The sequence below is a fragment of the Pinus tabuliformis genome, chromosome 4_1 (assembly GCF_031772625.1).
Source record: "Pinus tabuliformis cultivar Carrire ecotype Pingquan chromosome 4_1, CPIR1, whole genome shotgun sequence".
Lineage (NCBI taxonomy): Eukaryota > Viridiplantae > Streptophyta > Pinopsida > Pinales > Pinaceae > Pinus > Pinus tabuliformis.
Genome location: NC_142303.1, coordinates 869,734,862 through 869,879,040, shown reverse-complemented (window position 1 = coordinate 869,879,040; position 144,179 = coordinate 869,734,862).

The following is a 144,179-nucleotide window of genomic DNA, read 5'->3' as shown; positions in this document are numbered from 1 at the left end:
AAAGGTCATAGGTTTCATGTGAGTAGGAAAATGATGGAAAATAATGGAAAAATTGAAGAAATAAGGGCTCATTAATAAAAAGGCTTCTAAGGATTAGTTGGTATCCTTTTTCAGTTCAGTTGTGGAGCTCTCTCTCTATTCTCTCTCTCCATCAGTCTTGGATACAAAGAGTTTTCTTGGATGACTCTAGCATTGGGTCAAGAAACCAAAGGAAGGCCCAAGAAGGAAAAGATCAAGAAAGGAAGAGCAGCATCTAGGAAGTACAATGATATTATTTGTACGTATCGATTTTCATGTGTGATTCCATTCTAGTTTTGGCATGCATGGTACATGCATGTGTGTATTTGTTTCTTTTTCTATCATTCACATGGGTTTTTCTAGGTGTGACAATGTTCTTCAAGCTTTACCATATATCCTGATCACACCATGTCAGTATCCCACTATGTGGTTAATCGTTGTTATAAGCATTGGGGTTATGTACATGTTGTATAAGTAATTCTATGTACATATGGTGTTGTGTGTATGATTATAGATGTGGTTTTGTCTGCATATGGTGGTGTGTACATGTTGTGCATGTGTTTCTATGCACATGTGGCATTGTGTACATGTCGTGTTGTGTACATGTGGCGTTTTGTACACATTGTGCAGGTTATTTTGTGTACATGTTGTACGCTTGGTACTATTGTACATGTTTTGTTGTGCACATGTGATATTGTGTGCATCTTTGATATGTTGTTTTGTGTATGTATGGTATTGTGTATGTGTAGTGTGTAGTCATGGTATCGTGAAGTGCATTCGTTTTGTTGTACTTTGTGTATGTATATGTATTTTGTTATACACCAGGTGTAGGTTTATGTGTTGTTTTGTACATTGGATGTAGGTGTATGTGTTGTGTATGTCAGGCATAGGTGTATGTGCTATATGTCAGGTTTAGGTGCGTGTATTATATGTATTATATGGTGTCATACACTGTGAGTGGATGCATGTGTTATGATGTAAATTTTGTATGTGTATGTGATGGAAGAAAATAATAAGGCACTAGATGTGGCAATTGATCTGGTGTGTCTAAGAAAAGGACAAAGGATAAAAGTAGAATCTAAATATAAAGGTAGAAGTTAGGGATAATGGTGTATGGTGTGCATATCGTGTTGTGTACATGTGATTCAACTCCCCATGTACCATTAAGGAAGTGGAACCCACGAAACCAAACAAATATGACCTTTCAAACATGATATAAAACCTTTAGGAGCCAACCAACCCTTCCAAGTGACCAAACCTTAAGGCAACTTAGCATTTCACTTACCTAGATCCCCACCCCTCCCATCATAAGCCATCATGCGACTAAGGCCTTCCATTTTCTTCCATAGCACTGGAATGCTAGTGACTATGGACTTTTCATCTAGTCTTGAGCCAATGACCTTGGAATCTATGCCACTTTTTTAGGTCTAGGATTCAAGTCACTACCGAGAACTCCATGAAACTTTCATAAATGCTAAATAACAATGGAACAAAGGTAGTGATGCAAGCATTTGATTTATGAATTAACTAGAACCCTACTAGCCATGACAAGCATTTCGTCAAACATGTCACAAATATGCAATCTACATGCCATAACAATATATCTAAGCATACGGTCTCATATTTATCTGAGATTTGTAAAGAGGTATTGTTGTCATATCAGAATAAGTTCATTATCATGTATTAGGTCATGTATTCCTTGCACATTCATTTACAAATCAAAACATGATGAGATCCGTATATCAAGTTTGTCATAAAACGTATTCATAATCATCATATAACCAAAAAAATGACAAGGATATAACAACCATAAGAATCACCTATAAACCATTACATTTACACGTGAAATACCAAGGAGAAGGAACTCTTATCAATGAAAGAAAAATCCAACCAGGTATGGGATTTCCATGAACCACCTGACCATAGATTGGTTGAACCAAATATTTCTTCTAGCCAATCACTGCTTGCCATATTCCAAGCATGAATGTGGGACACAAAACCAAACCAAACCAGGTTTCCTTAGGATTTACGAAAATGCCCACCGAATCACTACGACCTAAGAAAGCATGGATCCCACTACATTTCGACACCTACACCATGAGGAATTTTCCTATCTCCTATTCTCTAAGATTTACAGTATATCCCTCCATACAATGGTCAAGGATTCCTAGACCCTGTAAAGACTCCACCCTCCAGGATATACCGTATATCCCGTCATTCACCAGTGGAGGATTCCTAGGTCTAATGGAGTGCACATACATCTAGGATTTACTGTATATCCTGGAATTCACTAGTCAAGGATTTCTAGGCCCATTAAGGCATATAAAATTTGGCTTTACCGTAATCCCATTCTGGTTTAGGGGTTCCTAGGCCATATGTTATTTCTTTCGGAGATCACCCCACTCAATTTTGAAACCATCTGGAAATCCACCTTAAACAAATATAAGAGAACCCATCACACCATGTCTATATGGAAAAGGCAAGGCAAGGTTGAAGAACATTGTCACACATGGCAAAGCCCATGTCAATGATAGGAAGAGACCCAAATACACACATGCATGTACCATTCATGGCAAAAATAGTAAGGGTATCATACATGAAAATTGATATATGTAAATAATCATGTTGTAGCTGCTAGATGTTGCTCTTCCTTGTTTGATATTTTCTTTCATTTTCCTTCTTGGCCCTTCCTTTACTTTTCTTGATCCAATGGTAGAGTTCTCCAAGAAAACTCTAAGTGTCCAAGAGTGAGTGAGAGAGATATTAGAGAGAAAAATATCCAAAACTAAACTAAAAAAACATTACCAACTGATCCTCATAAGCCTTTTTATCAATGAGGCCTCTATTTTCTTCAATTTTCAGTTATTTTCCTTATGTGGTAACACCATGCACCGTGGTCAAAATTTCATGTAAATAAAGTTATCTTGTACTGACCTTCCACCATGCACACAAAAGTACACAATACCATATGCACACAACACCACATATACAACAATACCACTTGTACAACATGTACACAACACCACCTGCATAATGTGTACGTCGCACCACCTATAAACAACACCACCTGCACACGTGTACACAAAACCACATGTACACAACACAACATGCATGACATGTACAAAACACCGCATGTACATAAGACTACATGCATGACATGTACACATCACCACCTGCACAAAAATACCATCTACACTTCACCATAAGCACACAACACCACATGTACAATCATACACACAACACCATATTTACATAGATCCACATTTACAACATGCACACAACACCATATGTCAATAGCACTGTATATACAACATGTACATAGCACCATATGTACACAACATCGCATATCCAACATGCACACATCACCATATGCACACAACACCTCATATCCATCATGCACATAGTACAATATGTACACAACACTGCATATCCAACATGTACATAACACCATCTATATCCAACATTGTATATGAAATATACACACAATAACATATATATACAATAGGCACACAACATTATATGTACACAATACTACATATGCTACATGTACACAACACCAGTACTGCACATCCTAAGATCACATTGTCCTTACCAATAAAACTTGCTTCTAGTATCTTATCCATGCTTGTCCCAACATGCCGCAAGCCACACTGCACTCACTTTGTTGATGTATTCCTCAACATAGCCTATCCATAAAATAAACATAGACATAGTATAATCACATAATATCGATTCATACCCACATCATACTAACCTCGTAAATTTAGCGAGGCTACTCTTCCTACTTGATTCCCCATAAGACGAGGAACCTCTTTCATTCCATTCACCTACATAAGAAATCATTCCTCCACAAGAATGATCCATAACAACCTTGTCATACAATTACATAGATACATACATATATTCATATATATAAAAATTACCATAAAACAATCATGATCCTTGATGACCATATTAGACAACGACATACATATATGCATATATATACACATTAGGCTAATCATGATCACAACATAATTTCCATATATCATAAGTTCAAGGTTAAGAGAACTTTGTTTATTCATGAACAGCATGGATAACATTGGGAACAAAAATTCCCAACTTATCCAAGGCATATGACACCTAAAATCCATTTACTTTACCTTTCTTGATTACGTTTATCATGAGTGTCCTACCACCATCCATTTACACTAATGGACCCAACCAATCTAGCAGATTTTCATACTCTCTCCTTCATCTACCCTTATACATGCTCTAAGCTTCTTTTGGGCCTTACATCACCTATTGGATTTAATTTAGCTCTTCCCGAGCTCTGTTAACTTCCTCCTTCCCAACCAATTCCCAAGACACTTAAAACACAAATGCAAGACCAAGGAACAACAAGAATAAAACCATCAAAACCAATAGCAATACGACATCACAAACAAAGTGGCATGGCCTTGCACCAGACACAATCAAAAGGAATAAATCAAGCTTGAACATCTCATAAAATATGGAAGGCACAAAACTCCCAACAGACACCATCAACCAATACCATGGGTTCCTCATTCCTCCAAGGGAAATTCAACCTTAGCCTTCTTCAAGATTTCATGGGAGTCTCTTTGCCATGCAATCCCTACATCATACTGCCATAAACACATAATTGTCAGTGTATAAGTAAATATAAGAATACCACAATTACCTTACCTTGTTGTACCAAGCATGCTGACCTATAAATGGACACATATGTATCATCTCTCAAGGGACTCCATTCCCTTGAAGAATCTAGCCATAGTTGAAAACCAGCTTAATAAATTTTTCAAATACATGTTTAGGAATATAACATATATCCACGTAATATTAGACAAAATCTAGGTTATGAAGACTTCATGTATTCAAAGCATTCATTCATTTGGAATTTCAGTTTCCAAATATAGCCAAAGGAATTTTCACCCAATTCCTTTATTTTACCTTTGCCTTGTTACAAATGAGTCTTACTATGTTTTGTCACCACCCAATTGTCATCAACTATTACCTTCTCATGCTAATAGAAAGCAAGTTTCCTTGCAACTGCTGACATATGTCGATCACATGTTTGAAAGGTCAAGGAAACATATCTATTAATTTGAAATCAACATTTACCAAGTCTCACATTCATCAGTCATAATACATAATGCTACAGCTACCACCTACTTGCACTCAACTACATATCATGTGTCTCAACACATAATGTATCAGTACAAGCATATTCAAACAAGATCATTCCTTCATGAAATCTTAGATACACATACTCATATCATACAATTAATAAGACATTCAAGCAACAAATATATGACATAATAGACACCAAACACTCAAACACCAAATAGACGACATATGAAATTCATACATTAATATATCTCAGGGGAGGTTATCTTATCTACACAATCAATCTATATTAGCAACATATAACTTCAAAACATACCAACTCAAACATAAATAAGGTCATGATATCCATAATAGTAACTAGCTAACATGTTCACATCATAAGCTCATAAAAAATTGCCATTCATGCATAACAATCACATATGCACAATTAGTCTAGATTAGTACAACACAATATCACAATTATGTTGAATCATACCTAAATGTCACAACCCCAACCATCAGCATAGGCCAATCAAATTAGCATTATACATATAACATCAAGATCTTAATTGCAATGAATGTAACCATCACACATATGACCACAATTCATATAACAACAAGTTACTATCCTTCACGAATAATCAAGGCATGTACATATTATCACACTAATTAACTAACATCTATCATACATGTAACTGAAATAACCAAAGACTATCAAAAATGTGCATAACCATAATGCTTATAACAACCATTAACACCATACCTGCATGCCAAAGATACAAACGTATATGATGATCTACTCTCACTCCGAAGTCTAGTTTCGCAATTTCACTTTTACTATATGCATATCCTGGTCTATCTTAGCCGACACGTCAACATCATACCATACCAACAACATCATGATGACCTAAAATTCCTACAATGACGTCATGGACATGAACGATAACCATGACAATGCATTCATAACAACATACATACACTGACATGCATACATGACAAATGTATCCCAAAAGCAACATCATCAACTTCCACATGGAAACACAATGACAACAATGACCACCACCATGCATACGCAATAAGCACATAGTCCACAAATGTAAAGAACACATATGCAACTGACATGTATGCATCACAAACACATTCTTCCCATCTAGTCCAATCATTGAACCATTCTCTGATACCATGATAATATCTATAGCTATATATATATATATATATATATATATATATATATATATATATATATATATATATATATATATATATATATCTGTGTTACTATCATTCAGGTTTGGCAAGGTTCATTGTTTTGGAGGAATGATTTCTTATGGAGGTGAATGACATGAGAGAGGATCTTGGTCTTATGGGGAATTATGTCGGAAGAGTTGCTTCGAAAAATTTATGAGGTCAGTATCATGTGCATATGATTATATTAAGTCTATGTTTATGTTATAGATGCACTATGTTGAGGGATACATCAATGAAGTGAAATCAGTGTGACTTGCGGCATGATAGGACAATCATAGATAAGATAGTAGAAGCAAGATTTCTTGGTAATAATGTTGTAATAGTATGTGCAATACTAGTGTTGTGTGCATCTAGCATGTGTAGTATTGTGTACATATGATGTTGTGTGCCTATTGTATATATATGGTGTTGTGTGAATATTGCATATCTTGTACTTGATAGAGATGGTGTTATGTACATGTTGGATATGCAGTGTTATGTACATATTATATTGTGTGCATGATGGATATGTGATGTGGTGTGCATATGGTGTTGTGTAAATATGGTGCTATGTACATTTGGTTCTATGTAAATATGGTGTTGTGTACATGTTTTACATGGGATGTTGTGTGCAGGTGGTGTGGAGTACATGTCGTGCATGTCGTGTTATGTACATGTGGTATTGTGTACATGTCGTGCATGTGGTGTTGTGTACACATGTGTAGGTTGTGTTATTTACATGTGATGTAGTGTACACATTGTGAAGGTGGTGTTGTCTACATGTGGCGTTGCATACATGTTTTACATGTGGTACTATTGTACATGTCCTAACTTTTGCATGTCATACATGTTTTGTTTTTGACATGTGGTATTGTGTCCATGTTGTACATGTTGTTTTGTGTACGTTTGGTATTGTATATATGCATTTCATAGTCATGGTATCGTGGCATGTGTATTTTTTGTGTTGTACTTAGTGTATGCATATGTATTCTATTATACACTAGGTGTAGGTGTATGTGTTGTGCTTGTACGTCGGGTGTAGGTGTATGTGTTTTACATCAGGTCTAGGTGCATGTATATATGTATTGTGTGGTGTTATACAATGTGAGTGGATGTGTGTGTTATGATGTACATTTGTATGTGTACGTGATGTAAGAATAGAAAAAGGCACCGGGTGTGGAAACTGATCCAGTGTGTGTATGAAAAGGACAAAGGATAAAGGTTGAAGCTAAGGATCGATTAAAGGATAAGTATCAATATTTTATTTCACTTTAATTATGCACGTGATCCATGATTCTAATTTAAGAATCTTACACGTAATCTATGATTTTGACTATGATGGTTGCATTTTGAGCTACCCGAATGTGATATGTTTATACATGATGGTTTGATCAAACAACTAGTTTTATTTGTTGTGACATGAAGTGAACATAACTGCAAGTGTACCTTATTGATGTACCACCAATGAGGTATGATGTGAATTTATTTCAATTTATTTTGAATCTAATGGTAGATATGTGCTTAGCATAGGAGAGCATGGGAATTCTCAGTTTGGGTGATTGGAATTTTCTATCGAATAATGTTAGTAGGAGTAGTTCAAGGAATTAGAATAGGAAGCAATATATTGGTAGAGCCTTTAGGAGTAGGGCCATCGTGGGACACTAGTACCCAATAGTGTCCATTGATTTCCATGACCATGATATGATTGGTATGATAGTTTTGAGGCAGGTATATGCCTTTTTTTCTTTGACCTTCTGATGTGAGGAAGCCTTTCCAAGTGATGGATCACCCGGGATAGGAGATGTCAGGTAACTTGGAAGGTGAGTGATTGCACGAAAGTGGGTGACTAGATTTCTCGAGGGACTATGTAACAGAGAAGGGAAGGTCAAGGATGGATTTCTTTTGGTCATTAGCATTTTCAGATGGAATCAGATGCACATTGGGAGTGTGCCCTAGGACAATGAGTTGGTAGTTGTTCACTAACAGAACAAGTGGCGTATGATTGTATGATTTGACATTGGATGTAGTTTTAAGTTTGGTAGTGGATTATACACTTCTTGGGAAGGAGGTGAATCCTCGTACTACTCTTGAGGGTGGAGGTGTGAGCCTCTAGGTTCCCTTGCTGCTGAAACAAGCATTGAATCCTTTTATTTGTTGGTTGAGAAAATGTGCATATGTGTATATTATTGTAAATATTGTATCGAGGTTGCTTTATAAAGATCCATAGACAATATGGTTATTTGTTGGTTAAATAAAATATGCATAAGTATATGTGGTTGTTATTGTAAATATCGTATTGAGTTGTGTTATAAATCTCCACTAAACGGTATGATTGTCATGCTTTCAGCAAGATGGTCCCTGTAAATACTGCAACAAGTTGTGTTATAAATCTCCATAGGAAATATATTTTTCTTTTCAACTGTCTTTTTGGTTGTAGGTGTCACTGAAAACTAAGGACAATGTTCCCCCAAGGAGGAGGCTTTTGTAACAACCTTGGTCAAAATTCAATATAAATAAAGTTAATAAAGGAAAAATAAGGTCATGGGACACATATCCCAAGCTTAATGTTGAGAAAAACGTCCTACTAGGTGTTCATTTGGTTTATTATGGCTAATGGAAATTGACAAAGGCAAAGTGGCATTAATTGGAATTTTATTTATGAAAATAATGGAAATTATGTGAAAAGGAAGGTGAAAGGACAGAGGTTGCATTTGAGGATGAAAATGAAGGAAAATAATGGAAAATTGAAGAAAATAGAGGCCTCATTAATAAAAAGGCTTCTAAGGACCAGTTAGTAACATTTTTTCAATTCAGTTTTGGAGCTCTCTCTCTCACACGCTTGGACATGAAATTTTCTTGGAGGACCCTGGCATTGGATCAAGAAAATAAAATGAAGGATCAAGAAGGCATAGGAAAGCAAAGATCAAGAAAGCAAGAGCAACATCTAGCAACTAGGGCATGATTATTGACATATATCGATTTGCATATGTGATCTCCTTGCTACTTTTCGCATGCATGGTACATGCATGTGTGTATTTGGTTCTCTTATTGTCATTGGCATGGGTCTTTCTACATTTAACAGTGTTCTTTAGCATTTCCTTTCCATTTCTGAATAACCATGGTGTGATGGGTTCTCTTGTATTTGGTTACTCTATACTGTTGGATGGTTTTGAAATTGAGTGAGGTGGTCTCTAAAAGAAAGAACACATGGCCTAGGAATCCCCCAACTAGACTGGGATTATGATAAAGATAGATTTTGCGTGCCTTTGACGGCCTAGGATTCCTCAACCAATGAATGGTAAGACATGTCGTAAATCCTAGAGGCATGTTCTCTCAATCAAACCTAGGAATCATTGACCAGTGAATTGTGGGATATATGGTAAATCCTAGAGGGTGGAGTCTTGATTAGCCCTAGGAATCCCCAATCGTTGATGTAGGGATATACGGTAAAGTGTAGAGACTAGTAGATAGCAAATTTCTTCATAGTGTAGGTGGAGAAATCTGGTAGCATCCACACTTTTTTAGGGCCTAGTGATCAGGTGGGGATTGCAGTAAATCCTGAGAAGACCTAGATTGGTTTGGTTTTGAGTCACACATTTATTCTTGGAATATGGCATAGGGGTGATTGGCTAAAATAAATATTTGGTTTAGCCAATCTATGGTTGGGTGGTTCATGGAAGTCCCATATCTAGTTGGATTTTTCATTCCTTAATAATAGTTCCTTCTCCTTGGTATTTCATGCGTAAATGGACTAGTTTATATGTGATTCATATGGTTGTTATATCCTTGATATTTTTTTTTTGGTTATACGTTGGTTATGTGTATGTTTTATTGCAAACTTGATGTATGGCTCTCATCATGTTTTGGTTTGTAAATGAATGTACAATGAATACATGACCTAATAATGATAATGGAACTATTGTGATATCACAACAATGTTTTTTTACGAATCTCAGATAAGTACGAGACCCCTATGCGTAGATTTTTTGTTATGACCTCTAGATTGCATATTTGTGACATGTTTGTCAAAATGCCTATCATGGCTAGTAGGGGTATAGTCAAGTCATTAATAGAGTACTTTCATTAGTACCTTTGTTTCTTTTTTATTTAGCATTTCTAAAACTTTCATGGAGTTTTGGGCAGTGGCTTGAGTCCTGGCCCTAAAAAAGTAGCACAAAATTTGGGGTTGCAAGCTCAGAACTAGTTGGAAAAGTCCATAGTCATTGGCATTCCCTTACTGTGGGAGTGACTAGAAGGACTCAATTGCATGCATGTCTGATCATGGGAGTGTTTGCGAGTAGATATCAGTGAAATGTCAAGTTTCCTTAGGGGTTGGTTTGCTCCTAAAGGTTTTGTAGCATGCGTGAAATGTTAGATTGGTGTTTTTTTTCGGTTCCACTTCCTCAACTATACATGGGGATTTGAACCACATCATAGTAGCCTCTCATCACATGTTTACTCAAGTGGACCAGTGAAATAGGGTAAATACGGTAGAAGGGTGTTACAGAGTGGTATTAGAGTATGGTTCAACACTTTGACAGGATGGACGGAATGTGTTTTTCATGCTCACATGTCAGTTGCATATGTGTTCTTTATGTTTGTGTACTATGTGGATTTTTTATATGCATGGTGGTCATCACTATTGTCGTTGTTTGTCCATCTCGAAGTTGATGATGTTGTTGTTGGGATGCATTTGTTATTTATGCATGTTAGTGTCTATATGTTATTATGCATGCATTGTCATGGTTATAGTTGTCGTGCATAAGGTCATTGTAGGAATTTTAGGTTATCATGATGTTGTTGGTATGTTATGATGTTTATGTGTTGGTTGAGATTGAACACGAGATGCATATCATCAAGGTGAAGTTGCGACACTCGAATTCAGGGTGAGAGCAAATCATCATATAGGTTTTGTATGTTGGGAATGCAAGTAATTGGTTAATGGTTATTATAAGAATTAGGGTTATGTACATGCCTGACAGTCTATGGTTTATTAATTAGTGTGACCATATTTACATGATTCGATTAGTTATGAAATATAGTAATTTGTTGTTATATGCATTGTAGTCATATGCGTGATGGTTACATTCATTACAACTAATATCTTGATGTTATATGTATCATGCTAAATTTGACTGGGCTATGTAGATGGTGAGGGTTATGACATCCAGGTATGAGTCAACATAATGGTTGTTATAAGCATTAATGTTATGTACATGTTGGATATGTAGTGTTATCTGCATATAGTATTGTGCACATGATGGATATGCAGTGTTGCATGCATATGGTGTTGTGCACATGTTGGATACATGGTGTTGTGTAGATATGGTGTTATGTACATGTTGTATGTGCAGTTCTATGTACATATGGTTTTGTGTGCATATTGTACAAGTGGTGCTATGTGCATATGGTGTTGTGTGCATGATTGTACATGTGGTGTTCTGTGCATATGGTGTTGTGTATGATCCAGGTGGATATTGGTGGCCACCTTCCAAGTCCACCTGGACCCCCACCATTGTCTTTCTCAGCATTTTCAGTTTCCTTAATTGTAGCACAGCTTACTATTTTTAGCAGTTTTTCGGGTCCTGAACTTCCGGAGCCGTTTTGAGGCCCTAAACGACGTTTTTTGGGGAATCCGGGGGCAATATGTGTCCATGTTGCCCGTTCCAACAATGATAGTGCTCGGATAGATCTTTCTAATGAGCTATTGTACGCGTCAAACGGAGATCATATGCCAAAGTTACGACCCTGGGAAGTTGATGTACCAATTTACCCCAAACGGGGCCCACAATTTGGCGTTTCATCTCCTAGGGTTAGGTTTTGGAATGTTAAGGGTTTTTCCATTGTTTCTCAACAATAAATAGGCCTTCGAGCCTCATTGTACCACAGTTCAGAGGCATGTAGCCATCACATCTCTTCTCAGAGATAAGCTACCATCGCCCTAGCTGGTTTATTTCCATTTCTGGTTGTAAGCATATTTCAGTATTTTCCATTAATGAAATGAAGTATTATTTCCGCTGCATCTTTGTGTATATGGTTATCTCTGTAATTTTTTGCGTTCCTGTTTAAATCCGGATCAGTGGTATCAGAGCGGTCAACTTTTTCTCTGTTTTTCTTTGCATGTCCCCAACAAAGTCGGGATATAAGGAGTTAGGGCTTGAACTGGTTGAACATTTGCAAGACCATCCTCGCAAATCCCGACGGCCTCCCATGGCGGACGAGAAGAAAGACGAGGGGGCAGGAGATCCCATCAAAATCTTGCTCGAAGAAGCCCTCGAGCGACAACGGAACGCGATGATGGACAGCTTTGCCCAGATCCTTCAGCGGCTACCCAGAAGCGGCGCATCGGCTTCCAGCAGCTCCTCTGGAAACGCCACACCCTTTAAGGTACAAGTTAATTTTTAAATCCCCATATTCGAGGGTCAGATAGATGCCGATGCCGTAGATAAATGGTTAAATCTGCTAGAGGGTTATTTTTCTGTTCATGAATTTTCGAGTCGGGAAAAGATTGTTTTTGCTCTTCTCAAAGCAGCCCCCCACGTCAAGGACTGGTGGGAAACCTACTGTGAGCAGAAGGATGAAAGTACTGGCTCACTATTTTCAGCCGCACCCACCTGGGATTCGTTCCGGGATGCCATCAAGGAGCAGTACTACCCTGTCGGAAGCTATGAGGATGAATACATAAAGTGGACCACGCTGCGGCAGGGAAGGGACCAAGACGTGCCGGAGTTCACCAATCTTTTCCATACCCTTCGCACAAAGTTGGGTATCAAGGATTCGGAGCAACATTTGATACTCAAATACCGTGGCTGCCTGCACAAGTACATCCAGGAAGAAATACAATTCCTAAACATCCCCTCGCTCGGCGCAGCATACCGATATGCCGTCAAGGTCGAGCAGAAGTTTAAACAAAAGAAGCGAGACTTTGGATCTGCGAATCCAAAGCAGGGGAAAGGTGCCCCTAAACCACAGAACAAAGGACAAAGCCAAGGCGGGACAGCCCAAGACAACCAGCCGAAGCTGCAAGCAAAGAACAACGCCGCGAAGCCGAGAAAGGACACTGGAAAATGGTGCGAGTTCCATAAGAGCTCCACTCACAACACAAGTGAGTGTCGGGCCAAGCAGTCACTGGTGGCTGAGCTAAAGGTTTCAGAATCAGATGCATGTTCCGACTCTGAGTCAGAACCCGATAAGGGGTATGAAAAAGGGAAGCAGATCATTGATGCGGATCCCAGCGCCACTGTTGCTACCGCAAAGATCCAGAAAAATGAACCCGAAGATCCAGAGGAGGAGGAGCGTCTCTTCCACTCCCAGATGTGGGTAAAGGGCTCCCCGATACAGTTCATTGTTGATAGCGGGAGTCAAAAGAACCTCATTTCGGCAGAGGTCGTGAAGCGGTTGGGCTTACCGACCACAGCACATCCACAACCATACACCATTGGGTGGCTTCACCAAGGGCGAGATCTTCGCGTGAGCCAGCAGTGTCGCCTTCCATACAACATCAAGCCCTTCACGGATGAGGTATTGTGTGACATTGCTCCCCTTGAAGTTTGTGATGTATTACTAGGACAACCATACTTGTGGAAGCGACATGCTGTGTATGAATCAAGGCCCCGTGCTGTTATTATTACATTGGGAAATAAGTTGTTCAGGATACCAGAGGTAGCACCACCTGCCGCCATCTCTTTGATTACTGCAAAACAATGCAGTAAGATCATTTCCAAAACCAGGAAATTTGTTTTCCTGATGATACGCCCTCAAGGGAAGAAGAAGACAGTGGCCGCGGCCTCCAAACGGGGTCCCTCTGCATGACAGCTACAGATGGACAAGATTGTGGAGGAGTACGAAGACATCTTCACCTCCCCGGCAGGGGTTCCTCTGCACTGTCAAGTCAAGCACTCCATCGATCTGACCCCAGGTGCGCCGCTACCCAATGGACCAATTTATCGGCGCTCTGTTCTGGAGAACAATGAAATCAAGAGGCAGATTCAGGAGCTCCTGCAGAAAGGTCACATCCGTCCGAGTTCATCGCCCTGTGGGAGCCCGATCGTGTTGGTACAGAAGAAGGATGGGACGTGGAGACTCTGTATTGACTATCGGGCGCTGAACAAGATCACTGTCCGTAATAGGTACCCGATCCCGCGGATTGATGACCTCCTAGACCAACTAAAGGGGGCGAAATATTTCAGCAAGATCGATCTGAAGTCAGGATATCACCAGGTACCAATCGAACCCTCAGATGTGTGGAAGACTGCCTTCAAATCCAAGGAGGGCCTCTTCGAATGGTTGGTCATGCCTTTCGGATTGACGAATGCTCCTGCAACCTTTATGAGGCTAATGGATGACATCTTGCGGCCATTCACCAACTCCTTTGTAGTAGTATACTTGGATGACATTCTGATCTTCAGCCAGAGTTGGGAAGAGCACCTCCACCACATCCGACAGGTTCTCCAAACACTGCGGCAACACAAGCTATGTGCCAATTTGGAGAAATGCACTTTTGGCATGACCGAGGTTCAGTATCTGGGATACATCATTGATGAACAGGGGTGCATGTCGATCCAGCCAAGGTCCAAGTCATTCGGGATTGGCCCTCTCCAACCACTCTAACAGAGCTCCGCAGCTTTCTAGGTCTTGCCAACTTCTACCGCAGGTTTGTGTTGTGGTTTTCTCATATTTCTTGGCCCTTGAGTCAAGTCACCAAGGGAGGGGCGAAAGCAAAATTCTTTTGGTCTGAATCTCAACAGAAGGCATTCATGGAGTTGAAGGATCGCCTCTGCACGGCACCAGTGCTCGCGTTACCAGATTTACAACAACCATTTGAGGTCGAGACAGATGCCTCTGACTATGCTATTGGGGCAGTCCTTACTCAACATGGACATCCAGTGGCATATCACAGTGAAACACTTTCAGACACAGTCCGGAAGTACCCCACTTATGATAAAGAGATGTATTCCATTGTACAGGCCTGCCGACAATGGAAGCATTACATTTTGGGGAAGGAAACGGTCATCCACACAGACCACCGACCCCTGCAGTTCATACAGACCCAAGGGAAATTGCAGAATGATCGCCATCAGAAGTGGTCTACATACCTGCAACAGTTTCACTTGAATATCAAGTATAAAAAGGGCAGCACCAATAATGTTGCAGATTGCCTCAGTCGACCACCGATCATGGCGCTGACCACCGTGCTCAACTCTTGTGGGCACGAGACTTCTGATTGGCCACTTCTCTACAAAAGCGACCCAGAATTCGGCCACACATACCAGACACTCTTGGAGGGTCGGCATGTTGCAGATTTTCACCTCCAGGATGCCCTATTATGCCACCTCGGTCACCTTTGTGTTCCTTCAAGCGAGCGTGCCAAGATGATTTGGGAAGCACACTACAGTCGGGCTGTTGGGCATTTCGGGGTCGAGAAAACAGTGGCAGTACTGCAAAATTATTTCTATTGGCCGAATCTTCGACAGGATGTTGGGAAGTACATCCGATCATGTACTGCCTGTGCCATTGCCAAACCGACCATTAAGAAGCAAGGCCTCTATACCCCGTTGCCTACCCCTAGTCGACCTTGGGAATCCATCTCCATGGATTACATGTCAGGCCTTCCTTCCACTAAGCATGGAAATGACTGTGTTTTTGTGGTCGTCGACAGGTTCTCGAAGATGGCCATTATGGTGGCCTGCAAGAAGAATATCACAGCAGAAGCCACTGCTAAACTCTTCTTTGAACGAGTGTGGGTGCACTTTGGGATCCCACAGTCTATCATCTCAGATCGGGACAGTCGTTTTCTCAGCACATTTTGGTCCAGTCTCTGGTCAATGCTGGACACCAAACTCACGAAGTCCACAGCCTTCCATCCTCAAACTGATGGCCAGACAGAGGTTGTCAATAGGATGATTGTGCACATTCTGCGCATGTATAACTCAAAGCATCCACGCACATGGGACGAGAGCCTACCCTATGTTCAGCACAGCTACAACCGAGCTCTTCACAGCTCCACTGGCCATAGCCCTTTTCAGGTGGGTTTGGGATTCCAGCCACTATGCCCCATTGATGTGGCCATGCCACTTGCAGCTACTCACATGAATTCAGCTCATGTCCAGTCCGAAACAGATAAGGCCACCAGCTTCATTGAGCGCATCCAACATATTCGCCAGCAGGTCCATGACATTCTTGAGAAATCAAATGCCAAGTACAAGCAGCGACATGATCAACATCGGGTGCCACACAAGTTTCAGGTGGGCGACAAATTCTGGTTGCATTTGCAAAAGGAACGCCTTACTGGAGCCTATCGGAAATTGAGACCACTCCGATATGGTCCTTACACCATTACTAAGGCTATGGGAGACAATGCATTTGAGCTCAGCATTCCCCCATTCCTTGGCCTGCACCCAGTGTTCAATGTGGACCGCCTTCGGCCATACTTTCCACCATTGCTAGACACATCCGACATTGCAGAACAGCTCAAACCCACAGAATTAAATCCAGATTGCATGGAACAAGCTGCAACTGATCGAATCATGGACACACAGATCAAGAACACTCGCCAACAGAATATCCAACTGTATCGAGTTGTCAAAGCAGGCCAACTCCTTCAGCAGGGCAAGTGGCTCACCAGGGAACAAGTTCAGCAGAAGTTTCCTCATCTCATGGAGGAGCTCAACGCAATGGGGACCATTGCTTCCTAAGGGGGGAGGAATGATCCAGGTGGATATTGGTGGCCACCTGCCATGTCCACCTGGACCCCCACCATTGTCTTTCTCAGCATTTTCAGTTTCCTTAATTGTAGCACAGCTTACTATTTTTAGCAGTTTTTCGGGTCCTGAACTTCCGGAGCCATTTTGAGGCCCTAAACGACGTTTTTTGGGGAATCCGGGGGCAACATGGGTCCATGTTGCCCGTTCCAACAATGATAGTGCTCGGATAGATCTTTCTAATGAGCTATTGTACGCGTCAAACGGAGATCATATGCCAAAGTTACGACCCCGGGAAGTTGATGTACCAATTTACCCCAAACGGGGCCCACAGTTTGGTGTTTCATCTCCTAGGGTTAGGTTTTGGAATGTTAAGGGTTTTTCCATTGTTTCTCAACAATAAATAGGCCTTCGAGCCTCATTGTAACACAGTTCAGAGGCATGTAGCCATCACATCTCTTCTCAGAGATAAGCTACCATCGCCCTAGCTGGTTTATTTCCATTTCTAGTTGTAAGCATATTTCAGTATTTTCCATTAATGAAATGAAGTATTATTTCCGCTGCATCTTTGTGTATATGGTTATCTCTGTAATTTGTTGCGTTCCTGTTTAAATCCGGATCAGTGTACATGTTGTACATGGGGTGTTGTGTACATGTGTTGTTGTGTAGATGTCATGCATGTCGTGTTGTGTACATGTGATGTTGTGTGTATGTTGTGCAGGTGGTGTTGTGTACATGTGGTGTTGTGTACAGTTGGTACTATGTACATGTGGTACATGTGGTACACTATACATATGGTAGTGCATGTACATCATACATGTTTTTTTGTGTACGTTTGGTACTATGTATGTGCATTTTGTAGTTGTGGTACCATGAAATGTGTATTCATTGTGCTATACTTTGTGCATGTATATGCATTGTACTATACACTGGGTGTAAGTGTATTTATTGTGTATCGTGTATTGTGTTGTACACTAGGTGTAGATGTATGTCTTGTCATTTATATCAGGTGTAGCTATATGCATTGTGTTGTGTCCTACGGTATGTGTGTATGTATGTGTTGTGATGTACAATGTGTATGTATACCTGATTGAAGAAAAGGAAAAGGCACTAGGTCTTTTCTAGGTGTGGAAACTAATCCAGTGTGTGTATGAAAAGGACAATGGATAAGGGTAGAAGTGAAGGATCTATTAAAGTTTTAGTATCAGTGTTTTATTTTAGTTTTATTATGCATGTGATCTATGATTCAAATTTGTGATGGTTGCATGTGATCTATGATTCAGGTTTACGATGATTTCATGTGATTCATGACTTTTTTCTATGATGGTTGTGTTTTGAGATAACCTGATGTGATATGTTTATCCATGATTAATTGGTAAAGAGTTGGTTTGGCTTGATTTTACATGAAGTGAACATAAGTTCAAGTGTAACTTATTGATGGGCTACCAATGAGATATGACGTGGATTTATTTCAATTTATTTTGAATATAATGGAGGTTATGTAGGAATTTATAGGGTAAGTTCCTCAGAGAGAACACCAAAGGACACCGCTCACAAATAGATCATAGATCAATACAACAGTATTCTTCATGTGGTTAAAACCCTCAAAGAGGGAAACAGTCCACGTCCCGAGCCAACACGGCCACTTCAGGCAATTTATTAATAAAAGAAAGAAAATTTACAAAAGCTTCTCTCATGAACAGTCACCCTACAAATGACCCTCCATGCTCTTTAAATAGAGATCATGGACCAATCAGGTGTTAAGCCATGGATCAAGTGTCAGTAATACCGAGGAGAGAATGAACCATTGGATCACTTAATTTTTAGAACATATTGTGACTGTCGGATTGTAAGTTACAAAAATACATAGTAAAGAAACACACTTTACCTAACTCTACATTAGACCAAGTTATACTTAACTATTTCCTATGTGTTGGAATATCCTAACATCCCCCCTTAAGAACAACTTGGGATAGGATTGAAGGATGTACAAATATGACACAATAGGAGAAGGAAGGAGGCATCAGAGCCTATCCCACCTTAGTTACAACTTCCTGAAATCCAACCATAAATCGTAGTTTAGTAAACTTCGCCTCTGTGAGAGCCTTTGTAAAGATGTCTACAACTTGATCGTCTATTGAACAATATTTCACTTCAAGAACATGGTCATGAATGAGCTTTCTAATGAAGTGCATGTGTAGTTCAATGTGTTTTTTGCGTTGATGTTGGACTGGATCTTTGCATAGTTGAATGGCACTTTGATTATCACACCAAAGTGTAGTCAGATGTTGTTGCTAAAAGCCAAACTCTGACAGGATCTGGCGAAGCCATAGGGCTTCCTTACTAGGTTCTATGGTACCACGATACTCTACTTCTGCTGAACAAAGAGAAATGACACTTTGCTTCTTGCAAGCCCATGTAATAGGTCTCGAACCAAGAGTGAACACATAACTTGTAGTAGACTTCTAATCATCAGGGTCACCAGCCTAATCGGAATCAGTGAAACCAACCAATAGAGGAGATGCGTCTGCATTGTAATGAATCTAAAACTGAATTGTACCTCGAACATAAAGAAGTATTCTTTTAGCTTCTTTCCAATGACTTCCATGTGGGTTTGCATAAACCAAGCAATAAGGCCAACAAAAAAGGAAAAGTCATGACGGGTATGGGTTAGATACAAAAATTTTCCTACAAGTTGATGGTATAAGGTAGCATCAGCTTCAGGGGAAGTACACGTGACTAAAGGTTTGATTCCATAATGAAAGGGAGAAGGGGTTGGCTTACAGTCTTCCATGTGAAATTGTCATAGAAGATCACAAGCGTACTTGGACTGGGAAAGGGAAATACCTTCCTTGGATTGCAACACTTAAAGACTAAGAAAATAATGCAAGTGGCCTAAGTATATCATTTCAAACTGCTTTTTAAGGATGAAATTCACATCATTTATAAGGTTTGGAACACTACCATTAAGGATATGATCATCAACATAAAGAACAAGAATGATAAGAGACTTACCCACTTTCTTGATGTAGACAGTATTGTTAGAATGACACTTAGAAAAACCAATATCTAAAAGAAAGTTGTCCATTTTGGCATGCCAAGCCCGAGGGGCTTGCTTGAGACCATAAAGGGATTTCTTAAGCCGACATACAAGCCTAGAGTCTGTTTGTATAAAGCTAGGAGGTTGTTCCATATAGATTTATTCATGCAAGTCCCCATGCAAGAAGGTAGATTTAACATCCATCTGATGGACTTCTGATTTGAAAGAGGCAGCAAGGGAAAGAACAAGGTGGATAGAGTTCATTTTTGCAACAAGGAAGAAGGTTTCAGTATAGTCAATGGCTTCAACTTGTGAAAAACTCTTAGCAATAACATGAGCTTTATGTTTATCAACTTTTCCATCTAGTCCAAACTTGGTTCTGTAAACCCATTTGCATCTAGCAAGTTTTTGTCTCTTTGGAAGAGGAACAATATCCCATGTATAATTTACCAATAATGAATGATATTCTTCATTCATAGCTACATTCAAATCTGGATGGCCTGAAGCTTCTGCAAAGGTGTTAGGATCATAATTTGCTGAAGCTTGAGCCAATAAAGAAGAGGTTCTATTGAACTGAGAACATGTACGTCGTTGATCTGTAGCATCATCTGTAAGGGCACCTACTCCATCCCGAGTAGCGTAGACCCATTTTGAAAGATGAGGAGCTGAAGGAGGATCCTAAGAAAGTGGGGGAGGATTTTCATCCTCGCTGTCGTCATCTAAAGAAGAAATGCTTTTGGAAGTAGAAGGGATAGAGAGAGGTGGTACATCTGCCGAACTAGGCTCGTAGGCGAATATATTTTCAGAAAACTTTACATCTCTTCTAATGATAAAATTTTTGTACTTAAGTGGAATAATTCTATGTCCTTTGACACCTTCAGAATATCCAACAAAAATAATTTTTTCACTATTAGGTTCTAAGGCTTTATGTTTCTCATCGGGAACATGGGCCCATGATTCACTTCCAAAAACATGAAAGTGAATTACATCTTTTTTAATTTAGCTCCATGATTCTTTTGGAGTGATATTCTTTAAAACCTTAGTAGCAGTGTGATTTACTACGTAATATGCATATTTATTTGCTTCTGCCCAAAAATTAAGACTAAGTCCTTTAGATTGAAGCATACAATTAGCCATTTTGTTTAAGGTGAACTTCTTCCTTTCAGCTACACCATTTTGTTGTGGAGTATATGGAACATTATGTTTCATTTTAATTCCATGCTCAGTGCAAAAGTTGATGAATTTTTTGTTAACATATTCTTCGCCATTATTAGATCTAGGCTTAAGAATTTTATGTCCAGATTAGGTCTCAACAAAGGCCTTAAAGGCCAATAAATTGTTAAATAATTTACTCTTGAGTTTAAATAAGTATACCCAAGTGCATCTGGAGAAATCATCAATGAAAGTGAACAAATACTTGTAGCTAAAGAATGAAACAACTGTAAGTGGACAACATAAATCACTATGCACAAGCTGTAAAGGGGCTGAGGTGTGCCAAGAGGAACGTTTTTCAAAACCACCCCAATGATGTTTTCCAAGTACACATCCAGAAAAAACACCATCTCTGCAAGATACCATAGGAAGACCTGTCAACATATTTTCTTTACATAGATTTTGAAGAGAGCGATAGTTTAAGTGACCAAATTGCGCATGCCAAAGTTTCCTCACTTGATCATTATGAGAAACAAATACTGAGGGAAGATTTGATGACCCAAATTTGTTAAACCTATACAACCTTGTAGAATCGTCAACAATGAGAGTAGCTAAAATCTGTCTAGGATCTCTTAGGTCCTTAATTACAACATCATGAAGTGAGAATTCAATGATTTTACCTTCACCTGAATGAGTTATCTGATATACAGATAGAAGGTTGCAAGATTAGTTTGGAACACATAATACATCATTAAATTGAGCATTGTCTAGATGAATAGTTCCAATCCCTACAACGCTAAGAGATATATCATCACCAACATATATATTTTTGGTGTTACAATCATTTAAGGAAAAAAACATGGCTTTGTTTTTGGCCATACGATAAGAAGGTCTAGAATCAATGAGCCACTCATGAGAATGAAAAGAAGAAGATACATTTAGTGCATAACGAGACTGAGATGCTTGACAACCACATGCAAAAATTGAAATTCTTGAAGATGAAGTTGTAGTTGAACAGTGGTCTAAATGGATGCTATGCTTCTTCATTGTTGCTTCCAAGGCTTCCATATTCTTAAAGCATTTGGATTCTAAGTGGCCATCTCGATTACAAAAGCTGCAATGTCTATCAATCTTCTTCCCTTTATTTTTATTTTCCTTATCATATTGTTGAATTGATTTTTCATTTTGAGACTGAAATTGCTTAGGACCCTTGTTTGGTTTATGACCATTCTTTTTAGGATACTGCTTCTTAGGATTCTTTGAATTTGGTTGCTACTGGGAGGCTAAGGCTTTCTTAAAAGATTTTCCAAGATTAAGAAGACCAAGATGTAAGAGTTTTTATTGTTCCCTTATTAAAGAATCACAAAAGGGATCAAAACAGGGGGAGTTGTAGTCTTGTCCTTGAGAAATAAATGCTTCTCAAATAGAGTGAAAGGTGGAAAAAAACACAACGTAGGCTGGTCCCAACTTAGTAATAACGGAATAGATAAGGCTATCATCTTCTTTATTAACCTTAACACCTTCCAAGAGAAGTTTAAGGGTATTGAACTTGAAAAAAAATCTCCAATGGAAGAAAAATTATTGGGGTCCAACGTGAGAAACTCATTTTCGAGTTGATTGGGTCTAATTTCCTTTTAATTCCAAAAACTTTAGTGAGTTGTTTCATTGATTCATTAGGGGTATCATGTTTTGCGATATGGAATCTAAGGTCTGGAGAAATAAACATCCCTATCAACCCAAATGCTTGATCTTTCCTATTTTCTCATTTGGTTGCCTTATCTTCATCTTTAGGTTTAGTTTCTTAGCGTGAAGCTATTCTATAAAGACCTTTACTTCTAACTAAATCCACAATGTAGGACCACCATTGGAAGTAGTTGGTGCTGTCAAGAATAACTTTGCATGGAATTTCCATTTTAACTAAAACTGATGCTGTAGATGATGAAACTAAGTGTTACAATGGAAAAATCTCAAAAAATTAGGCCGATTAAAAAAAACATCTTTGAAAACGGCTTCCGAATGAAGAAGCTATGGCCTTTTGAAGAAAAGTTGTTGAAGATGCTCACGAAGTGTGCGAATGTGTGGAAGTGAATGATAATGTTAGATTTTTTAAACCCCACCGCAACCACACCCCCCCTTCCAAACTTAATTTAATTAGCTCACTTTAAAAAAAGATTTTATGTGACCCACTTTTATAAATAAGTGAAAGACACTCTTACAATGGTGCTTTATGAGCTACCCACTAAATTGTAACTTAAATAAACAATAAAGAGACTTTAGAATTATAAGTGACTCATGTTTTATAATGGGTGAGAACACTTCTACATAAAGTAAATTTAAAACATAAGTTACATGTGCCTTTTGAAAAAGTAACTGAACAAAAATAAAGACTTCAACACAATACCTATATTCTGATAAACTAACTTTGGACCAAGTGACCTAGTTTAAAAGGTTAGTAATTTTTGGAAAAGAGGAAGGGGTTTTTTTTTGTTTTTTGTTTTTGTTTTAGTCACTGAAGTTTTGGGGTGCGTGCTTACATGAAAAATCCATTTTTACCTACAAAACAAAAAACCGCACAACCCAACACGGGCATAAAAAAAAAACAAAACCTTATGGCTTGAAGTTAGCTTTCGCCAGAAACTAAATTTTTTCCTCAATGTTTCTAATTTTCTGAGATCACACTAAATCACGACAGAAAAGAGCATAGCATGAGAAAAATCCTTCTTTTCTATTTCTGATTTTCCCAGATTGCACAGAGTGGCAGGGACAAGAGCATACCAAAAAATGAAAGGTATAGATCTGGTAATATCAAACAGAGAGGTAAATAAACCGAAATAAACAGAGAGATAAATAACTAAAACTGCAAATAATGATTGTATACCTCCATATTTTAAAAATGATGTATCTAGGGCTACCAGAAACCTTTTCGTGTGAAACAAAAGGGGTCCTCACTATAAAAGATGCTCCTAACACAATAGAGCGGTCCTCTTGACCTGAAAGCAGTTCGAAATAGTAGATCTAGGAAACAACAATTGGATGTAGTTGTACCGACTTTTGATTTGGATCACCAACAAATGTAGCCCTCAAATAGCTCTGATACCATGTAGGAATTTATAGGGTAAGTTCCTCAGATATAACACCAAAGGAAACTACTCACAAATCGATCAAAGATCAATACACTAGTATTCATGACGTGGTTAAGACCCTCAAAGAGGGAAATAGTCCACGGCCTAAGCCAACGCTGCCACTTCAGGTAATTTGTTAATAAAAGAAAGAAAATTTACATAAGCTTCTCTCATGAATGGTCACCCTACAAATGACCCTCCATGCTCTTTAAATAGATATCATGGATTAATCAAGTGTTAAGACATGAATCAAGTGTCAATAATACTGAGGAGAGAATGAACCGTCGAATCACTTAATGTCTACAACATATCATGACTGTCAGATTGTAAGTTACAAAGGTACATAGTAAAGAAACCCACTTTACCTAACTCTACACTAGACCACATTATACTTAACTATTTCCTATGTGTCGGAATATCCTCACAAGTTATGTGCTTGGAACAAGAGAATATGCCAATCCCTGGTTTGGGTGATTGGAATTTTCTATCAAAGATGTTAGCAATATCAGTTAAAAGAACTGGAACATGCAACAATATGTTGGTAGAGCCTTCAGGAGTAGGGCCATTGTGGGACACTAGTACCTAATAGTGTCCATTGGTTTGCATGAGCATACTATGATGAAGATGATGATTTTGAGGTGAGGATATGCCTATGTTACTTGACCTTCTGATGCCAGGAAGCCTTTCCATTGGATCGATCACCGAAGATAGGGGATGTCGGGGAAATTGGAAGGTGAGTGACTATAGGAGAGGGGGTGACCAGATTTCCTGAGGGACTATGTAGCAGAGAAGAGAATGTGGAGGATGGACTTGTTTTGGTCACTAGCATTACTAAATGGAATTAGATGTACACTGGGAGTGTTCCCTCGAACAATGAGCATGTAGTCTTTCACTGAGTGGACAAGTGGTGTAGGATTGTAGTGCTAGACATTCGATGCAGTTTAGACATTGGTAGTGGATTCTAGACTTCCTGGGAAGAATGTGAGTCTTGGTACTACTCTTGAGGTTGGAGATGTGATCCTATGGATTCCCTTGTTTTTGATAAAAAGTTCGTATCATTTTATTTGTTGTTTGAGAAAATGTGTATATGTGTATATTACTGTAAATATTTCATTTAGTTGGATTTATAAATATCCATAAACAATATGGTTATCTGTTGGTTGAAGCAAATGTGTATAAGTATATTTGGTTTTTATTGTAAATACCATAATGAGTTATGTTATAAAGCTCAAGTAAATGGTTTTATTCTCAAGTTTTTAATAGGATGGTTATTTTAAATATTGCAATGTGTTTTGTTATAAATCTCTTGTTGGTTGTAGGTGTCATTGAACACTAAGGATGGTGTTCCCCCAAGGGGAAGGGTTTTATAAGAACCCTGGTCAAAATTCCATGTAAATAAAGTTAATAAAGGGAAAATAAGAACCAAGGTCATGGGACATGTATTCTAGGTTGAATGTTGGGAAAAACATCCTAATGGGTGTTCATTTGGTTAATTATGGCTAAAGCAAATTGGTAAAGGCAATGGAAAAGACAAAGTGGCATTAATTGGCATTTTATTTATGAAAATAATGGAAATTAGGAGAAAAGGAAGGTGAAAGGTCATAGGTTTCATGTATGGAGGAAAATGAAGGAAAATAATGGAAAAATGAAGAAAATAGAGGCCTCGTTGATAAAAAGGCTTATGAGGATCATTCCATAAGCATTTTCCAGTTCAGTTTTGTAGCTCTCTCTTTGTATTCTCTATCTCACTCACTCTTGGATACTTACAATTTTCTTGGAGTGCTCTAGAATTTCACAAAGAAAATCAAAGGAAGGACCAAGAAGGAAAAGTAAAGAAAATATTAGGCAAAGAAAACCGGGATCTAGTAGCTACATCGAGATTATTGTTAGGAGTGACAATGTTCTTCAGCCTCAGACTCCCATTTCCGGATAGCCATGGTGCGATGAGTTCTCTTATATTTGGTAAATCTGGATTGTCTGATGGTTTCGAAACTCAGTGAGATGGTCTCTTAAAGAAAGAATAGGAATCCCTGGACTGGGCTAAGATTGTCGTAAAGACAAATTTTGTGTGCCTCAGTGGGCCTATCAATCCTCAACGAGATAATGGAGGGATATATTGTCAAGCCTAGAGGTGTGTTCCCTCGATCTAGCCTAGGAATCCTTGATTGTTGAATCACAGGCAATATGACAAATATTGGAGGATGGAATCTTTATTAGGCTGAATGATCCCTGATCGTTGTCTGGGGGGTTACATGGTAAATCCTAGAGTCTAGGAGATAGGAAAATTCCTCATGGTGTAATTCGATAAATTCAGTCGCATCCATGCTTCTTTAGGGTGTAGTGATTCAATGGGGATTGTTGTAAAGCCTGAGGAAACATGTTTTGGTTTTCTTTTGAGCCCCACATTCATGATTGGAATATGACACGAGGGTGATTAGCTGAAAGAAATATTTGGTTGAACCAATCTATGGTCAGGTGGTTCGCAGAAGTCCCATACTTGGTTGACTTTTTCATTCATTAATAATAGCTACTTCTCATTGGTATTTCATGTGTAAATGTAATGGTTTATATGTGATTCTCATGGTTATTATATCCTTGTTATTTATATTGGTTATGTGTTGGTTATGAGTATGCTTTATGATAGACTTGTTGTCTCGCTCTTATCATGTTTTTATTTGTAAATTAATGTACAGTGAAGACATGACCTAATAGATGATAACGCAGTTATTGTGATACAGAAACAATGCTTCTTTACTAATCTCAGATAAGTATGAGACCCTTATGATTAGATTTATTATTATGATATTACATTGCATATTTTTGACATGTTTGATGAAATCCATATCATGGCTAGAAGGGGTCTAGTCCAGTCATTGATCACGTGTTTGCATTACTACCTTTGTAACACTTTGTAACACTCTATAACACCCTCCTTCCATATTTACCCAAGTTAATTGATTTGTTGGGGTAAACATGGGACGAGAATATACTATGATTTAATTCAGCTCCCCATGTACATTTAAGGAACTAGAACTAACAAAGCTAAATAGATATGATCTTCCACAAATTCTACAGAACCTTTAGGAGCCAACCAACCCTTCCAGGTGACCAACCCCTAAGACAAGTTCACATTTGACTAATATGGACCCCTAGACGCTCCCATGAGAATTCATGCATGTGAACTATGCCTTCCAGTCACTCCCACAACAAAGGCATGCCAACGACTATCGAGCTTTTCAGCTAGTTCTGAGCTAGTGGCCTCAAATTCTATGCCACTTTTTAAGGGCGAGGACTTAGGCTACTGCCCAAAATTTAATGAAGCATGAAGAAATGATACATGACATTAGAACAAAGGTACTAATGAAAACACTTGAACAATGAATTGATTGAACCCGTACTACCCATGAAAGTCATTTCTTCAAAGATGTCACAAATATGCAATCTACAGGTGATAACAACAAATATGAGAATAGGGGTCTCATACTTATCTCATATTCGTAAAGAAGCATGTTTGTCATATCAAAATAGATCCATTATCATCAATTAGTTCATGTATTCGTCTATTATCAATGAGGCCTCTATTTTCTTCAATTTTCCATTATTTCCCTTCATTTTCCTCCTCACATGTAACCTATGACCTTTCACCTTCCTTTTCTCCTAATTTCCATTATTTTCATAAATAAAATGATAGTTAATGCCACTTTTCCTTTACCAATTTCCTTTACCCATAACAAACCAAATGAACACTCACTAGGATGTTTTTCCCAACATTCATCTTGGAATAGGTGTCCCATGACCTTGGTTATTATTTTTCTTTTATTAAGTTTATTTACATGGAATTTTGACCAGGGATATTATAGAACCCTCCCCCTTGGGGGAGCACTATCCTTAGTGTTTAATGACACCCACAACTAGCAAGACTGTTGAAAAGAAAAATGTACTACCTATAGAGCTTTATAACACAACTCATTGCAGTCTTTACAATGACCACCCTATTGAAAAGATGACAATCATACCATTTACTGGAGCTTTATAACACAACTCATTATGGTATTTACAATAACAACCAACTATAGTTATACACATTTTCTTCAACCAACAAATACCCATATTTTCTACGAAGCTTTATAAATCCAGCTCGATACATTATTTAAACTAATATACACATATACACATTTTCTTAACCAACAAATAAAATGATACAATGCTTGTATCAATAACAAGGGAATCAAGTGGATCACACCTCCACCCTCAAGAGTAGTACCATGATTCACCTCCTTCCTAGGAAGTCTAAAATCCATTTCCAAATTCAAAACTATAGCCAATGTCTAGTGCTACAATCTTGCGTCATTTTTCCCCTCAGTGAAAAACTACCAGCTATTTTTTCTAGGGAACACTCCCAACGTGCATCTAATTGCATTTGGAATTGCTAGTGATCAAAACAAATCCATCCCTAATCTTCTCTTCTCTATTACACAATCCCTTGGGTAATCTAGTCACCACCTTCCATGTAGTCACTAACCTTCCAAGTTCCATGACATCCCCTATTCTGAATGATCCATCCCTAGCAAGGCTTCCTCACATCGGAAGGTCAAACAACCAAAGAGTATACCTTCCTCAAAACCACCATACTAGTCATAACATATTCATGGAAATCAATGGACACTATTGGGTACTAGTGTCCCACAATGGCCCTACTCCTGAAGGCTGTACCAATATATTGTTGCTTGTTGCAGTGCCTTTTACTGTTGTTGCTAACATTCTTTGATAGAAATTTCCAACCAGCCAAACCGAGCATTCTCATACTCTCCTTTGCCAAGAATATAACTTCCATTAGATTCAAAATAAATTGAAATAAATTCACATCATACCTCTTTGGTGGCCCATCAATAAGATACACTTGCACTTGTGTTCACTTCCTATCACCATAAATCAAACTAGTTTCTTGATCAAATCAAACATGTCGATTAGCTCAAATGCAACCATCATAATCAAAATCATAGATTACGTGTAACCATAATCAATTAGAATCATAGATCACATGCATAATTAAAATTGAAATAAAATACTAATACTTGTCTTTTAGTTGATACTTAGCTTCTAACTTTATCCTTTCTCCTTTTCATACAACCACTAGGTCAGTTGCTACACCTATTTCCTTTTTATTTTCTCCCATCATGTACACATACACATTGTACATCAGAAAACATACATCCACACATAGCATACAACACCACACAATATATACAATACATACACTTAGACTTGATGTAAACCGTATACACCTACACTCAACATACAAAAAAAACAGATACACCTACATCTAGTGTAGGACACAACACATATACCTACACCTGGTGTATAACACAATACATATACATATTGAATGTACAACAAAATTACCACAACTACGCACTTCACATATATAGTACCATACGTACACAAAAGAACATGTACAACATCCACACAATACCACTTGTGGACAACACATCATGTACGACATGAACACAATACGAAATTTACAATAGTACTATGTGTGCAACATGTACACAACACCACATGCATGACATGTACACAAAACCACATCTACATAGCACCACATGTACAACATGTACACAATGCCACCTGCACACAACACCCCATTTACAACATGTACATAACACTATATGCACACAAAACCACATGTACAATCATACACACAACACCATATGTACATAACACCACATCGACAACATGCACACAAACCCATATGTACATAGCCCTACATATACAACATGTGCATAACACCATATGCACACATCACTGCATATCCAACATTCATACAACATGATATACACACAACACCACATATCCATCATGGACACAATACAATATGTACACAACACTGCATATCCAACATGTACATAACACCATCTATATACATCAATGCATATGAAATATACATACAACACCATATATATAAAACAAGAACACAACATCATATTACACAATACTACATATGCTACTTGAACATAACACTAGTACTGCACATTCTAATCCCACACTATCCTTACCAAGCAACCTTGCTTCTAGTATATTATCCATGATTTTTCTAGAATGGCGTAGGTCACAGTGCTTTCACTTTGTTGATGTATCCCTCACCATAGCCTCTCCATAACATAAACATAGACATACCATAATCACATGATATTGATTCATACCCACATGATACTGACCTCCTAAATTTGTTGAAGCTACTCTTCTTACTTGATTCTCTAAAAGACTAGGAACCTATTTCATGCCATTCACGTACATAAGCAATCATTCCTCCACAAGAATGATCCCTGACAACTCTGTAAGATAGTGTCATAGATACATACATACATACATAGATATAAACATTAGCATAAAATAATAATGATCCCTAACGACCCTGTGAGACAATCACACACACACACACACACACACACACACATGCACACACACACACACACACATTTACCTCATCATGATCACAACATAATTACTAGATATCATAAGGTCAAGGTTAAGAGAACTCCCTTTATTCATGCACAACATTTAGAACAATAGTTCCCAACTTAGCCAAGGCATATGATGCCTCAAATCCTTTTACTTTACCTTTCCTAATTACTCTCCTCATGATTTTCCTAAAACCATCCATTTATGTCAATGGACCCAACCAATCCAATTGAATTTCATACTCTTTCCCTCAATTTCCCTTGTACATGCTTTGAGCTTCATCCAAGCCTTACATCACCTGTTGGGTTTCATTCAGCTCTTCCAGATCTCCATTAAATTCCTCCTTCCCAACCAATAACCAGGGCCCTCAAAACATAAAGGTAAGAACAAGAAACAACAAGAAGAAAACCATGAAATCCAATAGAAATATGACATCACAAACAAAGTGGCAAGGCCTTGTACCAGACACAATCAAAACCCATAAATCAAGCTCAAACACATCACAAAATACCAAAGGCACAAAACTCCTAGAAAACACCATGACTTAACCCCATGGGTTCCTAATGCCTCAAAGGGAAATATAACCTAAGCCTTATTCAAGATTTCATGACAGTTTATTTTGCCATGCAATCCCTGCATCATACTATCATAAACACATATTTGTCAGTGTATGAATAAATATAAACATACATCGGTTACGTTTCCTTCTTGTACCCAACACGCTGACCTATAACTGAAATAGTACATATATAATCTCTCAATAGACTCCATTCCCTTCACGAATCCAACCATAGCTGAAAACCAACTAAATATTTCTTTCAAATACATGCTTAGGAATACAACATTTATCCACATAATATCAAACAAAATCTAGGTTAAGAATACTTCATGCATTCAAAACATTCATTCTTTTGGAATTTAATTTTACAAACATAGCGAAAGGAATTCTCACCTAATTCCTTTCTTTTACCTTTACCTTGTTGTAACTGAGTCTTACTATGTAATGTCACATCACTCAACTGTTAGTTATATAAACACATCAACTATTACCTTTTCATGCTATTACCAGGCAAGTTTCCCTGAAACTTCTCACATATGTCAATCACATGTTCCAAAAATCAAAGCAACATATCTATTAATGTGATATCAACCTTTACCAACTCTCACAACCATATCAAAATCAATAATCAACTCAAATTCATTGTTCATAATACATAATTCTACAACTATCACCTACTTTCACTTCAAAACATAGCAACTCAAACATAAATAAGGTCATGATATCCATAACAATAATTAACTAATGTGTTCACATCATAATCTCATAAATGATTGTCATTCATGCATAACAATCACATATGCACAATCAGTCTAGATTAATACAACACAATATCACAATTATGTTGACTCATACCTGAATGTCATAACCCTAACCATCTGCATAGGCCAATTAAAATTAGAATGATACTTATAACATCAAGATCTTAGTTGAAATGAACGTAACCATCATGCATATGACCACAATGCATATAACAACAAGTTACTATCCTTCATGACTATTTGATGCATGTACATATGATTACACTAATTAACTAACATCTATCATGCATGTAAGCACGACAACCATATAGAGTCATACATGTACATAAACCTAATGCTTATAAAATCCATTTTACACATACATGCATGCCAAACATATAAACCTATATGATGATTTCTCTTGCCCCAAACTCTAGTGTTGTGACTTCACTCTAATGATCTGCATATCCTGCTCTAACTCAACCAACACATCATAATCATAAGATACCAAAAAAATAATGATGACCTAAAATGACTACAATGACCTCATGCATGACACCTATAACCATGAAAATGCATGCATAACGAAATATAGACACTAACATGCATACATGACAAACACATCCCAACAACAACAACATCAACTTACACATGGAGACATAATAGAAACAATGACCACCAACATGCATACATGATAAGCACATAGTCCACAAACATAAAGAACACATATGCAACTAACATGTATGCATGAAAAACACATTCCCCCCATCCATTCCAAGTGTTGAACCATGCTCTGACACCACTCTATGATACTATGATGTGACAAGAGGATATTATGATGTGATTAAACTCCCCATGTACATTTAAGGAAGTGGAACTGACAAAACCAAACCAATATTAACTTTCACACATTCTACAAAACCTTCAAGAGCCATCCGACACTTTGAGGTGACCAACCCCTGAGGAAACTTCACATTTCACTAATATAGACCACCATTTACTCCCATGTCAAGGCATGCATGTGACTAAGGCCTTCAAGTATCTCACACAACAAGGGCATGCTAGTGTGTATGGATTTTTTTAGCTAGTTCTAAGCGAGAAACTGCAAAATCTATGCCACTTTTTCCGAGCCAAGAATCAGGCCACTGCCCAAAACTCCATGAAACTTTCAGAAATCCTAAATAACAATGGAACAAATGTGCTAATGCAAACACTTGATCAACTACTACATTCGAACCATACTATCCATGACAAGAATTTCATAAAGAATGTCATAAATATGAAATCTATAGGTCGTAAGAACATATTTGAGCATAGGGGTCTCATACTTATCTAATATTTGTAAAGAAGAATTATTTCTATATCACAATAGCAGCATTGACATATATGAGGTCATGTATTCATTGTAAATCCATTTACAAATCAAAACATGATGAGATCCATACATCAAGTCTGTCATAAAAGATACTCATAACCAACATATAACAAACATAAAAAACAAGGATATAACAACCATAAGAATCACATATAAAATAGTACATTTACACATGAAATACCAAGGAGAAGGAGTTCTTATTAATGAATTCCAAATACAACCAAGTATGGGACTTCCATGAACCACCCGACCATAGATTGGCTAGACCAAATGTTTGTTCTAGCCAATCACCCATGTTCCATATTCCAAAAATGAATGTGGGACTCAAAACCAAACCAAACCATGCTTCCTTAGGGTTTACCACAATCTCCACTGATCATTGGGCCCTAAATGGGCGTCAATGTCATTGGATTTCTCCACCTACACTATGAGGAATTTTCCTACCTCTTAGTCTCTAAGCTTTACCATATATCTCACCATACAATGATAAAGGATTCTTAGTTCTAATCAGGACTCCACCCTCCATTCTTCATTGTATATCCCTCCATTAATCAGTGGATGATTCCTAGGCATGATTAATATAACACATCTCTAGGATTTATTGTATATCCTGCCAGTCATCGATATAGAATTCGTAAGCCCACCGATGCACACAAAATCTAGCTTTACCACAATCTTAATCCCGTCCAGGTATTTCTAGGCCATGTTTTCCTTCTTTTAGAGACCACCTCACTCAATTTCAAAACCATCTGGAAATCTATCTTAACAAAATACAAGAGAACACATCACAACATGGCCATTTGTAAGTGGCAAGGAAAGTATGAAGAACACTAACACACCTAGAAAAATCCATGCTAACGATAAAGAAAGAACCAAATAAATGCATATATGTACCATGCATGCAAAAACTAACAAGGACATCACACATGCAAATTGGTTTCTACCAATAATCTGTTGGGTGTGGAGCCTGATTTTCTTCTTTATTTAGAGGTATCGCCACATTGGATCCTAGTTCCTAATGTGGAAACTACGCGATCCGTAGAACATATGCTGTAGGGGGGTCCTGGGGGGGCGGCTACGACCTTTGGGAGGCCTCCCTAGTAGGGGGATCGGGGGCAGCGACTCCGAAGCTAAAAATAGATGTAAAATTTCCTTGTAAAATGTTGTAATTTCGTAGTTAATCTAGGTCGTTCATTAGGCGGATATCTGACGGTAGAAGTTATGTTTAATTTAGGGTTGTTTTCCCTAGAAGGCAACCCCTTGCTATATATGAGGGAATTGTATTCCGTCTATGTAGATATGTATTCTGAGTGAGAAGAGAGAGGAGATTGAGCAAGAGAGAAGTGGGAATTATAGTGGATCTGCTATAGGTTGTATCTCTTTATTTTGCTGGATAATAAAAAGGAAGGATTGGCTGTTTCTCTATGGACATAGCCCAAATTGGGTGGACCACGTATATTTATGTTTCTTTTGTTTTATGCATTTTCTGTGTTTATATTTCTGCAATGTTTTATGTGTTCTACTGCTCTGTAATATATAATTTTCTAACATAATCCCATTGTAGCTGCTAGATGTTGCTCTCCGTTCCTTGATCTTTTATTTCCTTTGCCTTCTTATTCCTTCCTCTTGTTTTTTTGATGTTATTCTAGAGTGATCCATTACAACTATAAGTGTCTAAGAGTGTGAGATAGAGATAGAGTAGAGAGAGAGAGAGATCCAAAACTGAACCGGAAAAATGTTACCAACTGACCCTCAGAATCCTTTTTTCTATTGATGCCCCTATTTTCTTCAATTTTCCATTATTTTCCTTCATTTTCAACCTCACATGGAACATGTGACCTTTCACCCTCCTTTCCTCCTAATTTCCACTATTTTGATAAATAAAATGTGAATTAATGCCACCTTTTATTTTCCAATTCCTTTAGCCATAATAAACAAAATGAATGCCCACTAGGATGTATTTCCCAACATTCAGCTTGGAATACATGTCCCATGACCCTCGTAATTATTTTTCCTTTATTAAATTTATTTACATTTAAGTTTGACTAGGGTTGTTACAAAATTGGAAGTACAAAGAATATATGACCTATTAGATTATAATGCAGCTATAGTGATATGGAAACAATGCTTCTTTACGAATCCCAGATAAGTATGAGAACCTTATGCTCAGATACGTTGTTATGACCTGTAGAATTCATATTTGTGACATAGTTGATGAAAGGTATGTCATGGATAGTAGGGGTCTGATCAATTGTTTGCATTATTACATTTGTTCCAATGTTATTTATCCTTTCTAAAATTTCATGAAGTTATGGGTAGTGGCCTAAGTCATAGCCCTGAAAAAGTGGCATAGATTTCTGGGTCACTGGCTTAGAACTCACTGAAAAATGTACACAATCACTGGAATTCCCTTGTTGTGTGAGATACTAGAAGGCATCAGTATCATGCATGCCTTTTCATTAGAGAAGCTAGGGGTCCATATAAATTAAATGTCAAGTTTCCTCAAGGGTTGGTGGCTTGGAAGGGTTGGTTGGATCCTAATGGTTCTGTAGCATGTGTGGAAGGTCACATTCAATTTTTTTTTGTTGGTTCAACTTCCTTAAATGTACATGGGGATTTTAATCACATACTAGTGTCCTCTAATCACATGTTTACCCCAGAGGACCGTTTAACTTGGGTAAATTTGGGAGGAGGGTGTTGTAGATGGTATCAGAGACCTATTCACTTGAAACACCATCCTCCCACATTTTCCCTAGCTAACTAGTCCACTGGCATAAGAATGTGGTGAGAGGCTACTATGATGTGATTCAAATCCGCAATTATAGTTAAGGAAGTGGAACCGACGAACATGACCAAACTGACCTTTCCTAAGAGCCACACACATGTCAGGAGGTAACCAACCCCTATAGGTGCTTAACCCCTAATAAAAATTAGCTTCTCACCATATTAGAGCCTTAATCACTCCCATGGAAATTAATTCATGCAATTAAATCCTTCCAGTAGCTCCCACAACAAGGGCATTCGACCAAGTGTGCAGTTTTCAAGACAATTCTGAGTTAGTGACCCTATATTTTATGCCACCTTTTCAGGGCTAGGATCCAGGACACTACCCAGAACTTCATGAAACCTTTAGAAATGATAAATGACACTGAAACAAAGGTACTAATTCAAACACTTGAGTAACAAATTTACCGAACCCCAACTAGCCGTGATAGGAATTTCGTCAAACATGCCCCAAATATGCAATCTATAGGTCATAACAACAGATCTGAGCATAGGGGTCACATACTTATCTAATATTTATAAATAAGCATTATTGCCTTATCATAATAGTTGCATGATCATATTTTATCACATATATACATTGTACAATCATTTTATAATCAAAACATGATGAGATTCATACATCAATTATTCCATAAAACATACTCATAAACAACATATAACCAACATAAATAAAAATGATATAAAAGCCATAAGAAACACATATAAACTAGTACATTTACACATGAATTACCAAGGAGAAAGAGATCTTATTAATCAATGCGAAATCCATCTAGGTTTGGGAATTACATGAAGCACTCGACCATAGATTAGCTGAACCAAATATTTATTTTAGCCAATCACATACGTACCATATTCCAAGCGTGAATGTGGGACTAAAAAGAAAACCAAACCATGTTTCCTTAGGCTTTACTACAATCCCCACCATTACATTGGGCCCTAAACAAGCATGGATGCCACTGGATTTCTCCACCTACACCATGAGGAATTTTCCTCTCTCATAGTCTCTAGACTTTAACGTATATCTTACCATACAACAGTTAAGGATTCCTAGGACTAATCAAGGCTCCGTCATCCAGGATTTATTGTATATCCTGCCATTCACCAGTCAAGGATTCCTACACCTGATCAAGGGGGCACACCCCTAGGCTTTACCGTATATCTCATCGTTTCTCGGTCAAGTATTCGTAGGCCCACCGAGATGCAAACAATTTGGCTTTACCAAAATCCTAGCCTAGTTAAGGGATTCCTAAGCATTGTGTTATTTCTTTCAGAGACCACCTCACTCCATTTCAAAACCATCCAACAATCCAGCTTAACCAAATAAAAGAGAATCCATCACACCATGGCTATCTGGAAATGGAAAGGCAAGGCTGAAGAACACTGTCACATCTCAAAAAAACATGCCAATAACAACAAGAGAACCAAATACACACATGCATGTACCATGGACGACAAATCTAGCAAGGAAATCACACATGCAAATCGATACCTACAATTAATCTTGTTGTAGCTGCTAGATTCTGCTCTTCCTTGTTTGATATTTTCCTTCTCTTTACCTTCTTTTCCTTCCTTGATCTAATGTTGAAGTGCTCCAAGAAAACTCTAAGTGTCCAAGAGTGATAGAGAGAGAGAGAGAATAGAGAGAGAGAGCTCTAAAATTGAACTGACAAAAAGGTACCAATTGATCCTCATAAGCATTCTTATTAATGAGGTCTCCTTTTTCTTCAATGTTTTCCTTCATTTCCCTCATCACATGCAACCTATGACCTTTCACCTTCCTTTTCTCCTAATATCCATTATTTTCATGAATAGAATTCCAATTAATGCCACTTCCTTTTCAAAGGCTTTTCAATTTCCTTATCCATAATAAACCAAATGAACACTGACACTAAGATGTTTTTTCCCAACACTCATCTTGGAATACATGTCTTCTGACCTTCGTTCTTATTTTTCCTTTATTAACATTATTTACATGGAATTTTTATGAGGGATGTTACAAAACCCTCCCCCTTGGGGAAAACTGTCCTTAGTCGTCAATGACACCTACAACCAGCAAGAATGCTGAAAGCAAAACATACTGCCCATGGAGCTTTATAACTTAGCTCGATGCAATATAAAGAATGATCAACATACCGAGAAGAAAACCAACATGAAAACATAACAACATGACAACCATAACGACATGACACCCATATCCCTTATTGGAGATTTATAACACAACTAATGGAGTTAGTTACATTATATTTATATATATATATATATATATATATATATATATATATATATATATATATATATATATATATATATATATATATATATATAGATATATACCAAAAATCCACACCAAACATACGCCAAAAACATTCTCTCAACCTGCGAATAGAGAAGGATACATTGCTCACATCTAATCTTCCATCTCCCATGTAGCTTCATCAGGCCCAAAGTGCTCCCACTGCACTTTAACCTTCTCAATATCTGATTTCTAGAGCATGACCATCTTTCCCTACAATATACACTGAGGTTTAGGCTAGAATTCTCCATCTGTCTCCACTTGTAATGCAAATTAGTCAATCACATGATCAACATATTTAACATACCACTTAAGTAATGACACATGAAAAACATCATGGACTTTCACTGCTACATGAAGTGCAAGTCGATAGCCTACTAGTCCAATCCTTTCATGGATATTGCAATATCAACAAAACCAAGATGCCAGCTTGGCACATGATTTGATCCTCAAGGAGATCTTCTTCAGCTTGATGTGCAAGTTTATGTGTTCCCCAACCTGAAACTCCTTAAAAAACTTGTTCTGATCTACATAAATTTTCTACCTGTCTTATGCTTCCTTAAGACTCTTCTTAATTACCTACATTTGTGTTATATCTCTTCCAACAGGTCCAGTCCAATCAATACCTTGTTCACTGTATTGTGGTGTCGGTAAATTCTCGATGCCGACAAAAACAATTCCTCTAGCCTGAGAGAGTGGGTCTAGCCACAAACAAACAATCTAGTGAAAAATTCCTTAGGCTAGAATCAAATAAGAGGGTGTACCTCTTATAACTCTATTCTACTTGGTGATTATCCTACTTCCTTACTCTATCTACCTTTTTTTTCCTTCCTTTCAATACCTGAAATAAGCAAGAAAAAAACAACAACAAACGTGATAGCATACAAATTGCATTCAGCCTACTTAAAAGGCGAAGTAATATTAAGCCATCAAATGTAAGATAACACTTAATGTAGGAAATCAATAAATAGTTGTATTCATATAAGTTTAGAAAGATATTACAACCAAAGCCTTGATGTTGTAGGTCTCCTCCGACATATCCGGGTTCCCACACCTCTGCTAGCATCTCATGGATAGCCCCAACAATCTAAGTTTTAAGGCTTACTCCATTTAGTTCCAAACTAAACCAAACTCACTATTCTCTCTCCACAGACATAAACTAGAAAGCTACAAGCTATAGATATCTTCCTAGCTATTCAATCTCCAAAAATACTAAGGCTAGATTAGCTTAGAAAAGGAGGAGTTTATATATCTTTGGTGGAGGGGAGGTGGTTCCTCTTATGATGGGAGAGGGCTTATATCTTTGGTTTGTTCCATCTTAATAGGGGAAAAGAGCCGAAACTGACTTCCTTGGCTCCATCTAGCCCAACAATTTACCAGACTTCCGTTACGAAGCTTCTAGACCTTGAAGCTTCGACTCCATATTTAAAAAACTTGCCAAAAGAGGATCAGTGCAACCGAGAAAAGGCTCGTTCATGCCGTATGGCTCTAGGATGAGTTTTAAACTCTACAAATCGACGTGAGGAGGAAATGGGTCATTAGCGTTGGTCTTGTAAACTGGGGTAAAAGGAAGATTCTTGGGAAATGATGCAAAAGGGAAATGTTTTGATCATGAAGGGGGGAATAATGGGAGTCTCTTAATGATGGGAAAGCATGTAGGGTTCACTATAGAGGTCCTCTAGGATCGGGGAATGGGGAGTACAGGGACAGTGGCAAAATGATCTGTAACAGAAGCCCCTAAAGCATGAAGGCTGAACTAGAGTAAGAAGTGAAATGCTTTACAAGTACATGTGGGGAACCGAAGTCTGTCATTGGAAAACCTGCAAGCAATTATAGATACATATACGTAACTAAAACTCTGACAAATGATATATGAATCGTTGTATGGATGTAGCCATCCAGAGAGAGATCATGTAAATGGATCCAAGGCATGGGCACAACCATCCAATAAAGAGGATCATATCAAAACCAAGGTATATTTGCAGCCATCCAATAATGAGAAGGATGACATATAACAACTCATGGTATGGTCACAACCATCCATATGAGAGAGACATGTATGTCAACATGACCATGTCACATCACCTTGCAACCTGGACTTTAGTAATCTGAGTCAACGGTCTTGCACTCCAACACGACCTGATAAAAGTACAAATTCTAACATGTGAATAGATGTGTTGAGGTCGAACATGCTAGAAGGTCACTTGATTACCAGTCAATGGTGTGAACCATTAACAAGCGCAAGAGAGACCACAAGTACTGACAATGGTTCTCAACGTACCAGCAGGACAATCCATGGAATGTGAATAAAGGAACTGAATTTGAACGCCTGTGAAATCACCTGATCAAAATCCAATGATGCAAACTTGTCATCGAGTGCGAAGAACTTGCCATTAGGGCATGAAAGCTCTAAGGTATTGGAAGGGAGTCTCTCAGCCAACTTCCTAGATAATGAGATGGAGTTGAGAGAAAGTGACCATGTTGAAGGAGGGTCATGATGTTTCCTACATCATCAACATGAGACAAAGGGATGCAACGATAATGGACGATATAGAGAATTAGGAATGAGTATAAATTCATAAGGACAACTCTTGCACATATCGGTGACACAACTCTAGAGTTTGGCAGCTTTTGGATCCATAGGATTGGAGGTCATGATGACATGGAAGAGATCAATTGGAAGGAAAAATGAACAACCCAACCCAGGAAAGTCAATGATGAAGCGAGGATATCCAACCTGACACAAAGCAAAAAGATTCATGTTCAACAGTGAGCTACCGAAACAACTGATAGAATTTCCCATTTTCCCCCACAATTAATGGGAGGTACCCCAATTATTTTTAAATTTCAAGCTTGAAGGGGATAGCATGTGCTTGCACTATAAGTCCATGCTTCAGATGAATCTGACTGAATAAGATCAATGAGCCCTAGGAAGCAGAAGCTCATGTTCATGATAGTGATGAATCCCATGTCGTTTAATGTTTTAACGAGTCCAACAAAGGTGTAACTTGGTATCTTTTACATGTTTAGAGAGTTGAAAAAGACACAGAAAAGAAAAGTCCACATGGTTGCTTTTGTTACATTTGTGTCTCTTGAGGCTGAAAAGGTAGAAAATGATACTTGAGAGAACCTCTTGACTAATTTAGTCAAGGAGTACCTTTTTCGTAAATAGTTTATCCCAACCGAAAAAGGGGTAAACATATACTGGGTAAACGACATTTTGTAGCCATTAACGAGTTCAAAACGATAAGAGCTTGACAATACTTTCGTGTTTAAAGAGTCGAAAAAGAGCTTCAAAGCAGACCCCTCATTTTTATTCTCTTTAATGAGTTAAAAAGGGAAAAATACTCGACGATCTTTTCATTTGAGTTTTTACGAGTCAGGAAAAGAGCTTAAACGCAACTCTAGTACCATTTTCAGCAATCTGTCACCTGTCGTTGCATAAGAGGCAAACATATTATCCAATTTCCGAGGTAAAATAGATGAAAAATAATTTTAAAATTGTAAAATATAATGAAAAATGAATAAAAGGGGGAAAAGTAAATATTTCTTTACCATTTTACCTTTTTACCTTGCGTGGAGAAATTTTCACCCATTTGTGCCCTAGTTTTTTAGGAGTAGATTGTGGCAGATCCAGCTGGCCATTCTACGATCCATTAGTTGCAGGTAAGATATGAGACCCTTAGCTTCATTTTTATGCTTGTTTTTCCTGTTTTTAACTAATTTTTGGATTTCCAGAGGAGATCTTAGCAAATCGAAATTTCCCTCGATCGGTACGATTTCCAGGCATGAGATTATGTCAATCAAGGGTCATTAACACGATCAAGTGTGGCATCAGTGCTACTGTTTTTAAAACAGTCACGTCGGCACTGTGAATACAAAAAAAATGATTTTTTGCTTTATTTGTATGCTTGAATTTGAATTTCTTCAGTCAAGGATGAATGTTGACTTGAATTTATGGTTTTTGCGGGCAAAACACAATGGAAAATGGTTGATTGGAAAGAATGTGAGCGCAAGGCAATCAATCCACAGGCATTGGAAAACCTGTTTAAATGCCCTAAGGAACCGTGGGCTCCTCAAATTCTTCCTCACACTGGGTCTTCGGGATCAATGCGAGCTGCTGCAATATTTGATCAGTATTTGGGACATTATTGAATTGAGGCTTCTGTGATCCATATCAAGTTTATGGGAGTAGTCTTCAACGAAAATCACATCATATTTTATTTGTTGACGCTTTTCGAACCCACGAGTGTGGTTCAACGTCAGGACGAGTTGAAGAACCAAATCATAGCTGCATGTTAAATAGAGAGAGCAGGACCTCAAATAGTTAAATTTGACTGGGAAACAACTATATTTGATGCGACAACTAGGTTGTACTAATGACTACTACAAAAGGCTAAGTTTCACTGGGCACCAAGACCAACAAATAGGGAGAGGAAATATATATATATATACACCAAAAGTTAGAGTATGAAATAATAATCTATTAATAGGTATTTTAATTAAATCGATTAATAGTTAGTAAGTTAATATAAGGGATATTATATAATATTTAATTGAAAATAATAAGAAATATCTTTAAATAGATAACCTATTAATTTTGTTAAATAAAGACCCCAAACTAACTAAATGGATTTCCACTACATTGGTCCATTAATAATTTATAACTACTTAATAATAAATATATTCTATAATATATATATATATATATATATATATATATATATATATATATATATATATATATATATATATATAATGTTAGGTTGGATTGTTATAATTGCTATCTTAAGGTAGAGCAATAATCCATTAATAGGCTTTTTAGTTAGAACTAGGTATGTAAATAGTTCGTTCATTTATTTTTTGTGGGTTAGTATGTTATATATATTAAAGTAAAAGTTTGAATTTAATTAACAAGAACCATAATCTTATTACTAGATCCAATTAATACTATTCTAACGTTATATTTATTTGAAATAAGAAAATTATAGGTAACCTAATAAAATAGTTAAATAATTACCTCAAACTAACTATAATTTGATTTTATCTTGATAAAATTAATATGTTAATTCATTTAGTTTAATTTATTTTTGTGGGTTAGTATGTTATATATATTAAAGTAAAAGTTTGAAGTTAAATAACAAGAACCATAATCTTATTACTAGATCCAATTAATACTATTCTAGCATTAAATTTATATGAAATAAGAAAAATTATAGATAACCTAATAAAATAGTTAAATAATTACCTCAAACTAACTATAATTTGATTTTATCTCGATAAAATTAATATGTTAATCCAATTAGAAGGAATATAGAATTTACCATAGGTTAGTTAATTAATTTATTTTATTTATATCTAAAGGGTTGGAAAGAAAAACCATACTATTGGAATTCTTATGTTTCCTAGTCAAATTTAACCATTTGAGGTCTTTCTCTCTCTATTTAAAATGCAGCTATGATCTGGTTCTTCAAATCATCCTGACGATGAACCACACTCGTGGGTTCGAAACACGTCGAGAAATATAATATGATGTGATTTTCGATGAAGGCTACTCTCATAACTTTGGGACATTAACCGACAAATTTTTGTGATCTGGGACCAGGAATTGGATTTATAAACTGACATCTATTTCATCACTAGACTTTCCTGAAGAGGGGAACCAGTCAATCTGTATGGGGCCAGGCCTATTGGGGCTAGTGTGAACATGTTTCTTGTAGAACACTTCCCAGAAGCATTGAAATAAATAAGAAGCAAGGTGCATATCATGAGTGTTAATGAACTTGTATTGAAAACACTTCTTTCGATGATAAATACAGTGGCTAGGGCTCAGGCATTGCATGAGTCCAACAAATCCAAATTCCAGTATGCTATAGACTATACGGCACCGAATATCTTCAACTAGGTGGAAGCCATGAAGGTAAACATGAAGCATCAGTTATCCAAAGCCAAGGCAGGAAACCTGAAGCAGTTCGGATATGGTTCCATTCTAGTGACCTTCTTTTTGGAGCAGATCCCACTATTTCACTATCAGCTTGTAGAGGTGAACTTGCCATTGCCACCAGACCCATGGATAGTCCGTTGGAGTGAACTGATGCATATAATCACTTAGGGCTAGCATATGTCATACAAGCCCACCTTCTTTTTGTGGCTAAGGTGTCAGCTGATCATAGTAGAGGATTGACCCTATATTGGTACCGACTTCTACGGTGATCGAGATATGCCGCTCCTAGAGGGAGAATATTATGATGATGGAGGTAAGAAAAATATATTTAATTTTTAACTTTTTATTGTTTTTTGAAATATATATGCGTTCATGACATTTCAATTTTGTAAATGCAGATGTGGGACGAGAGCGACTAGCTGGGATGTCCTCAATCACCAAGTGGGTTTCTCAATAGTTTGATATCGCTCCTTTTTAGGAAGGATTCGATAATGAGGAGGAAACTTTGTGGACCCTTGAGGGATTGACCAGAGGTATCCCAAAGTATGCCCAAGTGGGTGACATCCCACGCCAGTATCAACAACACACAATGGGGCTATTAGACCGGATCTGCCAATTACTGACTTGTGTAGTATGAGCAATAATGTGTTATCATGAGCACCATGCCGAGTAGTCTATAGGTTTAGCATTTTACAGTTTTGAGTCCTGCGAGCCACAGATGTACTTTTGAACACATATATTATTTTTTGGGTTTTGATGTATGACACTCAAACATTATCGACATATATATATATATATATATATATATATATATATATATATATATATATATATATATATATATATATATATATATATATATATATATATATATATATATATATATATATATATAGATATATATATATATGTGCTATATTTTCTTGCTTACTATGGTACAAATGTTTTATTTTAACATATTTCGCAAATTTCTGTCTAGCACATAATTAGCTAATGCATCTGCTAATGTATTCATATGCCTAAGAATATGATGATATGTGATGTAATCAAAATTTCTTTCTAAGAGACAAATACGCAAGTACATTCTCAATATCTGAGGATTTCTAACGGAACATTTCCCATTGAGTTGAAGAATAATGAGTTGTGAATCAAGGTTGACAACCAATTCCAAAATGTTAAGAGCAATGGCTTCTGACAACAATTCGATAACTGCCCTATACTTAGCAATGTTATTAGTTGTTCGACCAAAACAAATACCTTGAAGATTAATCAAATCACCATGGGGGTCATAAATGGCCCATATCGCGGAGGATAGATTCTGGGTACTACGAAAATCACCATCACCGAAACCGATGTGAGGATTCACAGACATCTGCAAAGCAAGTGAAGACATAGTAAGCAGGAAAGCTGCTTGAAAAACAACACACCAAACCACACTGCACAAAAATGAATAACATACTATTGTACAAAAGTATCCATGCAAGGTGAATCAGGCATAGTACGTTTTGAAATACAACCCATTATGGAGCTTGTCTGAGGGATTGCCCTCATAATCAATCAGCTCATAGGCCCCTTTTTGTCACACGTTTAACAATGTAGGGCCCCATGACACATGGGTTTGAATTTACCTGCCCCCAACTTATCATTAGCTTGATCATACAGTAAAACCAAATCACCCTCAAAAAAAGCATGAGGGAAGACAGACTGATCAAAATGAGACTTAAGCTATTTTTTTGTGCTTCAATCACTAAAGCGGAAAGATGACGAGTTTCATCTAATCATTCTAAGTACAAGAGGTGCTTTTCTTCAAGTGGGGTCTCAGGAAGAAGTTCGACAGCTCGCTTGAGTGAGGCAATTTCACACTAAATCGATAAAGTTGCTTCTAGACCATAGGTGAGTTGAAAAGGTGTGAATCCAGTTGCATCTTTGGTTGAGGTTTGGTAAGCCCATACAACTGAAAAAAGCGTGAGATGCCAATTTGAATTGTGCATCTCAATGGTGCGTTGAAGCATCATAACCAAGACTTTGTTCACTACTTCAACTTGGTTGTTGACCTGATGGTAGTACGGGGTCGAGCCATCCTGGTGCAAGCCCAATGTGGAAGTCGGCTCAACTATCATTGAATAGAAATAACATGAATGAATAGAAATTGAGCTGTAATTTTACCGTCAGTAGAATATGTAGGCATCGATTTGGCCCATTTGGTGAAATAATCCATGGCAACAATAATATAACCATGCCCTCCAGCCGAATGATGGTTACATGTCATATATTCAATGCCCCATTTTGAAAAGGGACCAATGGTAATGACAGCATGAAGGTGAGTGGGTCGGGAGCACATTTTTCGCTGACAAATCTGGCACTCATGGAATTTACGAAAAACATGGATACAATCCTTGAAGATGGAGGGCCACAAATAACAAACGTTGAGTATCTTTTGAGCATTAGCATATCTAAATAGATGACCACCACATGTGCCAGAATGGCAGTCATTCAAGACTCTCTCAGCCTCCTCAAGAGTTAGACATTGGCAAAGAATTGAATCAACACCAATGCAGTATAAAGTATCTCCAATGATGCGGTAAGGTTGGGATTGATGCCGAATGCATCAACGATCATCCTTGGTCAACGCAGACTAGAAGGTGGATGTTTGGAGATACACGATGATATCACTGTACCAAGGGTCAAGAGTGCTAATTAGAAAAAGAGTCTTGTCTGACAGCTTCTCATCAGCACCAGCAGAAAGAGAAGCAGTGGGAAGAGAGAAAATCAACTCAGCAAATATAGGTGATTTCTTATATTTGGTAGTAGTGAACACCAAATTAAATTCCTAGAATATGACCATCCACTTGGAATACTTTTCCCCAAGCAACTGACGAGTCAGGATGTAAGTCATGGGGTTGCAGTTGGAAATCATAGTTGTAGTGCAGAGAAGAATGTAATGCCGAAAGCACTGAATAACCTGAACGACAGCCAAAGCCAACTTCTCGACATGAGCATAGTGCATCTCAATATCGAGGAGATTGCAACTGAGGTAGTAAATAACATGTTCATTACCTTTTTCATCGTCTTGCACCAACACCATAGCGATGGTACTAGAGGTTGTAGCTAGGTAAAGGAAATAATCGCAATGATAGCTCGGAGGGTGCAACAAAGGAGCGTTAACGAGGACAACTTTTAAATCATAGAAAGATTTTTTGGGCAGCCTCATCCCAAATGAATGGAATTCCTTGGTTAAGAAATCGAGTGAACCCTGAGGCTAGCTCAGCATAGTTCGATACAAAACAACAGAGAAAATTTTCTTTCCTTTTAGACTTTGTAGTTGATGCAATGAAGAGGGAGGGCGTAAATTAACAATCGCCTCAACTTTAAGAGGATCAAGATGAATTCCTTCTTTTGAAACAATAAAGCTGAGGAGAAATTTGAATTCGATGCAGAAGACAAACTTATGCGGATTTAGTCGAATGTTGTAGTGTCTACAGTGAAGAAAGATTTGCCATTAATTATGAGGATGATCATGGAACTTACGTGAATAAGCGAGAATATAATCCAAATAAATTTGAACGATGTTTCTAATGTTGTGGAATGCCAACATTCTTAAGGCCAAAAGGGAGCTTTCTATACACAAAATTCCCCCATGGACAGATAAAGTCTATCTTATCTTGGTTAGCCGGTGCATTGTTTATTTGGTTGTAACCAAAAACGCCGTCCATAAAGGAAAAGATTTCACTCCCAGTGCATTCATCAATGATTTGTTCTATGAAAGGAGTTGGGCAATTGTCCTTTGGATAGGCACAATTTAGATCACAGTAAGTAACACAAACGCAGATAGTGCCTTGTTTCTTTGTCACTGGTATGATATTAGACACCTAATATGTAAGAGGGATTGGATAAATAAACCCAACGTTAACAAGTTTTTCAACTTCACCATTGATGGTGGCCGCTTCTCTAGGGTGCACTAGATGAAGTCGTTGGCGAATAGGCTTCTCATGAGGGTAAGTCAAAATTTCGTGCATTACTATACTTGGGTCAATGCAGGGCATTTTTTTCATATGACCACATGAAAACATCTCAGAATTCTTGGAACAAACAAGTATAAAGCTTGATCTCATCAAGAGAACAAGTTACCCCGATATGGACATTTTCAACGACACGAGGCTTGATAGAAATATCAATCGACATCATTTGGGTAATGTTACCCATGTTCCCTTCTGACCAAAATTCATGAGTCATGATCAATGTCTGAAGTGGTTGGGTTGGTAACTGAGAAGAGAACCTCTAAAGACAAGTAGACATGACCACCGGGCTAGGCAAGAACGAGGAACGATGATGAGTGTTGTTCCAAGGTACTTCCTCTAGAGACATTACTTCCATGATACTTCCATTAGAAAGAAAAGTCTTGGCTAAGGGATCAGGAGATTCCAAAGAACCAAGCCATGGGGATTGAGAATACATGTCGAGAGAGACACTCGAAACAAAAATATTAGAGGATACCGAAGTCGAGGTTGAAACAATCTCCACATAATTAATTTCGACATGGCTTAGCAGCATAACCTCGCCACATGTATCAACAATATCCGGTGAGGGAATGACCCAGGGATCAAACTTGAATAAGACCATGTTAACAGGGCAACATGCGGAGGTGGGAGTGAAAAAATACCCATCAAGGCAGGATATTTAAAAAGTCTTGCCCCCACACTCTCATAAGGAGCACCAGTGTGCTTGACATAAGGAACATTGACATCCGAGGAGGAAGAGGAAAATAAGGATAGTTGGTTGACTGTGACAATCTTCTCTTGATGGAAAAAAAGGATCACATGGAAAATGGAGGAGGCTACAACATGCATGGCATGGCTCCAACTCCACTCGAGTAGAAGATTATAGTTAAGATTAGTGTCAACAATCTCTTCTTAGATGTGTACCGTCTTACACTCCAAAGTAATGGCAAGGTTAGGAGAACAATGTATGGTCGAGAATCATGCCCATCAAAGGCTTCTAGAGTGTTAGGTGATTTGTTCAAAGTAGGATAACCAATTTCCTTCCAACAAGAGGCAACCATGATGCAGGTAGAAGCACCTTCATCAATGACGGTCCTATGAATGGTTTTCTCATTTATGATGACCTGAATGAGAAAGGTAATCTACTGAGGTAAACACAGAATGTGGTTTTCCAAATCAAAAAAAATGAGATTAGAATTAGTTGGATCAATATCTCCTATAGCCGATAGTAATGCTTTCCACTGAGATGAACAACTCTGAAGGACCTCGAGAGAAGACATAGATAAAGTCACTTGAACCAAATCCTCAACAATATTATAATGTTGAGTGGCACGAGCATTTAGATTTTACGAGGACTTTCATAGCACACCTCAAGAAGGTGGTCGACTGGTGGAATCAGGATTAGGTCACTCTATATGGAGAGGACTAGAACTTGATGAGATTGAGGAAGAAGGGGTACTTTCTTTCTCTTTCCTTGCTGTTGGTGTTATAGAAATTTTTGGGCACTGCAACCCCAATCAAACATGTCCATAAACCAAGGGCTCCTAAGTCCCTAAAAGTGTTTCTTCACACCCTAAAAGAACAAGGTCAGCTGATTACATCATCTCCCAGAAGTTCTCCATAGAAAACTGCTCAGAACTGGTCAAAGCTAGACCATACAGATTGCCCAGTGGAGAGAGTGTGATGCATCTCACCTGCCCAGTGAAAAGGGTGCGATGCATACTAGAAATCGCTTCTGTAGGGTGCGATGAGCAAGAGTAGACAAATGGCAAAGACAGTTTGCAAGGTGGATCGTCATGGAATCTTCCAGAAAATTCTCCTGTGACACTTGCCTCTCTGAATTCGCCCAGGGATGAGTAAGAGATCATCAATCTCCAAGTGGAATCAAGAACTATCAAAGGGAGGACACTAATCAAAATTCCAGAAGCTAACTCACCCCCCTGTAATCATCTATATATGGATCCCTCATCCCAGAGATCCAGAGGCTTGAATTTTGTATCTTGTAAGGAAGTGTTGTTGGTTTCTTGGTGGAATATCATAGTGTTTGGTGATCTAAGATTTTCATGAGGTGAAGAAGGGCTTTCATGCTAGGAGGTTGATGCTGGGTCAGAAAAATTGGTTTTAATCCTCTTTGCTATTCTTGATATTAATAAAGCTATTCAAGTTTTCCTCCACATTCTTGTATGTTTGATGATATATGAATTTGTGTGGTCAATATATATCTGGTTTGTTTATGATTGTAGATCTCTGTTCTTCGATAGTATTATGCTGCTTCGATTCCATAGGTGCTCTTTGAAGCTGTGTAGACGAAGGAAAAGTGGCAAGGATTTGTCAGAAGGGAGAGGAACCAAGCAAGGAACTAAGCGCAAGACTGAGGTTGGTGTCCTTTTTTCCCCTCTTATCTACTTCTCATAAAGGAAAGCGAAAGTAGTTTTAGTTTGTTTGTTTCTAAGATAGATACCAGTCTTAGTGGGACTAGCAGCTCTGAGTGGACACTAGATTTCCCGATAACAAAATGGCGACTCCACTGGGGAGTGAATAGATTGTTTGCTTGTCTATATTTATTTGTTTTATAAACTTACAGATGGAGCCTGAAGTCAAGCCAGCTAGCCTTCGAACTGCATTTGCTATGCAAATGCAAAGTAGATCAATGCTTCTTTAGTCTATCTCCGGGTTTTGTTTATAAACTGAACAATCGATTTGCAAACCTTTCAATTGCCCTAGTGGTGGCTCTAGTAACCTCATTAGATCAACCCCTGTGATTTATTTTTACTGAACATCACTTGCTCGGCCTAAATCCCTCAACTGAGCTGCAAACTGTGACCCAGAACCCAGATGAAGTCTCGTCCCTGGACCATCGCACCTTATCCTCTTGGGAATCTGGATGCATCACACCTCCCATGTGCAGTAGGTGCTCTGCATCGCACCTTCCCTGTGTTGCAGGTGCGCTGATTAGACAAGACCTCTTCTGCCCTCAGATTTTGGTTTCTGTGTTCACTCTCTTCAGCTTTATTCAGGAGTTTTGCTGTCTGTGATCGGTATACCGCTGTAGAAACTCCCTTCTTTTGCATGATTCCACCTCCATAGTAGAAATAATTGTGAATGTTTTTATGTGTTGTGCGCCATTTACAGCTCTCTTTTACAAAAAGTAGCATAGTCGAATTGTTGTCTTTTGATTTGGAAGTGTCGCAAGTGTTGTTTTCAGTCAAAGAAAAGAATTCTATTGTTCTTGATGGTCGATTATACTGTTACTTTTGTATTTGATTTGAATTAGTAGTTTTTCAAGTGTCGAAAGTAGTTTTCAATTCAAAATAGAAAAGTGTCGTCATAATCTTCCTTTCGTTTTTGAAGAGAAACTTGTTAGTACTGTCGCTTTGAAAAGATAATTCAGATTTGTGCTTAGAATTCTTCTTGTCATTCACACATTAAGAAAGCTGAAAACAAATACATGCATGTGCATTTTCATTTAGACTGCTTGTTGGTATGATTTAGGACAGTGCATCTAGTGTGTGTTCTCTGCTCTATGTTGAAAGAATTTCATCTCTCTTTCTTTAGTAGCTAGGATTTTCATTGCAAAAAGAAGATTAAACGATTGTTTATCATCTTAGATTGCATTTTAGGAATTGTATATCTACATCACATGGTGAACCTGAAAGGAAAATTTCTTAAGAAAGGTCAACTGTAAAATAAATTTAATGAACCTAAAAACTCTTTGGAACTTAATGCACAACATCTAGAAGTCTAGGCTAGAGACGTATTCCGGCGTCGTAAAGCCTGGTAACTGTCGCTTTCACTGTTGGTTGGTTGATTCCTCCTCTTTGAGATGACAAGTGCCAGTAAGGACTTGTGCTCCCACGTACCGTCAAGTATATATTGGGAGACCACAATAGGCTATATTTTTTATCCATAGGAAGCCATGTCTGGCACCCTATTGATCGCAATGCACTGAACACAGCATTCGGGAAGATTGACTGCCGTATCGTAAAAAGTATTCTGCAGTTTTGCGATTGGTTTGTTAATACCTCTGTCTAGATTTCCAGAGTAGTCTCTTCCATTCCTTTTCAGACTCCTTAAAGGAAAAGGTCCATCTGAGCACTTGTCACTTCAGGCTCATTAAAAATCGAAGGCGAATAGAGTCATCTTTTGTTTTTTCTCGACTCCTAAAAATTGAAAAAACGAGTTGTGTCAAAGCGTCTAAAATTTATTTTAATCAGAATAATATCACCATTCCCACGTTGGTCTTAGGTTGAAAAAATGGAGTGCACCAACCAAGGATTTCCCCTTGGAGGAAATCCCATTCCTTTCTCCTCTTGGGGAGATGCTGGTGCACCTCATATGGCCACATTGTCACTTCTAGGATTGACGATTGGCTTGCCAATATGGCTCTTCTCAACCTTCGTCGTTCAGAACACTGTGATTCCTGAACAATCGAGTCAGCAACTGGATGATACTAAAGTTACCCCCCAGCCTTCTACTTCGTCTAATTCTCCCTCTCCTCCTTCCTCTTCGCTTGATAAAGGTGGTAAAGCCAAAAATCAAGTAACTAAGAAGGAGAAGAAGGGGAAGGAGAAGAAAGAGAAGAAGAAGAAGGAGCCAAAGGCAAAAAGGGGTAACTGAGCATCGTCTAGTGAAAATACACACATTGCATCATCCAAGCCTAAATCTTCATGTGTCATTTGCAAAGGAGACCACTATCATCGAGATTGTCCTTGCATCCCTCGGATCTTAAGGGACCAGTCTCCTCGTTTCCACAATCCGGTGTCATCAACCTCTAAAGATCATGTTGAAAGTACACCATCAACTAGTGAAAGTGAAGCATTTGGACAAAAAAGGAAATGTAAATTTCCTTGTAAACTGTGTGAAGGAGATCACGTTGTCCACCATTGTCCCTTCCTAGACGAAGCTAAAAGAGTCTTGGATGACCATCCTGCTTCACCACTATGGCTTCCTCCTGGATACAAGAAACTCTTGCTGAGTCCATCACTAGTTTAAAATCCGATCGACATGCCATTTTGGTCGATCGAAGAATCTATCATTGAGGATAAACCTGTTGAATCCATACCAAATGAAAGTCAAAAGGTTGAGGTGGTAGTCGACCCAGTCTTGTCTTCGGAAGGTCCATCTTCAGATGACACAATCACCAAAGAGAATGAGAACGACACTGTTCAAATTCTTTTCATAAACAGAGACTCTGATGAACATGGGGGCAGTCTACCCATTCCTTTACGGCAGGAAGGAAGTTCATCAAAGTCATATCCGGTCATCTATTCAGTCCCACCTCCAAGCAACCTAGTCATTTCCTTCGATTTTAATCTACTAGGCAGACCCTGGGTACTGGCTAATGTACCATTCCGAATAATTATAAAAGCTTACAAAATGATCATGGTCGGTACCATGATAGATGAAGGGGATTTTGTGAGTATCCTTTCCTCAACTACTTAGGAAGAGCTTGGCTCGCCATTGCTTCTACCTGAGATGAGAAATCTAACAGGCTTCGACAAAGGAACGAGTCGACCGTTAGGGATCCTTCCCAATGTGCCCATAACGTTGAGGAGGAAAACCATTTACATGAACGTAATGGTAGTCCAAGGACCTCTAGATTATAATATACTCCTTGGACATGACTATATTTATAGCATGGGAGCCATTGTCTCCTCACTCTTTAGAGTAATGTGTTTTCCGCATGAAGGTCGAGTGGTCAAGCTCGTAGACCAGCTTTTGTTCCCTGGCTCACACATAGCTAATAGTCAAATGCCATCCCTAAATGGTCTTTTCATGCAAGGAATGTCTCATCAATCTCCAGTCCGTCCACCTGAAGAGCGCGAGTGATTCGGGAGGACATGAATGAAACCCAGGGGCATGCACCCTGGTCTGTTTCGGCAGGAAAACCTTGGGTATAGGGTAGGTTTCCGTGGAGGATATATGACTAGTCTGACACACCCGTCCGTTTAGGAAAATGGGATTAGACTGGAATAAGATTCCTTCGTCAAAGTTATGTGAGTGGAGGCGACCGCGCCACTCACCTTTGTCTATTTCAGTAGACATCGCCAAGGAAGTGTTTTGTCTGCAACGTGGATGGAGCAATCCTATGGTAACCTGGAAACTCTACTTCGCTATGCCTGGGGGCATGCAAACCTTTTTGACTAAAAGTAAAGAGTGACCATTTATTTTCTTAGTTTGTGGTTTCTCAACCCTTTAAACTCATAGGATTGGTCGTTCCTAGCTTGCATAATGAAAGGATCCGGAGCAAAGTTTCGAATGGTGCAAGCTCCCTAAAAATTGAACCTATCGACAAGACATCCTTATTATATGACTAGCACGAGCAGTTTTTATGTGAAGTTCAAGCTTGTTAAAAATTAAACCTTGGCAATGAGCAAATGTTTCCACCATAGTTTAAGCTCATTAAAAAATGAACCAATTTCCGATAAATAACCATTATGAATGTATTATCATTAGCTTTTGAGCCCTGGTCGTGTTCTTACCATCACCTCCACTCTGTTTTAGCCGATCATTCACCTCCATTTGATTGTTTACCCCTTTTGAGGAACAACTACAACGAGTGATCCCATTAGCCATCCTTGTGACACTGTCGTGATTGGAAAATTCCAAACCTTACCTGGAATCAACTGCTACCTGAAATTATCACTCGTTCCTCAAAAGATGAGTCTCCTTTAAGCTCTTTTCATCTGACTCATAAAATATGAAAAGATTGCCGAGCAATTGGCCTCTCTAGCTCGTTAAAGTGACCAGAAGTGCTATCCCTCCTCTAGATTTTAATCTTTTTGGACCCGAGGGATTATTACACAAAAAGATCGAGTGCTTGTTTTGTTCGGCTCGTTAAAATTATCGAAAATTCATCCCTTTCGTATTATTTTATACTTTTTTGGACTTAAGGGATTATATGACGAAAAAGGATTATTGGAGTTTCCTTTACGTCCATTTCAGACTCTCTAAAATTTAAAAGGACTGAGTTATCTTTGTCGTTAAACTCGTTAAAACCAAATAGCGACAAACTTGTCCATTCAGACAAGAGCGAGTTTCACTGTTGCTAGGCTCGTTAAAACATAGCGACGGGTTTGCCCGAAGGGAAAATTATAGAACAAGCATATGTTATCCTCCTCAAGCTTGATAAAAATAAAGAGGTACTAGTCAACAATGACTGGAGAAAAATTCGGAAGAAAACTTGAAGAAACTTTATTGGTAGCAAGTCGCTCTTGAACATGACACTTTCGCTCCACATCCGAGTCAGGTTGGATTGTTCCGTTCACCGGTCATATCACCATTGGTCCACCGCACCATCCATATTTGGGGTTAACGCTACCAATCCATCTCAGTGTCACCAATATGTTCAAGAGAAGTCGCTCAGAGAATTCACCTGTGTCTCATCCGCTGTAATACATTCACGCTCCATTCTTTCATGACCGCCTCCCTAAACCCCGTATGATCAGATTGTTTTCGCCTCCGAAATCATTTACTTCGTTCCGTGTCGTAGATGTTGGATTCATTAAGGCCCTCCTACGACGAGTCACTTCTTGTTGACATCAGATCATTATCCAAGAAGTCGACTTAGGAACAACCCTTTCAGTACTTTGAAGCTTGCATGCCTCAATGGAAAGTTTCTCACTTCCGACGACAGGTTTACATCAATGGCCTTCGACCGAAAGATTTTGCGTGGTGTTCGACGCCAAGTCCCTTTTCACACCACGTGAATTGTACTGTAGTACCTTGAGGGTCATCATCATTATTGGTGATTCTTGTCGCGCCTGTTAATAGCTTACATCATTGGCTGGTAATCAGGTGATGTCTTTCCATGTTCGACTCCAGAACATCTTTCACATGGATGAACTTGTACTCCATGTGAAGATTGAACAATTTTGAAGACCTTGGATCTAGTTTCATCCATCCAGGCTGCGATATATTCAGGAAAATAAAAACATCAAATGTACATTGTTGCTACACAGATGATCATCCGAACCAAAGGATGATGAGTCTATCAGAATCATCAGTCTGCCACACAGATGGTTGTCTGTCTTATGTACATGAAAATGAATTTATAAATCTAAGCATGGAAATTCCCGCCTCAACTAGATCATGAAAAATATTATGAAGATAATGTATTGTATTGTATCTTATTACATGTTGCCTTCCAGCTTGAAAAAACTTAGGATCCTCATGATAAAGCATTTCACCCGACATCAAAAGATTAACAACCTCATGCTTTAGGGGGCAACTGTTATAGACATTTTTGGGCACTGCAACCCCAATCAAACATGTCCATAAACCAAGGTCTCCTAAGTCCCTAAAAGTGTTGCTTCACACCCTAAAATAACAAGGTCAGCTGATTACATCATCTCCCAGAAGTTCTCCAATGAAAACTACTTGGAACTGGTCAAAGTTGGACCATACAGACTACCCAGTGCAGAGGGTGTGATGCATCTCACCTGCCCAGTGAAAAGGGTGCGATGCATACTAGAAATCCCTTCTATAGGGTGCGATGGGCGAGAGTAGACAAATGGCAGAGACAGTTTGCAAGGTGGATTGTCATGGAATCTTCCAGAAACTTCTCCTGTAACACTCGCCACTCTGAATTCGCCCAGGGATGAGTAAGAGATCATCAATCTCCAAGTGGAATCAAGAACTATCAGAGGGAGGAAACTAATCAAAATCCCAGAAGATGACTCACCCCCTTGCAATCATCTATATATTGATCCCTCATCCCAAAGATCCAGAGGCTGGAATTTTGTATCTTGTAAGGAAGTGCTGTTGGTTTCTTGGTGGAATATCATAGTGTTGGGTGATCTAAGATTTTCATGAGGTGAAGAAGGGCTTTCATGCTAGGGGGATGGCGCTGGGTTAGAACAATTGGTTGTAATCCTCTTTGCTATTCTTGATATTAATAAAGCTATTCAAGTTTTCCTCCACATTCTTGTATGTTTGATGATATATGCATTTGTGTGGTCAATATATATCTGGTCCTATTTTGTTTATGATTGTAGATCTCTGTTCTTCGATAGTATTATGTTGCTTCGATTCCATAGGTGCTCTTTGAGGCTGTGTAGATGAAGGAAAAGTGGCAAGGATCTGTCAGAAGGGAGAGGAACCAAGCAAGGAACTAAGCGCAAGACTGAGGTTGGTGTCCTTTGTTCCCCTCTTATCTACTTCTCATAAAGGAAAGTGAAAGTAGTTTTAGTTTGTTTTTTTCTAATATAGCTACCAGTCTTAGTGGGACTACCAACTCCGAGTGGACACTAGATTTCCTGATAACAATTGGGGTAGATTTTTTATAATATTTTGATCTGGTAACCACATTGATAGGAATATTCATCATGAAAAGTTGGGAACCTAAGGAAGTGGATGAATAAGGCTAGTATACCATTTGGGTCTGTTGGGATGGAAAGGGCTCTTTCAAGACAATGGGGGTCCCTTTGAGAAAATGACGAACTTCATATTGTCGAGGAAAATATTTAGTATAGTGATCATACTCACAGGTGAGGCATGGATACTTTGGCTTCCCTTCAGAAGCATCACCAATAGACGACTTAGGAGGGCACTTTTTTGGGGCATCACCTTTACCCTTGCCTTTGCCCTTCTTTTTTCCTTTAGAGGATTTGTTCGTCGTGGTAGATTGGATAGCGTGAAACTCTGAGGTTTTACTAGGACCAAGTGAATTTCTAGAAGAATCATTAGGAGTGGTGTTTGAGACTGACTTCTTCATGGAAGAATATTTTTTTGGGGTCTTGGACATTGAACCAATTACTCCATCCATAGGAGGTATAGCCGAATACTTGGATCTCTCTAGATCAGATGATGGTTTGGGTGCATCAGGTAACATATCATATAACATGCCAAATTGTGAATAGACAAGGTCTAAATATCAGGCACGTGCGAAGGCTTGTTCCTCAGTGACACATCCACCCATAGCAATGTCCTCAGCAATTTTGCTAACAAATGATTTGGTGAACCCTTCGGTCAAGAAGTGATCAGTAATCTCAAACTTGATCAGGCGACGTCGACATCTACATTCATGGATGTGATCAGAGATGTGGGTCGTAGTGTCATGCTTGAGTGACATTAGCAGATGGGTACCAGTTTCATAGTGAATTGGCAATTGGTAATGTGTGAGAAAGGCCATAGTGAGAGTGTTAAATAATGATAGGTACTTTGAGGCAATTCGATGTACCACTTGGCTGCAACACTTGTGAGAGTTCGTTGGAAAATATGGAGACGAATGGAATCATCAACCTACATATTTGTGGAGAACCAGAGGTGATAGGTCATGACGTGGGCTTGTAGATCCTCTTTCGCCTTTCCTTCAAACTGTTATCACCTAGATTGACCTCAGGCCGAAGGGAAGCAATTCCAGCGTAACCACAAACCAAGCTTAGCCTAGTAGTTAGCCTTACTAGGTCAGGAGAGGGCTCTCTCCGTAAGGATGTCAGTCAAGATGATTGGATCGGGTAATGGATTTTACGCTAGGTATAGTAGCTTGAAAGGTTTCGATTGAATTTTTTGGTGTTTTTCTGGATCAGATGAAGCTGGGCAATTTAGGTTTGGGAAATTAGGTCACAAATGCAGGGTGTTCTATGGGGCAAGGTAGGCATAGGCTTTTGCAGTTTAGGCTTGATGGTGTGAGGTGTTTAAGAATGATGGAGAGCTAAGAAGGGCATGTGACAATCATGGATCCTTCTTAAATAGTAGAAAACATGACATATTGAATGATTTCCCGAGGCAGAGCATTGATACAATGGATTCTACCTATCAAACTTGAGAACATTCAACAAGAAGCAATGAAATGAATGATGGCATACATAAAACATGTAAACTAATGTTTACAAAAGAAGAAACTGTGCTGAAAATCCATACCATAGGGATCCCATAAAAATAGCTGCAAATTCTATTAATCTCCTTGCCAAACTACTTACAATGATGTACAATCAAGCTCTGAGCATCTAATTGAGTCCAACCTCTCACAAAGATAAAGAAGAAGAAGATATAGACAAACATTCAACCTCCTCCCATCCTCAGGGGTCAAATACCTAAGATGAGGAGCTGATCTAACTGATACTAAACAAGAAACAAGAATATAGGCACCATCAACAACTTGCCTCTACAAATGAAAAAGTGATTCATTTGACTTCAAACTAACTCCTAAAGCAACGAATATACCCTCTACAAATTTTCAACCATCATATTTACAAGCCATGACATCATTCACAATAGTAAATCATCCACCATGAGAGAGAATCCATGATCATAGTCAAAAACTAGAAAAATAGGCATCCAAAGCAAAATTTGCCCTATGCGCAGCACCACTGGCTCAACATGCAATGCCACTTTCAAGTTCCTTTGGAAGGCCTTCTCCTCATCCAAATTGAGCTCGTGATAGCTCATCGGAAAGGTATTCAAGTCTAAGTTTCAGAATAGCTAGAATTTCTACATTTGGAGCTTATTTGGCCCCTAAAAACCTGATTCTTCCAAGACTGCTTCTGTGTGTCCAAAAATTGGTAGAAATGTCATTTTTAGAGTGTTTTTTTGACCTTTTGGTGGACCAGTTCTACTCCCAAAACTTTGAAAATTGCTAAGGTGTATCTTCTCACTACCCTAAATCTAAAAATACAAGCAATTTGTCCATTGGGTCACCCTAGGAAAAGCGCAGCCCCGATGGCGCTGCACGTCTAGGCCATTTTTCTGTGTTTCAAATTTCCAAAAATTGCAAATGTTAAAATTTGCTCAAAATTTCCCCAAAATTTGTGTGAAGCCTCACCATCATATGCTCTGATGAGTCAAGGAAGCCTCAACCAACATTCTAAGTCTATCCTCCTTTTTCTTGCCCTTCAAGGCTTGCCTTAACGTAGCTTTCATCTTCTTGATCCTTATATTGCAAATGCTATTGTGAGTCCTGTAATGATAGGCCATGTGTCTGAGCATCTGATTATGTCCATTGGCCTTCTGTAGTAGCTTCTCAAGGTGTATGTTGACTCTCTCTAGCCAAGTTTCTCTATCCTCTTCTATCTCCTGGTCAATAGGGGTCAAAGTGACTTGTGTTTCTTTATCATTTTGTTGTTTTTCCTTGAGCACTTCTAGCTCCATAAGGACTTTTTTGTCACTCAATTTTTTGTTCTCCTACTCTAGGTGTGTGATGACATACTTGGCTCTCTCCAAATTTTCCATCAATGCTTGGACGTGAACCTCTTTTTCTTGTATGATGATGTCTTTGATTGTTTTTTCATCCCGAGTCTCTAAATCAATGGTCTGAGTGTCATGCTGCTCAAACTCATCATGCTCTACTAGATCAAAGTCTCTTTCCTCCTCATCATCTCAGTCTTGTCTGTCCATGTTTTCAAGGTCTAAGGTTGTACACTCCTAGAAAAGGGATAAGGGGAATGAATAGGAGTGTTTTAGGAGTGAAGGGATGTGTTAGGGTAGATTATAAAATGAAGGGTAGGATGTGCATTATGACAGTGAGGGAGAGGGGTTTTAGGATGAAAGAATATAATGAGGGGATATGGATGGAGGAGATATGTGGTGATGTAGGGAAGAGATTTAAGTTTTAATGATAGGTGATGGGGACAAACATAAGGGTTTAGGGTTTTTAGGATAATATGGAGTGAAAATAGGGTTTGATTTTTACCATGGTAAATTACTTTAAGCCTTGAATTTTCAAATGTAATGATGAAGTAAAGGGAGTATACTTACTTGTTAGAGGGATGAAAGGGTCATTTGAGAGATGAGAGGAAGTTTGCTTCAAAAATGGGAGGGTTTCTGGCCCTTCTGCTCAACGCGCAGTGCCACCACACAAATGCATAGCACCACCCTCAATGCGCAGAACCAGTGTAAAAATACACTAGGGAATTTTTCCAGACACGCAATGATAGCCTCTACGCGTAGCACCAGGTCCTCAACGCGCAGTGCCAACTTGCCTTGCCCAGAAGCGCAACGCCACTCTTCCAACGCGTAATGCCAATTCAATCAATCTTTTGACTGCCTTCTCGATGTCAAAATTGAGTGTGGGATAGCTCGTTGGAAATATTGTCGAGCTTAATTTCTAGAACATCTTGAATTTTTCAATTTGGAGCTCATTTTCCCTGTCGAAATCTCAATCTCCCAAGACGGGTCAAAATGTACAGAATGAGGTTTCCAAAATACATAGTGTTGTTGCAGTCAACTTTTGGAGGTCTTCCGCAACTCAAAATTGAGCTCATGATAGCTCATTGGAAAGATATCTGTGTATAGTTATCATTTGACTGATCATGCAAGTCATTTTATCACTCCAGCTAGGGGAAATATTGATTTTCCCAAGGTCACTCCAGAAGTGCATCAACTATCCTGAGGCAAATGATGTTTTGGACATTTCTCCCAAACCATGCGACCTGTGTAAAAATTGAAGGATGTTTTTATTCTTGAGACTATGATGGAAAAAAAACCTCTCTCATGTTTTTCAAATTCATACATTTTTGCTCAGAAACATCATTTGAATAAAACTTATCCCGATGTGTGGAACTGAGGATTTGTAGAAATGTAGGGAAATGAAGGGGATGAGGGGCTTCTAAATTCTTGAAAAAAAATTTGGAAGTAGGGAGGCATGTTAGGAAGTAGGGGAAAGTGGAATTTCAAGGATTGAGTGAGGGAAAGGGGTCCAAAATGGAAAAACATAGGCCTACCCTAGAATATTGTCAAATTATAGCAATAGGCTAGGGTTTGTGGGAAAATGATGAATTTGAGGGATATCAGTGATGGGAAGTGTTTAAGAAGGTATATGAACGATAGGGGAAGGTGTATGAGCATCAGGATACAAGTTTTGTTGATGATTTTACCATCCAAGAAAAATTACCTTCAAAACCCTAGGAGAGGGAAATGAGCCTTACCTAAGCACAACTAAAGCACAAACAAGGTGTAAAATGAGCCATTGGAACTTGAAATAATGATGAAAACTCTTTGAATGATGGTACACAGTTGAATGATGGTACACAGTTGAATGATGACATGAACCAATACTTGGAAGACTTTGGAAGGAGTGAAAACATCCTAGACCTAATACCTAGTGACCAAATTTTTTCTTTAAGACTCATTGAAATGAAAAAATTTGACTTTGACACCCTATGACCACTTTAGAAGAGCATATTTGATCATTGGTAGAAGGCTGCAAAGACTAACACTAACATTGGCTCCATTGGGGATGGTAGTTCCTTGGAGGTTCCAAGAACACCATAGACCAAGTAGCCTTATCCATTGTGCATGGACTAAAAAAAAATCAATCTGAAATACATGACTGAATACTGATGACCCAAAGACACAAACTGACTCAAAATTGACTGAAAAAATGACTCAAGACTTACTTAGTTGAAACAAGTACTTACAAAACTTATTAATGGCAGCAGACCATCGAGATTTGAGGGCTTCAAATACTGATGACAACCACTTGCCTACTGATGAAATATGTACAATCATGTGAAGTGAACCTTCCAATTTAACCAATCTAACAGATGGCTACTCACTGAAATTTTTCTCTCAGTTGCCTCAAGAAGGCATAACGATATACATGTAGGCAACTCACAATAACAATTTGTTAACACCCAGGTTGTTCCCTATGACTCCCAAGGGAATACGGCCGGGGTAACCACTAACCAATCTTTGGATCACAGTTTCTAGCCAAACTGTAGTCAGAGAGGGCTCTCTCTTTATGATTTGTCTTTGTTATAATGGTGTTTTAGGCTAGCTATTATGCTCAGGTTTTGGTTGAAGGATTTCTTTCAGGTCTTATGATATACTGTTTAGAGAGTAAAATATCATTGGGCAATGGAGTCTGGAGTTGTGAAGTGCTTAGATATGCAGGATTGGTGGTGCTCAAACTGCAGGGCCAATTTTGTATTTCAGACAAACAAATTTAGCTTAAATGGTGATGTATGTCAACCAATAGAAAGCAATTAAGAATTTTCTATTAAGCTGGTGAGGTGAAAGTGTAACACGCTGCACAGGAGAAAACTTGAATTCCTGTGACAAAGGCCACTGTGAAAGATGTATTCTGAAAGTGCAGCAATTAAGAATTACACTTATCAAGATTGCATCTGAAGAAAACATTGATTAACAACACAGATTGAACTCAGGGTATTCATTGAATAAATCCTGAAAGTTATTCTTTTTCCTTGTTGCTAAATATGTAAATTTAGATAACATATGGATTTTAACAAACAAAATACATAACAGAGAGAGTTACAGAGACTTATTGTATGATGAAATACACAGGAATCCAGCAGTTTCCAACAGACACCAGGACGCATTCAACACCTCAGAAATCCGAGAAATTCCATCACTTTCTTTATTAACTTCTGAAAGGATTACAGCATAAGAACTTCTTCAGGAGAAATCAACAACAACCCTTGCAAACTCATGCGAAGGGGACTTTATAGGAATGCTTATACAAAATATCTCAGGCATTGAGTCATCTGAGAGAGAAAATATCTTCATAAATTCGTACAGAAAGTAGAACAGAAGTTATTACAACTTTGAATGCAGCATAAATGCTCTTTATGTCTGTCAGAGGATAATTTGACCTTTGGAGGTCATTGAGTCGGTTGAGCCGCTTTGCTTTAATGCTGAATAATGTGTCTTTATTTCTTGCTGCACTGTATTTTCTCGACCCTGCCACCTGTAGTTTTCTATTTCTGCTTTGTTGGCCGATACATCTGCTGAGTTGGCTCAGCTTTAATCCACAATGCATGCTGATTTTTGTTAAACCGTGCTCTGCATGACAATTCATATTTTAAGAACAAAATTTGGTGGATGGCCCGTTGTTTACAAGATTTTCTGTATTGCATTTGTCCACCAGTCTTGCGTAGGGAGTTGATGCCTGAGAATGGCATCCATTGTCTCCTCTGCCTCTGTATACTTGTAGAAATTAGGAGCCACCCCAAACAGATGATTGATCTCATTCATTATAAAAAATAGATTCTCTACTCTGTTATAGAGAGTCTGTCCTGTGGTTGGCCCTGTTTCCTCTGAGGTGCTAGGCTTCTCATTGATCTGACTAGTGGCAAATGTGTTGACCCTTTTGGCATACTGGTCATGTGTGAACAATCTCCCTGCGCTGTTCAGTAAGCTAGGGAGCCCTCTGTTTTCTAACACCTGAAACTTTTCCAAAAACCTGTTCACCTCAGTCTGCATATCCTGGGTTCTTCTTTCCAATGTCTGCACTAAGTTTCTCAGTGTGAGAACCCTTTTGACCATTTGGATAGTCTCAGTTCTGTTTGTAATTCCCATGGTAGCTAACTGAGAACTTGTTTTATGGTTAAGTACATTGATCATTCTGGTGGCCACTTCAGGCATATTGCTCAATAAAGCTCTTGATCTGTGAACCTCCTTCTGTGCCTTTGGGATGAGCTCTAATTACTCATGGATTGTCTCAATATATGGCCATTGCTCATTGATAGATTGACCAATGTTAGCCCACAACACTATTTTAAGCTCGGCCACCACCTTAACCAACTTGAGCTCATTCTCTAGCTCTTTGATCTTGTCTTTAAGGGCTTTGATTTCCCTGCCCTTTTCTGCCACTTCTCTCTTTGATTTATCATGCCTGTCATTGACTTTGGCTAACTTTTCCCTGGTCTCATTTAACTCTGTCATTTGAGCTTCCAGGATTTGGATTTCATTCTTCAGCTTTTGCATATCCAGGCTTTGGGCCTGCTCTGTAGTTGTTGGCGCTGCTGAAGTAGATGTTGCTGTCTGTTCAGTCTGTTGAGGAGGAGGAGCAGTGATAGGAGCAGTTTCCTCTAGATTGATGATCTGAGGAGGAGGCTGAGAGGTCTGACCCTCTTCTCTTTCTTTCAATGCTGCTTGCAGGGCCGCTTGTGTAGCTTCAGATTCTCCCAATTTCTCTTGTGCCTGAACAATTTGTTTATAAATGGAAATCAACAAGGCTGTGGTATCCTGCTCATGCCTTTGTTGGGCTACCTCATCTGTCTGAGGGTGAATGGTAGCTGAGAGTTTGATTTTCTTCCTCAAGGCAGCCATGTCAGCATCCCTCAACTTCAAGATTTCTTGTATTCCTGTAATATCTTTGGGATCATGCCCAATTTCAATGATTATGTCTTCCAAGGACCTTATTCTGTTGTCCTTCGCCTGGGATGATGCCCTCTCCAATTCCAGCTGAGAGGCTGTGGCATTAAGGCTGCTCTTTAACTTGTAATTTTCTAATGTTTCGTCTGCCAAGGAGGCATACACCATCTCACCAGTCTGTTTGTGCAGTTCAATTTTATCCATTGGGTGTATGTCTTTGGCCAGGACCTCCAGGTTGGTCCTAAGGTAATCTGAGGCAGATTGGGGATGTAGTGCTGTGGGCATAAAATGACTCATGATCATTTTGCCTTCACTTACATCAAAGGCAGACATGAGTCTTTGCTGATTGGTGGGAGCCATGTTTAACAGATGATTGTACAGCTGTATTTTGATAGGATCACTCCTCCTTTTGATGTCTATAAATTGCTGTTTGATGCTTACTTGTCCTTCTTTTTGCTGGCTGGAGGAGCTGACCTCCCCTCCCATAGTCCTGTCCTATTCCTGCTGGAAGGAACTTGCTGAAGCTTCTCTGCTGGGTGGGCCCATGCCCAATGCTTGTCTTATTGCTATGTCATCCTCCGAAAAGTCATTCAATCTTTGTCTTTTCTCTCCCTGGTTGATAGATGAAGTCAGAGGAGTTTCTCTATCCCTTTTTCTGCTTAAGTCTTCCTTCTGTGGAGTTTGGAGGACCGAGGCATCAGTGGTGACTTCCGGCCTAGGAGGCACTATGTTCTGAGCCTGTTGCTCAGTGGAAGTTGGAGTATCAATTACTCTTTCCTGCTGTAAGGGCTGTTGTCTGTCATGTTGCCCTTCTTCTTGTTGCAATCCTTGTTGCTGTTGTTGCTCTGCCTGCTGCTGCTTTTCTTTATCTGCCTGCTCTTGAGTCACTGGAGGTGACTGCTCCTTTTCTTGATGCGGTTGCTCTGTCTCCATTTCCTTTTCTTTGCTTTTGCTGGATATATTTTCAGTGGCCTTGGTAGTTTGCTGTTTGGCAGTTGAGGAGGATGCAGCTGCTCCCGCTTGTGTGATTGGAAGTGTGAATACCTATGAACAAAGTTCAAGGTCAACCATCTTCTTTAGATTCCTTAGTGCCCTCTGGTTTAGCTCTTCTTGTGACATGGGCTCTTCTAAGGTCCCTCTCCTCCATTTGTCTTGGTTTGCATATTTTTCAATGTGAGGGATACTATGGTGATCATAGGCAGATAACTTATATTTGAGCCTCCTCATAGTTATAAAATGATTAGGGTCATAGGGTGCCCATAGGAAACTGGTTTGCAGGCCAAGGGACTCAAGCATTCTCTCTGCTTCCCTCCATCCTTGCTCCCTCTCGTTATAGATGAAATGGCCAAGTTGGTTTTTCACCTTCAACTGTGCTTTTTTGCCTTTTCCTGAAAAGTGAAGCACATCAACCCTGCCAAATTGCCTAAAGTACTCTAGGGCAAATAGCCTCATAGGCACATACTTAGGCAATTTGAATGGAGGCAAATCACACCCATATATCCTGATGACAGTGTGGTTTTGGTAGAAGTACCAATCCCCAATGCTGTAAGCTTTGGATAGCTGAAGAATTCTCTGCATATCATCAGTGAGTCTCGGAGGAGGTGAGCTCATCAGCATTGCCATAGCTGGATGGATGAACAGATCCATGAATTCACAGTAAGTGTATGGAGACTCAGATGCAGTGTGGAAGACAGAAGACCAATAGACCACTGATCTGGGATTTCCTTGGGCATCCACTCTTTTGATTGAAAAATGAAATTTCTCATGTTGATGGTACAAGACCAAATGGTAAATGTAGGAGGTGTATCTGAACATCCTATCTCTCCTCAAATTCATCAATTGCTCATGAATCTTGTCTGATATGTAGGTGGCATAGTCATAGCTGATTGGTGGCTTGCCAGGAGCAAACATAAGCATCATTACCAGCACAGTTGCATCAATATGCTCAATTGAACTATATCCCAAGATGGGACAAATCATATCTGCAAGGTCTCTGCCCAGCTCATTGAGATATACATGATTAATTGGAGGGTACATCACAATGTCAGAGTTAATGTATAATTGATTAAGCTTGATAATTTGAGCATCTGTCAGTTTATCCCCTTGTTTTATCAGGTTCACCAGTGACAAAGGGACCAACTTCTTCTGAGGGTTGAAGCAAAGCATGTCTCTGATAGCTTGAGGGGTAACATAGAAGAGTACTGAACCAGATGGGTCAACAATAGCCCTCTGAGAAACATCATAATGTTCAGCACACAGGTGGATTAGTTCAGGGAACTGGTTGACCTGAGGGAGTTTGAAAATAGGGAGGAAAGAGTCCCATATGCCCAATATATCTGTCCCATTTTCATGCTTGGCTTTCAACTCTTTCAACAGATGAATGTGGAATTTGTTGTTCATAAACATTTCTTCTGTAATTTGGTAATCCATATCTGCCAAGGATTGCCATTTCAGGTTCCTTTGAGGGGCATTCAGAGGCTGAACATTTAGTACTACAGGTGTCTCCATTGCAAAAGAGGATTCTGAATTGAGTGCAAAGTGGTTTTCAATTGAGCAGGATAGTACAGGGGAATGTCTTTCTACCAGGGAGGTGAATTTATCAGGAACAGAGAGTAATTCTAGTAAATAGCAATTGAAATACTATTTGTAGTGCAAAATAGGACAAGTGTTTGGCCTCACTCTGTCTCTCTCAGTAGTTAAATTCGGTTTGAATGAGTCTGCCGCGATTGCGCAGACAGAGCTTGGTTTTTCAATGAAAATGCAGGCAAACAAGGCTCGGCTAGTATTGTTCGAGTTCACAACTGTCAAAGGGCCGGGTGCAAGGATTTCTGCCGGTGAATTCAAGAGTTTTTTCTGTTATAAGCTCTTTTGAGGGAAATAACAGACAAAGCAGGTACGTGAAGGATTTATAGCGGAGAGTACCTGGTGAGGAGTAGGCAATGGTCATGGATGACTGTGGAAATGGTGCGCCTCCGGTCTCCTGGTCAGGTTCTGCAGGTTGGTAGACTTTTGGTCGTAAAAATCGCATGCAGGAGCAACAGGCATTTTTGTAGAAAAGTGAGAAAAACGCGAATTTTGGCTATTATATTGGTTTTTTGGACTTTTGGCGCGTTTTTATGCTGACGTCAGCATGACTTCATAGGTGGGGTCAGGGTCGGCTGACGTCATGGGTGAGGTGGCGGGCTCTGATTGGTCCACGGGGACGGTGAAGTGGCAGGACAGATCGGCAGGCAGTCGGGCGCAACGGCTGACGTGAAGGCATGGTGGCAGTGACGTGGGATGATGTGGAGGTGACGTAGTATAGGCGGAATAGCCGAAACCGGAAACAGTCAGCGGTTTCATATCGCACCGCTTATGGTACGGGGGAGGTATTTGTCAGACGTACCTCCGACGAGCTGTGCCTGGGACGCGTGGCTGCCGAGTGACGTAACCTTTTTACGGACATCGGAAGATATCCGTCGGATGTGAGACCCGCTCCGATATCAACGACGACCGTCGGATCTGGAGGGCCCAATCCAACGGCTGTCGAGGGAGTGATGTGATCGGCAGATATGGCGGGTAATCAACGGATGTCGGAGCCGCTCCGATGTGATTAGGACCGTTGGATCCATGATGCTTGATCGGACGGCAGTCGGGTCGATGATATACATAGTGGATATGGCAACGGCGCGGCATTTATTTAATATTTTTTTTTTGGGATGCGCGCTTAGGAGGAGGATCATCGGGGTATGGCGTTTAGTAAGGTTTTCAATGCATTTCGCAAAAAACAAATATATGCGCCGAGACTTTGGTTTAAACGGCAGAAGTGCGTTTTTTGGATCATTTTATGATTTCAAAGGGGTTATGGGTAAAAAGGGGCTTGTATAGGGTTTTTCTTTGCAAATAATGGTTTAATGAGTGGAATGACTTGCAGCAAGGGGGGAAGATGAGGTATAGGTTCATCCAAGTGGCCAGATGTCACTTTGATCCCTGACATAGGATTTATTGGCTATAATGCCAAGGGGAGGGGTATTTATACAAAATTTGGGGTTTATACACCATGGTGTTTAATATTAGTAGGGGAAAGGTGATATAGGGGATTTATATAGTAAAGTTAGAGTTAATATGGATGGGGGGGGTGAATGAAGGGAGAAACACTAAGTTTGTTTGTGAAACACTTGGTTTAAAGAGTAGATCAAAATGAAAAGATTTTTACACAAGAAATGTGGCTTTTGAATGAATAAGAACCACCATGAAACCATAATCTTCTTCCATGAATCTCAGCTGATGAGGGGATGTTAGTAATGAAATGGAAGGGTGAAGGAGGGAGGTTAGTCATGCTCCTTGCTGCAACTTGATGAAGAAGAACACCTTGTCAATTGATTGACTTTGCCTTGGTAAACACAGTTAACACATCTGCAATGGTCAAGATAACCTTTCTGCAACCCCAACTACTTACCCAGCTACTTGCCTAGCATTTTTTATTTCTTCTTGGAGGGTGCACTTGGACTTGCAGACCCTTACTTGCCTTTTCTTTTCTTTGGCTTTTTCTTTTGTTTTTTCTATCTACTTCTACCCTTATTTCCTCCAAGGTCCCAGATTAAGCTGTTGGGAGCCTTTTCTTCTCTACCTGAACTACTTGTCTGCCAAGATTAAAAGGTTTGGACAGACTTTCTTCTCTAATCTACAACTGCAAATTTAAACCATGGAATGATCCAGATTAGACTGTTGGGCCATCCATTAAAATTTTAAGTCCATACCAAGCTATAAGCATAGATTGGATTCTCTTGGAAATATGTGATCTTTGAAACATCAAAGCAGAGCATATTTGGCCCTTTCATAGCCAATCATGAAATATGAAACCTATTGGTATAGGTAGCTAACAGTGGCTCCACATGGGGATGGTGTTTCTTTTGAAAGACCAAGAACAGCAGGTCAGATTGCCTTGCTCCTTGATTGCTCTTGTCTATCTTGTAGTTCGCTGCTTTGAAGTGCCCAAATTGTGTGCTTTTCTTCTTGGTAGACCTCTAATTCTATTTACCTTTCGCTGGCAGTCAATAAACTTGAAAGAACTGCATTTTTACAATCTAAACAGAGAAAAATATATACATCTGCATATATACAAGGGAACCCGAACTGCACTCATGGGAAATAGTCAAAATACTGCTTCAGCATCCTGCCATTCACAGGACCTTCATCCAAGTCAGTTTCACTAAGACTTTTTAGGAAGTAAGTGTTGTTACCTTGCACTGTTTGAACAGCAAATGGTCCTCTCCATAAGGAATCAAATTTTCCATGTTTTCCTTTGTCTTCTCTCCTTGCGTCCCACTTGAGGACTTTATCACCAACATTAAAATCTTCTGCTTTGGTTCTTCTGTCAAAGGCCTTCTTTAGTTTTTCTTGTAATACCTGAACTCTGCTGAAAACTTGATCTCTGGTTTGCTGCAGACATATGATTTGATTTATCCTTCTTTGCATATCATTTGGTTCAGCTTGGCTTTCTTGAAGAAGCTTCATAACAGGCACTCCTAAGGATGAGGGGAATTTAGCCTCTAATCCATAAACCAACTCATATGGGCTGGTCCCAATTGATCTCTTGGTAGTTAGTCTATCTGCCCATAGGGCATTCACAAGCTTCTTATGCCAATTCTTTTTGTTTTCTTCCAGTACTTTCTTTATAATGTTTACAAGGCTTTTGTTTGATGATTCGGCAAGGCCATTTCCTTGGGGATAGTACGCAGTAGAATGACCCAAGGTAATGTGAAATTTGTGGCAGAAATTCACCATCCTTTTAGATCTGAAAGCAGCAGCATTGTCTGTAATTATTTTGTTAGGACAGCCAAATCTGGCCAATATGTTGTTCTCCAAGAACTGAATGATTATTGAATCGTTTGCTTGTCTGCATGGGGCAGCTTCAATCCACTTAGTGAAGTAGTCTGTTGCTGTTAAAATCCATCTGTGTTGGCCTGAAGATGAGGGATGAATTTCCCCAATGAAGTCCAATCCCCATTGTTGAAAAGGTCTCTCTGTTGCAATAGGCCTTAAAGGAAGTGGCAGCAACTGTCTCTTTCCCTCAAACACTTGACATTTATGACATGAGGTGATGAATTTCTTGACATCAGAGAACATGGTGGGCCAGTAATATCCAGCCCTTAGTATCTTGTCCACAGTGGACTTCCAGTACAAGTGTCCACCACAGTCACCTGCATGAAATTCTTTTATGATATTGTCAGCTTCATTTTCAATTAAACAGTGCAGCAATATACCTTCATGGTTTTTCCAAAGCAAATTGCCATCCATTACACAAAATCTTGATGTTTTCATTTTTAAGAACCTACACTTAGTTTTGGACAGTCCTGGGGGAGCACACAGGTTTTGTAAGACATAACAGATATCAGAGTACCAAGGAGATTGTTCAAAGGCTACATTGATCTTTGGAGTCGCCAGCTCTGTTTCACTGTCCAGCTGATTGATATCTAGGGCTTGGAAATTGGCTTCTGTCATTAACTTGGCCAGACCTTGCCCTTTTATTAGCTTTGTGGGTTTTATTTCAATGTCAAATTCTAGTATGTTAGCAATCCATTTTCCTCTTCTGCCCTCTAGGTTTTCTTGAGTGAGTATGTCTTTTACAATAGGACTTGGCACATATGCTATGACATGGGAATAAAGGATATAAATCCTAAAGTCCTTGATTGCTTTGACCAGAGCATAAGCTTGTTTTTCCATGATTTGATACTTTAAAGGTGCATCTCTGAGAGCTTTGCTAAAGAAAGCAATTGGCTTCTCATTTCCTTGGTCATCTTTTTGTAATAGAACAGCAGCAATAGTATGTTGGGAGGCAAAAGAGAAAATGATAAATTCTCTGTCAAACTGAGGATTGGTCAAGACTGGAGTTTAGGTAAGGGCCAATTTTATACCTTCAAAGGCTTGATTGGCTTCAACAGTCCATTTGACTTTTGAATCCTTTTTTAGCATGTTATTCAATAATCTGATTAGTTCTGCTAGGTTTGGGATAAACCTTCTTAAGAAATTGATTTTTCCCAAGAATCCTTGCAACTCTTTGACATTTCTTGGGTGGGGCATTTGTAGGATAGCTTGTATCCTATCTGGGTCAATTCTAATGCCATCTTTAGAAATGATATGGCCCAATAGCTTACCTTCTTCTAAACCAAACAGGGATTTCTTAGGATTCAAGGAGATTCCATATTTTCTGCATTTTAGGAAGATCTGTCTCAGATGTCTTATATGTTCTTGGTCTGACTTTGAGAAAGGTGTAAGGTCATCTAGGTAAATGACTAAAAAGTCATGAATCTCCTTAGCAAAGGCAATATCCATTGCTCTTTGAAAAGTTGCCCCTGCGTTTTTCAATCCAAAAGGCATCTTTACATATTTGAAAGTTCCCCATGGGGTTGTAAATGCTGTTTTGTCCTGATCATCAGGGTGAACTAAGATCTGGTTGAAACCTGAGAATCCATCAAGTAGAGAAATTCTGGAAGCCCCCACTACTCTTTGTAAAATGTGATCCATCTTGGTTAAGGGGTAATTGTCTTTGAGTGACACTTGGTTCAGATTCCTCAAATCCACACACAGCCTAATTTCACCAGTCTTCTTTCTAGTAGGGACTAGGTTGGAGATCCATTCAGAGAATCTGATTGGTGCTATGATGCCTGCCTTGAACATCTTTTGTACTTCTTGTTCCATTGCTGGGAGAAGCATAGGATTGATTCTCCTTAGTTTTTGTTTAAAGGGCTTTTGATCTGGTTTGAGAGGGATAGTGTGTTGGATTACAGAGGTGTCATAGGAATTTAGGTCCTCATAGCTCCATGCAAAAACATCCTGGAACTCTTTGAAGAGGTCAATGTATTTGGGCTTTTGGTCCGGAGGTAAGGAAGCAGATAATTTAATTATCTTGGGTTTGTCAATTGTACCTATGTTACATTCTTCAATGGCTGCATTTAGGGGCTGCATTTTTGGTTTTCTGGGAATGTCATTTGAGTCAAAGATGTCTTCTAGTGGAGTTAGGCCCGTTGGAAGAAAATTGTCTTTCAGCTCTATGATTTCAGTTTCAGCATTGGCCACCTCTTCATAGTTGATTTGTTGAATTTGCTGAATGTTTTCCTTGTTGAAAATGGTTGGACTCAGCATTAGTTTTGCAGTTCTGGGTGATATTGGGTGAGCAATCTGTTGAAACTGTATTTGTGATGGACTTGCTCCATCAGGTATTTGTGATTGACTTGCTGTCTCAAGTATTTGTGATTGACTTGCTGTCTCAGTGTCAATATTTAGTCCTGCAAATTCTTGCTGCATAGTTAAAAAATGATTTATTTGCTTGTCATCCTCAAATACTTGCCAATCATTGATATTGTTTGGAATGGAGGGTCTGTGTTTTACCTCAGCTGTAAAACAATGGTGGGGCTCAAAGGGCAACTTGCAGGTACTTGCAAAGGTGGCTAAACTATGAGCATGTAGATTGTGGGTTCTAGGAATTTTGGTGATTTGAAATTCAGAGAAAAAGTTTAGTACTTCAGCAACAGCAGACCTATAAGTCCTTAGTCTTTTGTCATTGGTGACAAAGTTTCCCTTCACTTGTTGGATAACTAAATCTGAATCACCCATGATTGAAACCCTGGCAGCTTGCAAGAACTTTACCAACTTGAGTCCTAGTAAAAGAGCTTCATATTCTGCCATGTTATTAGTACATCTGAAATTCAATCTATAGGCTCTGCCTTCTGCATAGCTATTTTCTTTATTGTGTACCCAAACTCCAGCTCCAGCCCCTAATTTGTTGACTGAGCCATCAAATTCAAGGAACCATAGAATATTCTGTTGGGAAGGAGATTTGATGACCTGTTCATGGGCTGGCAATGTGAGTAGAAGTTGTGGTTTTCCATCTAGCTTGTCTTCTAGGACAGTTTCATCATTTGTTTGGACATGGTTGAGATTTAGGACATCAGTAGTATCTAGTGTTTGTTTGACTGTTGTTTCATGGGTGGTGAAACTTTCCCTTGAGTCTTTCTCTTGTATGAATATCTTGGTTTCATCCTCATCTTTTGAGGGCATTGTGGTGTCATTGAAGAGAATGTATGAGTCTATGTCTGAATGGACAGCATATATAGGAAAGTTTTGAGGCTTTTCTTCACTGCTGACCATGTATTTCATAAGTGTTTCTCTGTACAGTCTTTTTGGTTGCCCAAAAACAGAGATGGTGGCATATGACATGTCTAATTGTAGGGAACCTTGGAGTTTAGCTCCCCATGATCTTGATAACAGCATCCCATACTTAGGTGGGATATCAGCAACTACCACATCCATTAGGATGGTCTTGTTTGGGTATTGAACCAGAGACACACATAAGTCTTTTATGAGACCTAAACACTTGACTTGGCTGGAGTCAAAGGAAAACAGATCCTTATATGGTCTTGTTATGTCTAAATTCAATCTCTCCATGACTGCTTTTGGCATGAGATTGTGAGAGGCACCTGAGTCAAACATTGCATTATGTAGTATTTTATCATGAATATGTAAACTGACATAAAAAGGCAGTACCCCTGTGACTACTGTTTTTCCATCCACTTCTGGGCCAAACAGGAGTTCTGGGGTGTCATCCAACACATTGACATCATCTTTGCTGTTAGTGATTTGAAGAGACCTTTTGATCTGTAGTTTATAGATGTCATGCTTGGCTAGTTCCAAGAGAGGAATAGCTATCTTTATTTTGCCAATTTCGGTTGCTAAGTCAAAAGGTTTTTCAGATTGGGTCTTGGGGTTATAGATAACTGTCCTTTCTTTGTTCATTAAATCTTCTTCTTGATTTTTATCTTGACTTTGGAATTTATCCTTTTTACTCATTTCTTGAGGAGGAATAGTTGAATAAGGATGAGAAGGGGGAGTGACCATAGGCTGCTGTTTTGAGGACAGAGGTTCAGTGATCTCCTCAACAATTACTTCTTCTGTATGTGAATTCATTTTATCATTGGGTTCTGTGACTGTAACTCTTTCAGGCTGCTGATTATCCTTTTTCTTTTCGGGCTGGTTAACATTCACAGTTCTGCTCCTCAGCTTGTATTGTTTATGGACTTCATAAACAGCAGTGTCATAGCCTTGTTTGAAGTCAAAGGATTCACCTGATTTAGTTTGGAACGGTTTGATTTCATCATCCTCATGATCTTCTCGTGTTAAGAAAACTTGACTTTCACCATCTAGACCCAATAAATTAATCTCAGGATCTTCATTGGGCTCTGTTGATGTGGAAGTTTCTGCATAATTTTCTTGGAAAGGGGGTCTTATGTCTTGATCAGCACTGGTTTTGCCAATGCCTGGGTTTTGAGTTCTCCTAAAATTTGGATTCCTAGGAGGGTTGTTTTGTGGTGCTTCCCATGATGATTTTCTCTCAACCGATTCCACTCTATCACCTAATCTTTTCATTCCATTTAGTATGGCATCAAGCTTTTGATCAAAGGCAGAGGGTTCCTCTTTGAAAACAGTCCTCTTTTCCAACCTTGCCCTGTTTCTTTTGGCAATTAGGTTGGCTTCCACTGTGACAGCAACCCTTTGGGCCTCTTCAAGGGATTGGCAGTCTCTTTCCTTCAACTGATAGGCCATGTCAGGGTCAAAACCATCAGGGAATTTGTACAAGGCTAAATCAGGAGGAGGCCTTAAATTTTGTGGAATTGAGTTATATACATTGTTAAATCTTGCACAATACTCCAAAACAGTCTCCTGGGGACCTCTTTTGATGGTGTCATATTCCCCAAGTATGTGCAGAGGGTCTTTCTTCTTCTCCCACCTACTAGTAAAGGCCTGATACAGTTCAGCAGGAGTTGTAATGGAGTTTGCATTCAGGGATCTAAACCAAGTTCTTACATCCCCAGTTAGGCTTTGAACAAACATCCTCATTCTGACACTGTCATCATCTATTTCATAGGTCTCAAAATGGTCTTGCATCCTCTTGGCATGCTGGGCAGCGGTCAGAGGGCCATTGGAGTCAAAATACGAAATTTTGGTTTGGTAATCTTGGGGTAGAGCTGCAGCATTAGCTGGTATCTGCAATGGTGCATATCTGTTAGCCATATTTACAGGATTTAGAGGATTAACAGGGGCAGCTGGGATAATACGAACAGTGGGTATCACAGAGGTAACAAGTAGGGGTGAACCTGAAGTGTTGTTTAAGGGAATATGTGCAGTGGATGAAGATATGAGAGGGGGACTTTGAAATGTGGATGGTGAACTAGGGGAACTAGGGGTAGACCGAAAAAGGACCTTGCATGGAGTAGGTATAAGGCTAGGATGATCTGGCTCTGAAGTCAAATCAGCAGGCTGCTCCTGCTTTTGCTGCCTCCTAATGTCTCTTGGGATGGTATTTGGATTATCAACAATGATAGGTGGATTAGGGTCAGGATTTGCCCTAGTATGCCGTGGATTTTTCTTAGGAGCCAACTTCTAACTGTTTTTTAGGATTTTGTAGAAAATTTTTATATCTGCAAGGACTGGATGAAGATTTTGGAATGGCTATATATTCTCAGAGCTAAGATGAAGATTCCCTAAACAAGCTCCTCCCTAAAACTGTTAATGTGATACAGAAACAGATTGAAGGCCTCTTGACTTATCTCAGGCTTGATAGTAGCTTATGGAAGATATATAGTAATTAAAAAAACCTCAAGCACTCCCCAGCGGAGTCGCCAATTATGTTAACACCCAGGCTGTTCCCTATGACTCCCAAGGGAATACGGCCGGGGTAACCACTAACCAATCTTTGGATCACAGTTTCTAGCCAAACTGTAGTCAGAGAGGGCTCTCTCTTTATGATTTGTCTCTGTTATAATGGTGTTTTAGGCTAGCTATTATGCTCAGGTTTTGGTTTATGTTTTGGTTGAAGGATTTCTTTCAGGTCTTATGATATACTGTTTAGAGAGTAAAATATCATTGGGCAATGGAGTCTGGAGTTGTGAAGTGCTTAGATATGCAGGATTGGTGGTGCTCAAACTGCAGGGCCAATTTTGTATTTCAGACAAACAAATTTAGCTTAAATGGTGATGTATGTCAACCAATAGAAAGCAATTAAGAATTTTCTATTAAGCTGGTGAGGTGAAAGTGTAACACGCTGCACAGGAGCAAACTTGAATTCCTGTGACAAAGGCCACTGTGAAAGATGTATTCTGAAAGTGCAGCAATTAAGAATTACACTTATCAAGATTGCATCTGAAGAAAACATTGATTAACAACACAGATTGAACTCAGGGTATTCATTGAATAAATCCTGAAAGTTATTCTTTTTCCTTGTTGCTAAATATGTAAAGTTAGATAACATATGGATTTTAACAAACAAAATACATAACAGAGAGAGTTACAGAGACTTATTGTATGATGAAATACACAGGAATCCAGCAGTTTCCAACAGACACCAGGACGCATTCAACACCTCAGAAATCCGAGAAATTCCATCACTTTCTTTATTAACTTCTGAAAGGATTACAGCATAAGAACTTCTTCAGGAGAAATCAACAACAACCCTTGCAAGCTCATGCGAAGGGGACTTTATAGGAATGCTTATACAAAATATCTCAGGCATTGAGTCATCTGAGAGAGAAAATATCTTCATAAATTCGTACAGAAAGTAGAAAAGAAGTTATTACAACTTTGAATGCAGCATAAATGCTCTTTATGTCTGTCAGAGGATAATTTGACCTTTGGAGGTCATTGAGTCGGTTGAGCCGCTTTGCTTTAATGCTGAATAATGTGTCTTTATTTCTTGCTGCGCTGTATTTTCTCGGCCCTGCCACCTGTAGTTTTCTATTTCTGCTTTGTTGGCCGATACATCTGCTGAGTTGGCTCAGCTTTAATCCACAATCAAGGATAATTTTAGGGGCGAATGTTCGCCCTTTGGAGAAATTAAAGGGTTTTAAATTTTTAGTGGGCGAATATTTTGTATCATAATACATTTTTACAAATCACCTCAAATAGCCCACCTTATTTTAAGGGAGAGGGTAAAAAAGGTAAATTTAGCCCTTGAAATTAGGACTTACAACCTTCCATTCGCCCATTTTCAAGAATAGGTTTTACTTAAGTGAATCGATTCGCCCATTTTCAAGAATAGGTTCTATTTAAGTGAATCCTATGGGCCAAATACCATATTTATAAAAGAGGTATGGTAAATTAATAAAAATATAAATAAATGAGAGGTATGGTAAATAAATAAAACATTTTTTATATTTACTCCATAAGTCACCTTATATACATGTAAGGGTGTAAACAAATAAAAATATAAGTAAAGTGGAGGTATGGTAAATAAATAAAACGTCTTTTTATACTTACTGAAAAGGTATGGTAAATAAATAAAAATATAAATAAACTAGACGTATCGTAAATAAATAAAACCTCTTTTTATATTTAGTCCATAACCCTCATTCTATTTATGAAGGCTCAAGAAAGAGGTTTTATTTAAGTGAATCCTATGGGCCAAATACCATATTTGTAAAAGAGGTATGGTAAACTAATAAAAATATAAATAAACGAGAGGTATGGTAAACAAATAAAACATTTTTTTATATTTACTCCATAAGTCACCTTATATTTACCAACACTCAAAAAATGGGTTATATTTAGGTGAAACCTATGGCCAAAATACTATGGGACAAATACCATGGACTAGATTGTTATTAATACCATGCAAAAAACCATTATTAACCCTAATATTAGAATTAATAAAAATAAAAATGGCACATGGTATTGACCCATGGTATTCACCAAAATGGCACATGGTATTCACCTGGAATGTAGCCTATTTAAATGGGGGAATTAAACCATCATGTAGCATATGCTAAGATTCACTAGGACTTTACAAAGTTCTATTATTTAGTGAAAGACTCGCCAAGATCTTACAAGATTTTATAATTGAGTAAAATATTCGCCATGCCTGGTTAGATATTCGCCAAAAAATTATATATACATATTATATTATTGATAAAATCGCCTTCCATTTTTCCTATATACCATGGAGATTCGCCCATTTATTATATTTATAAATTTAGGGGGGGTTCTTAAAATTTTCCCTGTCCACAATGCATGCTGATTTTTGTTAAACTGTGCTCTGCATGACAATTCATATTTTAAGAACAAAATTTGGTGGATGGCCCGTTGTTTACAAGATTTTCTGTATTGCATTTGTCCACCAGTCTTGCGTAGGGAGTTGATGCCTGAGAATGGCATCCATTGTCTCCTCTACCTCTGTATACTTGTAGAAATTAGGAGCCACCCCAAACAGATGATTGATCTCATTCATTATAAAAAATAGATTCTCTACTCTATTATAGAGAGTCTGTCCTGTGGCTGGCCCTGTTTCCTCTGAGGTGCTAGGCTTCTCATTGATCTGACTAGTGGCAAATGTGTTGACCCTTTTGGCATACTGGTCATGTGTGAACAATCTCCCTGCGTTGTTCAGTAAGCTAGGGAGCCCTCTGTTTTCTAACACCTGAAACTTTTCCAAAAACCTGTTCACCTCAGTCTGCATATCCTGGGTTCTTCTTTCCAATGTCTGCACTAAGTTTCTCAGTGTGAGAACCCTTTTGACCATTTGGATAGTCTCAGTTCTGTTTGTAATTCCCATGGTAGCTAACTGAGAACTTGTTTTATGGTTAAGTACATTGATCATTCTGGTGGCCACTTTAGGCATATTGCTCAATAAAGCTCTTGATCTGTGAACCTCCTTCTGTGCCTTTGGGATGAGCTCTAATTGCTCATGGATTGTCTCAATATATGGCCATTGCTCATTGATAGATTGACCAATGTTAGCCCACAGCACTATTTTAAGCTCAGCCACCACCTTATCCAACTTGAGCTCATTCTCTAGCTCTTTGATCTTGTCTTTAAGGGCTTTGATTTCCCTGCCCTTTTCTGCCACTTCTCTCTTTGATTTATCATGCCTGTCATTGACTTTGGCTAACTTTTCCCTGGTCTCATTTAACTCTGTCATTTGAGCTTCCAGGATTTGGATTTCATTCTTCAGCTTTTGCATATCCAGGCTTTGGGCCTGCTCTGTAGTTGTTGGCGCTGCTGAAGTAGATGTTGCTGTCTGTTCAGTCTGTTGAGGAGGAGGAGCAGTGATAGGAGCAGTTTCCTCTAGATTGATGATCTGAGGAGGAGGCTGAGAGGTCTGACCCTCTTCTCTTTCTTTCAATGCTGCTTGTAGGGCCGCTTGTGTAGCTTCAGATTCTCCCAATTTCTCTTGTGCCTGAACAAGCTGTTTATAAATGGAAATCAACAAGGCTGTGGTATCCTGCTCATGCCTTTGTTGGGCTACCTCATCTGTCTGAGGGTGAATGGTAGTTGGGAGTTTGATTTTCTTCCTCAAGGCAGCCATGTCAGCATCCCTCAACTTCAAGATTTCTTGTATTCCTGTAATATCTTTGGGATCATGCCCAATTTCAATGATTATGTCTTCCAAGGACCTTATTCTGTTGTCCTTCACCTGGGATGATGCCCTCTCCAATTCCAGCTGAGAGGCTGTGGCATTAAGGCTGCTCTTTAACTTGTAATTTTCTAATGTTTCGTCTGCCAAGGAGGCATACACCATCTCACCAGTCTGTTTGTGCAGTTCAATTTTATCCATTGGGTGTATGTCTTTGGCCAGGACCTCCAGGTTGGTCCTGAGGTAATCTGAGGCAGATTGGGGATGCAGTGCTGTGGGCATAAAATGACTCATGATCATTTTGCCTTCACTTACATCAAAGGCAGACATGAGTCTTTGCTGATTGGTGGGAGCCATGTTTAACAGATGATTGTACAGCTGTATTTTGATAGGATCACTCCTCCTTTTGATGTCTATAAATTGCTGTTTGATGCTTACTTGTCCTTCTTTTTGCTGGCTGGAGGAGCTGACCTCCCCTCCCATAGTCCTGTCCTGTTCCTGCTGGAAGGAACTTGCTGAAGCTTCTCTGCTGGGTGGGCCCATGCCCAATGCTTGTCTTATTGCTATGTCATCCTCCGAAAAGTCATTCAATCTTTGTCTTTTCTCTCCCTGGTTGATAGATGAAGTCAGAGGAGTTTCTCTATCCCTTTTTCTGCTTAAGTCCTCCTTCTGTGGAGGTTGGAGGACCGAGGCATCAGTGGTGACTTCCGGCCTAGGAGGCACTATGTTCTGAGCCTGTTGCTCAGTGGAAGTTGGAGTATCAATTACTCTTTCCTGCTGTAAGGGCTGTTGTCTGTCATGTTGCCCTTCTTCTTGTTGCAATCCTTGTTGCTGTTGTTGCTCTGCCTGCTGCTGCTTTTCTTTATCTGCCTGCTCTTGAGTCACTGGAGGTGACTGCTCCTTTTCTTGATGCGGTTGCTCTGTCTCCATTTCCTTTTCTTTGCTTTTGCTGGATATATTTTCAGTGGCCTTGGTAGTTTGTTGTTTGGCAGTTGAGGAGGATGCAGCTACTCCCGCTTGTGTGCTTGGAAGTGTGAATACCTGTGAACAAAGTTCAAGGTCAGCCATCTTCTTTAGATTCCTTAGTGCCCTCTAGTTTAGCTCTTCTTGTGACATGGGCTCTTCTAAGGTCCCTCTCCTCCATTTGTCTTAGTTTGCATATTTTTCAATGTGAGGGATACTATGGTGATCATAGGCAGATAACTTATATTTGAGCCTCCTCATAGTTATAAAATGATTAGGGTCATAGGGTGCCCATAGGAAACTGGTTTGCGGGCCAAGGGACTCAAGCATTCTCTCTACTTCCCTCCATCCTTGCTCCCTCTCGTTATAGATGAAATGGCCAAGTTGGTTTTTCACCTTCAACTGTGCTTTTTTGCCTTTTCCTGAAAAGTGAAGCACATCAACCCTGCCAAATTGCCTAAAGTACTCTAGGGCAAATAGCCTCATAGGCACATACATAGGCAATTTGAATGGAGGCAAATCACACCCATATATCCTGATGACAGTGTGGTTTTGGTAGAAGTACCAATCCCCAATGTTGTAAGCTTTGGATAGCTGAAGAATTCTCTGCATATCATCAGTGAGTCTCGGAGGAGGTGAGCTCATCAGCATTGCCATAGCTGGATGGATGAACAGATCCATGAATTCACAGTAAGTGTATGGAGACTCAGATGCAGTGTGGAAGACAGAAGACCAATAGACCACTGATCTGGGATTTCCTTGGGCATCCACTCTTTTGATTGAAAAATGAAATTTCTCATGTTGATGGTACAAGACCAAATGGTAAATGTAGGAGGTGTATCTGAACATCCTATCTCTCCTCAAATTCATCAATTGCTCATGAATCTTGTCTGATATGTAGGTGGCATAGTCATAGCTGATTGGTGGCTTGCCAGGAGCAAACATAAGCATCATTACCATCACAGTTGCATCAATATGGTCAATTGAACTATATCCCAAGATGGGACAAATCATATCTGCAAGGTCTCTGCCCAGCTCATTGAGATATACATGATTAATTGGAGGGTACATCACAATGTCAGAGTTAATGTATAATTGATTAAGCTTGATAATTTGAGCATCTGTCAGTTTATCCCCTTGTTTTATCAGGTTCACCAGTGACAAAGGGACCAACTTCTTCTGAGGGTTGAAGCAAAGCATGTCTCTGATGGCTTGAGGGGTAACATAGAAGAGTACTGAACCAGATGGGTCAACAACAGCCCTCTGAGAAACATCATAATGTTCAGCACACAGGTGGATTAGTTCAGGGAACTGGTTGACCTGAGGGAGTTTGAAAATAGGGAGGAAAGAGTCCCATATGCCCAATATATCTGTCCCATTTTCATGCTTGGCTTTCAACTCTTTCAACAGATGAATGTGGAATTTGTTGTTCATAAACATTTCTTCTGTAATTTGGTAATCCATATCTGCCAAGGATTGCCATTTCAGGTTCCTTTGAGGGGCATTCAGAGGCTGAACATTTAGTACTACAGGTGTCTCCATTGCAAAAGAGGATTCTGAATTGAGTGCAAAGTGGTTTTCAATTGAGCAGGACAGTAAAGGGGAATGTCTTTCTACCAGGGAGGTGAATTTATCAGGAACAGAGAGTAATTCTAGTAAATAGCAATTGAAATACTATTTGTAGTGCAAAATAGGACAAGTGTTTGGACTCACTCTGTCTCTCTCAGTAGTTAAATTCGGTTTGAATGAGTCTGTCGCGATTGCGCAGACAGAGCTTGGTTTTTCAATGAAAATGCAGGCAAACAAGGCTCGGCTAGTATTGTTCGAGTTCACAACTGTCAAAGGGCCGGGTGCAAGGATTTATGCCGGTGAATTCAAGAGTTTTTTCTGTTATAAGCTCTTTTGAGGGAAATAACAGACAAAGCAGGTACGTGAAGGATTTATAGCGGAGAGTACCTGGTGAGGAGTAGGCAATGGTCACGGATGACTGTGGAAATGGCGCGCCTCCGGTCTCCTGGTCAGGTTCTGCAGGTTGGTAGACTTTTGGTCGTAAAAATCGCATGCAGGAGCAACGGGCGTTTTTGTAGAAAAGTGAGAAAAACGCGAATTTTGGCTATTATATTGGTTTTTTGGACTTTTGGCGCGTTTTTCTGCTGACGTCAGCATGACGTCATAGGTGGGGTCAGGGCCGGCTGACGTCATGGGTGAGGTGGCGGGCTCTGATTGGTCCACGGGGACGGTGAAGTGGCAGGACAGATCGGCAGACAGTCGGGCGCAACGGCTGACGTGACGGCATGGTGGCAGTGACGTGGGATGATGTGGAGGTGACGTAGTATAGGCGGAATAGCCGAAACCGGAAACAGTCAGCGGTTTCATATCGCACCGCTTATGGTATGGGGGAGGTATCTGTCAGACGTACCTCCGACGAGCTGCGGCTGGGACGCGTGGCTGCCGAGTGACGTAACCTTTTTACGGACATCGGAAGATATCCGTCGGATGTGAGACCCGCTCCGATATCAACGACGACCGTCGGATCTAGAGGGCTCGATCCAACGGCTGTCGGGGGTGTGATGTGATCGGCAGATATGGCGGGTAATCAACGGACGTCGGAGCCGCTCCGATGTGATTAGGACCATTGGATCCATGATGCTTGATCGGACGGCGGTCGGGTCGATGATATACATAGTGGATATGGCAACGGCGCGGCATTTATTTAATATTTTTTTTTTTTGGGATGCGCGCTTAGGTGGAGGATCATCAGGGTATGGCGTTTAGTAAGGTTTTCAATGCATTTCGGAAAAAACAAATATATGCGCCGAGACTTTGGTTTAAACGGCAGAAGTGGGTTTTTTGGATCATTTTATGATTTCAAAGGGGTTATGGGTAAAAAGGGGCTTGTATAGGGTTTTTCTTTGCAAATAATGGTTTAATGAGTGGAATGACTTGCAGCAAGGGGGGAAGATGAGGTATAGGTTCATCCAAGTGGCCAGATGTCACTTTGATCCCTGACATAGGACTTATTGGCTATAATGCCAAGGGGAGGGGTATTTATACAAAATTTGGGGTTTATACACCATGGTGTTTAATATTAGTAGGGGAAAGGTGATATAGGGGATTTATATAGTAAAGTTAGAGTTAATATGGATGGGGGGGTGAATGAAGGGAGAAACACTAAGTTTGTTTGTGAAACACTTGGTTTAAAGAGTAGATCAAAATGAAAAGATTTTTACACAAGAAATGTGGCTTTTGAATGAATAAGAACCACCATGAAACCATAATCTTCTTCCATGAATCTCAGCTGATGAGGGGATGTTAGTAATGAAATGGAAGGGTGAAGGAGGGAGGTTAGTCATGCTCCCTGCTGCAACTTGATGAAGAAGAACACCTTGTCAATTGATTGACTTTGCTTTGGTAAACACAGTTAACACATCTGCAATGGTCAAGATAACCTTTCTGCAGCCCCAACTACTTACCCAGCTACTTGCCTAGCATTTTTTATTTCTTCTTGGAGGGTGCACTTGGACTTGCAGACCCTTACTTGCCTTTTCTTTTCTTTGGCTTTTTCTTTTGTTTTTTCTATCTACTTCTACCCTTATTTCCTCCAAGGTCCCAGATTAAGTTGTTGGGAGCCTTTTCTTCTCTACCTGAACTACTTGTCTGCCAAGATTAAACAGTTTGGACAGACTTTCTTCTCTAATCTACAACTGCAAATTTAAACCATGGAATGATCCAGATTAGACTGTTGGACCATCCATTAAAATTTTAAGTCCATACCAAGCTATAAGCATAGATTGGATTCTCTTGGAAATATGTGATCTTTGAAACATCAAAGCAGAGCATATTTGGCCCTTTCATAGCCAATCATGAAATATGAAACCTATTGGTATAGGTAGCTAACACAATTGAAACCAAGGCTTGTGCTAACGAACCAGGAAACATTCATCTTCTCTAATTCTTGCAAAAGAATGCCGAAGGGATCTTGAAAATATTGAAGCACTAGCTTGTCTTGAGATCCAGCAGCAAAAATACAAGTACTCCCTTCATTCTGATCTAAAAGAATAGTTGGTTGCTGATTCATAGGAAGGCATAGAGAAGTATAAGCTTCTGCTATCTAAGTTTTGGCTGTAAATTCCACGAGCATGAGAAATTCTGACTTGATTTCTGGCATATTGTCTCTCTCAGGCTCATACTCCTCAATTTCCTAGTCTAAGTCATTCTCAAACAGAAAACATTCTTCAAGATTCTCAAACATGACAGCCCTATCATCTTCATGAAATAGAACAATATCTATTCGCTGATCTATAAATCTAATTTCAAGACTGTCCTCATTTTCAAAAGTGGAAGAAGCTTCACTAACACCTTCTTGATGATATGAACATTGCAAACCTGCATTAGCTTGGGCTGTAACATGATCTTTCAGGTGTTGATCTATCTCATCTTCAGACAGAGGAGATAGTACCTTTTGTTTTCTTTTGCTAGAGCAATAATTGTCTTCTTGAAAATAACAATTCAAAACATGAAATATGAGAAGAAAAATCTGAAAGATAGTCCTCAATTCCCCGATCTTATGAAATTTGAATACATTGCTGGTCATCTTCATATGCAATGGCAACTAGATTTTCATGTTTCTTATCACACTCATAAGTCGTACGAGGGAAAACTTTAGATAGTTCTTGAAACTCAAAACTAACACTTCTATCATTTATCACTGAGTTATCCAAAGAATATTTTTCACTTACCTAAAGCTCTAAGCATCCAAGTGAATCCAACCTCTCACAAAGAGAAAGAAGAAGAATATATAGACAAAAATTCAACCTCCACCCATCCTTACGGGTCGAATCCGTAAGATCAGGATCTGATATAACTGATGACTAAGCAAGAAACAAGAGTATAGGCATCATGAACAACTTGCCTCGAAAAATGAAAAGCTGATTCATTTAACTTCAAACTAACTCCTAAAGAAATGAATCTACCCTCTACAACTTTTTAACCATCATATTTACAAGCCATGACATCATTTCCAATATTAAATCATCCACCATGAGAGAGAATCCATGATCATAGTAAAAAACTGGAAAAATAGGCATCCTGAGCAAAATTTGCCCTACGCACAACGCCAATTCAAGGTCCCATTTGAAGGCCTTCCTGACATCCAAATTGAGCCCATGATAGCTCATTGGAGAGGTATTCAAGTATAGCTTCCAGAACACTTGGAATTTATGCATTTGGAGCTTATTTGAACCCTCAAAACTTTATTCTTCCAATACTACTTGTTTGTGTCCAAAAAGAGGCATAAAGATCATTTTTAGGGTGTTTTTTGACCTTTTGGTGGACCAGATCTGCTCCAAAAACTTAAAAAATTGCTAGGGTACATGTCCTCACTACCTTGACTCTAAAAATGCAAGACATTTTTCGATTGGCTACCCCTAGGAAAAGCGCAGCACCGGTGGCGCTGCGCGTCTAGGCCATTTTTGTGTGTGTCAAATTTCCAAAAATTGCAAATGTTAAAATTTGCTCAAAATTTCCCCAAAATTTGTGTGAAGCCTCACCATCATATGCTCTAATGAGTCAAGGAAGCCTTAGCCAACATTCTAAGTCTATCCTCCTCTTTCTCGCCCTTCAAGACCCGCCTTAACCTAGCTTTCATCTTCTTGATCCTTCTATTAGAAATCCTATTGCGAGTCCTTGTTGTTGGGAAAAGTATCCAATACGGAATGACCCTATCCCACTCTAAGGGTGATAGTACCTCAGCAACAACTGAATACAAAGCTATTCAAGATTACTTCTTTATGAGATGAGAGAGAGAAGAGAAGGATGATCTACTAACCGTTATCTTGCGCTAATAGTCGATCCAATCCTCACTCCTTGCTGCTTGCTCCTAGCTCCTTGCTCTTTCACCGGCCCAGCTACACAAAGATCCTGTAAAAGCACAAGAAAAAGGAAACTACAAGAAGCATACATCCATAACTGATTTAAGGATTAGAATAAATCAAATATACAAGCATCAATACGCCACAAAGATACATGCATATAGAAGAACCTCAAATACTTTATTAATGGAAGAAGTAAAGTTCTGAGAGTGTTACAACCATCATAGGCCCAATCCAGCAGCACCTCCCAGCAGAAAGAAATCTCCTCTTCACCTCCTTCAAAGCAATCACCCAATAGTTCTATACACAAACCAACAGCACTTCCTTACTTGCACAAAATTCCAGCCCCCTTAGACCTCTTGAGAGAGCTCTATATATAGGAGTTTTGGAGAAAGGATGAGTCAGCTTGAGGCTGGCATGAAGCTAACTAGTGTCCTCTCCCACTTCAGTTATACTTCAGTTCTTGAGTCCACTTGGAGTTTCTTGCTTCCACTTGGAGATCTAGATCCTCTTACTCATCACAAGGCGAATTCCCTGATCCAAGTGTCATTTTGGAAGCTTCCTGGGCATTTGACACCTTGCAGAATGACTGTGCCACTTGGCCAATCTCTCCCAGCGCAGGTAGCCTTCATTAGATTTGACATTCAGCGCAGGTACAGAGTGGAGCAGTTGACATTCAGCGCAGATGCTCAGTGGAGCAGCTGACATGATCCAGAAATAGCTTGTTTTTGAGTGTTTTCAGGTGGAGAACTGATTTTCAGTGTTGTGGTTTGCTGACCTTGTTCCTCTAGGGGTAGGAACAACATGTTTAGGGACTTTGGATCCCTTAGATTATTGACATTTCATGCTTCATGCTGTAAGGCACAAAAATGTCTATAACAGTTGCCCCCTAAAGTATGAGGTCGTTTATCAGGTGAAATGCTTTATCAGGAGGATCCGAAGTTCATTCAATCGCTGAGAGGTGCCCTGTAATAAAATACAATACAATACATTATTTTTCATTCTGCTTTCATGATCTAGCTGAGGTGGGCATTCCCATGCTCAGCTTTATAAATTCATTTTGGTACATAGAACAGACGATCGTCTGATGGTAGACTGATAATTCTCTGCTGAAATTATCATCCTTTGAGTAGGATGATCATCTGCTGCAATGATGTACATATCAAATTTCTTTATATTTCCTGAATATATATCGCAGCCCGGATGGATGAAACTAGATCCGGGGTCTTCAAAACTCGTTCGATCTTCACTCTAAGTACAAGTCGATCCATGTGAGAATTGCGCTGAAGTCGAACATGGAAAGACATCGCTTGATTACCGGTCAATAATGTAAACCGTTAACAAGCGCGAGAGGAATCACCAATAATGACAATGACCCTCAAGGTACTGCAGTACAATTCACGTGGTGTGAATAAAGGACTTGGCGTCGAACACCACGCAAAATCTTCTGGTCGAAGGTCATTGACGTATACCTGTCGCCGGAAGTGAGAAACTTGCCATTGAGGCATGCAAGCTTCAAAGTACTGGGGGGGTGTTCCTAGATCAACTTCTTGGATAATGAGCTGAAGTCGACAAGAAGCGATCCGTCAAAGGAGGGCCTTAATGAATCCCCCATCAGTGACACGGAACGGAGTTAATGATTTTAGTGGAGGCGAAAACAGTCTGTGAAATATGATTCAGGGTGGCGATCATGGGTGGATGAAGGATAATGTATGGCAGTGGATGGGACACGGTTGACTCTTTCTGAACAACTTCTCTTAAACATATAACGACACTGATGTGATGGATCGGTAGCATTACCCCAAATGTGGATGGTTTGGCGAGGACCATGGTGATGAGACCGGTGAATGAAACAACCCAACCCGATGTGATACGGAGGAAAAAGTGTCATGTTCAAGAGCGACTCTCTACCATTAAAGCTTTGAGGTTCTCCCAATTTTTCCCCAATCATTTCTGACCAGTACCTCTTTATTTTTGTCAAGCTTGAGGAGGATAACATATGCTTGTTCTATAACCTGCCCTTCGGGCAAGCCCATCGCTATATTTTAATGAGCTTAGCGATAGGGAAACTCGTTCTCGTCTAAAGACAAGTTTGTCGCTATTTAATCATTTTAACGAGTCTAACGACAAGGAAAACTCGGTCCTTTTCATTTTTAGAGAGTCTGAAAAGGTACAGAAAGTTAACTCCAAAATTCCTTTTTCGTCATCTAATCCCTTAAGTCCGAAAAAGTATAAAACAATACAGAAGGGATGATTTTCGATTACTTTAACGAGCCGAATAAAACAAGCGCTCGACCTTTTTGTGCAATAATCCCTCAAGTCCAAAAAGATTAAAATCTAGAGGAGGGATAGCTCTTCCGGTCAACTTTAACGAGCTGGAAGGCCAAAACTCGGCAAACTTTTCATATTTTACGAGTCAAATGAAAAGAGCTCAAAGAAGACTCGTCTTTTGACGAACGAGTGATAAACAGGGATAGCAGCGAATTCCAGGTACAGGTTGGAATTTTCCAATCACGGCAGTGTCACAAGGATGGCTAAGTGAAATCACTCTTCGCAGCTGTTCCTCAAAATGGGTAAACAATCATATGGAGGTGAACGATTGGCCAAATGAAATGGAGGTGGCGGGTGCAAACACGACCAAGGCTTTTATGGCTAATAAATTTACGATCACAATGGTTATTTACCGGAATAGGTTCATTTTTTAACGAGCTTGAACTCTGGAGGAAACTCTTGCTCAAAAGCTTATGTTTATTTTTTAACGAGCATGAACTATGACGCTAAAACTGCTCAGATCTCGCTTTTCTATTTTTTAACGAGCATAAATTCCGCGGTAAAACTGCTCGAAATACCAGTCATAAGATAAGAATGTCTCCTGTGAGATAACTATTTTTTATGGAGCTTTATCTCACGAAGCTATGCTCCTCATCCTTTCTTTATGCAAGTTCGGAAACGGCTAATCCTACGAGTTTAAAGGGTTAGACCTACAGGTTTAAAGGGAGGACCTAAAAATTTAAAAAATAAATAGTCGTCCCTTGCTTGCACTCCAAAAGTTTGCATGCCCCCAGGTATAAGACAGAGTTTCAAGGTTACCCCTCAATTTGCAGATAAAACATTTGTTTTACCGGGAGAGGCCTACCTCTTTCAGGCTACCCAAAGATTGTTCTGTTATTCTTTCAACAGAACACTTCCTCGGCAATGTCTACCGAAATAGACAAGGGTGAATGACCTTTGTCAAACACGTGACTTTGACAAAAGAATCTTATTCTAGAACAACCCCTCTTCCATCCACGGACGGGGTACGGACTAGTCATATTCTCCCGCGGAAACCTACCTTATACCCAAGGTTTTCTCTGCCCGAAGCAGACCAGGATGCATGCCCCCTAGGTTCCAGTCCCATCTTTCCAAATCACTCGCACTCATCGGGAAGGAGGACTGGGGGTGGAGACATTTCTTGAGTGAATAGACCATTCAGGGTTGGTATTTGACTATTTGCGATGCGTGATCCCGGAAATGAAAGTTGGTCTACGAGCTTGACCATTCTTCCTTCGTGTGGAAAACACATTACTCTAAAGAGTGAGGAGACTATAGCTCCCATGCAATATATATAGTCTCGTCCAAGGAGTAGGTTATAATCCAAGGGTCCTTGAAAAACCATCACGTTCATCTGAACGGTCTTCCCTTTCAACGTAACAGGTACATTGGGGAGGATCCCTAATGGTCGACTGGTTCCTTTATCAAAACCCGAGAGATTTCTTATCTCAGGCAAAAGCTCTGGGGAACCCAGTGCTTTCCAAGCAATAGAGGAAAGGATACTCACAGATGCCCCTTCATCAATGATGGTTCCAGCCATTACCATCCTGTAAATTTGGACTATGATTCTGAATGGTATACTGGCTGGTAACCGGGGTCTGCCTAGTTGGTTCCAATCAAAGGATACAACCAGGTTGCTTGGTGGTGGGACCGAATACACGGCCGGATATGACCTTGACGATGTTCCTTCCTGCGATAAAGGAATGGGCGCATTGCCCTGATGCTCATCAGAGTCGGTGTTGATGAAAAGAATCTGGATGGTGTCATCCTTATTCTCTTCAGTGAGGGTGTCATTTGAAGATGAATCTTCAGTGACGGTGTCATTTGAGGATGAAACCTCTGAAGGAAGAACCGGGTCAACTACCGTATCGACCTTTAGACTTTCATCTGGTCTGGATTCAGTAGGTTCATTTTCAATGACTGACGCTTCAGCTAACCACTTGAGCAGGCCAGCTGTATTTTCAACCAACGAAGGACTCGGCACAAGTTTTTTGTATCCAGGAGGAAGTATTACCAGTGAAACCGGACAATCTTCCAAAACTCTCTTCGCTTCGTCTAAGAAGGGACAACGGTGGATGGCGTGACCGCCTTCACACAGTCTGCAGGGGGATCTTGCTCCCCCTCTTCGTCTTGAACCTTCACTTTCGCTGGTTGACGGTAAGCAATCAACATGGCTATCAGAGGTTGATGCTCCCGAATTGTGCAACCGAGGGGACCAGTCCCTTAGTATCCGGGGAATACAGGGACAATCTCTATGGAAGTGGTCTCCTCTACATATGACACATGGCGATTTAGGCCCGGTCTGTGCTGTGTGTGGGTTTTTGTCAGATATCTTTTGCTTGCCCCCAGTCGCCTTAGGCTCCTTCTTCTTCTTCTCTTTCTTCTTCTTCTCCTTCTTCTCCGTGGGAGCTTGGCTTTTGCCAGCCCTACCTTGTGAAGATGAAGGATTAGAGGAAGAGTTATAAGAAGTAGAAGGCTGGTGGGCAGCTCTGGACTGATCTAACTGTTGACTTGACTGCTCAGGAACCATGGCGATCTGAACTACATTAGTTGAGAATAGCCAAATAGGCAGGCCAATTGTCAGTCCTGGAAGCGACAATGTGGCCATGTGGGGCGCACCGACTTCTCCCCAATAGGAGAATGGACTAGGATTTCCATCATGTGGAGTTCCTTGGTTGGGGCGTTCCATATTCTCAACTTAAGATCAACGCGGGAATAGGAGGTGATTATGTTCCGTTTAAAATAAATTTTATAACGATGCTTAGACACAACTTGCTTTTTCACTTTTTAAGAGTCGAGAAAAAGCTAAAGATGACTCTAGTCTCCTTCGATGTTTTAACGAGCCCGAAGTGACAAATGCTCGAATGGACTTTTTCAGTTATAGAGTTTGAAAAAGGCCAAAAGAAACTGCTCTGGAGTTCTAGGCAGAGGGTGTGCCAAACTTTTCGCAAAACCACAGAATACGTTTTACGGTACGAGTGGTCGATCTTCGTTAATGCTGTGTTCACTGCATTGCGATCAGTAGGGCGGCCGACAGGGTTTCCTATTGGATAAAGGCTTTGTTCCTATAGGGGTCTCCCAATATATACGCGACGGTACGTGGGAGAACAAGTCCGTATTGATACTTATCGCTTCACCGTGGAGGAATCACCCAACCACTCAACGCTAAGATATCACGTTTAACGACGCCGGAACACGTCTCTAGCTTAGACCTCTAGATGTTTGCGTTATGTTTCAATGCGTTGTTATGTAAATTCAATTTATTTTAAGGTTGATCTTGTTTAGCAGTTTGCCTTTATGGATCACCACGAGATGTATGATAACACTCCTAAATGCAGTCTAAGATGATAAGCAAGCTTTTCAATCTTTCAACTTTGAAAACCTTAACTACTGAGGGGAAAGAAAGATAACACCTTTTCACAGAGATCATAGAACACACACTAATGCACTTTTTCCTAAATCAACATGCAAGCTGTCATAATGCACATGCACAATGCAAGTATTTCTTTTCTCTTTCTTAATGTTGGCGTAATGCAAAAAGAAAGCTGTTGTATAATTTTGAATTCAATTTCAAGTGAAAGCAAACAAGCTTGTCCAAAATCAAAAGACACCTTAAGATTTACTTGTTTCGACACTAGAAATATATAAACTCAAACCAAATGACGAAAGAAAAAGCTCAACCAGCTATGAACGGCAAATAAACTAACTCTTAAGATCAAAATGACACTTTATCACAGGTCTAGATCTAAGAGGTCACAGCAAGACTAGTTCACTTTCGTTATGGGAAACTTTAAATGTATAAGAAATACACAAAGAACAAACACAGTTTCTTTATACAACCGAGGCGGAATAGTGACAAGTAAAGTTGGTTTCAGATAGGCCTACTGACTGGTAACAAACAGCAAAACAAGAGTGAAAACAAGGCAAGAACCAGCAAGAAACCCCAGCAGCACAAGGCAGGACTGGTCCAGCGCAGGTGGAACACTGCCTATTTGACCTTCAGCGCACGTAGCCCTTTCGGGAACTGCGCTGAAATGCAAACAGCCTTTGTACAGCCTGCACTGAAGAACGAAACTTTCGTTTCTGGTGGTCTCCGGGTCACAGATTGCTCAAAAATTCACAGTTTTTGCTCAAATCAGAAGCTATCAGTCAAGGACACACAAAGGGATGACAAGGAGGATGAAAAGCTATCACTAAGAGCTTATTAGAGTCCTTGTGGATCAGCTCTTCAAATCATAAACTTGCCCAGAAACTGAGCTAGAGTAGCTGCCCTCTACTTTGTATTTGAAAGATTCAAACACAGTTCGATTCGATACTCCCTTTGTTTATGAAATGAATAGCAAAAAACACAAACAACCAACAAGATACGATCCCCAGCGGAGTCGCCAATTTTCTGTTGGGAAAAGTATCCAATACGGAATGACCCTATCCCACTCTAAGGGTGATAGTACCTCAGCAACAACTGAATACAAAGCTATTCAAGATTACTTCTTTATGAGATGAGAGAGAGAAGAGAAGGATGATCTACTAACCGTTATCTTGCGCTAATAGTCGATCCAATCCTCACTCCTTGCTACTTGCTCCTAGCTCCTTGCTCTTTCACCGGCCCAGCTACACAAAGATCCTGTAAAAGCACAAGAAAAAGGAAACTACAAGAAGCATACATCCATAACTGATTTAAGGATTAGAATAAATCAAATATACAAGCATCAATATGCCACAAAGATACATGCATATAGAAGAACCTCAAATACTTTATTAATGGAAGAAATGAAGTTCTGAGAGTGTTACAACCATCATAGGCCCAATCCAGCAGCACCTCCCAGCAGAAAGAAATCTCCTCTTCACCTCCTTCAAAGCAATCACCCAATAGTTCTATACACAAACCAACAGCGCTTCCTTACTTGCACAAAATTCCAGCCCCTTAGACCTCTTGAGAGAGCTCTATATATAGGAGTTTTGGAGAAAGGATGAGTCAGCTTGAGGCTGGCATGAAGCTGACTAATGTCCTCTCCCACTTCAGTTATACTTTAGTTCTTGAGTCCACTTGGAGTTTCTTGCTTCCACTTGGAGATCTAGATCCTCTTACTCATCACAAGGCGAATTCCCTGATCCAAGTGTCATTTTGGAAGCTTCCTGGGCATTTGACACCTTGCAGAATGACTGTGCCACTTGGCCAATCTCGCCCAGCGCAGGTAGCCTTCATTAGATTTGAAATTCAGCGCAGGTACAGAGTGGAGCAGTTGACATTCAGCGCAGATGCTCAGTGGAGCAGCTGACATGATCCAGAAATAGCTTGTTTTTGAGTGTTTTCAGGTGGAGAACTGATTTTCAGTGTTGTGGTTTGCTGACCTTGTTCCTCTAGGGGTAGGAACAACATGTTTAGGGACTTTGGATCCCTTAGATTATTGACATTTCATGCTTCATGCTGTAAGGCACAAAAATGTCTATAACAGTCCTATAATGATAGGCCATGTGTTAGAGCATCTAATTATCTCTATTGGACTTCTGTAGTAGCTTCTCAAGGTGTAGGTTGACTCTCTATAGCCAAGTTTCTCTATCCTCTTCTATCTCCCGCTCAATAGGGGTCAAAGTGACTTGTGTTTCTTTGTCACTTTGTCATTTTTCCTGGAGCACTTCAACTCCATGAGGACTTGTTTGTCACTCAACTATTTGTTTTTTTGCTCTATGTGTATGATGACATACTCCACCATCTCCAAATTGTACATCAATGCTTGAAATTGAGCCTCCTTTTCCTGTATGATGATGTCTTTGAATGTTTTGTCATCCTGAGTCTCTAAATCAATGGTGTCAGTGTCATGCTGCTCAAACTCATCATGCTCTGCTAGATCAAAGTCTCTTTCCTCCTCATAATCCTAGTCCTTTCTGTCCATGTTTACAAGGTCTAAGGTTGTACACTCCTAGAAAAGGGATAAGGGGAATCAATAAGAGTGTTTTAGGAGTGAAGGGATGTGTTAGGGTAGACTATAAAATGAAGGGTAAGATGTGAATTATGAGAGTGAGGGAGAGGGGTTTTAGGATGAGAGAATATAATGAGGGGATATGTATGGAGGGGATATGTAGTGATGTAGGGAAGAGATTTAAGTTTTAATGATAGGTGATGGGGACAAACAGAGGGGTTTAGGGTTTTTAGGATAATATGGAGTGAAACTAGGGTTTTATTTTTACCATGGTAAATTACTTTAAGCCTTGCATTTTCAAATGTAATGACGAAGTAAAGGGATTATACTTACTTGTTAGAGGGATGAAAGGGTCATTTGAGAGATGAGAGGAAGTTTGCTTGAGAAATGGGAGGGTTTCTAGCCCTTCTGCTCAACGCACAGCGCCACGCCACAGACGCACAACACCACCCTCAACACACAGTGCCAGTATAAAATTACATTGGGGAAATTTTCCATACGCGCAATGCTAGGTCCTCAACGCGTAGCGCCGACTTGCCTTGCCCAGAAGCGTAGCGCCACTTTGCCAATGCGCAACGCCAGTTCAATCAAACTTTTGACTGCCTTCCCGATGTCCAAATTGAGTGTGGGAAAGCTCCTTAGAAAGCCTGTTGAGCCTAATTTCCAGAAAATCTTGAACTTTTTATTTTGGAGCTCATTTTCCCTATCAAAATCTCAATCTCCCAAGACTGGTCAAAATGTGCAGAATGAGGCTGCCAAAATACATAGTGTTGTTTCAGTCAACATTTGGAGGTCTTCTGCAACTCCAAATTGAGCTCATGATAGCTCATCGGAAAGATATTTGTGTATAGTTATCATTTAACTCATCAATCAAGAGATTTGGTCGACCTAATAGGGGGAAGATTGATTTTCCCAAGGTCACTCGAGAAGTGCATCAACTCGCCTGAGGCAAATGATGTTTTGGACATTTCTCCCAAACCATGAGACCTGTGTAAAAACTAAAGGAGGTTTTTCTTCTTGAGTTTATGATGGAAAAAAAAACCTATCTCACGTTTGTCAAGTTCATCTTTTCTTGCTCAGAAACATCATTTGAATAAAACCTATCCCAATGTGTGGAACAGGGGATTTGTAGAAATGTAGGGAAATGAAGGGGATGAGGGGCTTCTAAATTCTTGAGAAAATTTTGGGAAGTAGGGAGGGATGTGAGGAAGTAGGGGAAAGTGGAATTTCAAGGATTGAGTGAGGGGAAGGGGTCCAAAAGGGAAAAACATAGGCCTACCCTAGAAAAGTGTCAAATTGTAGCAATAGGCTAGGGTTTGTGGGAAAATGATGAATTTGAGGGATATCAGTGATGGGAAGTGTTTAAGAAGGTATATTAATTATAGGGAAATGTGTATGAGCATCAGGATACAAGTTTTGTTGATGATTTGACCATCCAAGAAAAATTAGCTTCAAAACCCTAGGAGAGGGAAATGAGCCTTACCTAGCACAAACAAGGTGTAAAATGACCCGTTGGAACATGAAATAATGATGACAACTTTTTGAATAATGGTACACTCAACTGAATGGTGACATGAACCAATACTTGGAATACTTTGGAAGGAGTGAAAACAAATCCTAGACCTAATACCTAGTGACCAAATTTTTACTTGAAGACTCACTGAAATGAAAAAATTTGACTTTGACACCCTAAGACCACTTTATCAAAGAATATTTTATCATTGGTAGAAGTCTGCAAAGACTGACACTAAAAAAAACTTCGGACAATCGCTCGGAATCTTGGATGGAACTAGAGGCCAGTATGGTGAATGAAGAATAGGATCATTCATGAGTCTAGAAACATCTGGAAACTCCAATGCGGCCAAGAATGAAAATTGGGTATTGAAAGGAATTTGAGGCCTATAAGCGGGCCCAGACTACGGAAACCATCCTCGTTGGTAAGTATTTTGTCCCCGTAGTGGATGGTTTTGTCTATACGACATTTGATTTTTCCCCCACTCTAGGTTACCTTTCCCATAGGGAGGATTCTTTCCTTGACAATCTTGAAACTATCCAGCCATAAGTTGTTGATAAGAAACATACGGGCTAAAAGGTTGTTGAGCCTATTGACCTTGGACATATGGATTTTTCACCTGCTACTCCTGAGCATAAGGGTGTTGAACTTGTTGCCCTTGGACATAAGGATTTTGCACCTGCTCTCCTTGGACATAAGGATTCTGGACCTGTTGCCCTTGGACATAAGGATTTTTCACCTGCTACCCTTGGACATAAGGATTATGAACCTGTTGCCCTTGGCCATAAGGATTTTGGGCATGCTACTGCAGGGCTTGACCTTGACCTTGACCTTGTAAAGGTTGACCCTGTTGATATGAGTACAAGGGTTGTTGTTGCCCGAGTTGACCTTGCTGCTACAAGGGTTGTCCTTCGCACTATAAAGGTTGTCCTTGCGGCTGCAGAGGTTAACCTTGTGAGGACATATGCTGGGAGTGTTGAGGAACTTATTGCATTTGCGTCTACAAGGTTTGTTGTGACTATTGCAAGAATTTCCCCTGCGGTTGTTGCAATTGTCCTTGTTATTGCACTATCCGCACTTACTACTAAAAGGATGGCCCTTGCTACTACAAAGGTTTCCCTTTGCTACTGCAAAAGCTATCCTTGCTAATGCAAGGGTACTTGGACATTTCCTTGAAAGTTCCCGAACCGGATCTGGCCATATCCACTAGGCGCGACATACAGACCAAGCTGAACATAATGTCCAGCTTAAGGGACGTAAGGTGGTGGGACCATCGCTTGTGAACCATGTGGAACATAAGGAGGTTGGTATTGAACTCAAGCCACATACGGCTCCTGGTACTGGATGTTACTTGACCCGAAAGGACCAATAGGGTTCGGTTGTTAGTACTGGACATTACTTGATCCAATAGGGCTTGAAATAGCACCGGAAGAGGGCTGGTTCATTCCAACCATGTGAACTTGTGAGCCACTCACATTGGTTGTACCATACATCATAGCAACATTCAGATTCTTCCCCTCCAGGTGGTGGCATGACTTGTCCACTTACTAGAGGGATCGAAGAATTAACAAAGACTTGACTTGAAATCGTCAGTTGAATCGGATGAGTAAATTGGACCGACAAAACAAGTGGATTCAGAACGGTGGGTTGCACTAGAACTGAAGTGACTGCAGAATGCACCATTGGCTGAGAGGTCAGGTTCTAAATGAATGGACCTGAGGTAGGCATAGTGCCAAATGACCAGATAGGGTTGTGATATAACAATGAGGCACTATGGGTACCCATCACCAAGTGAGCTAATGAAACGTAATCACAAGGTAACTCAAGATAAACATTGGTTCGAATGCTTCCTGTGTAAGGGAAACCTTTAGGAGGGAAAGGATATCCCTGCTTATCGACAATGTTAGGAGTGTCTGTAGCAGACACCTTTGAGTGACCCATAGAGGAGACTGTGATCTCACCTTCTGATTCCATGGGTGGAAAAAAACGACGATGGACAATCAAAGATGTTTGAGGGGATAATTCCAAAGGAATGCCCAGCCGATCTTACGAACTATATGAAGGACCGATCACAACAAGATCGAACAAAGGTTTCATAGGATAAACAACTAGTCCTAGCTAACCTTTAAAAGTCGGCGGACTCTCGGGAGTCTGGATAGGATTATCCATAGATTCCAGGTTAGATTCGTAAGGTGACCCAGTATTTGAGGGAGGAGGAGGATGTGATGAAAAAGGTTGAATACTTATAAAAATTCCAAGTTCAAAACCTTGATCCTCAAGTGACTGTAGAAGTTTAGGGAGAGGCTTCTCAGATGATCTTTGAGATAGAGGAGAGGAAGAGGAATGGGGTGAACCTGATCGTTTTGCCATGATGACTTTGTCTCAAACAACAAGAAGAGTGAGATTAATTTTAGGGCTTTTAAAGTTTATTTAAAGGTATACTCATGATGTGGTCCAGAAAAAGACTAACGGGAATGTTATGTGGTCATGGGCAACAATTTTTTAAGACGCTGAAAAAACTAGTACTTTTTCATGTTTTAAGAGTCGATAAAAGAGCAAATATGACTTTATCACTTTCAATTTGAAACGAGCTCAAAAGAACAAACACTCGGTGATATTTTATATTTGGGGAGTCAAAAAATATCAAAATTATTGCTCAAGATAATCTAAGCAAAAAGAATTACCAGGTAAGGTGAACTGTAGAATACCTCCCGACGAACCGAGAAGTATGGTCAGGAAATCTCCTCGAATTATGTGTTCGGTGTATCACATTTACAAGGTTGCAGACTCGTCTTCCAATGGATAAAGGATTGCAAACCTAGTGGGGTCTCCCATTATATATGCGATGGTACAAGGAGCACAAGTTCATACTTTTGTTGTCTAGTGCCGAAGCGAACGATGGTTTCTAAGTTTAAAGATGTCGAAACATGTCTCTAGCCTAGACCTTCTACATGTGAGTGTTAAGTTTCAAATGCTTCTAAGGTTAATTGAATACATTTTAAATTTTATCTTGAAATTATGTCTCAGTTTTCAAGTCTGATCGATGTGACTAGAAAAAAATCCCATATGCACCTAAATGAGAAGAAACCCTTTCAATTCGATGAACGTCTACACTAATGAGAGTAGAGAAACCAACCAATGCAACAAACAAGCAACTGAAAGGAAGATAACCTTTTAACTACTTTGATTTTGAAAAAAAAAAAATGAAAGTTCTTTCCACTTCTTACCTTTTCTATCAAATGCACTTCAAGTAGTCCTTTCAACAGTAAAGAGAGTTCATTTCTTTTCGAATACGAATGATGATGCAACTCTAATTTTTAGTGATGCTAGGTAATGTAACATATTGATTCAGCAAACTAGAATTATGTATTTTCAATGGAATGATAAGATGAATTTTTCACATACACTTCAATGAAAATTTCCAAACAATTGACATCAATCAAATACAAAGAACAAAAAGAGAATTCTTTCCAAACCAATGGCGCAAAAAATCAACCAAAAACAAGATGAGCAATGTAATCTACACCTGAAAAGAGACACTTAATCAAGAGAAGAGCAAACGAAACTTTTCAAACTTGTTTAATTGAAATCAAAGCAATAAAATGACGAAGAAACAAAATGCATGGAGTAGCTAACCAACAATTTGACTTACTGAACACACTGGAAGTTGAATGGACAATGACCTAGATGCCCTAAAGCCACAAACCATCCAAAGACTAAAAAATCAAGTAAGCAAAAGGAAAACCAAACAAGCATACAAAACAAGCTAATGAAGCTTTCCAGACAGCAAGAACACAGGAAAAACAAGCTAAGAGATTGAAATTAAGAGGGCAAGACACGTTGGTTATGATCTAGGAGAAACCCTGATCTTCACCTACAGGAATCTGCGTGATTGCCTGACTGACAACAAGTGCCACAAAGTGGTATGACGTGACTGTTTCAAAACAAATCACACTGGTTGGCATGAATGTCATAAAATTAAATGCGTTGATCAAGGATTTCAAGAAAAATAAATAAAAATTTTAAAAAGCCAAAACCAGACCTGCCACTATAAATTTTAGACTCAGAGCAGTAAACCAGGCAAAGCAGATAAAACCAAAGGGAATAGGTGATACTATGAAAGTTCACACAAACCATGAAATGAAAATAAATCAAATGAGAGGATGGCCTACTGAGTATGGTCGTCAATTTCTGGTGTAGGTAAATTCTCGATGTGGACAAAGACAATTCCTCTAGCCCAAGAGAGCGGGCCTAGCCACAAACAAGCAATCTAGTGAAAAATTCCTTAGGCTAGAATGAAATAAGAGGGTCTGCCTCTTTGAACGCTATTCCAATTGGTGATGATCTTGCTTCCTTACTCCAACTACCTTTCATTTCCTTCCTTCGAATACCTAAAACAAGAAAACAAACAACAACAACAAACATGATAGAATATAAATTGCAATTAGCCTACTTAAACGGTCAAGGAATCTGAAGCCATCAAATGTAATATAACACTTAATGTAGGAAATCAATCAATAGTTGTATTCATATAAGATAAAAAAGAGATTACAACCAAAGCCTTTCTGTTGCAGGTCTCCTTCGACGTATCCAAGTTCCCACACCTTTGATAGAATCTCATGGATAGCCCCAAAAATGGAAGTATTAAATCTTCTTTTTTTTAGTTCAAAACCAAAACAAATACACTATTCTCCCTCCACAAACATAAACTAGAAAGCTACAAGCTATAGATATCTTGCTAGCTATTCAAGCTCAAAAAATACTAAGACTAGATTAGCTTGGAAAAGGAGGAGTTTATATAGATTTGGTGGAGGAGATGGTTCCTCTTATGATGTCAGAGGGATTATCTCTTTGTTTTGTTCCATGTTAATAGGGGAAAGAAGCCCAAAATGACTTCCTCGTTTCCATCCAGCCCAACCATTTACCGTATTTCCATTACGAAGCTTATAGACCTGGAAGCTTCGACTCCATATTTAAAAAACTTGCCAAAAGAGAATCGTTGCGACTGAGAGAAGGCTCCTTTGTGTCGTACGATGCTAGGACACACTTTAAACTCTGTAAATCAGCATGAGGAGGAAATGGGTCATTAGCGCCGGTCTTGTAAACTGGGGTAAAAGGAAGATTCTTGTGAAATGATGCGAAAGGGAAATGTTCTGCTCATGAAGGGGGGCATGATGGGAGTCTCTTCATGATGGGAAAGCATGTAGGGTTCACTGTAAAGGTCCTCCAGGATCGAGGAACGGGTAGCATAGGGATAGTGACAAAATGTTGTGTAACATGTATAACTCCAACTAATGGGAGCATTACAACTATGCCCATAGAGTGCGTTGAACAGAATCATGCTCAGTGACTCCTGGTACCCATTGTTGTAAGAAAACTCAACCAATGGAAGGTACTCCTCCCATCGCATTTCATAATGAATCACATACATCCTCAACTTGTCCTCCAATATCCTATTGACCCTCTTTGTCTGTCCATCTATCCATGGATGATAAGCTGTGTTGAAGGCCAACTGTATACACAAACATAAAAATAAATCATTCCAGAATCTAGAATTGAACTTGGTATCCCTTTCTGACACAATTGTCTTTGGTACACCATGTAGCCTTACTACCTCTCTAATGAATACCTATGCCACATCACTAGTTGAATAAGTAGACTTCACTCGAATGAATTTCGCTACCTTTGTAAATTTGTCCACCACAACCATGATGGAATCATGTTGTCTAGACATCCTTGGAAAACATATGATAAATTCCATGGAATTTACCTCCCACTTCCACTCTAGAATCAAAATCGATTGTAGTAGTCCACCTGAATGCTTACACTCTACCTTCACCTACTAACATTCCAAAAATCTAGCCACAAACTCTGCCAGGTCCTTCGCTAGATTTGGCCAATGATAAAACTTATTCACTGTTATCAATGTATATTGGTATCCTAGGTGACCTGAATATGGTTTTGTGTGAATCTCTCACAAGATAGCCTTATTGATCTCACTATCATTTGACACATATATCATGTCCCTAAATATGACCAAATCATATATGGTAAGATGATAGTCAACATCTTGACCACCTGTACCATGTTGTAACAAATGCATAATATCCATGTACCTACCATCTCCTTGTCCTGCATGTATTATTTGATCATGTAAGTATATCCCTTAAGAAATCATAGTTGTTATGTGATTCACGTGTAATCTCCTACTAAGATCATTTTCAGCCCTGTTCTCCTTACCCTTCATGTACCTAATCTCAAATTCAAACTCACTAATCGTAGCCAACCATCTAGCTTTCTTGGAATTAAATTTTGGTTGGCGAAATAGATACCTCAATCCATTATGATTGTTCATCAATGTGAACCTCCTACCAAGAATATAGTGCCTCCACATCTTTAGTGCATGGATGAACACTTACAACTAAAGATTATGTGTCAGATAATTATGCTCATGCTCATTTAGTGTTCGTGACTTATATAATGCTACATGTCCTTCTTACATAAGGACTCTACCAATTCCTCTCTTGGAAGCATGTATAAACACCAAAAATTCTTTGTCCTGATATGAAATCTTTAACACTGGACAATTTTTCGACACTTTCTTCAACTACTCAAACCTTGTTGCACATTCTTCTGTCCATTCAAATTTCTTACTTGGCCTCTACAGTGGCATCACAGGATATGCAATGTGAGATAAGTTCCTGATGAGACTCCTGTAGTAACCTTTTAGGCCCTTGAATGACCGTACCACATCCACATTTATAGGATCTGTCCACTCCATGATATCCCTTATTTCCTCTATATCCACCACTATGCCTTCCTTGGAAACCATATGTCCCGAGTAATGTACCTATGTCTAAGAGAAACTGCATTTCTTAAGCTTGCCATACAACCAATTTCCTCTTAGTAATCTCAACACTTTTGCTAAGTTCTTGATATGCTCGTCCTCATTTTTATAATATATCGAGACGTCATCAATGAACACATTAACAAACGTTTCTAGATAACGATGAAATACAATATTCATCAATCATACAAAAGTAGCTCAAGTATTAGTCAAACCAAATGGAACTATAACAAACTCATAATTCCCATACCTTCTCCTAAAATCAATATTTAGATGTCCTCTTGCTTGATGCGTACATTATTGTATCATGATCTCATATCAATCTTCAAGAAGGCTGTTTCTCCTTTGAACTGATCAAACATGTCATCAATCCTTAGTAACGAATAGTTTTTCTTGACTGTCAACTTGTTCAACTACCTATAATCAATGCATAGCCTGAGAGTACCATCCTTCTTCTTCACAAACAACACTAGTGCACCCCACAATGATACAATTGGCCTAATGTATCCCTTGTCAAGCATTTCCTTCAATCGTAACTTAAGCTCTGGTAGCTGTAGAGTGTTCATGCTATATGGTGCCTTCGATGCTAGTGATGCCCCTGGTACCAACTGAATGGAAAAGTACACTTCTTTATTTGGTGAAAACTCTAAAATATCTACAAGAAACACATCCTGAAAGTACTGCAATATCGGGTACCTTGTCAATACCTCTTGACCCTCAACATCCTTACATTTTTTACTATAAATATGCACTACAAATAACACACACCTTTTTGTGTGGCTATGATTTTCCTACATAGTTGTCACCATCCTAGCTCATGTTACCTTCTTCTTACCCTGCAAGATTCTTTGTTCTCCATTTTCTTCCAAACACCCAATGGCTTTATCATAACAATCCACTTTTGTCCTATGAAGATACAACTATCCCATACCAAAAATCATATTGTATGATCCCAATGGAAATAAATTCAAATGTGTTGTAGGCATACCATTCAACGTGATTGCTCAATCTCTTACCCAGTGATACACTCTCTCCTTTGTACCTATAGCCAAGTACACTAACCAAGATTATGCATGCACTTATTTATTCAAACAACACTTATCTAGTAGGTGAGGACTAACCTAACTATAATTAGATCTAGGGTCAATTGAATGGAATAAACATGATCACAAAGCTTACCATCCATCTCGATAATAGTTTCCTAGTGATCTTTATTCTTGTTATCCAACACTGCATAGATACGTGGAATGTTTTTCCCAACATCCACACTTTTCTGTGCTACCTCTACACTGTAAATATGAGGCCTACCACCCTGATTCTATGGAAAATCCCTCTTAATATGATCCTTATTGAATTTCTAACACTACAACCATACTGTACCATCACCTTTATTCTACCGCCCTCCATGATGTGACCCATTAAAATTATCTTAAGATGAAATATTTTCTTTCTCACCTGCATCCTAAGGCCTTGTTCTTTTCAGTTTCTATTTACCTCTAGCTTTGTCTTTCCCTTTCCACCCTCGCTGAGATTTTGAATTTCACCTTGAATTCTCATAATAATGCTTCAATTTCCCAATATCTTCCTCAAGTGAATGAGTCTCATCATACTCAATCTGATCTCTAATAGATAATGGAAATCTACTAACAAATCTTTGAATTTCGAAATTATCATCCTTAATATACTGTACATACCTTAATAACTCCAGAAACTTGGTCACGTACTCCTCATCTATCATTGATCCCATATTTAGCTCATATAACTCCTTAGATTTGTTGTCGTTGTACCTTTATTACAAATAATTCTTCTTGAAAAGTCTCTTGAATTCATGCTAGTTCAAGTCCTTTGTCCTAATTTCTCTAACCCACTTCACATCTTCCCACCAGATATATGTTTTCCCTTTGAGGCTGAAGATCACTATTTTGGCCTTCATATTCTTTATGTAATCATGCAACTCAAAAAATTTATTCATCCCATTTAGCCATGGCTCTGCAACTTCCACCTTCTTCAAATATCCATCAAATGTAGGTGGATTCTCTTTCTTGGAATCATCTAGAAAATATCCCCTATAGCTCCTTTTGTAAGGATGATAATAATGACAATCATTGCGCCTGCCATAACCATAACTAGAATAGAATTTGTGTCCATCACCTCTCCTATCCATAGTATCCAAGATCCTGCCACCTCTAATTGCATAATCCCTATCTGACCTGTGCCCACCATAAGATCTACTACCATATGCCCCATTTGTTTTTTCTTCATACCAATGGTTGATCCTAAGCAATCCCTAGCTCTACAATTCTGACAAACTATGAAGAATTACTGCATTGACTTCTCCTTGTTTCTCTTGTGCATGAATGGACCTGTCATTATCCTCCTTCTCGTTTCTTATTTCTAACATCAAGATTCTCAATGTGTCTTCTAAGTTGGAAGAATGACCAACACAATGTTGCACATCTAACCCATAGGGAGAATCTTCAATTGTTGTCTATGATCTAGCTATTCATCTTTGATCTCTTTCATGTAAGTACACCATGCTAGCTAAAATCAAAAGATAACATAATAAACATACCTCAGTATAGTTCAACGGAGGATGCCTCATCTGCAAGATCAACCACATTAGCCTGATACATGTATAATCATAATCATATCATCATGTAACATCAGTTTAACCACTATCCAATTACCAATACTTGACCATTCTGACCACATACCATAACCTCATTCATGAAAAATACAACCATGTCAATATATGCATATGATCTTTAAGCACTGACATGCATAACCAATGCATAACCAACATGAATGCATGACCAACTGTTATAGACAATTTTGTTCCTTGCAGCATTAGGCATGAATTGTCAATAATCCAAGGGATCCAAAGTCCCTAAACATGATGTTCCTACCCCTAGAGGAACAAAGGTCAGCAAACCAACAGCTCTCAGATCAGTTCTCCACCTGAAAACACTCAAAAACAAGCAATCCTGAAATCAAAGCAGGTGCTCCACTAGGCTTCTGCGCTGAGACTCAACTCCTCCATGGTGTACCTGCGTTGCAAAGCAGGTAGAACAAAGGCCACCTGCGCTGAGCGAGATGGGACAAGTGGCACACTGAGTCATTGCTCTGGAATCTTCCAAAAATGACACTTGGATCAGGGATTTCGCCTTGTGATGAGTCAGAGGCTCTGTTTCTCCAAGTGGAAGCAAGGTTCTCCAAGTGGACTCAAGAACTGAAGATCAACTGAAGAGAGAGAGGACACAAGGCAGCTACACATCAGTTGCAAGCTGACTCATCCTTTCTCAATTCATCTATATATTGAGCTCTCTCCTATGAGCTCAAGAGGCTGGAATTTTGTGCAAAGTAATGATATGTTGTTGGTTTCACTATAGAGCTATTGGGTGATTGCTTGAAGGAGGTGAAGAGGAGAAATTCTTTCTGCTGGGAGGTGTTGCTGGATTGGGGCCTTCAATGGTTGTAACACTCTCAGAACTTTACTTCTTCCATTAATAAAAGCTATTGAGGTTCTTCTATATGCACCTGTTTCAATGATGTATTGTGATAATTGTATATTTGATTTATGCTAATCCTTGAATCAGTTATGATTGCATGCTTCTTGTAGTTTCCTTCTTTGTTATTTTGTAGGATCTCATTGTAGCTGGGCCAGCAAAAGAGCAAGGAGCTGGGAGCAAGCAAGCAAAGAGAAGAGTTTGGATTCGACATTAAGCACAAGACAACGGTTAGTGCATTTCTTCATTCTCTCTTGCTTTCATAAAGAAGTAAACCTTAAGTAGTTTTCTTTACAGTTGTTGCTGAGGTACTATCACCCTTAGAGTGGGATAGGGTCATCCGAATCAGATACTTTTCCCTACAACAAACTGGCGACTCCACTGGGGATCGTATCTGTTTGATTGTTTGTAGTATTTTGCTATTCATTTCCTGAACAAAAGAGTACCAAATCGAAAAGCTTTTGACTATATCAAAAGCGAAGTAGAGGGCAGCTACTCTAGCTCATTTCTGAGCATGTTCATGATTTGAAGAGCTGATCTACAAGGATCCTTGTAAGCTCTTAGTGATAGCTTTTCATCTTCCTTGTCATCCCTTAGTGTGTGCTTGACTGATAGCTTCTGATTTGAGCAAAAACTGTGAATTTTTGAGAAAATTGTGACCCGGAAACTGAGAAAACGCAACTTTCGTTTTCCAAAGCAGGTAGTACACAGGCTACCTGCTTTGCAACGCAGGTCCCGAAGGGGCTACCTGCGCTGAGAGCCAGACTGGCTGTGCAGCACCTGCGTTGGCCCAATTTTGCCTTGTGCATTTGGGGTTTCCTCCCTTTTTCTTGCCTGTTTTCACTATAGATTTTGCAGCCAGTTACCAGTCTTGCACCTATTCTGAAACCAACCTTACTTGCCATCATTCCGCCTCTGTTATATAACGAAATTGTACTTGTTCTTTTTTATTTCTTACATCATTTACAATTTCCCATAACGAAAGTAAACTAGTCTTGCTTTGGCCTCTTAGATCTGAACCTGTGTTAGGCATTTTGCTGGTCTAAAGAGTTAGCTTGTTTGCTGTCCATAGCTGATTAGTCTTTTTACTTTCGTCATTATGGTTTGATTTCATGTATTTCCAGTGATTAAACAAGTAAATCTTAAGGTGTCTTTTGATTTTGGACAAGCTTGTTTGTTTTCGCTTTAAATCGAAATCAAAGTTATATAACAACTTTCTTTTTGTAATACATCAACATTAAGAAAGGGAAAAGAAAATACATGCATTGTGCATTTTGCATTTGACTGCTTGCATGACGATTTAGGAAATTTTTGCATTAGTGTGTGCTCTATGATCTGTGTGAAAAGATTTGCCTTTCTTCTCCCTTAGTAGTTAAGATTTTCAAAGTTGAAAGATTGAAAAGTTTGCTTCTCATCTTAGACTGCATCAGGAATTTGTCATATACATCTCGTGGTGATCCTTAAAGGCAAACTGCTAAGCAAGATCAACATTAAAATAAATCCAATTTACATAACAACGCTTTGAAACATAACGCAAACACATAGAGTTCTAGGTAGAGACGTGTTCCGGCGTCGTTAAACGTAGTGACTGTCGATCTCTACGAAGGTGGGTGATTCCTCCTGAGAGTCGGTGGCACTAATACGGACTTGTGCTCCCATGTACCCTCGCGTATATATTGGGAGACCCCTATAGGAACAAAGCCTTTATCCATAGGAAGCCGTGTCGGCCGCCCTACTGATCGCGATGCAGTGAACACAGCATTCACGAAGATCGACCACCCGTACCGTAAAACGTATTCTGTGGTTTCGCGAAAAGTTTGGCACACCCTCTGCCTAGAACTCCAGAGCAGTTTCTTTTGGCCTTTTTCAAACTCTATAACTGAAAAAGTCCATCCGAGCATTTGTCACTTCGGGCTCGTTAATACATCGAAGGAGACTAGAGTCATCTTTAGCTTTTTCTCGACTCTTAAAACATGAAAAAGCAAAGTTGTGTCTAAAGCGTCGTTAATAAAATTTATTTTAATCGGAACATAATCACCTGTTATTCCCACGTTGATCTTTCAGTTGAAAAGTATGGAGCCCACCAACCAAGGAAGTCACCTTGGTGGAAGTCCCAATCCCTTCTCCTCTTGGGGAGATGTTGGCGCACCTCATATGGCCACATTGTCACTTCCAGGATTGACAATTGGCCTACCTGTATGGCTCTTTTCAACTAATGTAGTTCAAATCGCCACTAATCCTGAGCAGTCGAATCAACAGTCAGACCAGTCTCGAGCTACCCACCAGCCTTCCACCTCTTACAATTCTTCCTCTGATCCTTCATCTTCGCAGGGTAGAGCCGGCAGAAGTCAGCCTCCCATGGAGAAGAAGGAAAAGAAGAAGAGAGAAAAGAAGCAGAAGGGGCCTATGGTGAAGGCGACTGGGGGCAAGTAAAAGACATTTGACAAAAATCCACACACTGCACCGACCGGGCCTAAATCGCCATGTGTCATTTGCAAAGGGACCCACTTCCATCGTGATTGTCCTTGTATTCCCCGGATACTAAGGGACTGGTCCCCCAGGTTGCACAATCCGGTAGCATCAACCTCTGGTAGTCATGTTGATTGCAGTCCATCAACTAGCGAGAGTGAAGGACGAAAAGGGAGACCAAGATCACCTTGTATGTTGTGTGAAGGCGATCACGCCATCCACCGATGTCCATTCTTAGATGAGGCGAAGAGAGTTTTGGAAGATCGTCCGGTATCACCGTTACGACTTCCTCCTGGATACCAAAAACTCGTGCCTAATCCCTCGATAGTTGAAAATCCAGCTAGCCCGCTCAAGTGGTCAGCTGAAGTGTCCGTCATGGAGAATGAACCTACTGAATCCAGACCAGACGAAAGTCTAAAGGTCGAAACGGCAGTTGACCCGGTTCTTCCTTCAGAGGTTTCATCCTCAAATGACACCGTCGTTGAAGATTCATCTTCGAATGACACCCTCACTGAAGAGAATAAGGATGACACCATCCAGATTCTTTTCATCAACACAGACTCTGATGAGCATCAGGGCAATGCGCCCATTCCTTTATCGCAGGAAGGAACATCGTCAGGGTCGTATCCGGCCGTGTATTCGGTCCCACCACCAAGCAACCTGGTTGTGTCCTTTGATTGGAATCAACTAGGCAGACCCCGGTTACCAGCCAGTATCCCATTCAGAATCATCGTCCAAATCTACAGAATGGTGATGGCTAGAACTATCATTGATGAAGGGGCTTCTGTGAGTATCCTTTCCTCTATTGCTTGGAAAGCACTGGGTTCCCCGGCGCTTTTACCTGAGATGAGAAATCTATCAGGTTTTGATAAAGGAACCAGTCGCCCGTTAGGGATTCTCCCCAATGTTCCCGTTACATTGAAGGGGAAGACAGTTCATATGAACGTCATGGTCGTCCAAGGACCCTTGGTGTATAACTTACTCCTTGGACGAGACTATATATATTGCATGGAGGCAATAGTGTCCTCACTCTTCAAAGTTATGTGTTTTCCGCACGAAGGAAGAATGGTCAAGCTCGTAGACCAACTTTCATTTCCAGGATCACGCATCGCAAATAGTCAAATACCATCCCTTAACGATTTATTCACTCAAGGAATGCCTCCACCCCCGGTTCTACTTCCCGATGAATGCGAGTGATTCGGAAAGATGTAACTGGGACCCAGGGGGCATGCACCCTGGCCTGCCTTGGGCAGAGGAAACCTTGGGTATAAAGTTGATTTCCGCAGAAGAATATGACTAGTCTGTACCCCGTCTGAAGGAAGGAAGAGAGGGTTGTTCTAGAATAAGATTCTTTTTTCAAAGTTATGTGAGTGAGATAATCAGCTTCTCGCTCCCCTTGTCTAGATAAATAGGCTCTCCTGAGGAAGGAGATCCATTTGTGGCAACAAGTAGCCACCATCTTTGAAGGCAAGCCTCACCCATTAAAACATATGTTTTGAAGGATAAGTAGGGGTAGCCTCCAAAGAAAGAGATGAAATTGCTGCAACAAGTAGTCACCATCCTTAGCAACCTAATGATAGACATCGCCGAAAAGAGAGTTCAGTTTGCGGCAGCAAATAAAACCATTTTTCGGATAATAAGAAAGAGGCAGCGCCTCGAAATTATACTTTATACCTGGGGGCATGCAAACCTTTTGGAATGCAAGCACGGGACGACTATTTATTTTTTAAATTTTTAGGTCCTCCCTTTAAACCTGTAGGTCTAACCCGTTAAACTCGTAGGATTAGCCGTTTCCAGCTTGCATAAAGAAAGGATGTGGGGCAAAAGTCAAAACTTGCCAAATAGGAGCATAGCTTCGTGAGATAAAGCTCCTTAAAAAATAGCTATCTCACCTGAGGCGTTTCTTGTATTATGACTGGTATATTCGAGCAGTTTTAGCACACAGTTCATGCTCGTTAAAAAATAAACGCAAGATCCGAGCAGTTTTAGCACATAGTTCATGCTCGTTAAAAAATAAACATAAGGTTGAGCAATGTTCAAGCTCGTTAAAAAACGAACCCAGCCCGGTAAATAACCTTGGTAAATGTAACCTTTGACAGCCATATTAAAAACCCTTTGTCGTGTTCTTGCAGTCTCACCTCCATCCGTTCATTTGGCCAATCGTTCATCTCCATATGTTTGTTTACCCATTTTGAGGAACAGCTGTGAAGAGTGATTTCACTTAGCCATCCTTGTGACACTGCCGTGATTGGAATATTCCAACCTGTACCTGGAATCTGTTGCTGCCCTGTTCATCACTCGTTCCTCAAAAGACGAGTCTTCTTTGAGCTCTTTTCACTGACTCGTAAAATATGAAAAGTTTGCCGAGTTTTGGCCTTCCAGCTCGTTAAAGCGACCGGAAAGCTATCCCTCCTCTAGATTTTAATCTTTTTGGACCTGAGGGATTATTGCACAAAAAGATCGAGCGCTTGTTTTGTTCGGCTCGTTAAAGCAATCGAAAATTCATCCCTTCTGTATTGTTTTATACTTTTTCGGACTTAAGGGATTAGATGACGAAAAAGGAATTCAGGAGTTGACTTTATGTACCTTTTCAGACTCTCTAAAAATGAAAAGGACCGAGTTATCCTTGTCGTTAGACTCGTTAAATTCATTAAATAGCGACAAACTTGTCTTTAGACGAGAACGAGTTTCCCTATCGCTAGGCTCGTTAAAACATAGCGATGGGCTTGCCCGAAGGGCAGGTTATAGAACAAGCATATGTTATCCTCCTCAAGCTTGACAAAAATAAAGAGGTACTGGTCAGCAATGACTGAGGAAAAATTGGGAGAACCTCACAGCTTTAATGGTAGCAAGTCGCTCTTGAACATGACACTTTGTCCTCCGTATCACATCGGGTTGGGTTGTTTCATTCACCGGTCTCATCACCATGGTCCTCGCCACACCTTCCACATTTGGGGTAATGCTACCAATCCATCACATCAGTGTCGTTATATGTTCAAGAGATGTTGTTCTGCAAAGAGTCAACCGTGTCCCATCCACTGCCATACATTGTCCTTCATCCATTTCATGACCGCCACCCTGAATCATACATCACAGTTTGTTTTCACCTCATCACAATCACTAGCTCCATTCCGTGTCACTGATGTGGGATTCATTAAGGCCCTCCTTTGACGGATCGCTCCTTGTCGACATCAGCTCATTATCCAAGGAGTTGATCTAGGAACAACCCCTTCAGTACTTTGAAGCTTGCATACCTCAATGGCAAGTTTCTCACTTCCGGCGACAGGTATACATCAATGACCTTCGACCAGAAGATTTTGCATGGTGGTCGACGCCAAGACCTTTATTCCCACCATGTGAATTGTACTGCCGTACCTTGAGGGTCATCATCCTTATCGGTGATTCCTCTCGCGCTTGTTAACGGTTTACGTCATTGACCGGTAATCAAGCGATGTCTTTCCATGTTCGACTTCAAGAAATTCTCACATGGATCGACTTGTACATCGAGTGAAGATCGGAAGAGATTGAAGACCCCGGATCTAGTTTCATCCATCCGGGCTGCGATATATATTCAGGATATAAAGACATTTGATGTATACATCATTACAGCAGATGATCATCCTTCTCAAAGGATGATAATTTCAGCAGAGAATTATCAGTCTACCATCAGACGATCGTCTGTTCTATGTACCAAAATGAATTTATAAAGCTGAGCATGGGAATGCCCGCCTCAGCTAGATCATGAAAAAGTATGAAAAATAATGTATTGTATTGTATCTTATTACAGGACACTTCTCAGCAGATTGAATGAACTTCGGATCCTCCTAATAAAGCATTTCACCCGATAAACGACCTCATACTTTAGGGGGCATCTATTATAGACAATTTTGTGCCTTGCAGCATCAGGCATGAATTGTCAATAATCCAAGGGATCCAAAGTCCCTAAACATGATGTTCCTACCCCTAGAGGAACAAAGGTCAGCAAACCAACAGCTCTCAGATCAGTTCTCCACCTGAAAACACTCAAAAACAAGCAATCGTGAAATCAAAGCAGGTGCTCCACTAGGCTTCTGCGCTGAGACTCAACTCCTCCATGGTGTACCTGCGTTGCAAAGCAGGTAGAACAAAGGCCACCTGCGCTGAGCGAGATGGGACAAGTGGCACACTGAGTCATTGCTCTGGAATCTTCCAAAAATGACACTTGGATCAGGGATTTCCCCTTGTGATGAGTCAGAGGCTCTGTTTCTCCAAGTGGAAGCAAGGTTCTCCAAGTGGACTCAAGAACTGAAGATCAACTGAAGAGAGAGAGGACACAAGGCAGCTACACATCAGTTGCAAGCTGACTCATCCTTTCTCAATTCATCTATATATTGAGCTCTCTCCTATGAGCTCAAGAGGCTGGAATTTTGTGCAAAGTAATGATATGCTATTGGTTTCACTATAGAGCTATTGGGTGATTGCTTGAAGGAGGTGAAGAGGAGAAATTCTTTCTGCTGGGAGGTGTTGCTGGATTTGGGCCTTCAATGGTTGTAACACTCTCAGAACTTTACTTCTTCCATTAATAAAAGCTATTAAGGTTCTTCTATATGCACTTGTTTCAATGATGTATTGTGATAATTGTATATTTGATTTATGCTAATCCTTGAATCAGTTATGATTGCATGCTTCTTGTAGTTTCCTTCTTTGTTATTTTGCAGGATCTCATTGTAGCTGGGCCAGCAAAAGAGCAAGGAGCTGGGAGCAAGCAAGCAAAGAGAAGAGTTTGGATTCGACATTAAGCGCAAGACAACGGTTAGTGCATTTCTTCATTCTCTCTTGCTTTCATAAAGAAGTAAACCTTAAGTAGTTTTCTTTACAGTTGTTGCTGAGGTACTATCACCCTTAGAGTGGGATAGGGTCATCCAAATCGGATACTTTTCCCTACAACACCAACGCACCCCCCATCCAGTCCAAGGGGTGAACCATGCTGTGATACCACTTTGTTACACCCTCCTCCCACATTTTCCCAAGCTAACTTGTCCACTGGGGTAAACATGTGATGGAAGGCTACTATGATGTGATTCAACTCCCCTAGTATAGTTAAGGAAGTGTAATCGAAAAATACAAGAAAACTGACCTTTCCTAGGAGCTACATACCCTTCAAGAGGTAACCAACCCCTCAAGGTGCTTAACCCCTACGACAACTTATCTTTTTACTGTCCTAGAGCCTTAGTAGTTCCCATGAAAAATAATGCATGTGAACAAAGCCTTCCAGTCACTCCCACAACAAGGGAATTCCAACAAGTCTAGACATTTCCAGATAGTTTTGAGCCAGCAAACCTAGATTTTGTCCAACTTTGTTAGGGCCAAGAATCAGGCCACTGCGTAGAACTTCATGAAATCTTTATAAATATTAAATGACACTACAACAAAGGTACTAATGCAAACACTTGATCAATGACTTGACTCGACTTATACTAGCTATGAAAGGAATTTTTTCAAACATGTCACAAATATGCAATCTACTGGTCATAACAATAGGTATGAGCATAGGGGTGTCATACTTATCTGAGATTCATAAAGAAGCATTGTTTCCTTATCACAATAGTTTCATTATCATCTATTAGGACATATATACATTGTACATTCATTTTCTAATCAAAACATAATGAGATCCATACATCGAGTCTGTCATAAAACATACTCATTACAAGCATATAACTAACATAAATAAAAAGGATATAACAACCATAAGAATCACATATAAAATAATACATTTACACATGAATTACAAAGGAGAAATAGCTCTTATTAATTAATGAAAAATCCAACCAGCTTTGGTACTTCCATGAACCACCCAACTATATAATGGTTGAAGAAATATCTTTCTTTTAGCCAATCACCACCATGCCATATTCCAAGCATGAATGTGGGACTCAAAACCAAGCCAAACTAGGTTTCCTCAAGCTTTACTGCAATCCATGCTAGATCAGTGTAAGGCATATTCCTGTCTCCTAGTCTCTATACTTTACCATATATCTCACAATATAATGTTTGAGGATTCCTATGCCTAATCAAGGCTCCACCCTCTACGATTTACTATATATATCACTATTCACTGGTCAAGGATTCCTAGGCCCACCAAGGCACACAAAATCCATATTTACCGCAATTGTAGTATGGCTTACATATTCCTAGGCCTTGTGTTCTTTCTTCCATAGACCACCTCACTTAGTTTTGAAACCATCTGAAAATCCAACTTAACCAAATAAAAGAGAACCCATCAAGCCATGGCTATCCAGGAATGGAAAGGAAAGACTAAAGAACACTTTCACACATGGAAAAACCCATGCCAATGACAACAAGAGAACCAAATAAACACATGCATGTACCATGTGCGCAAAAGCTAGCATGGAAATCACACATACAAATAGATACCTACAATTAATCTCATTATAGCTACTGGATGTTTCTCTTCCTTTCTTGATTTTTACCTTCTCTTTGCATTATTTTCTTTCCTTGATCCAATGTTGAAGTGTTCCAATGAAACTCTAAGTGTCCAAGAGTGAGTGAGAGAGAGAGAGAGAATACAGAGATATCTCCAAAAATGAACCGATAAAAAGGTACCAACTAATCCTCGGAATCCTTTTTATTAATCAGGCCTCTATTTTCTGCAATTTCCCATTATTTTCCTTCATTTTCCTCCTCACATGAAACCTATTACCTTTGACCTTTTCTCCTAATTCCCATTAATTTGAAAACTAAAATGCCAATTAATGTCACTTTCCTTTCCAAATACTTTGCCATTGCCTTTTCTAATTTCCTGAGCCATAATAAACTAAATGAACACCTACACTAGGATTTTTTCGCCCAACACTCCACTTGTAATCTGTGTCTCATGAGCTTTCTTATTATTTTTCATTTATTTTCTTTATTTACATAGATTTTTTACTAGGGTTTTCAGATCACCCCTTGGACTGTATGGGTGGTGTGTTGGTTATGCATTCATATCAGTTTCATATATGTGTTCTCAATGCTTGTGCTCTATGTACTTGTTATGTATGCATAGTGGTGGCCATGGTTGCAGTGGTGTCTCCGTGTTAAAGTGGATGGTTTGTTTTTGGATGTGGTCATCTTGAGTGTATGTCAGTTATGCATTGGTTATGAATGTTAATGATTATATATTGTTATGCATACATTGACATGGTTGTAGTTGCCATGCGTGAGGTCATGGTATGTGATTGGTATAATTAGGCATTGATAACTAGATAGTGGTTAAACTGGTATTATATGTTGATGTGATTATGGTTATAGATGTATCATTCTAATCTAGTGGATCTGGCAGATGAGATATCCTCCCCTGAACTATACTAAGGTATGTTGATTATGTTATGTTTTGTTTTTATCTGACATGGTATACTTGCAAGAAAGAGATCACAGATGACTAGGAATATGGTAGACTACAATTCACAAGATTCTCCCTATGGGTTAGATGAACACTATGGTGTTGGGTATTTTGGTGACTTAGTAGACACATTGAGAAGCTTGCAGGAAAAAATAAGAAGTTGCAAGGAAGATAATGAAATGATCATTTAGGCACCGGAGAGACAAGTAGAAGTCAATGCAGTCATCCTTCTAAGTTTCTCATAATTGCAGAGACAAGGAACACTTCAGATTAGCCATGGAAAGGAGGAGAGAACAAATGGGGCATATGGAAATAAATATTATGGTGTGAATAGGATGGATAAAGATGACATGATTAGAGATGGGAGGCTCTTGGATATTTTTGATAGGAGAGATGATGGACATAGGTTCTATTCTGGTTTAGGTTTTGACAAGGACTATGATCATCATTGTTAACATCCTTACAGGAGGAGTGACAGGGGATATTCTCCAAATGAGTTCAAGAAAGTGAATCCAACTACCTTTTCTAGAGATTTGAAGAAGCAGAAGGAGGGATAGGAATGGCTAATTGGGATGAATAAATTCTATGTTGTGTGTGGAGAATGATTGTTCAGAGGTCTTTTGTGTCAGCTAGATGTATACCCCAGGAAGTTTGTACACCCCTCCACGCGGGGGGGACTTGTCCCCCCCCACGGGGGTCCAGGGGCCAGTTGTAAAAGTATAGTAATTTCTAGTCAATCTAGGTCGTTAATTAGGCAAATGATCTGACGGTAAAACTTATGTTTAGTTTAGGGTTTTTTTCCCTAGAAGGCGACCCATCTCTTTGTATGAGGGCATTGTATTTGAGGCTGTGATATAGATGTGTATTCTCTGAGTGAGAAATAGAGAGGGGAGACTGTGAGAGAAAACTGAGGATATTATAGCGGATTTGTTGTAGGTTGTGTCTCTTCATTTTGCTGGATAATAGAAAGGAAGGACTGGCTGTTCGGGGTGGACGTAGCCCAAACTGGGTGAACCACGTATATCTATGTATCTCTTGTTTTATGCGTTTTCTGTGTTTATATTTCTGTAATATTTTATGTGTTCCATTGCTCCGTAATATATAATTTTCTAACAACTGGTATCAGAGCCAAAGGTCTATTTGGTTGATAAACTCACAGGAATGAAGGGTTCCTCATTCGAGTGGGAGCAATGGCAGAAGATGGTAAGTTTAGGGTCGAGAAATTTAATGGCCAAAACTTCTCGCTATGGAAGATGCAGATGGAAGATTATCTGTATCAGAAAGATCTATACCTACCATTGAGCGGAAAAATAAAGAAGCCCACGGCTATGATAGATGAAGAATGGAACCTTCTCGATAGAAAAGCACTTGGAACAACACGGTTGTACCTCGCTGCGCTAGTCGCCTTCAACATTTCGAAGGAAACAACGACAGAGAGTTTGATTCAGGCGTTGTCGAAACTATATGAAAAACCCTCGGCCTCAAACAAGGTATTTGTTATGAAACAGTTATTTAATATGAAGATGTCGGAAGGCGGATCTGTTGCAGATCATTTAAATTATTTTAATACAGTTACAAGTCAGTTAAGTTCTGTAGGGGTAAAATTTGAAGATGAAGTTAGAGCTCTATTATTCTTGTGCTCATTGCCAGAAAGTTGGAATGGTTTAGTAATGGCCATTATGATCCGGATTTAAACAGGAACGCAATAGATTACAGAGATAACCATAAATATAGAGACGCAATAACCATAAACACAGAGATGCAGCGGAAATAATGCTTCATTTCATTAATGGAAAATACCGAAATATGCGTACAACCAGAAATGGAAATAAACCAGCTAGGGCGATGGTAGCTTATCTCTGAGAAGAGATGTGCGGCTACATGCCTCTGAACTATTCCGAACTGTGTTACAATGAGGCTCGAAGGCCTATTTATTGTTGAGAAACAATGGAAAACCCTTCACATCCCGAAACCTAACCCTAGAAGATGAAACGCCAAATTGTGGGCCCCGTTTGGGTAAATTGGTACATCAATTTCCCGGGGTCGTAACTTTGGCATACGATCTCTGTTTGACGCGTACGATAGCTCGTTAGAAAGATCTATCCGAGTACTACCACTTTGGGAGGCAACATGGGGTCCATGGACCCATGTTGCCCCAGAATCCCAAAAAAATGTCGTTTAGGGTCTCAAAACGGCTCCGGAAGTTCAGGACCCGAAAAACTGCTAAAAATAGTAAACTGTGCTACAATTTAGGAAACTAAAAAGACTGACAGAGACAGTTGTGGGGGTCCAAATGGGATAGGTGGGTGGCCACCAACATCCACCTGGATCATTCCTCCCCCCTTAGGAAGTAATGGTCCCCATTGCGTTGAGTTCCTCCATCTGTTGAACTTGTCCTGCAATCTCTGATGTGTCCAGTGATGGTGGGAAGCATGGTTGATGATGGTCCACATTGAACATCTGGTGCAAGCGAAAGAATGGAGGAATGATGTGCTCCAAAGCATTGTTCCCCATAGCCTTGGTACTACTGTAAGGACCATGTCGGAGTGGTCTGAGCTTCTGATGGGTTCTGGTAAGGCGTTCTTTCTGTCGATGCAACCATACTTTGTTGCCCACCTGAAACTTGTGTGGTATCCATGTGGGTGAGGAGAAGTTGTTCCTATGTTTTGTCATGACCGTATCCCTTTGTTGCTGTTGCTGCGTGGAGGAACCCTTTGCAGGGGTCATGGATGTAGCAACGATCTTCCCCTTATTTTGGGAGTGAACCAGACAGATGAATTTCCTGGTCTGTGAGATGAGCTTGCTGCCTTTCTTGGTAGTGATCAAAGATGTGGCAGTAGGTGGGGCTACCTCCGGTATCCTGTATAATGAATTATTCAAAGAAATAATGACAGCACGAGGCCTTGACTCATACACAGCATGTCGCCTCCACAAGTATGGTTGGCCTAATAATACATCGCAAACATCCAGAGGTGTAACATCACACAATACCTCATCTGTGAAGGGCTTGATGCTGTAGGGAAGGCGGCACTGCTGGCGAACTTTGAGATCTCGTCCTTCATGAAGCCACCCGATACTGTACGGTTGTGGGTGTGGTGTAGTCGGTAGGTCCAACCGCTTCACGACCTCTGCTGAAACCAGGTTCTTTTGGCTACCACTGTCAACAATGAATTGCAGCGGTGAACCCTTCACCCACATCTGTGAGTGGAAAAGACGCCCCCCCTCCTCTGGATCTTCGGGCTCATTTTTCTTGATCTTGGCGGTGGCAACAGTGGCACTAGGATCTGCATCAATGATCTGCTTCCCTTTACCATTACCCTTGTCAGGTTCTGGCTCAGGGTCGGAACATGCATCTGATTCAGAAGCCTTCAACTCGGCCACCAGCGACTGCTTGGTCCGACACTCACTTGTGTTATGAGTGGGACTCTTGTGGAACTCACATCACTTCCCTGTGTCCTTCTTCGGCTTCATGGTGTTGTTCTTTTCTTGCGGCTTTGACGGGTTGTCTTGGGTAACCCCGCCTTGGGTTTGTCCTTTGGGCTTCGGATTTGCAGATCCAAAGTCTCGCTTCTTCTGTTTGAACTTTTGCTCGATTTTGACAGCATATCGGTATGCTGTGCCGAGTGAGGAGATGTTCAAGAACCACATCTCTTCCTGGATGTATCTGTGTAGGCAGCCACGATATTTGAGTACCAGATGCAGCTCAGAATCTTTGATACCCAACTGTGTGCGAAGGGTATGAAAAATGTTTGTGAACTCCGGCACATCTTGGTCTCGTCCCTGCCGCAGTGTGGTCCATTTGATGTATTTGTCCTCATAGCTTCCGACAGGGTAGTACTGCTCCTTGATGGCATCCCGGAAGTCATTCCAAGTGGGTGCGGCTGAAAATAGTGAGCCTGTACTTTCATCCTTCTGCTCGCAGTAGGTTTCCCACCAGTCCTTGACGTGGGGGGCTGCTTTGAGAAGAGCGAAAACAATCTTTTCCCGACTTGAAAATTCGTGAACAGAAAAATACCCATCTAGCAGATTTAACCATTTATCTACGGCATCTGCGTCTATTTTACCCTCGAAGATGGGGATTTCAAAATTAACTTGTACCTTGAAGGGTGTAGCATTTCCAGAGTCGTTGTTGGAAGCCGATGCGTCGCCTCTGGGTAGCCACTGAAGGATCTGCGCAAAGCTATCCATCATCGCGTTCCTTTGTCGCTCGAGGGCTTCTTCGAGCAAGATTTTGATGGGATCTCCTGCCCCCTCATCTTTCTTCTCGTCCGCCATGGGAGGCCGTCGGGATTTGCGAGGCTGGTCTTGCAAAGGTTCAACCAGTTCAAGCCCTAACTCTTTATATCCCGACCTTGTTGGGGACATGCAAAGAAAAACAGAGAAAAAGCAGACCGCTCTGATACCACTGATCCGGATTTAAACAGGAACACAATAGATTACAGAGATAACCATAAATATAGAGACGCAATAACCATAAACACAGAGATGCAGCGGAAATAATGCTTCATTTCATTAATGGAAAATACCGAAATATGTGTACAACCAGAAATGGAAATAAACCAGCTAGGGCGATGGTAGCTTATCTCTGAGAAGAGATGTGCGGCTACATGCCTCTGAACTGTTCCGAACTGTGTTACAATGAGGCTCGAAGGCCTATTTATTGTTGAGAAACAATGGAAAACCCTTCACATCCCGAAACCCAACCCTAGAAGATGAAACGCCAAATTGTGGGCCCCGTTTGGGTAAATTGGTACATCAATTTCCCGGGGTCGTAACTTTGGCATACGATCTCCGTTTGACGCGTACGATAGCTCGTTAGAAAGATCTATCCGAGTACTACCACTTTGGGAGGCAACATGGGGTCCATGGACCCATGTTTCCCCAGAATCCCAAAAAAACGTCGTTTAGGGTCTCAAAACGGCTCCGGAAGTTCAGGACCCGAAAAACTGCTAAAAATAGTAAACTGTGCTACAATTTAGGAAACTAAAAAGACTGACAGAGACAGTTGTGGGGGTCCAAATGGGATAGGTGGGTGGCCACAAACATCCACCTGGATCACATTAGTAACTCTGTCTCTGGATCTAGTACTTTAAAGTTTGATGATGTTGTCGGTGCTATCCTTAGTGAGGAAATGCGACAGAAAAGCTCCGGTGAGACATCGGGTAATGCTTTGAGTGCAGAGTCTAAGGGAAGAAAAATGGAAAGAGGAAAGAGCTTAGGATATCACAGTAAATCAAGGAAAGGCATATCCAAGTCCAGATCAGGGATAGTGTGTTGGAAATGCGGAAAGAAAGGACACCTAAAGAAAGACTGTAGATCTCGGAAGGGAAAAGAAGGAGATGCACAGTAAGAAAACAATCATGAAGCAAATGTGACAGGTGAGGTGTTACAAGATGCTTTGATTCTTTCTTTCGAAAATATTACTGATTCCTGGGTGGTAGATTCAGGGGCCTCATTCTGTGCCACACCTGATAAGAAATACTTTCATGACTATGTTCAAGGAGATTTTGGACAAGTTCATTTGGGTGATGATAAACCCTGTAAAATTGTTGGAATGGGTAAGGTTCTTGTAAAACAGCAGAGTGGAAACCAATGGCTACTAAAGGAGGTAAGGCATGTTCCAGATCTAAAGAAAAATCTGATTTCAACAGGGCAGTTAGGCGGTGTTGTGTGACAACCTTCACAGATAAAGCTTGGAAGGTCACCAAAGGAGCCATGGTAATAGCAAAAGGCAAAAAGGTTGGTACATTATATTTATGTAATGATATTTCTAACTCTGTTAATGCTTTAACTTCCAAAGGAGCATATGCAACATTATGGCATCATAGACTCGGACACATGAGTGAAAAGGGGATGAAGATTCTTCACTCAAGGAATTTGTTGCCGGGTTTGAAGAATGTTGATTTGGAATTCTGTGAAAATTGCATTTATGGAAAATAGAAGAGAGTCAGATTTCTAAGAGTTGGGAAAGAAAATAAGAGTGAAAAATTAGAGCTTGTGCATACAGATGTATGGGGACCTGCTCAGGTATCATCTCTCGGTGGCTCTCGTTATTATGTTACCTTTATTGATGATGCAACTAGAAAAACTTGGATTTATTATATTAAGTATAAATCTGATGTATTTGATACTTTCAGGAAATGGAAAGCTTTGGTTGAGATTGAGACAGGAAAGAAATTGAAGTGTCTTAGATCAGACAATGGAGGTGAATATTGCAGCAAAGAGTTTGATAGGTACTGTTCAGAGCATGGAATTCACAGAGAGGAGACAGTTCCAAGAACACCACAAGAAAATGGTGTGTCAGAAAGGATGAACAGAACAATCATGGAGTGTGCAAGGTGCATGAGATTGCATGCAGATTGCCTTTACAGTTTTGGGCAGATGTTGTAGATACTGTTGTTTATCTAATAAAGAGAGGGCCTTCAAGTTCCTTGGATGGTGGTGTTCCAGAGGAAGCATGGATAGGTAAAAAGGTAAACTACTCCTTTTTAAAGCCTTTTGGTTGTGAGGCATTTGTCCATATTGATAAAGAAAATAGAACAAAGCTTGAGGCAAAGTCAAAGAAATGTACCTTTATTGGATATGGTGTTAATGATTTTGGTTATCACTTATATGATTATGAAAATCACAAAATCATTAGGAGCAGAGATGTAATATTCAATGAAAAGGTCTTGTATAAGAATCAGTTGCAGGAAAAGAAGAAAGAAAAAGAAAATAAGGAATATTAGTTCTTGACGAAATCACTGAAAATGTAAAGGTGCCTGAAAATAATAATAATCAACAACCACAACAACAAAAACCACCACAACAACAACAGACACCCCAAACACCTGAAAGTGGTGTTAGAAGATCTGCCAGGATAAGTAGACCCCCTGAACGATACTCTCCTTCATTATATTATTTATTGTTGACTGATTCTGCTGAAACCTAAATGTTGTGAAGAAGCAATGCAGGTTGAAAGCAGGAAGAAGTGGGAGGAAGCCATGGAAGAAGAGATGGACTCCTTAATGCATAACCAGACTTGGGACTTAGTCAAGTTGCCTGCAGGAAAAATTACATTGAAGAATAAATGGGTTTACAGGCTGAAGGAAGAAGATGGAGGAAAATAGAGGTACAAAGCTAGACTTGTGGTGAAGGGGTTTGCACAGAAGAAAGGTATTGATTTTGATGAAATATTTTCTCCTGTTGTTAAAATGACTTCAATCAAAACTATTTTAAGTCTAGTAGCAGCTGAAGATTTGCATCTTGAGAAGTTAAATGTAAAGACAGCCTTTCTCCATGGGGATTTGGAGGAAGAGATATATATGTAGCAGCCATAAGGATATGAGGTGAAAGGGAAGGAGAAACTAGTGTGCAGGTTGAAGAAGAGCTTGTATGGCTTAAAACAGGCTACAAGGCAGTGGTATCTAAAATTTGACAAGTTTATGTCTGAACAAGGTTATACTAGATGTCACTCTAATCATTGTGTTTATCTGAAAAAGCAAAATGATGGCAACTATATTATATTGTTATTATATGTAGATGACATTCTTGTTGTAGGGTCTAACATGCAGGAAATAAATGTGCTCAAAGGAAAATTGGCAAATTCATTTGCAATGAAGGAATTGGGAGCTGCAAAACAAATCCTTGGTATGAGAATCACTAGAGATAGGAGAAATCGCAAATTAACATTGTCTCAGAATGAGTACATACAAAAGGTGTTGAAAAGATTTAATATGCACAATGCAAAACCAATTAGTACACCTTTTGCTACCCATTTCAAACTTAGTAAGGAAATGTGCCCAAAGACCCAAGAAGACATGGATTATATGTCTAAAGTTCCATATGCATCAGCAGTTGGAAGCTTAATGTATGCAATGGTCTACACAAGGCCTGATATTGCATATGCAGTGGGAGTTGTAAGCAGGTACATGAACAATCCAGGAAAGGAACATTGGATGGCAGTGAAATGGATTCTCAGATATTTGAAAGGTACCACAAATCAAACATTATGCTTTGGTGGTTCGAACATTTCTCTACAGGGATATGTTGATGCAAATATGGCAGGCGACGAAGATAACAGGAGGAGCACTATAAGATATGTATTTACTATTGGTGGAACAGCTGTCAGTTGGGTTTCAAAAATCCAAAGTGTTCTTGCGCTTTCAACAACAGAAGCAGAATATGTTGCTGCTACAGAGGCTAGTAAAGAAATGATTTGGTTACAAAGGTTTATGGGTGAATTGGGTAAGGAGCATGATATGGGCACGTTATACAGTGATAGCCAAAGTGCCATTCATCTTGCAAAGAACTCAACATTTCATTCCAGGACTAAACACATACAACTCAAGTACCATTTCATACGATCAGTGTTGGAAGATGGAGAGTTGAAGCTGGAAAAGATACACACTAGCCAGAATCCTGCAGACATGCTAACAAAAGTTGTAACCAGGGAGAAACTGAGAACATGCTCAGTTTCAATTGGTCTTCAAGGATGACGATGAAGATGAGAAACAACCAGGTCCAAAGAGGAGTCATTGTCCAGCAAATGAAGCAGCGGTGGAGTTGCTACAATCATTCTCCAAGTGGGAGATTGTTGTGTGTGGAGCATGATTGTTCAGAGATCTTTTGTTTCAGCTGGATGTATACCCTAGGAAGTTTGTACACCCCTCCACGCGGGAGGGTGCGGAGGGGAGTTCTCCCCCCCGTAGGGGTCCGGGGGCCAATGGTCCCCCGGTGGGGGTTCGGGGGCAGTGCCCCCGAAGCAAAAAATAGATGTAAAATTGCCTTGTAAAAATATAGTAATTTCTAGTCAATCTGGGTCGTTCATTAGGCAGATGATCTGATGGTAGAACTTATGTTTAGTTTAGGGTTTTTTTCCCTCGAAGGAAACCCCTCTCTTTGTATGAGGGCATTGTATTTGAGGCTGCGATATAGATGTGTATCCTCTGAGCGAGAAACAGAGAGGTGAGGCTGTGAGAGAAAACAGAGGATATTACAATGGATTTGTTGTAGGTTGTGTCTCTTCATTTTGCTGGAGAATAGAAAGGAAGGACTGGCTATTTGGGGTGGACGTAGCCCAAACTGGGTGAACCACGTATACCTGTGTCTCTCTTGTTTTATGCGTTTTCTGTGTTTATATTTCTGTAATATTTTATGTGTTCCATTGCTCTGTAATATATAATTTTCTAACATTCTATGAGTTTCATGATTACAAAGAGAACATGAAGTCTAGAATAACTATCTTCAGCCTCAAAGGGAAAGCATACATCTGGTGGGAAGAGGTGAAGTGGGTTATAGACATGAGGAAAGATGAGGAGTATATGACCAAGTTCCTGGAGTTATTAAGGTATGTACCGTATATTGAGGATCAGAAGGCCTACAATCATAGATTTTTCAGTGGATTACCATTAGGATTTAGAGATAAGATTGAGTATGATGAGCCTCGGTTGCTTGAGGATGTTATTGGTAAATTCAAGCATTTTTATGAGCAATGAAAGTGTAAGACATAATATCAGCATGATTGGAAATGGAAATACAAAGTAAAGGCAAATGGAATTTGAAAAGAGCAAGGCCTTAGGATACAAGTGAGAAAGAAAAAGTTCCATCTGACAAGAATTTTAATGGGTCACAACATGGATGGCAGCAGAATAAAGGTGGTGGTACATGGTGGTTACATGTGGTAAGGAGCATATTAGGATGGATTTCCACAAAATCGGGGTGTTAGGCCTGAGATTTATAGTAGAAAGGAAGTGTAGATAGTTGGGGATGTTGGAAAAATAATTCCATGGATTTATGCAGTGTTGGATAACAAGAAAGCAAATCATTAGGCAATTTTTATCAAGATGGATGGTAAGATTTGTGATCAAGTTATTATTTTCGTTGACCCTGGATCTAACTATAGTTATGTTAGTACTGAACTAGTGGATAAGTGTGGTTTGAATAAAGATGTGCATGCCTCATTATTACAGTAGGATACATGTACAAATAAGAGAGTGTATGACTAGGTAAGATCTTGTGCATTTGAGTTTAATGGTATGCCTACATCAAGGTATTTGAATGTATTGCCATTAGGATCATATATTATGATTTTAGGTATGGACTGGTTGTATCTTCATAGGACCAAAATGGATTATTATGACAAGGGCTATGATTCCTTGGATGACAATAGAGAATAGAGGATGTTGCAGGGTAAGAAGAAGGAAACATCAGTTACAATGGTGACAACTATGCAGGTAAACGTAGTCACAGAAAAGTGCATGTGTTATTTGTAGTTCATATTTCTATTGATAAAGGTAAGGATTTTGAGGATGAAAAGGTATTGAGTAGGTACTTGATCTTGTAGTAGTTTTAGGATGTGTTTCCAGCAGAGATTTCAGAGTTTCTACCTCAGAAAGAAGTGGACATTTCCATTGATTTGGTATTGGGGGTAGCACTAGCATCAAAGGGACCATACAAGATGAGCACACGAGAGTTAGTAGAGCTAAAGTTAGGGTTGAAGAAAATTCATTACAAGGGATACATTAGGCCAAGTGTATCACCTTGGGGTGCCTCAACATTGTTTGTGAAGAGGAAGGCTGGTACTCTCAGGCTATGCATTGATTATAGGAAGTTGAATAAGGTGATGATCAAGAATAGGTATCTGTTGTAGAGGATTGATGACTTCTTCGATTAGTTGAAGGGAGAAGAAGTGTTCTTGAAGATTGATATAATAGAAAGATATCATTAGGTATACATTAAATAAGAGGACATCTACAAGACTTCTTTCTAGACCAGGTATGGCCATTATGAGTTTTTTGTAGGTCCATTTGGTTTGAATAATAATCCAACCACTTTCATGTTCTTGATGAATAATGAGTTTCGTCCTTATTTGGACAAGTTTGTTATCATATTCATTGATGACATCTTGATCTATTCTAAAAATGAGGAAGAGCATGATGAGAACTTAGCAACAATGTTTATATTAGTAAGAGAGCAAGAGTTGTATACAAAGATTAACAAATGTAGTTTGTTTCAAAGAGAGGTACATTACTTGGGACATGTTGTTTCCAAGGAAGGCATAGTAGTGGATCCAGAAGAGATAAGGGCTATCATGGAGTGGGAAACTCCTACAAATGTGGATGAGGTAAGATCATCTATGGGGCTAGCAAGTTACTATATGAGGTTTATCAGGAAATTCTCTCATATTGCATATATGATTACATCATTGCAAAGGAAAGGTAAGAAGTTTGAATGGAAATAGGAATGTGAATCTAGTTTTTAGCAATTAAAGAAGCTCTTGAAAAATGCTTAAGTTCTAAAGGTTGTAGATTGAGATAAAGAATTTGTGGTGTGCATAGATGCTTCCAAGAGAGGACTTGGTGGAGTCCTTTTGTAGGAAGGACATGTAGTATGATATGAGTCATGGAAATTGAATGAGGATGAGAAGAATTATCTAACACATGATCTTGAGTTTGCAGGGATCTTGAGTTTGCAAGTGGTTCATCTTGATGAGTGATCATAGTCGATTGAGGTATCTATTTGACTAGCCAAATATGAATTCCAGGCAAGATAGATGGTTTGACATGATTAGTGACTTTGAATTCAAGATCAAGTCCATCAAGGATAAGGAGAATAGGGTTGCAGATGCTCTTAGCAGGAGAGTACATGTGAATCACATAACAACTATCAATTCCTATGGGATAGACTTATAGCATCAAATCTTACAGGTAGGACAACAAAATGGTAGGTACATGGATCTCATGCATATCTTACGACAGGGTATAGGTGGTCAAGATGTGGACTATCATCTCACCACAGATGGTTTGATTTTTAATATTTAGGGATAGGATATATGTTTCGAATGACAGTGAGCTCAAGAAGATTATATTGCAACAATTTCATGAAAAATTGTATTTAGATCACCTAGGATACTAGAGGGCATTGACAACAGTGGAGAATTTTTATCAATGGCCAAATCTAAAGAAGGACGTGGAAAAAATTATGTCTATATGTTTGGATTTTTAGCAGGTGAAGGCAGAGTGGAAGTATCTAGGTGGAGTACTATAGCTGATTCTTATTCCAGAGTGGAAGTGGAAGGTCATTTCCATGGATATCATCATAGGTTTTCAGAGAACATCTAGGCAATATGATGCCATCATGGTTGTGGTGGAAAATTTCACAAAGGTAGCACACTTAATTCCACTAAAGTCTACGTATTCAACTAGTGATGTGACATAGGTATTCATCAGAGATGTGGTGAGGTTGCATGGTGATCCAAGGAATATTGTGTCAGACAGGGATGCTAAGTTCACTTCCAAGTTTTGGAAGGCATTTTTCGCAGGTTTGGGTACAGAGTTGGCCTTCAACATAGCTTATCATCTGCAAACAGATGGACAGACAGAGAGGGTTAATGGGATATTGGAGGACATGTTGAGGATGGATGTGATGCATCGGAAACAAAATTGGGAGGAGTATGTTCCACTAGTTGAGTTTGCTTACAACAATGGGTACCGAGAATCCTTAAGGATGAATCTATTTGAAGTATTGTATGGGTGGACTTGTAACACCCCATCAGCTATAGTGGTCTGGTGAACATGGTGTTAATTGGATTGGATATGTTGGTACATATGGAATAAGAAATGTAGGTAATCATGAAGAATCATAAGGAAGTACATGAAATACAAAAAATTATGCAAATCGAAATAGGTTTTTTGAGTTATAGGTTGGGGAATAAGTGTATTTGTGCATCAAGCCCAAGAAGACCTCCTTGAGGATTGGATCATGTGCCAAGCTAGCACCTCATTTTTTTTTTACCTTTAAAGATTATTGAAATGATTGGACCAATAGCCTATTAACTTGCACTACCTCCGAAAATGAAAGTCTATGATGTTTTCCATGTGTCATTACTTAAGAAGTATGTTAAATATGTTAATCATGTCATTGAATGGTTTGTATTTCAAGTGGAGATAGATGGATAATTCCAGCCAAAATCTCAGTTTATATTGCAGAGAAATATTCTCATGCTACAGAAATGAGAAATCGAGTAGGTTAAAGTGTTGGCTAGGGGGGTCTTGACCTAGGTTCAGAGTTAACTCCGCCAACCAAAAAAAACCCTACCCTACTGGCCCTTTTGGCAACAACCCACGTAGCACAGGCTGCAGTCTCACCCGAAGTAGTATGGGGGATACTAGAACCAAGTTTCTACATCCAGAGAAGGTGTGATGTCTTCCAATGCCTCATATATGCCTTCACGTAGATCAATAAAATATTAGGGCACGTTGTTACAACTCTATTCAAATATCCTTCATACCTTCATGAAGGCCTATGACTAGTCCATGTGCACCTCTAATAGTTTATTCGCCCACTTACATGCATCAGAGAGTAGTTCTAAATTAATGTTCATGCAGATTTACTTAAGTCAATAGTAAACATAAGAGAAATCACGAGAGACTTCGTGAAAGTATTTAAACATGCATTGTGTACACTATTAAGACTTATTCAAGCATATTTCGTAACATTCAATCAATATTTTATATAAAAAATCATTCATCGGCAACATATAAAATTATAGAGATAAACAACAATACTCAGGAATTCTTTGGAAAAATGTCTTTATTGATCTTCAATTCAAGGTTACAGACTCAAAACTTCCCTGCACACATAGCTGTAGGGGTTTGTGCACTCAGCTACGGACTCTACTTAGCCCTCTGCGCTCTCAACTGCAAAGCCTTTATTCTTCTATCTTATCCACTTCTCCTTACTTAGCTCACTGCCTTAGAATCTCTAAGATACACATATTTATAGTCTTTTCCATACAATGCCATGGTCCACGGACCATGGGTGAATCTCAAAACTGACTCAAAACTTATCCAAAGCAAGGGGCTAAGCCCATTTTGCTCCTATTCACCTACGCTCTCCGCATCCACAAATCGTGGAGAATTTACAATATTTACAAAATTTTACCAAAAATTGGGTTATCTTAACCCAAAACTAACCCACAAGAGCCCATCCCAATAGGCCCCCAACACAAAGATTTTGACTCACCCTCAAGTCATTCTTCTGGCGCCGTAATTTTACTACGAATATCCCCCAGCTTCACCTGGATCACTACAACTTTAGCAGCTCTTTGCGTTGTCTCTTGTTGAACCTCCTCGACCAATTTTTCCATGTCTAAGCCTCCTATGACTAGCCTCATCGTTTGTTGTGACTGCTACAGACTTTAAGATTGTCTTGAACGAAAGTCGTGACCTGATAAGCACCCTCCAACCAAGGCTGCAACCTGGAATTTAATAAGGCCTCCTTCTTCTGTGCTTCCTCGACCTGTGCCAATAGTTGTTCCCTTCCTATAACTTGGTAAGGCCCAAACTAACCTTGGGAATCCCATCCCAACATAAAGTGTAGTGGAAGAACTTTGGTCTCAACGAAGCTACATGGGAGATGGCGGATGGGATGCAGGATATGTATCACTCTCTATTCACAGGGTTGAGTGAATTTTTTTGGTATATGTACATATGTATATGGATGTAAATACCACCATGAGTTGTGTTATAAATATCTGGTAAGCGATATGGGTGTCATGTTTTTATAGTTGTTATTATGTCATGTGTCTTGTTGGTTTGTTTCTTAATAGGTTGATTATCGTAAATAATGCATTGAGCTAAGTTATAAAGCTCCATGGGAAAAATGTTTTGCATTTAGTGGCCTTGTTATTTGTATGTATCATTGAACATCGAGGGAGATGTTCCCCCAAGGGGGAGTGTTCTATAACAACCCTTGTCAAAATTCCATGTAAATAAAGTTAATAAAGGAGAAATAATAACCAAGGTCATGGGACACATATTCCAAGGTATCCAAGTGGGGGTGTTCATTTGGTTTATTATGGATAAGGAAATTGGAAAACGCAGGCGCAAAGGATTTGGAAAGGAATGAGGCATTAATTGGCATTTTATTTTTGAAAATAATGGAAATAAGGAGAAAAGGAAGGAGAAATGTCACATGTTTCATGTGGGGGGAAATGAAGGAAAGTAATGGAAAATTGAAGAAAATAAAGGCCTCATTACTAAAAAGGCTTATGAGGATTAGTTGGTACCTTTTGTGAGTTTAGTTTTGGATCTCTTTCTCTATTATCTATCTCTCTCACTCTAGGAAACTTAGATTTTTCTTGGGGAACTCTAGCATTGGATCAAGAAAGAAAAGGAAGGACTTAGAAGGAAAAGATAAAACAAGGGAGAGAAACATCTAGCAGCTACAACAAGATTATTTATAGGTATCGATTTGCATGTATGATTTCCTTTATAATTTTGTCATGCACAATAAATGCATGTGTGTATGTGATTCTCTTGCTATCGTTGGCATGGGTTTTTCCGTGTGTGTAATGTTCTTCAACCTTGCCTTTCCATTTCTAGATAGCCATGCTGTGATGGGTTCTCTTGTATTTGGTTGAGCGGGATTGTCGGATGGTTTCAAAAATTAGTGAGGTGTTCTCTGAAAGAAAGAAAAAAAGGCCTAAGAATCTCTAGAATGGACTAGGATTGTGGTAAAGCCAAAGTTCGTGTGCCTCAGTGGGCCTAGGAATCCTCAACCGGTGAATTTTGGGATATATGGTCAATCCTAGAGGTATGTGCCCTCGATTAGGCCTAGGAATCCTTTACTAGTAAATGGTGGGATATATAGTAAATCGTGGATGGTGGAGTCTCGATTAGGCCTAAGAATCCTCGACAATTGTATGGTGGGATATAAGGTAAAGCATAGAGAGTAGGAGATAGGAAAATTCCTTACGGTGTAGGTGGAGAAATATGGTGACATTCATGGTTGTTTAGGGCCTAGTGATCTTGTGGGGAATGCTGTAAAGGCTGAGGAAACCTGGTTTGGTTTGGTTTTGAGTCCTAGATTCATGCTTGGAATATGACACACGTGTGATTTCCTGAAAGAAAGATTTTTTTTAGCCAATATACATTTGGTTGGTTTGTGGAAGTCCCAAACCCGATTTCCTTTTGGATTCATTAATAATAGTTTCTTCTCCTTCGTATTTCATGTGTAAATGTACTGACTTATATGTGGATTATATGCTTGTTACATCCTTGTTATTTCTATTGATTATATTGTAGTTATGAGTATGTTATATGACAGACTTGATGTATGGCTCTCATCATGTTTTGATTAGTAATTAAAAGTACAATGAATATATGATCTAATATATGATAATGGAGATATTTAGATATGGAAATAATGCTTCCTTCCGAATCTCCAATAAGTATGAGACACATATGCTTCGATCTATTATTAAGACCCGTAGAATGCATATTTGTCACATGTTTGATGAAATTCCTTTCATGGCTAGTGGGGTCTAGTCAATTCATTGATCAAGAGTTTTCATGAACTTTTTGGCAATGGCCTGAGTCCTACCCTGAAAAAGTGGCACAAAATGTGGGGTTGTTCGCTCCAAACTAGCTGAAAATTTCCATAATCGTTGGTACTACCTTGCTATGGGAGTGACTGGAAGGCCTCAGTGGCATGCATGGCTTGTCATGGGAGTGGTCGGGGTTCCAAATTAGTGAAATTCTAGGTTTTCTCAAGGATTGGTCACATGGAAGGGTTGGTTGGCACCGAAAGGTCCTGTAGCGTGTGTAGAAGGTCAGATTGGAATGGTTTTTCTAGTTCCACTTCCTTAAGTGTACATGGGCATTTGAATCATATTATATTAGCATCTAATTACATGTTTACCCTAGTGGACCAGTTAACTTAGTTAAATGTGCGAGGATGGTTTTAGATTATCATAGGTACCCTCATCTCATGTTTACCTTGGGAAAATTGGTAAAAGTGAGTAAATGTGGGAGGAGGCAGTTATAGGGGGATATCAAAGTGGGTTACACTCTTGTTGGGTAAAGTCTAATGTTATCATGGTTATGGTTTCCATGCATGGCATCATGTTATACAGTTGGTATGGTCATGCATGATGTTGATATATTGATATGATTATGAGTATATATGTATCATGCTAATGTGGACTGATCTTGCTGATGAGATAATAATCCCCTAAAAATCAATGAGTTATTGATTTGATTTCGGTATCTATTTGGTTTATCTGACATGGCCTACTTGTAAAAAGAAGACAAGAAAATATGATGATGAAAATGGTAAACTACAGTTCCTGTGATTCTCCCTACAGATCAGTTGGGAAACAAGGAGGAGAGTATTCTCTTGGTAGAACAAATACATTGAGGGAAAATATGAAAATTTACAAAGTGGAAAAGGAAAAATGAGTTGAGGCTCAAGAATGAATTGCAAGGGTTGAGGAGAAACAGGTATAGGTTAATGCGGAAATTCTTTAGATCTTGTCATAGTTTCAGAGAGAGGGACAATTGAGGATCAGTCAAGGGAAAGAAGAGAAACTAATGGAGCCTATAGTAGCAGGTCTCGGTCCGAATAAAAGTTGGATAAATGGGATACTGTAAGAGGTGGCAGACCACTATATACACTTCACATGAGGACTAGTATGTATGGGAATCATTCTAGTTCCTCATCCAAGAGACATCATCACAAACATCACCGACATCATCCTTATAGGAGGAGTGAGTAACTCCCTGAAGAATTTAAGAAAGTAAATCCACCTACATTCGATGGAGAGATGAATAAGCCAGAAGATGCAGAGGCATGGTTGCTTGGGATGAAAAAATTCTTCAAATTTCATAGTTATTCAAAAAACATGAAAGCCAGGATAACCACTTTCAATATCAAATGGAATTCAAATATTTGGTGGGAAGATGTAAAAATTGTCAAGGGAATTCCAAAAGAAGAGTTGATTTGGGATGATTTTAATGGGTTCTATGATAAATGATTAGTATACTAGCAGGTTTTTGGAGTTGTTGAGGTATGTTCCTTGTCTCAAGGATGACAAGGCTAATATCCATAGATTCATCATTGGGCTACCACCAAAATATAGAGACCTTATTGAGATTGATGAGCCTAGATAATTGGAAGCAACCATCAGAAATCTAAAGCATTATTATAAGCAATCAAAGCGCAAAGTTGAGCCTAAGCATGACTTGAAAGGTAATGAGGATATTAAAGGGAAGTGGCCACCAAAGTGGGGAAGACCTCACAATGAAGGAGAGAAAGAAAATGTGGTTCCTTAAAAAAAGTTCAGTGCAGTTGAGAAGTGACACGGGTTGGAGCTTGAAGGGTAGAACAACAAATGTGATGGTAGGGGATCATTTCAATGTTAGATATGTGGCAAAGATCATCGTAAGAAGGATTTTCCATTGTACCGAGGTGGTAGGCATGAGATCTATAGTGACCAAGAGGTGCAAACCGTTTAGGATGTTGGTCATAGCATAACTCATATTTATGGAATTGTGGACAACAAGCAGGAAGATCACCAAGCATCCATTATTGAGATGGAAAGTAAGCTCTATGGTCGAGCTACTTATATTTTTATTTATCCTAGATCTAGTTATGTTTATGTTAATCATGACCTGGTGGATAAGTGTGGCTTGAGAAAATAAGTGCATGTAGAGCCACGGTTGGTGCAGTTCCCTAGTGATGCTAAGAATATAGTTCATCACTCGGTAAGATCTTGTGCATTTGAGCCTAATGGTATGCCTAGAGTAGCCCATCTCAATTTTTGTGGTCCATATTTCCAATGACAAGGGTAAGGATGTCGAGGATGCTTAAATATTCGAAAGGTACCCTATATTATAGAAGTTTCAGGATGTGTTTCTAGCAGATATTCAAGAGTTTCCTTGCCACGGGGAAGCAGAATTTTCTATTGAGTTGGTACTAGGAGAACCACTAGCATCAAAAGAACCTTACAAGATGAGCACTCCAGACTTGGTAGAGTTGAAGTTTCAGTTGAAGAAAATTCTTTATAATGGATACATAAGGCTAAGTGTATCACCTTGGGGTGCACCAATATTAGTCATGAAAAAGAAGGATTGTACTATCAGATTGTGCATTGATGTCTCCTCGAGATGGCTAACTAAGGTAATTGTGGAAGAAGTTTTCTGGTTATTTTTCTTTCAGGAATTTCCTACAACTAAGGAATAAGGATGTTAATTTGTTGTTGCTACCTACTGTTACATTTTTAGGATTTGTTGTTACAGTCTAAAATTTTGATGTTACACTGCAACTGCCAAAGACTGTGGTTGTTTTCATCAAAGATAGTTGTCAAGAATCATGAAGTATCTACGGATGGTCAAAGGATCTAAGCGGTTGTGATTGTGGAGATGGTGTAACTTGAATTGATCTTCTATTGGGAAATTATTTTTAACGCTTTGTATTTTTATCTTAATATTGATTAGCATGAGAATCATGAGACTCTCATGACTGATATGTTCCCTAATTTTTGGGGCTTGTAAACTTTATAAAAAGGTTTGGTTCCATGAAAAGGGAATGACAACACAACAAAAATATTGACATTTTGATCTTATAATTTCCATTCATTTTTAATTCGAAATTTTTTTGGTGATGTTCATATAGATCTCATGTTGAGTTTTTAATTAGTTTCAATTTCATCCTACACCCTGCTAGGGAGGAAGGGCCCTCCTCTTTAGCAGGGATTGCAGTAGTAGTAGATTAGCTGTATTGGTTTGTATTTCTCATAATTTTGGATTCATTAATGTTGTCGTATGAATTGTAGTACTGATGCATTTCTCTTTTTATATTCATTATATGTTGTTACACAGGATTGGTTACAACTATAATATTTAATCGAATGATATAGTTTTATTAATGATGTGTGGCGCACCTTTTCTTTGATAAAAGCATGAAGTGTGATGAATGAATTTCATTCATGTATAATGTATTTTTAATTTCTACATGAGTTCTTTAAGCTCTAAAATTATGTTCAACAACATTTTGTTTCATTTCTTTCCTTGGCTTTTATGTATAGGCACATATAGTGCAAACACCTTTGAAATAAATATACTTACACTAGATGACAATTAAATGCTTGCGGTTCAGTCAAATTAAATAGTGATTAATCTGGCACAAAATTTTGATGTCGTTTCCGGGGAAGGTAGTTGATGATACAATTAGCCAGTGTGTTTTGTTAGTATAGTGTTTCTAGTTCATATGTGCTCAATGGTAAGACGAGAAGTAAGAATCTAGACATCGCTCTAACATATGTGAGCATGCTCAACACTGTGATCATTAGAACACTTAGGGTGTGTTAACTTTTGAATTTGTTTTTTCTATAAGTGTCCTCAGTCTTACAGATGTTGAGTAGTAAGACGAGATGTAAAAACCTACACATCACTCTAACATACCTGAGCGGCTTCACCATTGTAACAACTGAGGCACTTGGTGTGTGAAATCATTACACATAAGGTCCATGTGTGGAGTGTATGTACATAATAGACATGAAACATAATAACTCTAATAAACATACAAGAAAAATGGCTCAAAAAAGGAACAAGAAAAGTACAGATTTAGGGAGGAAAACATTCATTCAGGGATAAATTTCAAAAGTAGAGAGAGAACAATCAAATTCACAGAGGGATACAAGAAAAACAAGACCGTAAAAAGTTGTTACTCCCATGTTAAGGTCAAAAGCATTTAGTTCCTCCATCTTAAGACCTCATCACGCTCAAACTAGTATACATACTCCTGAAACTATAGATTCAATTCGAGAACAACATAAAGAAACTAGTGGTCAGGACTTTGGATTTGAAGGGCAAGGAGAAACTAGCAGGGAGAACTTAGAGTCATAATTGGAAGAACATTATTTTACTGATCAATACCCAGATTCAGGAAGTGCCGTGAAATAACCATCCCTAGAGCGACGTGTACAATCGTCACAAGAATATTCATCCACAGTACACTCACCTGAACGATCTTTGGGATTAGACTCATCAAAAGAAGAAATGGGGGAATCTACAATGGAAGATAATAACAACCATAAGAATAACAATACTAGGAATTGTTATAGACATTTTTGTGCCTTACAACTATAAGCATGAAATGTCCATAAACCAAGGGATCCTAAGTCCCTAAAAGTGTTGTTCCATCTCCTAAAGAAACAAGGTCAACAAATTACAGCTTCTCCCAAAAGTTCTCCACCAGAAACTGCTCAAAACTAGTCAAAACAAGATCATTTCAGGTGCTCCACTAGCTAGCTGCGTTGCAAAGCACCCAAATACACTGGCTAGGTGCGTTGCAATGCACTTGAATGCACTACCAGGGTGGGTTGAGTGGGAAATGACAAGTGGCAGAGTCATTCCACGAGGTGGGGAGACAATGGAAGCTTCCAGAATCTTCTCCAATGACACTTGCCTCACTGAATTTGACCAGTGATGAGTAAGAGGCTCTCAGTCTCCAAGTGGAAGCAAGAATTGACAGAGAGAAGCCACTAATCAATTCATGAGCTAACTCATCCTCTTTGCATACATCTATATATGGATCCCTCACCAAGAGATCCGGAGGCTGGAATTTTGTACATTGCAGAGAATTGTTGTTGGTTTTGTGATAGATATCAGAGTATTGGGTGATTTATGCTTTGTTAGAGGTGAAGAAGGGATTCTATGCTGGGAGGTTGATGCTGGATCAGGAATCATCGGTTGTAACTCCTCCTGGATCTTCTTGTTTTATCAATAAAACTATTTGAGTTTCTCCTACATGCTTGTATATCATTGATGTGTGTTATATTTGTATGTTTAGCTTAAATCTGATCCTAAGCTTTTTATGAACATAAATAAATGTCTTTGTGTAGTTTCTCTCTTCTGTGAACTTGCAGGAACTTGGTGACGCTGGGCAAGTGAGGGAGCAGATCGTTGGAAGCTGTCAAAGAGAAGAGAGATTGGATCAAACGACTAGCGCAAGACACAGGTTGGTTCATCCTATTCATCTTCGTTTATAGTTCATAAAGGAGAATACAAGAGTAGTTTTCCCTATTTGTTTCTGAGGTCTCTGTCACAACCCAGTGGGATAGGGTCGTTCTGAATAGACACTTTTCCCGAAAACAAAATGGCGACTCCACTGGGGAACGTGTCTAGTTAGTTTGTTTGTGTTTCTATTGTTGTTCATCTCATAAACTTAGGAGTAGCGAATCGAACTGCATTTTCCATTTACAAATGCAAAGTAGACATCTGCTACTCTAGTCCATTCACTGGACCTATTTATGATCTGAACAGTTGACTCACAAATGATCTGATTACCCTTTGTGATAGCTCTTAAACCTCTTGTAAATCAACCCTCTGATTGTGCACTATTGATTGCTTTTACCCGGCCAAAAACCATAGATTAAACTGCAAACCGTGACCCAGAACCCGGAGAGAATTCTCGTTTCTGCTCCAGTGCAGGCTCTGTGAAGAGACTCTGCATTTCAGCGCAGTTCCCGAGAGGGCTACCTGCGTTGCAATTCAGTTTCTCTGTGTAGCAGGTGCGTTGATCAGCCTAGCCCTGCCTAGCTGAGGTTCTTTGCTCACTTTTTCCAGTTTTGCCTCTGATTTTTGCAGCTTGTGATCAATGTATTTGTTTGTTTAAAAGCCCCCTTTCTTTGCCTTAATTCCGCCTCAGTTGTATAAAAGAAACTGTATTTGTTTTTGTGTGTTTGTTACGTCATTTACAGTTTCCCATTGCAAAAGTAAACTAGTCATACTGTCGTCCTTAGATTTAGATCTGTCGTAAGTGTCGATTTTGATCTTAAGAGAGAGTTTATTTGCTGTTGACAGTTGATTACGCTTTTACTTTTTCCTTTGGCTTGAATTTCTGAATTTCTAGTGTCGAAACAAGTGTTTACTTCAAAATCATAAGGTGTCGTAATCATCTCTACCTTTTGATTTCGAAAAGAAGCTTGTTTGTGTTTTCCACTTGAAAGCGAATTCAAATTTGTACAACAACTTTCTTTTTAGGCATCAATATTAAGAAAGTGAAAAACAAATACATGCACAAGTGCATTTGCATATTGACAGTTTGTATGGCTTGATTTAGGAAAAGTGCATTTACAGTGTGCTCTTTGCTCTTTGAGAAAAGATTGTGTCTTTCTTTTCCCCTTGTAGCTAGGATTTTCATTGCTGAAAAGAGATAAAAGCTTGCTTATCATCTTTAGATTGCATTTTAGGAATTACATCTACATCTCGTGGTGAACCCAAAAGGAAAACTTCATAAGAAAGATCAACCTAAAATAAATTCAATGAACTTAACAACGCTTTGTAACTTAACGCACAACATTTAGAGGTCTAGGCTAGAGACGTGTTCCGGCGTCGTAAAGCCTGGTAACTATTGTCCTCACTAACGGTTGGGTGATTCCTCCACTTTGAGACGATAAGTGCCAGTACGGACTTGTACTCCCACGTATCGTCGAGTATATATTGGGAGACCCCTATAGGCATAAAACCTTTATCCATAGGAAGCCGTGTCGGCCGCCCTACTGATCGCAATGCACCGAACACAGCATTCGGGAAGATTGACTGTCGTACCCTAAAAAGTATTCTACAGTTTTGCGATTGGTTTGGTACTCCCTCTACCTAGACCTCTAGAGCAGTCCCTTTCGTTCCTTTTCAGACTCCTTAACAGAAAAGGTCCATCTGAGCACTTGTCACTTCAGGCTCATTAAAAATCGAAGGAGACTAGAGTCATCTTTTGTTTTTTCTCGACTCTTTAAAACTGAAAAAACAAGTTGTGTAAAAGCGTGTTAAAATTTATTTTAAATGGAATATTCATACCCTTTTCCTGCGTTGATCTTTAGGTTGAGAAAATGGAGCCTACCAACCAAGGAATTCCCCTTTGTGGAAATCCTAGTCCCTTCTCCTCTTGGGGAGATGTTGGTGCGCCCCATATGGCCACATTGTCGCTTCCAGGACTGACAATTGGCTTGCCAGTATGGCTCTTCTCAACCAATGTCGTTTAGAACACCACTATTCCTAAACAATCGAATCAGCAATTAGACGAGTCCAGAGTTACCCACCAGCCTTCTACTTCCTCTAATTCTTGCTCTCCTCCTTCCTCTTCGCTTGACGGGACTGGTAAAGCTAAAAGCCAAGTTCCTAAGGAGAAGAAGGAAAAGAAGAAGAAAGAGAAAAAGAAGAAGGAGCCAAAGGCGAATAAGGGAAAACGAGTGTCATCTAATGAAAATCCACACACAGCACCGAACAGGCCTAAATCGCCATGTGTCATTTGTAGAGGAGACCACTTTCACAGAGATTGTCCTTGCATCCCCCGGATACTAAGGGACTGGTCTCCTCATTTGCACAATCCGGTGTCATCAACCTCTGGAAATCATGTTGAAAGCACACCATCAACTAGTGAAAGTGAAGCCCCAGGACAAAAAGGGAAAGCTAGATTTCCCTGTAGACTGTGCGAAGGCGACCATGCCCTCCACCATTGTCCCTTCTTAGATGAGGCTAAAAGATTTTTGGATGATCGTCCGGTTTCACCATTATGACTTCCTCCTGGATATAAAAAACTCTTGCCGAGTCCGTCACTAGTTGAGAACCCAGCTGGCCCGCTCAGGTGGTCGGCTGAAGCACCTATCATTGAAGATAAATCAACTGAATCCATACCAGACGAAAGTCAAAAGGTCTAGGCGGTAGTTGACCAGGTCTTGCCTTCAGAGGTTTTATCTTCGAATGATACAGTCACTGAAGAGAATAAGGATGACACCGTCCAAATTCTCTTCATCAACACAGACTCCGACGAACATGGGGGCAATCCACCCATTCCTTTACTGCAGGAAGGAAGTTCATCAGAGCCATACCCGACCGTCTACTCGGTCCCACCACCAAGCAACCTATTTATATCCTTCGACTAGAATCAACTAGGCAGACCCCGTTTTCCAGCAAGCATACCATTCCGAATTATCATTCAAATATATAGAATGGTCATGGCTGGCACCATCATAGATGAGGGGGCTTCTGTGAGTATCCTTTCCTCTATTGCTTGGAAAGCGCTTGGTTTGCCATCGCTGTTGCCTGAAATGAGAAATCTAACAGGCTTTTATAAAGGAACCAGTCGACCTTTAGGGATCCTTCCCGATGTGCCCATAACATTGAGAGGGAAGACAGTTCGCATGAACGTCATGGTCGTTCAAGGACCCTTGGATTATAACCTACTCCTTGGACGATACTATATTTATTGCATGGGAGCCATCGTCTCCTCACTTTTTAGAGTAATGTGTTTTCCGCACGAAGGAAGAGTGGTCAAGCTCGTGGACCAGCTTTCATTTCCCGGATCACACATAGCAAATAGTCATATACCGTCCCTAAATGGTCTCTTCACGCAAGAAATGTCTCAATTCCCAGTCCGTCCTCCCGATGAGCGCGAGTAATTCGGAGGGATATGACTGAAACCCAGGGGGCATGCATCCTGGTCTGCTTCGGCAGGAAAACTTCGGATATAGGGTAGGTTTCCGCAGGAGAATATGACTAGTCTGTACCCCGTCCGTCGGTGGAAGAGGGTTTATTCTAGAATAAGATTCTCTTGTCAAAGTTATGTGAGTTGACAGACGGAGTCACTCACCTTTGTTTATCTCGGTAGACATCGCCGAAGAAGTGTTTTGTTTGCAGCGCGAATAGAACAATCTTTGGGTAACCTGTAAGAGGTAGGCCTCTCCTGATAGAACAAATGTTTTGTCTGCAAATTGAGGGGTAACTTTGAAACTCTGTTTTATACCTGGGGGCATGCAAACCTTTTGGCATGCAAGCAAAGGGTGGCTATTTATTTTTTAAAATTTTTAGGACCTCTGACCCTTTAAACTTGTAGGATTGGTCGTCACCAAACTTGGATAAAGAAAGGATGTGGGGAAAAAATCTAAAAGTTGCCATTTTTATATGAGACATTCTTATCATATGACTGGATTAATCGAGCAGTTTTAGCGCATAGTTCAAGCTCGTTAAAAAATAAACATAAGATCGAGCAAATGTTTCCACCCGCGTTTAAGCTCGTTAAAAAATGAACTATCCTCCGGTAAATAACCATCGTGAATGAAGCATTTTCAGCCATTAAAGCCTTGGTCGTGTTTGCATCGTCACCTCCACTTTTCCATTGGCCGATCATTCACCTCCATTTGATTGTTTACCCATTTTGAGGAACAGCTGCGAAGAGTGATTTCACTAGCCATCCTTGTGACACTGCCGTGATTGGAAAATTCCAAACCTTACCTGGAATCAGCTGCTACCCATTTTATCACTCGTTCCTCAAAAGACGAGTCTTCTTTAAGCTCTTTTCATCTGACTCGTAAAATATGAAAAGATTGCCGAGTTTTGGCCTTCCAACTCGTTAAAGCGACAGGAGGTGTTATCCCTCCTCTAGATTTTAATCTTTTTGGACCCGAGGGATTATTGCACAAAAAGATCGAGTGCTTGTTTTGTTCGGCTCGTTAAAACTATCGAAAATTCATCCCTTCTGTATTGTTTTATACTTTTTCGGACTTAAGGGATTAGATGACAAAAAAGTAATTCCGGAGTTATCTTAACGTACCTTTTCAGACTCTCTAAAAAGGAAAAGGACCGAGTTATCTTTGTCGCTAGACTCGTTAAAAAGATT